Source organism: Pristiophorus japonicus, unplaced genomic scaffold (genome assembly GCF_044704955.1).
Source record: "Pristiophorus japonicus isolate sPriJap1 unplaced genomic scaffold, sPriJap1.hap1 HAP1_SCAFFOLD_332, whole genome shotgun sequence".
Classification (NCBI taxonomy): Eukaryota; Metazoa; Chordata; class Chondrichthyes; family Pristiophoridae; genus Pristiophorus; species Pristiophorus japonicus.
In genome coordinates, this window is record NW_027253128.1 from 363,675 (window position 1) to 507,853 (window position 144,179).

Below are 144,179 nucleotides of genomic sequence, written 5' to 3' on the forward strand. Positions count from 1 at the left end.
TTTTTACCTGCTGGACAGTCGAGGCACAAATTGTAGAATGGAAAACTTGCGTGGACCCCGGTTTTCTAGTGGTTGATTTTCCTGGTTGGGTCCGTCGGTCGCGGTGGTCCGGTTGATGGCTGTTACCAAGTCAGTTGGTATTGATGTACCTCTGATTGGTTTTTTGAAGTTCTTTTCTCCGATGTCGTGATGTCTCTTCCTGTGTTATCTCGCCGTGTGCTCTCGATCTTGATCTAGTTGTTCCAAAGTAATGGTCAGAAAAATAGGTTGCTCTTGGTACGATAGGCCCCCAGTTATACTCTGAGAGGCTGCTTAATCTTCGTGCCAAATCTAACGTTTCTTCTGTTTAAGTTTTGCTGCCCATTGATTTAAGTAGTCTTCTTTGTATAAGTTTTGGCGGACTAGCTAACTGAGACTTGATTAAATGTTTTAATCTGGAGTTGATAGACTTTGGGATGGCGATACTCCTTCTTTATGAACTGATGAACTCTTGTCCATTGTAATAGCACTGCTTTGGCTTCGGGAAGTCTGGGCTGAGCCAGATATTTCTATACATGTTGAAAAGGTGTTGGAATATGGATGTGATATTTGGGTCCTGTGGGTAAGGTGGATAATGTTTCTTCCGTGGTCGATTGTTTAAATGCTAATGTTTTCTGGGAGCCTGACTATGGTTAAAGAGCTCCCCCAGACAAACTGATGAGCTACAATATCCAAACTCTAAATCCACCCCTCTGTCACTGCAGCTTTTCCCCACAGGCCCAAACATGTCTTTTAAAATCCCAAACTTGATTAAGAATTGTAGATTTCTTCCATATGCTTTTTAGAATCCCAAACTTTATGTTTACTCGTCCCAAATCGAATTTCCTTTTCAGTGAGTCCAAACACTGGGGGGTTTCCACGAATTTTGGAATCTACATAGGCAGTCCCTCGGAATCGAGGAAGACTTGCTTCCACTCCGAAAATGAGTTCTTTGGTTGCTGAACAGTCCAATACTAGAGCCACAGATCCTATCACAGGTGGGACAGATAGTCGTTGAGGGAAGGGATGGATGGGACAGGTTTGCCGAACGCTCTTTCTGCTGTCTACACTTGATTTCTGCATGCACTCGACGATGAGACTCGAGGTGCTCAGCGCCCTCTCGGATGCACTTCCTCCACTTAGGGTGGTCTTGGGTCAGGGACTCCTGAGTGTCAGTGAGGATGTTGCACTTTATCAGGGAGGCTTTGATTGTGTCCTTGTAGAGTTTCTGCTGCCGACCTTTGGCTCGTTTGCCATGACGGAGCTCCGAGTAGAGCACTTGCTTTAGGGGTCTCTTGTCTGGCATGAGGACAATGTGGCCTGCCCAGCGGAGCTGGTCGAGTGTGGTCAGTGCTTCAAAGCTGGGGATGTTAGCCTGAATAAGGTCGTTGATGTTGGTGCGTCTGTCCTCCCAGGGGATTTGTTGGATCTTGCGGAGACATCGTTGGTGATATTTCTTCAGCAACTTGAGGTGTCTACTGTACATGGTCCATGTCTCTGAGCCTTACAGGAGGGCAGGTATTACTACAGCCCTGTAGACGATGAGCTTGGTGGCAGTTTTGAGGGCCTGGTCTTCAAACACTCTTTCCCTCAAGCGGCCGAAGGCTGCACTTGCGCATGGAGGCCGTGTTGAATCTCGTCGTCGATGCCTGCTCTTGTTGATAGGAGGCTCCCGAGATATGGGAAGTGGTCCATGGTGTCCAGGGCCGCGCCGTGGATCTTGATGATTCGGGGGTAGTGCTGTGCGGTGAGGACAGGCTGGTGGAGGACCTTTGTCTTACGGATGTTTAACGTAAGGCCCATGCTTTCATAGGCCTCAGTAAATACGTCGACGATGTCCTGGAGTTCAGCCTCTGTATGTGCGCGGACGCAGGCCTTGGTGAGGCCACACCTGGAATATTGTGTACAGTTTTGGTCTCCTAATCTGAGGAAGAACGTTCTTGCTATTGAGGGAGTGCAGCGAAAGTTCACCAGACTGATTCCTGGGAGGGCAGGACTGACATGTAAAGAAAGACTGGATCAACTCGACTTATATTCACTGGAATTTAGAAGAATGAGAGGGGATTACATGGAAACATAAAATTCTGACGGGATTGGACAGGTTCGATGCAGGAAGTATGTTCCCGATGTTGGGGAAGTCCAGAACCAGGGGTCACAGTCTAAGGAAAAGGGGTAAGCCATTTAGGACCGAGATGAGGAGAAACTGCTTCACTCAGAGAATTCTGAACCTGTGGAATTCTCTACCACAGAAAGTTGTTGAGGCCAGTTCGTTCGATATATTGAAAAGGGAGTTAAATGTGGCAATTACGGCTAAAGGTATCAAAGGTATGGAGAGAAAGCAGGACAGGAGTACTGAGGTGCATGATCAACCATGATCATATTGAATGGTGGTGCAGGCTCGAAGGGCCGAATGGCCTAATCCTGCACCTGTTTTCTATGTTTCTATGTTTTTATTTTTCTATGCAAAGCACTGAAAAAAATGGTTGAATTTTCGACTCTGCCTCAGTTAGCATTTCTATTATTGTGCAAAAGAAGGTGACGGGTTAATTAATGATGCAATCCCGTGAAAGCAACACAAAAGTTTAACAAAAAAACATACGGGGACTTGCAGGTGAGCACTGCTTCTGACACCCGGTGGGAATGGGCGGGGATTTTAAAGCCCCTTGTATTGTGAAACCTTCATATCGTCAAACATTTCCGATGTGCTGTATCGACCTCGTGGCGCAACGGTAGTGCGTCTGACCCCAGATCACATCGAGGTCACTGTTTTTCAGGGTAATTCGGGAATTAATATTTTCTTTGCTGTTTGGCAACAACCAGACCCTTGCTCCAAGGTCTGTCTCACTGTTTCCCCGGTGTCAGGCAGAGATACTCCTGCTGCCCTCATTTATTTCATGTGACAGGACACAAAAGTTCAAAATAAACCTGCAGTTGGCCACATATTGCCCTAAATAGTCAGGATGGCTGAGCGGTCCAAGGTTCTGTGTTTCGGTCGCAGTATCGTCTGGAGGTGTGGGTTCATATCACACTTCTGACACTTCCTGTTTTTAATCATTAAGTGAAACTCATTGTTTGACACCACGACCAACGCCTAAAAAGTGGGATTTTGCAGTCCACCTGCTCGCTTAACACTTCCGTCTGACCTGGTGCTGAAAGTGGAGATGCTTCCGCAGTGTAGCGGTTAACACGTTCGCCTCACACGTGAAAGCTCACCAGGTGGGATTATTTTCTGGAGCTTTCTCCTCATGCATGCTCAGGGGCGAGTTTGTTCTCATGTGAAATGTCATAAGATCATAAGCATGTAAGGATTAGGGGCCAGAGGAGGCCATTCGGCCCCTCAAGCCTCGTCCACCATTCAAGAAGATCCTGGCAGTTCCTCGACAGCAAGTTTAAACATCTGGGGCAGAGCTGTAATCAACGACAAAAAGTTGCATTTTGCAGAAGCCCAGCTAACTCAGTCAGTAGATCATGAGATTCTAAATCTCAGGCTCACAGGTGCGAGCCCACGTTTGGTGATAATTTTTCATCGAATTATATAATCAGAAGTTTACAGCAGGGAAGGAGGCCATTTCGGCCCATCGTGACCGTGCCGGCCAATAACAGGCTCTCCAGCCTAATCCCACTTTCCAGCTCTTGGTCCATAACCCTGCAGGTTACGGCACTTCAGGTGCACATCCAAGCACTTTTTAAATGTGGTGAGAGTTTCTGCCTCTCCCACCCTTTCAGGCAGTGAGTTCCAGACCCCCACAACCCTCTGCGTGAAGAAATTTCCCCTCAAATCCCCCCTACACTTTATACCAATGACTTAAACTTTATGCCCCATTGTTGTTGACCCCTCTGCTAAGGGAAATGGGCCCATTCTATCCACTATATCAAGGCCCTTCATAATTGTATACATTTCAATGATGCCTCCCCTCAGCCCACTTTGTTCCAAGAAAAACAACCCCAGCCTATCCAATCTGTCCTCATAGCTAAGATTCTCCACTCCCGATAACATCCTCGAAATCTCCTCTGTAAGTCTCCAGTGCAATCACAGTCTTCTTCCTGTAAAGTGGTGAGGAGAACTGCATGCAGTACTCCAGCTGTGGCCTAACCAGTGTTTTATATTCAAGCATAATCCACCTGCTCTCTTATTCTAGGCCTCGGCTAATAAAGGCCAGCATTCTGTATGTCTTCTTAATCAGCTAATCCACCTTGCCTGCTACCTTAAGGGATCTGTGGACATGCACTCCCAGGTTGCTTTTTTCCTCTACAATTCTCAATGTCCTACCATTTAATGTTTAATCTCTTTCTATTGTGTCTGCAAGCACTCAAGTAATGACTCCATGAGGCAAGGTATTGTACTTGAACTGTGGTGACCTTAGTCCATTTATTGCAGCTCCTGAGTGAGGGTACATTATGGTGAGCTCCGTTTTATACCTGGTTACCTGTCGTGTACCGGTGATCCCGAGGTCTCCACCAGTTGCATCCTCTGGTGGTACAGGCATAGTGTATACAGTGTGAAGGTACATCCAGTAGTCTTATGTAACTGTACATTGAGTGTACAGGAAGTATACTTATATTATACAGACACAACATCACTCTCCCCTAAGTCTTGTGCCACTGGCCTTTGCATTGTGTGCTCTGGCCCGAGACTTGAGTGCCCAAAGCCCTTGCACCTTGTCGATGCTTTGGCTTGGTTCTCTCCTTGTGGACCCCCAAGTCCTTATTGCCACGACATTGGGAAATGTTCAGCAGTGGATGGTTGGAGGTTGCAGTGGGGGTTGAGTGGGTTCTGGGTGTGATCCATGTGTGTCCATGGCTACATACATCCATTCCCCCCCCCATACATAGACCATGTGTATGGCTCAACACCTGCATGTGCAGACCTGTACAGACAGAAATAACAAAAAAACATCGGATTAGTTACATCACTGTTTGGGTTCTGCAGTAGTGGAACAAGTATATTTTACAGGTAAGGTACATACGTGGTATCACAGTCTTTCCCCTGGGTTGTGCAGGTGCAGGTGGGTGAGGACACTAGTTCCAGAGTAACCAGACTGCGTCCAGATTGTCTCATGACGGAGCTGTGTCCCCTGCCAGCTGGGTGGGCTCAGATCGCTCACCTGTCTGAGTCACAGAGCCTTTGCCGTTGCCTAGTTAGGGGCAGAGCCACAGGAGTGTGTGGCCTCCTTGTCCTCCTTTGAGGGCTGCGGTGTCTCCCTGCTGCTCTTCAGCGATAGTGGGAGCCTGGTCATCCCAGGTCCCGTTGGGAGGGCAGGAGGGTGATATCCGCTCGCTCCCAGTACTGGCCCTGGTGGCCAGAGTTAGAGCCGATCGGGGGCAGGGTACCGGTCGTGGTGCCTTTGCCGTCCGCTGATCACTGGCCCTGCAGCTGGTATGCTCCCTCTGTGTGTGGCCACACTCCCTGGGGTATCACATTGATCCCGGAGGGGCAGGCTACATGATCGCTGGACCTGGGTGCTGACGGGAGGTTGCCCTTGGTTTTGTCGGCAGACATGTAAATCGCACGTCATCACTTCGTTTACTCTCACAATACATTGGTTCTGACCTCAATTGCCCGACTTATCATGATTAGTTACATTTACAAACTTGAAATTGTCAGTTACATCTTTTACATTTGTATCACCATCATCGCTATATAAAGAGTGGAACTGTCCCTTTAATTGTGATGGGTTGCCGGTCTCCTTTAAGAGGGTCTTTCAATCTTTACCCCAATACGGTTCGCCGCTCGGCATCACGTGTTGCTCCCTTGTGGTCTGGCTGCCGCCATCTTGACTTCAGGCCCTTCACCTCGTGGTTCAGACGCCATCTTCTTTCTCTCCATGAGGTAGGCTGCGGTGATCCTTTTCTCCCCAGGTTCTGCCACGGATGGCAGGAAGTAACCTTCTGCGTGAGTTTTCTTCTCTGGAGTCCTGCCACTGGAGCCTGGAAGGTGAGGTCTGGTTGTTTGGGCTGGATCATCTCGCCGTTGGGTTGAGCGGTCTGTGTCGTCGCCTCACAGTCGAGTTGGGTGGTTGGTTTTTCAGGTGTTGTGCTGGATCCAACTTCGGGGCCATGAGGGATGTCGATCGCTGGAGGTTGGAGCTATTCCCAGCTCCAATTGATCTTTTTCATCCACCTTCTTCCTAATAGCTTTGGACCATCCCCAGCAATGATCCACAAAGGTAACCTGTGCATCTCGCCGCCATGGGACACCTGGACATCCACGCTGCCAACGACTGGGATGTATCGTTTGTGTAGGTGAGCAGTTTCACTTCGATCGGGATCATTTTAGGTCGTCGATTGGATTGTCCCAGAGTTTCTCAAAGGCTGCCTGATTCATCAGTGACTGGCTCGCCCCTGTGTTCACCTCCATCGTGACTGGAACATAGTTGACTTCAACTTCCATTTTCACCGGGGAACTCTCGGTGGTGCAGGTTAACACTCCGTACACCTCATCGTCACTGGACTCCGGATGATCAGCCAACTCTTGATCGACTCGGTGAGTATGATTTCTCTTGCATATTCGCTGGAGGTGGCCCTTCATGTTACAGCCTTTGCAAGTATAGTCTTTATAGCGGCACTGGTGGGCCCTGTGATTTCCTCCACAGCGCCAGCATGGGGTTGGCCGGTTGGCCCCATGTGGCGGACTCAGGATTGTGGGACTCGGGGTTCTGTTCTCTCTTCCCTGAGAGAGACTGCTAGCAGCAGCCCTGCCTCTAAAAGGCAACTTTCGGTTCACAGTACTTGCCGGTTTAGAGTCCTGGGGGTGAGACATCCACTTGGAATCGCAGGCCGAGATCATGAACTTCTGCAGGGTGACCGTGGTGTCCGCAGAGAGCAGCCTGTGGAGAAAGCCCTTTTGACCGATTCCAATAACAAAGATGTCCCTTAGTGGTTCGGTGAGGTGATCACTAAAATCACATGGTGCAGCCAATCGTCTCAGGTCTGCAGCATATTTTGCGATTTCTTGGCCTTCGGATCCACCGGTGGGGAGAGAACCGGTGTCTGGCTGTGAGGATGCTCTCTTTAAGTTTGAGCTGTTCCTGTACCAGCGTTACGAGCTCAAGATATGTTATTGGCTTCTCTGGGACTAGCAGGTCCCTGACAAGGCCATAGACGGTGGGCCCACAACTGCTGAGCAGGATAGCTCTGCAGTTATCAGCCAGCGAGGTCGCGTCGTCTCCCCCCATGTCATTTGCAATAAAGAAGTGTTCGAGCCTTTCCACAAAGGCCTTCCAATCTTCCCCATCGGCGAATTGTTCAAACGTGCCAAGGTTAGCCAGTGTCACATGGAAATTCGTATTCTCGTCACCAGTTATTGTGTCTGTAAGCTAGTAATGACTCCACGAGGTAAGGTATTGTACTTGAACTGTGGTGACCTTAGTCCACTTATTGCAGCTCCTGAGTGAGGGTACAGTATTGTGAGCTCCCTTTTATACCTGGTTACCTGTTGTGTGCAGGTGACCCCGAGGTCTCCACCAATTGCACCCTCTGGTGGTACAAGCATAGTGCATACAGTGTGAAGATACATCCAGTGGTCTTATGTAACTGTACATTGAGTGTACAGGGTGTGTACTTATTTTATACATGCACAACAAAAATCATCGGTTAATTAATGGTGTTTTCCCGTGAAAGCAGGATAAAATTTAACAATGATTTAATTTCTGCATTTAGAAAGACATGGGTTAATCACTGATAGTCAGCATGGATTTGTTCAGGGAAGGTTTTGTCTGACTCACTTGATTGAATTTTTTGAGGAGGTAACCACGTGGATCGATGAGGGCAGTGTGTATGATGTAGTGTATAAGGATTTTAGCCAAGCTTTCGCCATGTTCCCACATGGAAGACTGGTCACGAAAGTAAAAACCCATGGGACCAGGGCAAAGTGGCAAGTTGGATCCAAAATTGGCTCAGAGGCAGGAAGCAAAGGGTAATGTTTGATGGGAGTGTTTGGGACTGGAAGGATGGTTCCAGTGGGGTTCCACAGGGCTCAGTGCTAGGTTCCTGACTTTTAGTGGTAACATCAATGATCTAAACTTAAATATAGGAGGTATGATTAAAACGTTTTCAGGTGACACTAATTTAATCCAGAGAAGTGTGAGGCTGTGCATTTGGGGAGGGCAAACAAGGAAATAAACACACATTAAATGGTCGGACATTGAGAAGTGTGGAAGAACAAAGGGACCTTGGAGTGCATGTCCACAGATCCCTGAAGGTAGCAGGCCAGTTGGATAAGGTGGGTAAGAAGACATACGGAATGCTGGCCTTTATTGGCTGAGGCATGGGATAGAAGAGCAGGTTGGTTATGCTTGAAATGTATAAAACACTAGTTTGGCCACAGCTGGTTTATTGCATGTAGTTCTGGTCACTGTATGACAGGAATTATGTGATTGTACGAGAGGGTACAGAGGAGATTTACGAGAATGTTGCCAGGTGTGGAGAATCTTAGCTATGAGGACAGATTGGATCGGCTGGTTTTTTTTTCATTGGAACAGAGGAGGCTGAGGGGAGACAACATTGAGATGTATAAAATTATGAGGGGCGTAGATATAGTGGATAGCAGAGGGGTCAACAATCAGGGGGCATATATTGAAAGTAATTGGTAGAAGGTTTAAAGAGGATTTGAAGATAAAATTCTTCATGCAGAGGTTTGTGGGGGTGAGGAACTCGCTGCCTGAAAGAATGGCGGAGGTAGATACCACAAGTAAAAAGTATTTGGATGTGCACCTGAAGTGCCGTAACCTGCAGGGTTATGGACCCAGAGCTGCAAAGTGGGATGAAGCTGGATCGCCTCTTGTTGGCCGGGGTGGAAGTGATTGGCCAAAATGGCCTCCTTCTGTGCTGCAAACTTCTATCATTCTATGAAAAATGTAAATGTCCAATGTGGGTGTCGAAACCACGACCCTGAGATTAAAAGTCTTACGTTTCACTGACTGATCTCGCCAGGCTTCTGCCAAACATACCGTTCTCTCACTGATTGCAGACAGGCGCCTGTTGGCTCTGCCACAGATGTTTAAACTTGCTGTCGAGGAACTGCCAGGATCTTCTTGAATGGTGGACCAGGCTCGAGGGGCCGAATGGCCTATTCCGGCCCCTAATTCTTACATGCTTATCATCTTATGAACTTTTCACAGGAGAACAAACTCGCCCCTGAGCATGCATGAGGAGAAAGCTACAGAAAATATTCCCGTCTGGTGAGCTTTCGCGTGTGAGGCGAACGTGTTAACCGCGACACTGTGGAAACATCTCCACTTTCAGCACCAGGTCAGACGGAGATGTTAAGCGAGCAGGTGAACTGCTGAATCCCAGTTTTAAGGAGTTGGTCGTGGTGTCAAACAATGAGTTTCGCTTAATGATTAAAAATAATAAATGTCAGAAGTTGGATTCAAACCCACACCTCCAGAGAAAACTGCGATCTAATCACAGCAACTTAGACCGCTCGGCGGTGTGTGTGGCCACCTGCAAGTTGATTTTGAACTTGTGTGTCCTGTCACATGAATAAAATGAGGGCAGCAGGCACCGGGGAAATGCCTGACACCGGGGAAACAGTGAGACAGACCTTGGAACAAGGGTCTGGTTATTGCCAAACAGCAAAGAAAATATTAATTCTGAAAGAACAGTGACCCCGACGTGATTTGAACACGCAACCTTCTGATCTGGAGTCAGACGCGCTACCGTTGCGCCACGAGGCCTACACACTGTGTTTGAGATGTTCCTCTATATGAAGCTTTCACAACACAAGGGGCTTTAAAATCCCCGCCCATTCCCACCAGGTGTCAAAGCAGCGCTCACCTGCCAGTCACCGTATGTTTTTTTCTTAAACTTTTGTGTTGCGTTTATGGAAAAGCATCATTAATTAACCCGTCACCTTCTTTTGCACAATGAAAGAAATGCTAACTGAGGGACAGTCGATACTTCAATCAGTTGTCCTGTGCTTTGCGGAACGGGCAGGGAAGTGGACCTGAGTCCATGATCGCATCGGCCATGATCGTATTCAATGGCGGAGCAGGCTCGAGGGGCGTATGACCAACTCCTGCTCCTATTTCTTTTGTTCTTATGTTCTTCAGCATGTTGACCCATTTTACACACTGTATTGTCGATGTCACCAGGAATCTGGGCAACTTTTGTCAAATTTAACAGCACCGGTTATTCCTTCCGTGCAGAGAAATTAGAATCAGTAGTGAAGATAAAATCCCATGGTGATCCTTTTCAGATTCAACGCAGTAGGATTTCAAATAAAGTGAAAGAATTTTACAGTGAAACGATTTGGAAGTTTTACTTGTATTTGTATCTTTAATGAAACTTTGTGGCGTCTGACTCCCGTTCATGCCACTGCTGAAGAAGAAAGGAGGGTTTGACGTTGACCAGACTGCACTGCCCCTGATATTTGTGAGCTCATCCTTTATATTCAGTGGTTTCTTGCCCTTTGATGGGCTGCAGTGTCGCGGATATCACGTTGGCCTCACACACGAAAGGTCCCCGGTGGATCCGTTTTCTCTCACTGAAAGTTATCTATTTATTGGTTAAATAAAGAGCAATTCAGGAATAAGTGAGCCTTTCTACCAGGAGAATAGCTAATAAAAACAGCAAATGCTGGAAATCTCAGCAGGTCAGGCAGCATTTTCCAGGAGACTAAACTCTCCTCCGATTGTTCCCTTATAGCAAGTTTAAACATCATGTTTCTACCCAGAATCAAACCGGGTACTTTTCACATATAAAGCAAATGTGATAGCCACTGCACTACAGAAACCTCTGGCACAACAGCCCCAACAGAGGGGAGCTGACCAGTGAGTTCCTCTGTGCTGATCGGGAATGTGTTGGCTCACCAAAAACAACTTCTGTCCCACACTGAAAGTTTTCAATCCTTCTCCTCCGCTGCCCTTTACAGAAATTTCACGGATCACCCAGCCACCGTGTTCACTTCCACATCCTCACAGTGGGGCCACAGAGGCTCCTACCGTCTCCCCGCGATCAGCGAACTCACCCAGTTTGTAAAATTAAACCCCGAAGACGTGCCCGGCAAAGGGCAGGAGAAGCCAGATAGTCTGTAAGCTCGGTCTATCGCAGAAAGTATTGGTATTCATGGTGATTACAGCAATTATTAATCGTCTCACAAACCTCAATTATTTTTATGCGATGAATTGATCGAGAATTGAAACCAGTATAGTGCGCCGGATCTTAACCCCTCGACCACCAGGGAACGGTTATGATACATATAGATATATTTATATATATTTATACATGAACCTGAATATCAATGGCTAGCTACCTAGACCTCATGATGCAACTGTAGTGCGTCTAACTTTGAATGAGAGAAATTGTTCCACAATGATACACATTTCATCTTTTGTTCCCTTTTAAACACTAGAAACTGAGACAGGGGGAATAAATAGAGAAATAAAAGCACAGGGATAAAGACAAGAGGAAGAGAGAAGGGGAAAGATACTGTCCCCACCCAGAACTAATGCAGAAACCCCTCTGCTGCACTCGGGGTGGCCACCCGCAGCCTGGATACACGAACGGGAGAACACCAGCGGCAAGTCGGGGCCATAAAAGGAACGGCGAGCGGCCCTGGGAGCAGCTTGGAGATCCCGAGAGACGACTCCAGGGAGCAGCGCGAGCTGGTGCAGGAGGGAGGCGGCAGCGAAGTGTGACGTCATCAAGGTCCAGGTCGGTGATTGGAACGTGGGCAGATACAGCAGGAGCGGCGAGATCGGGGCAAAGGAACGGCGAGAGACTGTAGAGGGATGTGATCGGGGCCCAGGGGAGGCATGAGTTCGGGGCCAGGGACCCAGGGTTAGCACGGGCCAGCCCACACTGCGATATGTGTGTGCACTAGGTCCGCGCAGCAGAGCTGGTCGCCTGTCGTCTTGCTTAACCCTTGCCACTGGACCAAGACCTCGCTCTGTCAAGCCCGTGTGATGGCTGGGGTGCAACGGCCACCACATGTTAAAAAAATCCACGCACAGGCATCTTCCACCCTTCGGGATGTAGTTCGTATCCTTCATTGAAACACCTGTGAAATCATCCTTTTTCAGCGTGGAAGCAAGTCATCCTCGTTTCGAGGGACCGCCTATGATGATGATGATGATGGATACATTAAAGTCCCAACAGCTCATTGACTGCAGGAGTGGGACCGTGCGGCGCTTCAGAAGACATGTCGAAAAGGCCAAGTCACTAATTTCGTCTCATGTGCTCCTCCGATCAAGAACAGCAACACACACTAAAAATGCTTCAATAATGGTTACATCTTATCTCCACATTTGCTAAGCAGGTGGTTTGTTGATCGGGGGGTATGATTCTTGCTTCGTTGGTTGTTACTTGAAATTTGCAGAAAGATCCTGGCCTCAAATACCAGACCAGCCTTGAGATTGCATTGAAATGTTGCAAAGAAGGACTTGTATTTCTGCAGCGTCTGTCAGGAACTCATGATGCCCCAAAGCGCTTTACAGCCGTTGAGTTGCCTTTGAAATGTTGTCATGTGAAGAAAGATGTGCCCAAATCACCTCAACTCTTTGCAAACGAGTTCATAGAATCAAAGAAGTTTACAGCACGGAAGGAGGCTATTTCGGTCCATCGTGTCCGCGCCGGCCAACTCGAGGCTATCCAGCCTAATCCCACTTTCCAGCTCGAGGTCCATAACCCTGCAGGTTACGGCACTTCAGGTGCACATCCAAGCACTTTTTAAATGTGGTGAGGGTTTCTGCCTCTACCACCCTTTCAGGCAGTGAGTTCCAGACCCCCACAGTCCTCTGCATGAAGACATTTCCCCTCTAAACTTTCGGCCAATTACTTTAAATTTATGCCTCCTTGTTTCCCTCTGCTAAGGGAAATAGGTCCTTTCTATCCACTATATCTCGGAACCTCATCATTTTATACACCTCAATGAGGTCTCCCCTCAAGCTCTGTTCCATGGAAAACAAACCCAGCCTATCTAATCTGTCGTCATGGCTAAGATTCTCCACTCCCAGCAACATCCTCGTAAATCTCCTCTGCACCATCTTCAGTGCAATCATGTCCTTCCTGTAATATGGCGACCAGAACTGCACGCAGTACTCCAGCTGTGACCAAACCTGCCCCACCGACCCCATCTCTTGTATTCTATGTCTCGGCTAATAAAGGCAATCATTCCATATTCCTTCTCAGCCACCTCAGCTACCTGGCCTGCTACTTTCAATGATCTGTGGACATGCACTCGCTGGATTCTGGGGTGGACCCAGCAGATTGGAAAACTGCAAATGTAATGCCCCTATTTAAAAAAGGAGGCAGACAAAAAGCAGGAAACTATAGACCAGTTCGCCTGACATCTGTGGTTGGGAAAATGTTGGAATCCATTATTAAAGAAGCAGTAGCAGGATATAGAAACATCGAAACATAGAAAATAGGTGCAGGAGTAGGCCATTCGGCACTTCGAGCCTGCACCACCCTTCAATAAGATCATGGATGATCATTCAGCTCAGTACCCCTTTCCTGCTTTCTCTCCATACCCCTTGATCCCTTTAGCTATCAGGGCCACATCTAACTCCCTCTTGAATATATCTAACAAACTGGCATCAACAACTCTGTGGCAGAGAATTCCACAGGTTAACAACTCTCTGAGCGAAGAAGTTTCTCCTCATCTCAGTCATAAATGGTTTACCCCTTATCCCTTAGACTCCGACCTCTGGTTCTGGGCTTCCCCAACATCGGGACCTGTCCAGTCCCGTCAGAATTTTATATGTTTCCATGAGATCCCCTCTCAGTCTTCCAAACTCCAGTGATCTCTCGATCCCTTGATTCCCCGAGACTCGAAAAATCTATCTCACGCAGCCTTGAATATATTCAGAGACTCAGCATTCACAAGCATGTGGGGCAGAAAATTCCAAAGATTCATATCCCTCTGAGTGAAGAAATTCCTCCTCATCTCTGTCTTAAATGGCCGACCCCTTAACCTGAGACTGTGGCCCCTGGTTCTAGACACTCCAGCCCGGGGGAAACAACCTCTCAGCATCTACCTTGTCAATCCCCTTCAGAATATTGTGTGTTTCAATGAGATCACTTCTCATTCTTCTAAACTCTGGAGAGTATCGGCCCATTCTACACAATCTCTCAACTTAAGACAGTCCTCTCATCCCAGGAATCAATCTGGTGAACCTCTGTTGTACCACCTCCCAGGCAATTATTTCCTTCCTCAAATAAGGAGACCAAAACTGTGCGCAGTACTCCAGGTGTGGTCTCACCAGGGCCCTGTACAATTGTAGCAAGACTTCCTTACTCTTGTACTGTGGGCTATATATTAGGTACTATGGGCCGAGTGCCTTGTTTTTTGGCTGTTTCGATGGTTGTATAAAAAGTTATTAAAATTGACAGTTGCTCGGGAAATATATTTGTATTTCCTTCAGTGTACTCCTTACTCTTCAAGGGCTAGATTTTCCCCAAGCAGTTTTGTCGGCGCACTGACCTCAAGCGCATCGACTTTGCGCGCTGGAAATTGCTCGGGGAAAAACTCGCCCCATCCTGGCCGCTGTGTACAGTCCCCGGAGTCCTGGCGTGGCGTCGATGGTGAAGTGGGGGGCGGAGCCAAATGCCTGCGCCGCAACCACTGCTGACACCTTCGCACATAGGCAGTAGGGAGAGAAAACTTGGCACTCTGCCATTTTTAAACAGTGTCAAACCCGATAAAAAGCACAGCTCCAGCAGCTGCAACTTCTCCGGTTCACAAGCTCACACTTCTCCGGTGTGTAGAGGCAGTATTTCCCCTTCTCTCTTTCTCTTGTCTATATCCTTCGGCTTTGTTTTCTGGATTTATTCCCCCGGCCTCATTTTATGTGTTTAAAAGGGAAGAAAAGATGAAGTGTGTGACACTCTGGAACAATTTCTCTCACTCAAATATATCTATTTAGTGAAGTGAAATAAAGAGCAATTAAAGAATAAGGGAGAAGCCACTGTCACCCTTTTGACAGGACAATAAACTCGCACATGGCTGTTCATCCACAGAAAGTTTGAACATAATCTTCCTGCACGGGATCCTTCCGCGTGGAAAGCAAACGTGATAACGGCTCCACTGCGGAAACCGCTCTGACCAGAAGTACAGCAGAGGGCAGCTGACCAGTGTATGCCTTCTGTGCTGATCGGGAATGTGTTGGCTCACCTTAAACAACTTCTGTCCCTCACTGACAGCTGTCAATCCTACTCCTCCGCTGCCCTTTACACAAACATGTCACTGATCCCCACCCACCACCCCACATCCCCATCGTGTTATCTTCCATGTTAGCACAGTGGGGCCGCGGAGACATCTATTCTCTCCCCGCGGTGAGTGAATCAGTCAGTCTGTAAAATTAAAGCGGAACAAGTGTCCCGCAAAGGGCAGGGGAAGGGAGAGAGTCTGTAACCTGGGCTTAATTGTTTGTCAAAGGCTACCCGTCCTGTTGTGTATTTCCAGCAGTTTCCTACTTTCACAGGTGGAGATACCGGGGCTGGACCATGCTACTAAAATACAATGAGGTCGGGATAAAAGTTCCTCACATACTCAGGGCAAATTAAATGATTGAAGTTCTACAATGGATTAGTTAATGATGTTTAAATCAATGAATCTTTTTTCCAACATGAGATGCATGTAACTCTTTCTTCTCAGGTTTTAATTTTGATGGAAGTGTAATTTCCCTGGCCGGAAATCGACCCATGGCCGCGGTGGTGAGAGCGCCGAATCCTAATCACTGGACCACCAGGGAACGCTGCATTGCTGCATCGCTGCATCGTAATGCTTGGTGTCATTATTGTCCTTTTCAATCCACTTGTTTCACAACGAAACACATTGTAACCGTGATCTGAATTTTATGCCACGTCATTCTTTGAAATCACCTTTAAATGATTGGGTAAAACCACTCCTTGTACAACCGAAAAACAGCTTCGATTCCAGGTCAGGGCGGTAACTTCTGTAACAGCTTTTTTCAATTCAAAACCTTATAAAATTGAAGACATGCAGCTAATAAGAAAAACTAAGAATTAATTAAATCACAGTTAAATAACCGATAACCTTTTTCAGGATGAAATAAATATTAATATAGCTACTGAGGGACAGTAGTATCTTTAATCATTCATTTTCTCTTTACATGTGATGAATTTTTATCCCGATCTCATTTACACGCTGTATGAGAAATTGTAAGTGTTTATGACTCAGTTGTAAAACCATTGATTGTGTGTGTGTCTATTCTTGATTGGAGGAGCACTTGAGACCGAAGTTCCAGTTCAATATATGCATCAATAGAATCAATTTTCACCAGTTCCTTTAAACCCAATAACATAATTTATTTTGATTGGACTGGTTGGAAGAACATGATCCATGTAAAAAATTGTTGTCGTTTTACTTGTGCTGAATGCTCATAAAAGTATTGGAGTGGGAACTCACTGGATAACAGCAAAGCTTGCAATGTTTGCGGAATATATTCGTGCAGCCAAAATGCACAATGACAACCCGGAACTGTGCGGGACCGAATCCTCGGGGTAAAACATTAAAAGGCTTCGCCCGGAGATGGGTTTGGATTACCCACCTTTCAGTTACCAGCCGAATGCGCTAAACCATTGCGCCACAGATACACACTGCAAGACATGCAAAACCAGGGTGTCAGTCAGTTACAGCTTCAGATTGCTCCGACCGGGATGGAACTTATCCACTCTCAGTTGTACTTTTCCCAAGTAAAGTGTGGGACATTCACTGTGGATGTGTGGAAGCAGTCTGGTCCCGCACACTGCAGACACTTCCAACTCACCACCAACCAGCTCTGCCACAACCGGTGTGATCTACTTTCCAGCCTTCCAGTGCCTTGTCTGTGACGACGTATGTTTCAAAAGTTTTGGAATAGTTGGTTCCATGGTGTAATGGTGAGCCCTCTTGATTTTAAATCTAGCGATCTGAGTTTAAATCTCGGTGAAACCTAAATTCTTGTTGTCCCAGCTGCTGAAAATTTGGAACAAACAAGTGAAAGACACCTGGTGCTGGTGGGCAGTTTTGTTGCCTTTTTCATTGATGCTTGATCTACAAGTCTAGTTGTCAAATTGTGTGCTCAACCGTCAGTTATCTGCTGCAAATCAGCGGAGGACAAATCACTTTTTTGTCTCATGCTGCCTTTGCCTGCACAATGTGTGCTGAGATTATCTGTACAATATGCATTCCGCAGGATGAATAAAAGCAATGCTTTTTGAAATGCAGGCACTGCATGTTTTGCACTCGATAAAACGTCGCATTTTCTTTTCATTAATTTTACATTAATGCATTGCAATGCCAACGCACTTTTTACGTGGCAAGATCGATAATTAGCAGAGCGTAATGAAGACATCGCAAAGTGTCTGTTTAAAGAATGGACTCAGTCGAGAATATTTTGTGGATTTTATTTTTCTGAGGCTATTTTCCCTGTGCTGGGGTCGCCCTGCGCAGATATGTGAAAAAGCTGGTTTTGTTAAAACTCCAGAGACCGCATGGCAGTTCGCTGGGACAAAAGAGCTGTCAGTCATCCATTGACAAAAGAGCTGTCGGCCAGGAAGGGGGGCCACTGACAAAGCCACTCTAATTTGTAAAAGCACTTCTCACCTCCATCTCAGAAGGAGACACAGAACAATGAACCCACCAGCCTGGCCAGCCAAGGAGGAGCTGGGTCTTTTCCAACACAAAGGCTCAGAGAGATGCCCAGACTAAGGGCCATCAGCCCAATGCATGGGTGGGACGGCCCATCACTGACTAAGTACCCGTGCTTAGAAACAAAGGGGTTTTAAAGATTGGCGGGAACGATAGGGGTAGCAAGACTCCCAGAAAGACAGGGTCCTTTCCACTTTATTTTTAGCTTGGAGCTTGGTGTGAAGCTTGGAGCTTGCAGCTTGCAGCTTGTGTCTAGAGAGAGCCACCTCTCCCTCTCGCTCTCGCTCCACCGATCGATGTACCAGAGGAAGGGGCCGCAGTATTGCAGAAGAAGCCACCGGGACTGAAGACCAGGCAGTGACTTCCCACAGCTGAGCTGAGCAAGGAAACGGGCTGCGTGTGGTGGTGAACATGGTCGCGAGTGTCCCAAGCCAGTAACCAGATATCCCAGGCCAGCTGGGTAAGGGCTCATGGTATTCTCAGAAGTGAAGCTTTCCAGGGCTATTCTGGGGAGGGTAATTCATTGGTAGGGGTGGGGTTAGAATCCACCAGGGAATTACTGCGTGTTACTAGGTTCATTTCTGTACTGTATGTATGTTGTTTGTAACCGGGATTTTATTCTCCACAGAGACATTGATTTTGTTTCGTAGTGCATGTTTTAGACAGTGTATGTTAGACCAAATAAATATTCTACGATTTATCGCTGATGCATCCCTTTCCGTGACTGATTTAATTTCCACTCTGAATAATAATTCCCGGATCTAGAACTTTCGTAAGGTGGGGGCGATTCAAACCGTCCGTCTGGCAATTGAGCGAGGATCACAAACACTTACAATATTTACGAAAGGATATACTTGCTTTGGAGGCAGTTCAGAGAAGGTTCACTGGGTTGACTCCGGAGATGAGGGGGTTGACTTATGAGAAAAGGTTGAGTAGGTTGGGCCTCTACTCATTGGAATTCAGAAGAATGAGAGGTGATCTTATCGAAACGTATAAGGTAATGAGGGAGCTTGATAAGGTGGATGCAGAGAGGATGGTTCCACTGATAGGGGAGACTAGAATTAGGGGGCATAATCTCAGAATAAGGGGCTGCCAATTTAAATCTGTGATGAGGAGGAATTTCTTCTCTCAGAGGGTTGTAAATCTGTCGAACTCACTGCATCAGAGAGCTGAGAAAGCCACGACATTTAATAAATTTAAGACAGATAGCTTCTTAACTGATAAGGGAATAAGGCTTATGGGGAACGGGCAGGGATGTGGACTTGAGTCCATGATCGGATCAGCCATGATCATATTAAATGGTGGAGCAGGCTCGAGGGGCCATATGGCCTACTCCTGCTCCTAGTTCTTAAGTTATTATGTTCTGAATAGCGACACACAAAAAAATGCTTTGATCATGGTTACAACTTATCTTCACGTTTGTCAAACAGTTGGCTTGTTGGTCTCGGGCTGTGATTTCCCTTCGGAGTTGTTAATTGAAATTTACGAGGGGTCCCAGAGGAGCCCTGATATTGCTCGCATATTTTGAAATTGCATCGAACTTTTGCAAAGAAGTACTTGCATACCTGCAACGCCGTTCAGGAACTCATGACGCGCCAAAGCGCTTTACAGCCATTGAGTTATGTTTGAAGTGTTGTAGTTTGGGGAAAGATGTGCCCAGATCACCAAACATGTACCTCAAATCTTTGCAAAGAGTTTGGTGCAAATAATCAGGCGTCTCAGGGACTTGGACTTTCTTTGAATAAGTTCTGCTTGTACCTGCATTCAAGCTTGAAACAGCAACTTGGCTTCCATCTCACGGGACGTTTGGGGTTGATGTGCTTTGCTTTCAATCTTTGAAATTTCACCAAGCAAAGAAACGGTGAATCCAACTGTCCCTGTAAGCATTTAGTTCCCGTTTAATCACAGGAATATCCGCAGTCAGCAGCTGAAAAGGAATTCAAACCTAATACCGGCTTCGGGACAATCAGAATACTTTGTCACAGACAAGGCACCGGAAGGCTGGAAGGTAGATCACACCGGTTGTGGGAGAGCTGGTTGGTGGTGACATGGAAGTGTCTGCAGTGTGCGGGACCAGACTGCTTCCACACATCCACAATGAATGTCCCTCCATTTATTTGGGAAAAGTAGAACTGAGAGTGGACAAGTTCCATCCCGGTCGGAGCAATCTGAAGCTTTAACTGACTGACACCCTGGTTTTGGATGTCTTGCACCTTATACATTCATCAATCTCTGTGGCACAATGGGTTAGCGCGTTCGGCTATTAATCGAAAGGTTGGTGGTTCGAGCCCACCCAGGAACGAAGTGTTTAACTGTTTTTCCCCTATTATTCGGTGCCCCACAGTCCCAGGTTGTCATTGTGCGTTTTGGCTGCACGAATCTATTCCGCAAATGTTGCCAGCTGTGCTGTTATCCAATTAGTTCCCACTCCAATATTTTATGAGCATTCAGTTCAAGTAAAACGATAACAATTTTTTACATGGATCATGTTCCATCCAGCCCATTAGAAATAAATTATGTTATTGGGTTTAAAGAAACCGGTGGAAATTGATTCTATTGGTACATATATAGAACTGGAACTTCGGTCTCAAGTGCTCCTCCTATCAAGTATAGACACACACACAATCAATGGTTTTACAACTGAGTCATAAACACTTACAATTTTAAACCATTCTCATACAGCGTGTAAATGAGATAGGGATAAAACTTCATCACATGTAAAGAGAAAATGAATGATTGAGGATACCACTGTTCCTCAGTAATTATCTTATTATTTATTTCATTCTGAAGAAGGTTATCGGCTAATTAACGGTGATTAAAATAATTCTTACTTTTGCACGTTGGCTGCATGTCGTCAATTTTATAAGGTTTTGAATTTAAAAATGGGTTACAATGCTGGTTGAATACATGACCCCAAAGTCTTTTTGGGATCACAGGTTGAGACTCTCTGATGGTTTACGCTCTCTTGTAGAGCGCCTGAGTTGGGGCTCCGGTTGTTGGGCGCTGGCCTGTGTGTCTGCTGTTTGCAGTGCCTCAGGCCTATCCGGACTGCCCACAGTGACTGGGCTCTCCTCCCTTTGGTTCCGGTGTTCGGTCACCTGTGCTGGAGTGAACTCTGTATCGTGTTCTTCCTCTGCTTCTTCTATGGGGTTGCTGAACCTCCTTTTTGTTTGATCCACATGTTTGCGGCAGATTTGTCCATTGGTTAGTTTAACTACCAGAATCCTATTGCCCTCTTTGGCAATCACAGTGCCTGCGAGCCATTTAGGCCCTGCAGTGTAGTTGTGGACAGCAACAGGGTCGTTTACACCAATATATCGTGCCCCCGCATTCCTGTCATGGTATTTATATTGTGATTGGCGCCTACTCTCAACAATTTCTTTCATGGTGTGGTGTATAAGGGATAACGGCATTTGAGCATCCTTATCATTAGCAGCCCTGCGGGTGGAACCCCTGTGAGCGAGTGTGGTCGGGATCTATTGGCCAACAGGAGGCGTGATAAGTGGCTTTGTAGGGAACCCCCTTGGATTCTGAGCATCCCCTGTTTGATTATCTGCACTTTTCGTTCTGCCTGGCCGTTTGAGGCTGGCTTGAACGGTGCCTTTCTGACATGGTTAATTCCATTGCCTGCCATGAAGTCCTGGAATTCAGTGCTTGTGAAGCACAGGCCATTGTCGCTGACCAAGATGTCCGGGAGACCGTGGGCGGCGAACATTGCCCGTAGACTTTCTACCGTGGCAGAGGATGTGCTTGAATTTAAAATGTCACACTCGATTCATTTGGAGTGAGCGTCTACTACAACCAAAAACATTTTTCCGATGAAAGGACCTGTGTAGTCATCATGGATGCGTGACCAAGGCTTGGCGGGCCATGGCCAGGGGCTAAGCGGGGCTTCCCTGGCGCATTGCCCAGCTGGGCACACGTGTTGTACCTGCGAATACAAACTTCCAGATCTGAATCTATCCCTGGCCACCAAACGTGTGACCTGGCAATTGCCTTCATCATGACAATGCCCGGATGCTCATTGTGGAGTTCTCTGATGAACACCTCTCTGCCCATCTGGGGCATGACTGCGCGGTTTCCCCACAGTAGGCAATCGGCCTGAATCGAGAGTTCATCCCTGCCCCTGTGAAATGGTTTAAATTCCTCAGGGCATGCCCTGTACGTGGCTGCCCAGTCCCCATTCAGGACACATTTCTTGACTAGAGACAATAGCGGGTCTCTATTTGTCCAGACTTTAGTCTGACGGGCTGTCACGGGTGAGCCATCGCTTGCGAAAGCTTCAACAGCCATGACCATCTCAGCGGCATGCTCGGTAGCCCCCTCAGTGCTGGCTGGTGGGAGCCTGCTGAGTGCATCGGCGCAGTTTTCAGTGCCCGGTCTGTGCCGAATTGTGTAGTCATAGGTGGCTAACGTGAGTGCCCACCTCTGTATGTGGACCGATGCGTCTGCATTTATGGCCTTGTTGTCGGCCAAAAGGGACGTGAGGGGTTTGTGATCTGTCTCCAGCTCAAATTTCCTGCCAAACAGGTACTGGTGCATTTTCTTTACCGAATATACACATGCGAGCGCCACCTTTTCTATCATCCCGTAGCCCCTTTCTGCCTGGGACAGACTTCTGGAGGCATAAGCTACCGGCTGTAACTGACCCTTGGCATTGACATGCTGCAACACACACCCGAAACCATAGTACGACGCATCGCACGTTAACACAAGTTTCTTACATGGGTCATATCGCGTTAACAGATTGTTGGAACATAACAAACTGTGTGCTCTATTAAAAGCCCTTTCCTAGCTGTCCCCCCAGACCCATTCGCGACCTTTGCTTAGGAGCACATGTAGCGGCTCCAGCAGCGTGCTCAATTAGAGAAGAAAGTTACCAAATAGTTCGGGAGCCCCAGGAACAAACGCAGCTCCGTCGTGTTACGGGGTCTGGGTGCTCTCTGGATCGCTTCCGTCTTGGACGCAGTAGGGCTCATCCCATCTACTCCTACCCTCATCCCCAGGAATTCTACCTCTGGAGCTAGGAAGATGCACTTCGCCTTTTTCAGTCGCAGCCCTACCTGGTCCAGTCTGCGTAACACCTCCTCCAGGTTGTGGAGGTCTTCTTCAGTATCGTAACCCGTGATGAGGATGTCGTCCTGAAAAACCATCCTCCCTGGAATCGACTTGAGGAGGCTTTCCATATTTCATTGGAAGATCGCGGCGGCCGAGCGAATCCCGAACGGACATCTGTTGTACTCAAACAACCCCTTGTGTGTCGTGATGGTGGTCAGCTTCTTCAACTCTCTCGGCAGCTCCTGGGTCATGTAAGCTGAGGTCACGTCCAATTTTGAAAAAAGTTTGCCACCGGGTAGCATCGCAAAGAGGTCCTCCGCTCTCGGTAGCGGGTACTGGTCTTGGAGTGACACCCGATTGATGGTGGCCTTGTAATCAGCATATATCCTGACCGAAACATCCGCCTTGAACACGGTACAATCGGGCTCGCCCAGTCACTGAATTCGACTGGCAAAATGATACCTTCCCTCAGCAGGCGGTTCAATTCACCTTCTATCTTTTCCCACATCACGTACGGCACCGCTCTGGCCTTGTGGTGTCCTGGCCTGGCTTTCGGGTTTATGTGAATCACTACCTTGGCCCCATGAAAGTGCCAATGTCGGGTTGAAATAATGAGTCAAATTTGTGCAGGATCTGTGAGCATGAAACTCGCTCCACAGAGGAAATAGCATTAACATTGCCCCATTTCCAGTTCATGACAGCAAGTCAACTCCTCCCCAGTAGTGCGGGACCGTCCCCCGGGACAAACCAGAGTGGCAACCTGTTCTCCGAATCTTTGTGGGTCACGATTGTCGTGGCGCTGCCAAGCACCGGAATGATCTCCTTGGTGTATGTCCGTAGCTGTGCGTCAATCGGTGATAATTTTGGCCCTACTGGCCTTGGACGCCCACAACTTTTCAAACTATTTGTTACCCATCAGGGACTGGCTAGCCCCCGTGTCTAGCTCCATTGATACTGGGATGCCACTGAGGAGCACTTTCATCATTATCGGTGGCGTGCTGGTGTATGAACTGTATACGTGCTCCACATGAACTCACTGAACTTCAGCTTCCAGCGATTTCCCCCAGCGTTCATTTCTGCAATTTCTGTAGGTATTTTGCTCATCTCTGCAATCTCCGGCTGAGTTTGTGCCTCCATGCCTCCAACATGAGCTGTTGTTGGAAACAAAACATCCCTTGCTAGTCAATCGTCCCTGACAACACCTGTGACTGTCCTTGAGTGTGCCATTAACAGGTGTTGATGGCCCCATTACTGGCCACATTGTCCCTTGCAATGGTGTGAATCGCCGTTCTGTTTGCCATTATCTCTGTCGAACTCCCCCTCTGGGTTCGACTACATGTTGGGGCATACCCGATTGCCCTTGTCTACCTGGAGAACTGTGTGCTGCTTCAACAATGTTGATTCTCTGTCCCAACCATTCCTTAACACAGTATCTCTCGTCTATTCTGCTAGCGGCCATGCTCACGTTGTTTAAATCCCAATTTCTCGTCGCCATTGATACATCCTTACTATACAGTAGAAATGCACACGAGGCCCATGCTTGAGAGAAGGTCAGTCTGTGGCCTGTCCTTTATTCCTTAGCACTCAAGTGATGAATGTGGGTGGAGCTTCCCCTTTTATACCTGAAGGTCCAGGTTAGAAGTGTCTCCCACAAGTCCAGCGCCAAGGTTAGTGGGAAAATAGAAGATTGGGAAAATTTTAAACGACAGCAAAGAATGACTAAGAAAGCAATAAAGAAAGGAAAGATAGATTACAAAGGTAAACTTGTGCAAAGCATAAAAATGGATAGTTAAAGCTTTTACCAATATATAACACGGAAAAGAGTGACTAAAGTAAATGTTGGTCCCTTAGAAGATGAGAAGGGGGATTTAATAATGGGAATCTATATGGGTAGAGCTGCAGAATACCAAAGGGCAAAAAACGTTAGTGGGAGTTGTGTACAGACCTCCAAGCAGTCGTAGTGATGTTGGGGAGGACATCAAACATGAAATTAGAGGTGCGTGCAATAAAGGTGCAGCAGTTATAATGGGTGACTTTAATATGCACATAGATTGGGTTAACCAAACTGGAAGTAATACGGTGGAGGAGGATTTCCTGGAGTGCATAAGGGATGGTTTTTTAGACCAATATGTCGAGGAACCAACTAGGGGGGAGGCCATCTTAGACTGGGTGTTGTGTAATGAGAGAGGATTCATTCGCAATCTCGTTGTGCGAGGCCCCTTGGGGAAGAGTGACCATAAAATGGTGGAATTCTGCATTAGGATGAAGAATGAAACAGTTAATTCAGAGACCATTGTCAAGAACTTAATGAAGGGTAACTTTGAAGGTATGAGGCGTGAATTGGCTAGGATAGATTGGCGAATGATACTGAAGGGGTTGACTGTGGATTGGCAATGACAGACATTTAGAGACTGCATGGATGAACTACAACAATTGTACATTCCTGTCTGGCATAAAAATAAAAAAGGGAAGGTGGCTCAACCGTGGCTATCAAGGGAAATCAGGGATAGCATTAAAGCCAAGGAAGTGGCATACAAATTGGCCAGAAATAGCAGAGAACCCAGGGACTGGGAGAAATTTAGAACTCAGCAGAGGAGGACAAAGGGTTTGATTAGGGCAGGGAAAATGGAGTACGAGAAGAAGCTTGCAGGGAACATTAAGACGGATTGCAAAAGTTTCTATAGATATGTAAAGAGAAAAAGGTTAGTAAAGACAAACATAGGTCCCCTGCAGTCAGAATCAGGGGAAGTCATAACGGGGAACAAAGAAATGGCGGACCAATTGAACAAGTACTTTGGTTCGGTATTCACTGAGGAGGACACAAACAACCTTCCGGATATAAAAGGGTTCGGAGGGTCTAGTAAGGAGGAGGAACTGAGGGAAATCCTTATTAGTCGGGAAATTGTGTTGGGGAAATTGATGGGATTGAAGGTCGATAAATCCCGAGGGCCTGATGGACTGCATCCCAGAGTACTTAAGGAGGTGGCCTTGGAAATAGCGGATGCATTGACAGCCATTTTCCAACATTCCATTGACTCTGGATCAGTTCCTATGGAGTGGAGGGTAGCCAATGTAACACCACTTTTTAAAAAAGGAGGGAGAGAGAAAACAGGGAATTATAGACCGGTCAGCCTGACATCGGTACTGGGTAAAATGATGGAATCAATTATTAAGGATGTCATAGCAGTGCATTTGGAAAGAGGTAATATGATAGGTCCAAGTCAGCATGGATTTGTGAAAGGGAAATCATGCTTGACAAATCTTCTGGAATTTTTTGAGGATGTTTCCAGCAGAGTGGACAAGGGAGAGCCAGTTGATGTGGTATATTTGGACTTTCAGAAGGCTTTCGACAAGGTCCCACACAAGAGATTAATGTGCAAAGTTAAAGCACATGGGATTGGGGGTAGTGTGCTGACATGGATTGAGAACTGGTTGTCAGACAGGAAGCAAAGAGTAGGAGTAAATCGGGACATTTCAGAATGGCAGGCAGTTATTAGTGGGGTACCGCAAGGTTCTGTGCTGGGGCCCCAGCTGTTTACACTGTACATTAATGATTTAGATGAGGGGATTAAATGTAGTATCTCCAAATTTGCGGATGACACTAAGTTGGGTGGCAGTGTGAGCTGCGAGGAGGACCTCCAAAGGACAATGGTCCTTGGACGAGATAAAAAGCGTCTGGGGAAAAACGACCCGTATGAAAAATAAAGAGCGAACTAGATGGTCCCTAGCGGTTATGGGCCAGATTCGAAAGCGGAACGAAATTATAATGCGTCCCCAAGTTGATCGAGAACTGCCCAGTACAAAGGATCAATTGCAAGCAGTTTGTGCACAGCTGCGACAGAAAAAGCTTGAACTTGAAAAGCTGGAAGTGGAAGTTAAAGATCTTAAAGGTGAAATTAAAGAATGGAAAACATCATTAGGTCAAGAGACAGTAATAGGAAAAGGAAAATGTATTGATCAATTCCAAGGGTACCCATGTTTGGAAAAATTAAAAGCGCAAACCCGAAGACACGGCGGAGGAATAGATACGAATACTGAATCCTTCGACGATACAGGGTCGGAGGATGAAGAATTAGGGGTGCACTTTGCCCCGTTTAAAAAAAGACGAGTTGTAGTCAAATCAGAAGAGACTGCGGATGAGGGCGGAAGCAAAAAAACAAAGAAAAGGGTGTACGAAGAATACTTAGTTGATGATCCGGCAGACCCAGTGAAAATTGATAAATGGTCCAAGGAATTGCCCAATCCAAAGAAAGGGGGAGTAAAAACGTGGAACCAATTGGACCGCTTAAGAAATATATATCAACTTCATCCCTGGGACGGAGTGCAAATTTTGACCATAATGGTGCCAAAAACACAGGGAAGAAAATTGCACGACAAGGTAGAAGAAGCTTTGGGGCAGAATGATCAAGAATTAGACGCAGGATGGGAGGCGATTAAACACTGGCTGCAAGCCTTCAGTCCAGCTAAGACAGACTGGGGAAAAATTGCAGCCTGCCAACAGAAAGGAATGGAGGATGTCCTGGAGTATGACGAGCGGTTTAGATGCACGTGGCTAGAACATTTGGGTATGAATAATATGGATGAGGAAATGGATGAACACTTTTGGACCGCTGAAAGCAGCTTTCGTGGCAGGTCTAAATCCAGAACTGTCAAAAATGCTTAAGGTGGTGTTACCAGACTGGGAAGGTCGAGGAACTACCTTTGAAGCATTGGTGGATCGATGCAACCAAATAGATGGGGATATGGGAGCTAAAGTCCGAGCTGTACAGGCTATGAGATGAAAATCCCAGGATTCAGATAAATAGTTAGTAGGGAAATTACCCGGAAAATGTCATTATTGTGGGAAAGAAGGTCACTGGGCCAAGACCTGCAGGGCCAAACAGAAAGGTCGTGGCTGGGGAAGAGGACGCAGCCAGGGATACAATTCAGCCAACAAGCCAGGCTTGTCACAAGTTAACGACCTCATAGAAGCATTTAAGCGATTGACAATACAACAACAGAAGGAGTTACTTGGGATAGCAAAAAACGATTAGAGCCCACCCTGGCCCCCCTCCTCGCACTAATACAACAAAGGGGAGATGGGCTATATATAACTGTGAGGGTGGGTGATAAGGATGTGGATTGTCTTTTAGACACAGGGGCGGATTTTACATGCTTATCCCTAAAATATGGAGACTTTTTGCCGTTGGATGGTAGGGCACGTACAGCCTATGGAGTTGGGGGCCATAAAATGGAAATTAAAAGGACAACACCGGTACTTATCGGGCTGGGTCCACATGAACTAACCATGCCGGTCTGGATAGGCCCAGTAGATCAACCCCTTTTGGGAATGGACGTTCTAATCCAAGTAGATTCATCGTTGCATTTCGAGGATGGTCGGGTGAGATGGCCAATTAGAACTTTGAAGAAAGAAGAATTGAAGGAACACCGATATGGGCTAAAGATAAGAACGATTGTGGCCTACTCCAGATGGAGCCTGCGTCATTTACAAGGACCAAGCCTCCATGCACTAAACAGTATCCCATCAGTCCAACTGCCATCGTGGGAATCTTACCGGTTATTCAGCAATTGGAGAAACAAGGGGTGCTTATTAAAACGCGTAGCTCCTCCAATAGCCCCGTGTGGCCGGTACAGAAATCTAATGAGACTTGGCGTTTGACTGTCGATTATAGGAAAGCTAACCAGTGTATTGATCAAAAAGCTCCTTTGGTCGCAGATCCCTCCACCATTTTTAATGCCCTCAAACCGGAACATAAATGTTTCTCGGTTATAGATATGGCCAACGGATTTTAGTCGGCGCCTCTGGCACCGGAGGTTCAACAGTGGTTTGCTTTCACGGTCCAAGAATAACAGTATACTTGGACCCGGTTACCGCAGGGTTTTCACAACAGCCCTACGTTATTCCACATGGCTTTACAAAGCCATTTGCGAGAATTACCTCCCCTGTCACCCACAGTCATCCAATATGTAGACGATATCCTGCTAGCTTCAAACACGGAAGAACAGCATGAACAAGGTTTACGAGCTTTGCTGGATCACCTTCGGCTGAAAGGACATAAAGCCAGCATCAACAAAGCACAAATATCCCAAGAAGAGGTTGTATACCTGGGACAAAAGATTTCACAAGGAAAGAGAGAACTTACCCAGGATAGAACTGCAGCCATTCGGGCTGCTAAAAAACCCACCACTATTCAGCAACTAAGGTCTTTTTTGGGATTGTGTAACTTTAACAGAAATTGGATTGAGTCCTTCACACAGCTTGCTCAGCCATTGAATGATATTTTAAAGGGGAAACGTGCCTCTAAAGAAGCCATCACCCTCACAAAAGAACAGCAAGAGCCCTTCCTGAGTTTGAAAAAGGCTTTGTGTTCGGCAACGGCTCTGGGAATCCCCGACAGTGGTAAGCCATTTACCCTGTTTGTCCATGGGAAAGAAGGATATATGACAGCTATACTGACACAAAAACATGGGAATCAGCAAAGACCTATTGGCTATTATTCGGCAAAACTGGATGCCGTCGCCCTCGGATGGGGAAGTTGCCTAAGGGCCATGGAAGCTACATGTCGAGCGGTAATGACCACTGCGGGTCGAGTCCTCGACCAAAAGCTGATTGTCAAGTGTCCCCACACCGTCCACGATTTGCTGTCTATGAATAGAATGTCTCAGGTGACAGCAGCAAGATGGACCCGCTGGACAGCAGTTTTGGAAGCTCCTAATCTCCATATCGTCCGGGCCAGCCCGGTTAATCCCGCAACTATGCTCCCGATGTCAGAATCGAGGGAGCAAGAGGGGGGAGAATGTGAAGAGCATGACTGCGTGGAGATTTTAAAAGAAACAGAAGAAGCAGCCTTAGCAGCAGAGGAGCCTCTGCACAACCCAGACCTCATCCTGTTTACAGATGGTTCCTCCTTTGTTGAGAATGGTACCAGAAAAGCAGGATGGGCAGATACAATCTTATATGAGGTAGTGGCAAAAGGATGTTTACCCTCAGGAACGTCAGCACAACAGGCCGAGTTCCGGGCCCTGTCAGAGGCATGTCGAATAGCAGAAGGACAGACAGCTAATGTCAACACAGCTTCGCGTTATGCTTTTGGAGTCCCTCACGACTTTGGTATGTTCTGGCGGAAAAGAGGATTCATCACTGCTGCTGGTACACCTATCCGAAATGGAAAAGAAGTCCGAGATTTACTGGAGGCCATACAATTACCTCAGGAAGTGTCCATCCTGAGGTGTAAGGCCCATACCAAGGAAAATACCACAGAAGCACAGGGAAATGCCCTAGCTGATCAGGCAGCTAAAGATGCCGCCTCACAGGGCGTTCCTCCAGAAGAACCAACACAGATGTGCAGATTGAAAGCACTCAGGACTCTGACACGAGACCTTCAAACAATGCAAGGCGAGTGCTCCCGAGAGGAAAAATGGACATGGATTGAGGCAGGAATTAAGCTATGCGAAGATGGTGTCTGGAGACAAAGACTTACCGACAAGCCAGTCGCGCTACAAGCGCTTATGCCTTTTTTTAGCACAACAGATCAACTCGTGGGGGCACTTGGCCTCAAAACAGATGACGGCACGGTTCCAGAAAAGCTGGTGGGGTCGGGGATTTAAAAAACATGCCCAGCTGGTAACAGACCATTGTTTGGTCTGCCAGAAAAATAATTCTGGACCCATCACGGTATTGCCCCAACTGAGGCCCTCTGTCCCTGTCAGACCATTCCAGCATCTGCAGGTTGATTATATATCTCTTCCTTCATGCCAAGTATTCACAGATTCTCTAGATGGGTATAAGCTGTCCCAACTAAAAGAGCCACAGCCAATCACACTGCAAAGGTCTTGTGTAAGGATTACATTCCCCGATGGGGAGTGCCGAGTAGCATTGACTCAGATCAGGGAACACACTTCAAAGGTGCTGTCTGCCAAGAAGTCTGTAGGTTACTGAACATTACGTGGGATTTACACTGTCCTTATCATTCACAATCATCAGGACAAGTAGAACGAATGAATCGAACTCTGAAACAACGGCTTGCCAAATATCACCAAGAAGGAACACCATGGCCCCAGGCACTATCAATAGTGCTGTGTAGCATTAGGGCAACCCCGAACAGAACTACAGGTCTCAGCCCATTTGAAATTATAACAGGAAGACCCATGTTGCTGCCAGGAACTATCGATTTACGGAAAGCTGATGTTCACTTAATGAGTGACACTTTGTTATCATACTGTCAAAACTTAACCAATGCTATTAGTTCTGTTTCCCAACAGGTATCGGCAGCTTGGGGTAATCCACCCGAAGGAGGACACGACATAATCCCGGGAGTCTGGGTGTATGTGAAAAAGTTGCATAAAGAACCTTTGGGTGCCAAGTGGGAGGGACATTATCAAGTGTTATTGACCACCCAGGCAGCTGTTAAAGTCCAAGAAAGAAAGCCTGGATCCACGCTTCACACGTTCAATGAGCACCCGTAACTGAAGCTGAAATCTAACAAGGACAATTACTTTTTGCGAATATGTATAAATTTACTGTATTATTGATTGTTGGTATTCTCGGCCTACTTCTTACAAGCCGACCTTCTGCACCAAAGGGAAATAGTAGGGTAGCAAGGGAATTACATGTAAATACCTTTTTATATATGTCATACATTTATTCCAAACAAGCTAACATTTCTAGTTGTTGGGTGTTTGCGCATATCTCTATTCACTCAAAGGGATGGATTCCCTTGAGGCCAGTTTCCTTGAATATCTCGGAAATGGCTGAGTGGATAATTAATCAAAATAAAACAGGCAATGCGTTTCAGGATACGGAAAACTGGGCATGTAAATGGAAGTCAGCAGGTTACATTCTGACTACTTTGAAGGGGGATACCAACCGAGCTACAATAATTTCAAACGGCCCCCATTTTTTGTTATCACTAAAACAACGGGAATAGGAAGACCAGGGGAATCGGTCTGTCTGATTAGAAACATCAAAGGATGCCAAAATATGGGGTATTTTAACTGCTCCCGGAATTATAACATAATCAAGTCACGGAACCGTGCAAACTGGGCTGATGTGGGAATTTTAACATAATGGGGATTCTGAATAAAACAGATGAAAAAGCTTGGACAGGCCCCGGAGTGTTGCTGACAAAGAAACAGCTAACATTCATTGCATATAATGGCACCTATTGGGTGTGTGGCCACAAGGCCTACCCTTGGCTGCCCCAGAATTGGATGGGATCCTGCTATTTAGCCTACATTGTGCCTTATATGTATCATATAAAGTCACTGTCGGAACATTTACACCGTCCTAAGAGAGCTATCACAGAAACAGAGAGGTTCTTTGCATTCTGATCCCTGGGTATGGGACCGCCAAACTGGCAAGGGAATCCATTAACATGGCATCCGTTGTGGAATGAGTAACCAATGATACCTCAGAGGCCCTAGTTAAAATCAATGCAGAAATGGTAGCAATCCGCACAGTAGCCCTACAGAATAGACTGACACTTGATTACATCCTGGCTGAAAAGGGAGGTACTTGCACCCTACTCGGAACTGAGTGTTGCACATATATCCCAGATAGCTCCGAAGAAATTACCCACTTAGCGGAGCATATCCAAAAGGAGATAGAAAAACTTAAGCAACCCCCATCATTCACTTTGTGGAGTGGAGCCACTGAATGGCTAGGTTCAATAGGAACTTCTTTGGTGGAAGGTTTAATTCTATTCATTGTAATTGTTTTACTTTTATATTGTTTGTGTATGTTGATTAAATGTTGTTGCGACCAGGCGGCTGTAGCTGCTGTCCCGCAGGAGAGACACCTTGCAGGTCCCAGCAGACCGTCTGTACATGGCACAGGGGTATGTTATGCTTAAGGGAAGGTTGTTTACTGGTTGAACTAAGATATTGATTTGGATTAAATTGGAATAAGGTTAATTAGCCTACTAAAATCAGACTTCCATTGTGGCCACGATGGAACTCGGGTTGGTGTAAATTTGTGTGGAAGCTACTAGTCCGGACATGTGGCGAAACACATCAACAAATTTTAGAAGGAAACTCTATTAGCATGTATGAAATTATTTTGTAGAATGTTTAACCAGAGATACCTGATGTTTTATGATTCAGTTTGTGAAAGAATCAAAGTGGGGGATTGATAGATAATTCAAACAGGCTGCATTTAGACAAGTGGAGAAAACACAGACTCCAATGACTATGTGCAGTTCAGCATGTTGCATTAAGTCATTCATCAACTTGACATTTTAGGACCTTGGGTAGCGAGCCAATTAAAAGGTTAAAAGACTATTAATTGAGCCAATAAGGTCAAAGAAGGTGAGTTCTTTTCTGTAAATTGATCCAGGTATACGTACAGCCATTTTGACCATGTGGTCCCAGAAGAACAAAGACCTGGCTTAAAGCCAAGAACTTGTTACTGCTGTCTGCCAAAAATAAAGAAGTTAAAACTACAATCGGAGTTCGTATTTCATTGTAAATTAAGAGATCTAACACTCCTTCCCACAGATGTTTAGGGGATCTCAAGCTTCTGTAATTTAGGTCCATTTTGAATTCCCTTTCCTATGAGTCCAAACACTGGGGGGGGGGGTCTCCATGAATGCAGCCCCTTTTATCCCCCGCAGGCTTCGTCTGCCCCTTTAAACTCATTTTAAATGCCCAGAAAGGGATTCTTCTCCTCTGTAGGGGAAAGGTACCTGGAATCTTTGCTAGATATTGGTAAATTCTACAAGTGCGCCGGACTTAACCACTCGACCACCAGGGAACAGCTTCCATACATGTCGATATATTTAGATATATTTATAGATGAACCTGAATATCAACGTCGAGCTACCGAGACCTCATGGCGCAACGGTAGCACTTTGAGTGAGAGAAATTGTTCCACAGTGATACCCATTTCATCTTTTGTTCCCTTTTAAACACTAGAAACTGAGCGAGCGGGAATAAATAGAGAAATAAAAGCACAGGGATATAGGCAAGAGCTAGAGAGAACGGGAAAGATACTGTCCGCACCCAGAACTAATGCAGAAACACCTCTGCTGCGCTCGGGGTGGCCACCCGCAGCCTGGATACACTAACGTCCCAACAGCTCATTGACTGTCGGAGTGGGACCGTGCGGCGCTTCAGAAGACAGGTTGAAAAGTCAAAGTCACTGATTCCGTCTCAACTGCTCCTCCAACCAAGAATAGCAACATACACAAAATTTGCTTTTATAATAGTTACACCTTATCGCCGTGCTAATCAAATAGTTGGCTCGTTGGTCTAGGGGTATGATTTTCGCTTCGGGGTTGATATTGTAAATTCGCGAGAGATTGCGGGTTCAAATCCCGGACGAGCCCATTCTTTTGCAAAGAAGGACTTGCACATCTGCAGCGCCTTTCAGTAACTCATGACGCCCCAAAGCGCTTTACAGCCGTTGAGTTATGTTTGAAGTGTTGTAGTGTGGGGAAAGATGTGTCCAAATCACCCCACACGAACCTCAACTCTTTGCGAAGGAGTTCGGTGCAAATAATCAGGTGCCTCAGGGACTTGGACTTTCTTTGAATGAGTTCTGCTTGTACCTGTATTCAAGCTTGAAACAGCAACTGGGCTTCCATCTCACAGGAGCAGCGTGTAGCGGTTTGCGAGTAGGTGACGAGGTTTGGGGTTGATGTGCGTCGCTTTCAATCTTTGAAATTTCGCCAAGCAAAGAAACGGTGAATCCAACTGTCCCTTTAAGCATTTTGTTTGCATTTAATCACAGCAACATCCGCAGTCAGAAGCTGAAAAGGAATTAAAACCTACTACCGGCTTCGGGACAATCAGAATACTTCGTCACAGACAAGGCACCGGAAGGCTGGAAGGTAGATCACACCGGTTGTGGGAGAGCTGGTTGGCGGTGACATTGAAGTGTCTGCAGTGTGCGGGACCAGACTGCTTCCACGTATCCACAATGAATGTCCCACCCTTTATTTGTGAAAAGTACAACTGAGAGTAGACAAGTTCCATCCCGGTCGGAGCAATCCAAAGCTTTAACTGATTGACACCCTGATTTTGCTTGGCTTGCATCATGTTCTTCCATCAGTCTCTGTGATGTAAAGGGTTAGTGCATTCGGTTTTTATCCGAAAGTTGGTGGTTTGAGCCCACCCAGGGGTGAAGCCTTTAACTGCTTTTTCCCCGAGGATTCGTTGCCGCACAGATCCAGGTTGTCATTGTGCGTTTTGGCTGCACGAATATATTCTGCAAACATTGCCAGCTGTGCTGTTATCCAGTGAGTTCCCACTCCAGTACTTTACTGAGCATTCAGCTCAAGTAAAACAATTACATTTTTGGATCATGTTCTGCCATCCAGCCGACTAGAAATAAATTAAGTTATTATGTTTAAAGAAAAGGACAATAATGACACCAAGCATTACGATGCAGCGATGCAGCAATGCAGCGTTCCCTGGTGGTCCAGTGATTAGGATTCGGCGCTCTCACCACCGCGGCACTGGGTCAATTTCCGGCCAGGGAAATTGCACTTCCATCAAAATTTAAACCTTATAAGAAAGAGTTATGTGCATCGCATGTGGAAAAAAAGATTCATTGATTTAAACATCATTCATTAATCCATTGTAGAACTTCAATCATTGATTTTGCCCTGAGTACGTGAGGAACTTTTATCCCGACCTCATTGAATTTTAGGAGCATGGTCCAGGACAGGTATCTCCACCTGTGAAAGTAGGAAACTGCTGGAAATAGACAACAGGACGGGTAGCCTTTGACAAACAATTAAACCCAGGTTACAGACTCTCTTCCTTCCCCTGCCCTTTGCGGGACACTTGTTTCCCTTTAATTTTACAGACTGACTGAGTTCACTAACCGCGGGGAGAGAGTAGGTGTCTCCGCGAACCCACTGTGCTAACATGGAAGATAACACGATGGGGATGTGGGGTGGTGGATGGGGATCAGTGACATGTTTGTGTAAAGGGCAGTGGAGGAGAAGGATTCACAGCTGTCAGTGAGGGACAGAAGTTGTTTAAGGTGAGCCAACACATTCCCGATCAGCACAGAAGGCATTCACTGGTCAGCTGCCCTCTGCTGTACTTCTGGTCAGAGCGGTTTCCGCAGTGGAGCCCTTATCACGTTTGCTTTCTACGCGAAAGGATCCCGGGCAGGAAGATTATGTATAAACTTGCTGTGGATGAACAGCCATGGGCGAGGTTATTCTCCTGTCAAAAGGACGACAGTGGCTTCTCCCTTATTCTTTAATTGCTCCTTATTTCACTTCACGAAATTGGTCCAGAGTGTCGTCACTTCATCTTTTGTTCCGCTTTAAACACATAAAATAAGGCCGGGGAATAACTACAGAAACCAAAGCACAGGATGCAGACAAGAGGAAGAGAGAAGGGGAAATACTGTCCCAACCCAGAACTAATGCAGAAACCCCTCTGCTGCGCTCGGGGTGGCCACCCACAGCCTGGATACACTAACGTCCCAACAGCGCATTGACTGTCGGAGTGGGACCGTGCGGCGCTTCTGAAGACAGGTCGAAAAAGCAAAGTCTCTGACTGACACCGGGAAACAGTGAGATGGGTTTTGGAGCATAGATCTGGTTATTGTGAAACAGCAAAGAAAATATTAAGTCCAGAATTAAACTCTATAACGTGTGTCCTGCTCGTTTAATGGTTAGGCGCTCACAGAGGGAGCCCGAGTTCGGAATGTGACTGAAGGACAGTCGAAACTTCAATAACTGAACTTTAATAATTGCAGGATGAAATGTTATTCCCGATCTGAATTTACACACTCATATTTTCGGAGATTTAAAATGTTCATTGCTCATCAGACAGGTAACCTGGGGCTACTTCTGTTCAATTTATTTTACAGCAAATATATTCTAAAATAAAGCACGCGCCGGGGACATTTCATGTGTGAGGCAAACGTGATTACCGCTACACTATAGAAACCTTTGCCTAACCTTTGCCCTGGTTCATCATTTGCACCAAATTAACCCCAATGAGATAGGGATAAAAACATGCTCAGGGCATAAAAAATGGTTGAAGTTTTACAAAAGAATTTCATAGATTATAATAATTTCATAGAACATAATAATGTTTAAATCAATCATTCTTTTTGTAATACATGATTTGCATATAGATTTGTGAAATAGATGAATTCTTGTTTTTGTAAGGTTTTGAATTAAAAGTGCAACTTCCCAGGTGGGAATCAAACCGACGACAGAGCAGTGGGATCACCAAGCCCTTGCCACTAGACCACCAGCAAATTATAAATTGTTTTATTGCTGCATCGTTACAGTTGGTGACATTATTGTCATTTTCAATCCACTTGATTCACACCAAAACAAATTGTAACCGTGATCATAAATTCACGCAACTTTGAGATCATATTCAAATGATTTGCTGAATCCACCTTTGCACCATTGCAACACAGGTTCGATTCTTTGTCAGGGAGATAATATTTACAACACGATTATCAAACTAAAACCCGAATATAATTGATGACATGCAGCTAATGTGAAAAATAAGAATTCATTTAATCACCATCAATTGACTGATAACTTTCTTTTGCAGAATGAAAAAAATAATAATGTGGTTACTGAGGGACAGTGGTGGCTTCAATCATTTATTTTTTCTTTTCATGTGATGAACTTTTATCCCTATCTCATTTACACACTGTATTTTAGGAGAATGGTTTAAATTTTAAGTGCTTATGACTCCAGGAATCCGTTGCAACTTTTGTTGAAATTAACAGGACCGGCTACATCACAGAAAAAATATTCTCGAACATAATGTTTTTAGATCATGCCCCGGCCGATCATTCTTCGGTGCAAAGTGGATGAACTGACCCTTCCCCACATTGAACCCCAGTCATCACAGTTAAGGGGAGATTTAATAGAGGTTTTCAGAATTATGGGGAAACTGTTTCCACGAGCAGGAGTGTCGGTAACCAGAGGACACAGACATAAGATAATTGGTAAAAGGAAAAATCCGGGGCGGGGGATGCAGGGAGAGGAGGTATATTTTTACTCAGCGAGGTGTTACGATCTGGAATGCACTGTTTGAAACGTTTTGTCCTCAAGTAAGAAGGAAGTGTTCAGGAATAAAGTGAAATGTTGAATCTTCTGCACTGACTCTCTTTAACAAACATTTCACCGTTCCAAATGGCAGAAGTCACACGGAGATAAATATCCACGACAGAGTCTTTAAACTCCCGCTGGAGGTCCCGAGTTCAATTCCAGAACTGGGAAATGTTCGAGTTGCAACATGTTTTAAGTAAGTGCAGAGGCAGGGAAATGGGGGAGGGCAGGGTGGAAGGCAGGAGAGATCAAATGACAAAACGGAGATGGTGCATTTCTCTTCAACAAATATTCATTATTAGATGCAGGTAAAATATCATTCAAATTATCCAGCGTGTTCTGAATTGTTTCTCCTAATACCATCCGTGCAATAGCCAGAAATTAAATATCGTGTCACATGGTGCGATGGCATGTTCCAGATATTTATATGTATCCACAGAATCAATTTCCAACAGTATCTTCAAACCCAATGACGACATTTATTTCCAATGCGTTTGCTGCAGGAACATGATCAGTCTATTTTTTTAATCGCTTTACTTGAACTGAATGCTCCCAAATGTATTGGAGTGGGAACTCACTGGATAACAGCGCAGCTGGCAATGTTTGCGGAATATATTCGCGCAGCCAAAATGCACATTGACAACCTGGAACTGTGGGGCACTGAATCCTCAGAGGGAAAATTAACAGTTAAAGGCTTTGTCCCAGGGTGGGCTCTAACCACCAACCTTTCGGTTAATAGCAGAACACACCAACCCATTGTGCCACAGAGACTGACGCAGGCACATGTTACAAGACATCGTTAACCAGGGTGTCAATGAATTAAAGCTTCAGATTGCTCTGACCAGGTTGGAACTTGTCCACTCTCAGTTTTACTTTTCCAAAATAAAGAGTGCTTCATTGTGGATGCCTGGAAGCAGTCTGGTCGCACAGTTGCCCCAAGCTAAGTGAGTGGGCAAAAATTTGGCAGATGGGGTATAATGTTGGAAAGTGTGAGGTCATGCACTTTGGCTGAAAAATCAAAGAGCAAGTTATTATTTAAATGGAGAAAGGTTGCAAAATGTTGCAATGCAGCGGGACCTGGGGGTACTTGTGCATGAAACACAAAAGAATAGTATGCAAATACAGCAAGTGATCAGGAAGACCAATGGAATCTTGGCCATTATTACAAAGGGAATGGAGTATAAAAGCAGGGAAGTCTTGCTACAATTATACAGGGTATTGGTGAGGCCACACCTGGAATACTGCGTGCAGTTTTGGTTTCCATATTTATGAAAGGATATACTTGCTTTGGAGGCAGTTCGGAGAACGTTCACTAGGTTGATTCCGGAGAGGAGCGGGTTGATGGGACTGGACTGTTTAAATGCAGGAAGAATGTTCCCAATGTTTGGAAAGTCCAGAACCAGGGGACATAGTCTATGGATAAGGGGTAAGCCATTTAGGACAGAGATGAAGAGGAATTTCCTCATTCAGATAGTTGTGAACCTGTGGAATTCCCCACTGCAGATAGTTGTTGATGCCAGCTCATTCGATATATTCAAGTGGGAGTTAGATATGGCCCTCACGGCTAAAGGGATCAAAGGGTTTGGAGAGAAAGCAGGAAAGGGGTACTGAGGTGAATGATCAGCAATGATCATATTGAATAGTGGTGCAAGTTCGAAGGGCCGAATGGCCTACACCTGCATCTATTTTCTATGTTTCTATGTTTCTATGTTGACTTATGAGGAAAGGTTGAGTTGGTTGGGCCTTTACTCATTGGAGTTCAGAAGAATGAGAGGTAATCTTATTGAAACGTATAAGATTATGAGGGGACTTGACAAGGTGGATGCAGAGAGGATGTTTCCACTGATGGGGGAGACTAGAACTAGAGGGCATGATGTTAGAATAAGGGGCCGCCCATCTAAAACAGAGCTGAGGTAAAATTTCTTCTCTCAGAGGGTTGTAAATCTGTGGAATTCGCTGACTCAGAGAGCTGTGGAAGCTGGGGCGTTGAACAAATTTAAGACAGAAATAGTTTCTTAAACGAGAAGGGGATACGGGGTTATGGGGAGCGGGCGGGGAAGTGGATCTGAGTCCATGATCGGATCAGCCATGATCTTATTGAATGGCGGAGCAGGCTCGAGGGCCGTATGGCCTACTCCTGCTCCTCTTTCTTATGTTCTTATGTTGTATAATCTGGAAAAACTATTCCACTGTTTATACAAACATTAAGAGAGTAAGAGGAGATACTAAATGATGTTTGCACAGGAGGAGTTTTTGGGGAAGAGAATGATTGTCGACAGGAAGTACTTGAGGCAGACACCACTGCAACTTCTGAGGCAAAAGTGAGCAATATTTGACTCAGATGAAGACACAAGACTATGGAGGGAGGGAGCAGAGCAGAGGGAGCAGTGTTCGATTACTCCAACAAACCGCTGGCAGATATGTGCTGGACAGAATGGCCTCCTACTGTGTTACAAACACCGATTATTCAATTGTTGATGGCTGTGTATTTCTTGCATTGTCCCCGCTGAGGAAGTGCAGTCTGAAGTGTGAAGAGGAAATAGTGCATTCGGTCTGCACGTTTTTCGGTTTTGGAAACAGCTCTTTGCTTTCAGGAATGTTACGTTTGCAATTACCGAGCCTCACGGTGGATATTGACAGGGCAATATGAGCGGAAATATGAGCGGTTTGCGTCCAGACTGCGAGCTGTGCACTCCATAAGTAATCCCACTGAGGATCTGAAGATGTAACCTCTCTCACACACACAATCTTGCGCTACAAGCAGTGCGTGATGTTCGGCTGAAATTATCGGGCTCCTGTTGAGTTCTGAGAGCATTTGGTCACATGACCATTTTATGCACTACGAACCGACGCAGTAACACCTGGAATGGTGATGGAACAGAGAGAAACCAACAAAGGTTCAAGGAGAGCAAAGGGAAAGGGAAAGGGTGGGATTGAACACCTCAATGAAAAAATGAAAGGGCAGGAAGACGTGAAGTTCAGATCGAGTAAAGAACAGCATTTGACAAAGTGGAATATAAGTACCAAGAGCAAAACTCATCCCCAGCTGAGGATTTGAAAGACATGCCTGTGTCAACGAGAGTTTCAGTAGTTTTCTCCTTTATCATTTGCACTTTTCATCAGTTGGTCTGTGACCAACGGTCCATGCTGCCCTGATGTGAACTGGCCACCCTATATTAAGTATAGAAGCATAGAAACATGGAAAACAGATGCAGGAGTAGGCCATTCGGCCCTTTGAGCCTGCACCACCATTCAATAAGATCATGGCTGATCATTCACCTCAGTACCCCTTTCCTGCTTTCTCTCCATACCCCTTGATCCTTTTAGCCGTAAGTGCCACATCTCACTCCCTCTTGAACACATCCAATGAACTGGCATCAACAACACTCTGCGGTCGGGAATTCCACAGGTTAACAATTCTCTGAGTGAAGAGGTTTCTCCTCATCTCAGTCCTAAATGACTTACCCATTATCCTTAGACTATGTTCCCTGGTACTGGACTGCCCCAACATCGGGAACATTCTTCCTGCATCTAACCTGTCAGAATTTTATATGTTTCGATGAGATCCCCTCTCATCCTTCCAAACTCCAGTGAATACAGGCCCAGTCGATCCAGTCTCTTCTCATATGTCAGTCCTGCCATCCTGGAAATTAGTCTGGTGAACCTTCGCTGCACTCCCTCAATAGCAAGAACATCCTTCCTCAGATTAGGAGACCAAAACTTAACACAATACTCCAGGTGAGGCCTCACTAAGGCCCTACACAACTGCAGTAAGACCACCTTGCTCCTATACTCAAATCCCCTAGCTATAAAGGCCAACACAGCATTTGCCTTCTCCTCCACCTGCTGTACCTGCATGCCAACTTTCAATGACTGATGTACCATGACACCCAGGTCTCGTTGCACCTCCCCTTTTCCGAATCTTCCACCATTCAGATAATATTCTGCCTTCGAGTTTTTGCCACCCAAGTGGATAACCTCACATTTATCCACATTATACTGCATCTGCCATGCGTTTGCCCACTCATCTAACCTGTCCAAGACACCCTGCAGCCTCTAAGCATCCTCCTCACAGCTCACATCGCCACCCAGTTGAGAGTGATCTGCAAACTTGGAGATATTACAGTCAATTCCTTCAGCTAAATCGTTAATGTTTATTGTAAAGAGCTGGGGTCCCAGCACTGAGCCCTGCGGCACCCCACTAGTCACTGCCTACCATTCTGAAAAGGACCCCTTTATCCCGACTCTCTGCTTCCTGTCTTCCAACCAGTTCTCTATCCATATCAGTACATTACCCCCAATACCATGTGCTTTAATTTTGCACATCAATCTCTTGTGTGGGACCTTGCCAAAAGCCTTTTGAAAGTCCAAATACACCAAATCCACTGGTTCTCCCTTGTCCACTCTACGCGTTACATCTTCAAAAAACATCCTCACTATTTCTGGGACCACTTCCTTAAGTACTCTGGGATGCAGACTATCTGGCCCCGGGGATTTATCGGCCTTCAATCCCATCAATTTCCCTAACACAATTTCCCGCTTAATAAGGATTTCCTTCAGTTCTTCTTTCTCACTAGATCCTCGGTCCCCTAGTATTTCCGGAAGGTTATTTGTGTCTTCCTTCATGAAGACAGAACCAAAGTATTTGTTCAACTGGTCCGCCAATTCTTTTATCTCCATTATAAATTCACCTGAATCTGACTGCAAGGGACCTACATTTGTCTTCACTAATCCTTTTCTCTTCACGTATATATAGAAGCTTTTGCAGTCAGTTTTTATGTACCCAGCAAGCTTCCTTTTATACTCTATTTTCCCCCTCCGAATTAAACCCTTTGTCCTCTTCTGCTGAATTCTAAATTTCTCCCAGTCCTCAGGTTTGCTGCTTTTTCTGGCGAATTTATATGCCTCTTCCTTGGATTTAACACTATCTTTAATTTCCTTTGTTTGCCATGGTTGAGCCACCTTCCCCGTTTTATTTTTACTCCAGACAGGGACGTACAATTGTTGAAGTTCATCCATGTGATCTTTAAATGTTTGCCATTGCTGATTCACCATCAACCCTTTAAGTATCACTCACCTGTCTATTCTAGCCAATTCACATCTCATACCTTCGAAGTTTCCTTTCCTGAAGTTCAGGACCCTAGTCTCTGAATTAACTGTGACACTCTCCATCTTAATAATGAATTCTATCATATTATGGTCACCCTTTCCCAAGGGGCCTCGCACATCAAGATTGCTAATTAGTCCTCTCTCATTACACATCACCCAGTCTAGGATGGCGCTCACTCTAGTTGGTTCCTCAAGACATTGGTCGAGAAGACCATCCCTAATACACTCCAGGAAATCCTCCTCCATCTCATTGCTACCAGTTTGGCTAGCACAATCAATATGTAGATTAAAGTCGCCCATGATAACTGCAGTACCTTTATTGGATGGCCATACTGCCCCTCGAACCTGCTCCACCATTGAATAGGATCATGGCTGATCCGATCATGGACTCAGTTATACTTCCCTGCACACTCCCCATAACCCATTATTTCCTTATCGTTTAAGAAACTATCTATTTCTGGCTTAAATTTATTCAATGTCCCAGCTTCCACAGCTCTCTGAGGCAGCGAATTCCAAGATTTACAACCAACTGAGAGAAGAAATTTCTCATCATCTCAGTTTTAAATGGGGGGCCCCTTATTCTAAGATTATGCCCCCTAGTTCTAGTCTCCCACATCAGTGGAAACATCCTTTCTGCATTCACCTTGTCAAGCCCCAACATGATCTTATACGTTTCGATAAGATCACCTCTCATTTTTCTGAATTGCAATGAGTAGAGGCCCAATCTACTCAACCTTTCCTCATAAGTCAACCCCCTCATTGCCGTAATCAACCTAGTGAACATTAACTGAACTGCCTACAAAGCAGGTATATCCTTTGGCAAATATGGAAACCAAAACTGCACGCAGTATTCTAGGTGTGGCCTCACCAATACCCTGTATAACTGCAGCAAGATTTCCCTGCTTTTATACTCCATCCCCTTTGCAATAAAGGCCAAGATTCCATTGGCCTTCCTGATCACTTGCTGTACCTGCATACTAACCTTTTGTGTTTCATGCACAAGTACCCCCAGGTCCCGCTGCACTGCAGCACTTTGCAACCTTTCTCCATTTAAATAATAGCTTGCTCTTTGATTTTTTTCTGCCAAAGTGCATGACTTCACACTTTCCAACATTTTCCTCCATCTGCCAAATGTTTGACCACTCACTTAGCCTGTCTATGTCCTTGTGCAGATTTCTTGCTACCTCACACGTTGCTTTTCCTCCCATCTTTGTATCGCCAGCCAATGTGGCTATGTTACACTCGGCCCCTTCTTCCAAGTCGTTAATATAGATTGTAAATAGTTGGGGTCCCAGCACTGATCCCTGGGGCACCCCACGAGTTACTGAGATGAGAAAACATTTCTTCACTCAGAGGGTTGTGAATCTTTGCGATTATATTCCACAAATGGCAGTGGCAGCTCAGTCGTTATGCATATTCAATACAGAGATCAACAGATTTTTGGATCTTAAGGGAATCATGGGATATGGGGATAGTGTGGGAAAGTGGAGTTGAGGCAGAAGATCAGCCATGTTCTCACTGTACGACGGAGCAAGCTCGAAGGGATGAATGGCCGACTCCTGCTCTTATTTCTCGCGTTCTTATGCACTTATTCGGTATTTTGCCTCATAAGCAGTGAAGCTGTAACCCTGAGAATATACGGAACGCGTGCTCAATAACAGATCCAACTTGACGTGTGGTGGGTCAAGTTTACTTCACTTTTCTAGTCACAAGAACATAAGAAATAGGAGCAGGAGGCAGCCATTCAGCCCCTCGAACCTGCTCCACCAATCAATAAGATCATGGCTGATCTGATCATGGACTCAGCTCCACTTCCGTGTCCTTCCCTCCCTTAATACTCAAAACTCTGTCAATCTCCGCCTTAAATATATTCAATATCCCAGCTTCCACAGCTCGCTGGGGCAGAGAATTCCACAGATTTACAACCCGCTCAGAGAAAAAATTTCTCCTCATCTTAGTTTTAAATGGGCAGCCCCTTATTCTATCTTTCTCACCTAGTTTTAGTTTCCCCTATTAGTGGAAACATCCTCTCTGCATCCATCTTGTCGAGCCCCCTCATTATCTTATCTGTTTCAGTAAGGTCACCTCTCATTCTTCTGAATGGTAACATGTTGAGTCATTAATTTTCTTCTTTAGCAACACGTTATGTTTTAATTCAGTACAGGAGCTTCATATACAAGTCATACCAGCTCTCCCATTCACAGTGTTCGCCAAAAAAACTCCAATTTTAAAGAACCTACACAGAACCAAAGGGTAGTCCACAGGACAGCCATTTGTGTCTGTGTTACTGAGGCAGGGATAGAGAGAAAAATTGTGTTACTGGGGCAGGGATAGAGAGAACAATGCTGATTTCAAACCTGGGAGGGAAACCAGCGCACAAGCTGATCTCCAGTCCTTTGTGCTGAGATTATTATTTACAGGAAGGTGATCTGAAATCTTTGCAATCTATGAGTGATGGACAAAGGCCAAAGATGCACGTCCTAAATATGTGTATTGAAGAATGCATTGTGGGGTTGTAGACATCACAACAGACACATGGAGGGTTAGTTATCTTTGCTCCACATGGCCGATATTCATCTCGAGAAGAACAGAATATTTCCCCAGTACATTTTCCTGTTAAGGTTTGAGTGGTAAAACACGCCGTTAAATGACAACAACTCTGGGTTGTCACTATCAGGGAGGAAGATCGCTGATTGCTGCTGAAGCTTTGCCATGTGTATGATCAAAGGTTGGGGAATGTTGCCTGTTCCAGAATTAGAAGATCGCTGCTAGCTGCAGTTAAAGGGAGTTTATGGTTATATGGAGAAGGGAGTTCTGGTCATCCAATGAGATGAGTCTTTGTATTATCAGCGGTGCATGTTCATTATTGCATGAATTACAATGTCAATTCTCTCCCCACAGAGATATCTTCATTTCAGTGAAGCAATGTCCTGAAATTGCGGTCGGAGGCGAACCTCTGGAGTACACCTCAGACACACGATATATTCCCAAGCAGACCTCCAGGTTCCCAGGCCGCACAGAGTTCTGGTCTGGGGCCTGCAGCTGTCGCCTGTGTAAAGACCCACGGATCCCATCGATGCAGACAGTTTGGGAGCGGCCCTGAGATCACGTGGGAATGGTCCTCCTATCAAAATTGGGAATTCCATTACAGCCGTTTCCGAATCGAATCCCCCAAATAATTAAACTACAAATGTTACTGAGCATAAATGTTCTGATTTTCAAATTTAATTAAAAACCACTTTCTGAAAACAAATACAATAAAAGTTAATATTTTGAAAAATTATATGAAACATTTTAAGCCGTGCCAATATTTTATTAAACAAATATTAAATATTTGCACGTCATTTTGTTTTTAAATTCTGATCTATAATAACCAATGCATACCTTGACAGATCACAAGCTCCGGGTTTTCCTGCACACGGAAGTTGCGGGGCCCTTTAGAAGGATTAACACAGGGGACGCGGAGCTCACAACGCCGCATTTCTGCCCAAATAGCCAATATCACACCAGACGGCAAGTCGGTGTACACATGGTGACATTCGCACACACAGTTCACTAATCCACATGCTCCCGTTTTGCAACCAACAACACAGCAGGAAGGTTTAGAAGCTATTAGCTGAATCAAATGACCTGTTAGACTATGACACCAGGCAGCATTTTCCACGTCTTCAACCCCACACTTCAGATCAATGATTATCTTCTTCACCAAAACCAGAATGGTGTGTTTGATCCTTCAGAGTAAAGTTATTGCTAAGTCCTTACTCTACATTAAAAATGCAAACGAGGCCCATGCTTGAGAGAAGGTCAGTCTGTGACCTGTCCTTTATTCCATAGCACTCAAGTGATGAAGGTGGGTGGAGCTTCCCATTTTATACCTGAAGATCCAGGTTAGGAGTGCCTCCCACAAGTTCACCACCTAGTGGTCATTGTTCTCACAGTGTACAACTTGTCAGTTTATACATGGTTACAATACTGGTTGAATACATGACATCACCTCCCCCGCAGAAAGTCTTATTGGGATCACAGGTTGAGTCTCGCTGGTGGTTTACGCTCTCTTGTAGAGCGCCTGAGTTGGGGCTTCGGTTGTTGGGCACTGGCCTGAGTGTCTGCTGTTTGCAGTGCCTGAGCCCTGTCCCGACTGCCCACAGTGACTGAGCTCTCCTCCCTTTGGTTCTGGTGTTCGGTCACCTGTGGTGGAGTGAACTTTATATCGTGTTCTTCCTCTGCTTCTTCTACGGGGTTGCTGAACCTCATTTTTGTTTGATCCACGTGTTTGCGGCAGATTTGTCCATTAGTAAGTTTAACTACCAGAATCCTATTCTCCCCATTTTGCAATCACAGTGCCTGCGATCCATTTGGGCCCTGCAGGGTAGTTGAGGACAAAGACAGGGTCAATTACATCAATACAACGCGCCCTCGCATTCCTGTCATGGTCGTCGCATTGTGACTGGCGCCTGCTCTCGACAATTTCTTTCATGGTCGGGGGTATAAGGGATAACCTGGTTTTGAGCGTACATTTTTATTAGCAGCTCTGTGGCTGGAACCCCTGTGAGCGAGTGTGTTCGGGATCTGTAGGCCAACAGGAAGCGTGATAAGCGGCTTTATCGGGAACCCTCTTGGATTCCGAGTATCCCCTTTTTGATTATCAGCACTGCTCGTTCTGCCTGGCCGTTTGAGGCCGGTTTGAATGGTGCCATTCTGACATGGTTAATTCCATTGCCTGCCATGAAGTTCTGGAATTCAGTGCTTGTGAAGCACGAGCCATTGTTGTTGACCAAGACATCCAGTAGACCATGGGCGGCGAACATTGCCCATAGACTTTCTAGTGTGGCAGATGATGTGCTTGAATTTAAAATGTAACACTTGATCCATTTGGAGTAGGCGTCTACTGCAACCAAAAACATTTTTCCCATGAAAGGACCTGCGTAGTCCACATGGATGCGTGACCAAGACTTGACGGGCCAGCAGCAGGGGCTAAGGGAGGCTTCCCTGGGCGCATTGCCCAGCTGGGCACACGTGTTGCACCTGCGAACACAAAGTTCCAGATCTGCGTCTATCCCTGGCCACCAAACATGTGAACCTGGCAATTGCCTTCATCATGACAATGCCCGGGTGCCTATTGTGGAGTTCCCTGATCAACACCTCTCTGCCCATCTAGAGCATGACTACGCGGTTTCCCCACAGTAGGCAATCGGCCTGAATCGAGGGTTCATTCCTGCACCTGTGAAATAGTTTAAATTCCTCAGGGCATGCCCTGTACGTGGCTGCCCAGTCCCCATTCAGGACACATTTCTTGAATAAAGGTAATAGCGGATTTAATCTGACGGGCTGTCACAGGTGAGCCTTCGCATCCGAAAGCTTCAAAAGCCATGACCATCTCAGCAGCATGCTCGGTAGCCCCCTCAGTGGTGGCTAGTGGGAGCCTGCTGAGTGCATCGGCGCAGTTTTCAGTGCCCGGTCTGAGCCGAATTGTATAGTCACAGGCGGATAACGTGAGTGTCCACCTCTGTATGCGGGCCGATGCGATTACATTTATGGCCTTGTTGTCGGCCAAAAGGGACGTGAGGGGTTTGTGATCTGTCTCCAGCTCAAATTTCCTGCCAAACAGGTACTGGTGCATTTTCTTTACCACATATACACATGCAAGCACCTCCTTTTCTGCCATCCCGTAGCCCATTTCTGCCTGGGACAGAATTCTGGAGGCATAAGCTACCGGCTGTAACTGACCCTTGGCATTGACATGCTGCAACACACACCCGACACCATAGGACGATGCATCACACGTTAACACAAGTTTCTTACATGGGTCATATAGTGTTAACAGATTGTTGGAACATAACAAATTGTGTGCTCTATTAAAAGCCCTTTCCTGGCTGTCCCCCCAGACCCATTCGCAACCTTTGCTTAAGAGCACGTGTAGCGGCTCTAGCAGCGTGCACAATTTGGGAAGAAAGTTACCAAATATTTCGGGAGCCCCAGGAACAAACGCAGCTCCGTCGTGTTACGGGGTCTGGGTGCTCTCTGGATCGCTTCCGTCTTGGACGCAGTAAGGCTGATCCCGTCTACTCCTAGCCTCATCCCCAGGAATTCTACCTCTGGAGCTAGGAAGATGCACTTCGCCTTTCCCTGTCGCAGCCCTACCCGGTCCAGTCTGCGTAGCGCCTCCTCCAGGTTGTGGAGGTGATCTTCAGTATCGTAACCCGTGATGAGAATGTCGTCCTGAAAAACCACCGTCCCTGGAATCGACTTGAGGAGGCTTTCCATATTTCGTTGGAAGATCGCGGCGGTGGAGCGAATCCCGAACGGACATCTGTTGTACTCAAACAACCCCTTGTGTGTCGTGATGCTGGTCAGCTTCTTCGACTCACTCGCCAGCTCCTGGGTCATGTAAGCTGAGATCAGGTCCAATTTTGAAAAAGGTTTGCCACCGGAGCGCGTCGCAAAGACGTCCTCCTCTCTCGGTAGTGGGTACTGGTCTTGGAGTGACACCCGATTGATGATGTCCTTGTAATCACCACATAGCGTGTCCGACCCATCCGCCTTGAGCACCGGCACAATCGGGCTCACCCAGTCAATGAATTCGATGGGCGAGATGATGTCTTCCCTCAGCAGGCGGCCCTATTCACCTTCTATCTTTTCCCGCATCACGTATGGCACCGCTCGGGCCTTGTGGTGTACTGGCCTGGCGTCCGGGTTTATGTGAATCACTACCGTGGCCCCCATGGAAGTGCCAATGCTGGGTTGAAACAGTGAGTCAAATTTGTCCAGGATCTGTGAGCATGAAACGCGATCCACAAAGGAAATTGCAGAGACATCGTCCCATTTCAAGTTCGTGACAACAAGCCACCTCCTCCCCAGTAGTGCGGGACTGTCCCCCAGGACAATCCAGAGTGGCAACCTGTTCTCCGAACCTTTGTGGGTCATGACTACCTTGGCACTGCCTAGCACCTGAATGATCTCCTTTGTGTAAGTCCGTAGCTATGCGTCAATCGGCGATAATTTTGGCCTCCTGGCCTTGGATGCCCACAATTTTTCGAACTGTTTGATACTCATCAGCGACTGGCTGGCCCCCGTGTCTAGCTCCATTGATACTGGGATGCCAATGGAGGAGCAATTTTATCATTATCGGTGGCGTCCTGCTGTATGAATTGTATATGTGCTCCACATGAACTTGCTGAACTTCAGCTTCCACCGATTTCCCCAGCATTCATTTCTGCAGGTATTTTGCTCATCTCTGCAAACTCCGGCTGAGTGTGTGCCTCCACACCTCCAACATGAGCTGTTGTTGGAAACAAAAGGCCCCTTTCCAGTCGATCGTCTCTGACTGCCTCTGTGACTGTCCTTAAGTGCGCCATTAACAGGTGTTGATGGCTCCATTACTAGCCGCATTGTCCCTTGCAATGGCGTGAATCGCCATTCGGTGAGCCATTGTCTCTGTCAAACTCTCCCTCTGGGCTCGACTACATGTTGGGGCATGCCCAATTGCCCTTGTCTGCCTGGAGAACTGGGTGCTGCTTTGACAATGTTGATTCTCTGTCCCAACCATTCCATAACACTCTCGTTCTGCTCGTGGCCATGCTCACGTGGTTTAAATCCTAGTTTCTCGTCGCCATTGATACATCCTTACTATACAGTATAGTATCGAGAGAAGATCAGTCTGTGACCTGTCCTTTATTCCACAGCACTCAAGTGATGGAGGTGGGTGGAGCTTCCCCTTTTATACCTGAATGTCCAGGTTAGGAGTGTCTCCCATAAGTTCATCACCTAGTGGTCATTGTTCTCAGTGTACAACTTGTCAGTTTCTACATGGGTTACAATGCTGGTTGAATACATGACAGTTATCTTTCCGGTCCTTTCACCCAGTCAACACTCACATTCTCGGCCACATGCCTCCGATGAACACGTACGACTAAAGCTTTGCCTTAAAACTCCCATCTGCTGCTGTAAGACGGTGGGTTGGAGGTATCTAATGCCAAAAGGTAACAGAGATAAGTGGATGCATTCTGCAGCGTAATAATTGGACCTGAAACTTCAGTCCAAACCATCAGAAGTATAAGGATGAGTTTCTCTAAGTCAGGGTCGAATCTCACCGCCCGGCATTTCCCGAGGCTGTGCTGCCATATATGTTCCACGCACTGCCCACTTGCACCGTTAAAGCCGCACAGGGCAAACTCTGGTGGGAATAATCTTCAGGTGAGAGGTTCATGCCGCAGTAATGGGTCCTGTCCCACGATTAAACTAATATCTGCACTTTCAGTTTCACTTCTTTCACATCCTCTGCCTCATCTTCTGGAGCCCTGGACTGCACCAACTCTGGCAGTAATATCCATGGACTGTACCAACTCTGGCAGTAATATCCATGGACTGTACCAACTTTGACAGCAATATCCATGGACTGCACCAACTCTGGCAGCAATATCCATGGACTGTACCAACTCTGACAGTAAGATCCATGGACTGCACCAACTCTGACAGTAATATCCATGGACTGCACCAACTTTGGCAGCAATATCCATGGACTGTACCAACTTTGGCAGCAATATCCATGGACTGTACCAACTCTGGCAGCAATATCCATGGACTGTACCAACTCTGACAGTAATATCCATGGACTGTACTAACTCTGACAGTAATATCCACGGACTGTACCAACTCTGACAGTAATATCCATGGGCTGCACCAACTCTGGCAGTAATATTCATGGACTGTACCAACTCTGACAGTAATATCCATGGACTGCACCAACTCTGGCAGTAATATCCATGGACTGTACCAACTCTGGCAGTAATATCCACGGACTGCACCAACTCTGGCAGTAATATCCATGGACTGCACCAACTCTGGCAGCAATATCCACGGACTGCACCAACTCTGGCAGTAATATCCACGGACTGCACCAACTCTGGCAGTAATATCCACGGACTGCACCAACTCTGGCAGTAATATCCATGGACTGTACCAACTCTGGCAGTAATATCCATGGACTGCACCAACTCTGGCAGCAATATCCATGGACTGCACCAAAGCTGGCAGCAATATTATGGCAATGGCTGCTTTAAATTTCATCCTTTGCCCAAACACAGGAACCACACTTGGGGATAAGAGGAATCATCCGCCTTTGGATTGTTGGTCGACAGGGAAGGGACAGAAATGGAACAGATTTTCCCCCGGTCTCTCTCTCTCTCTCTCTCGCTCTCTCTCACTTTCTTTCTCTCTGTTGCGGACGCAGCGAGAACCAATGGAGGGGCCGATTACTGACAAAACCAGCAACTGAACAGAAACTTGAATAGAGGATTCTTAATCCCGACGGATTAATGCGCTGTGCCTAATTGGTCATGGTCTTTGAATGACGAACCCAATACAATAATCACTACATTAGTCGCCAGCACTTGGATGTTTCCTGGAAGAACAGGATGACTGAAAGTGGATGATTACGGTTGTAAACCCGTGACCAATGTTTGGGGAATTATGAGGTGATCCTCTAATCTGTTTGATTAACTTTCCACAACCCACTGCTGTTTAATGGCACGGACCCATTTAACAATCCGGGTATTGCCCCATTTAAAGGCTGGATATTCGCTCATTGAACACTCCGGTTATTCACCAATTTAACACAAACTTTGAAAGGCATGTGGTTTTAAATAACCGGCCGAGTATCATGTGTTACTGGACTATTGACAACAGCAGCAATGGTTCAGTTTTTGCACCAATAACAACATCAATGGTAGAATGCTTGTCTCCCAGGTTGGGTTAAATTGATGAGAACTTAAAATGACCATAATCGTGGTTTATCATTAGTTTGGTCGATATGCCACGATGGGTTTATATAAAGTATAACCCTTATCAAACACAGTAAAATATGAACAATTAGAAACTGCTGAGCATGTCTACTCCGGTTCAGTTCAAGCAAACACTCCCATAAGGGTCTGGTCCCTGCTTTCTTCCAGATGTGAATTCCCAGCGGTTTTCTTATTATCCGTACTGTACGTGGATCTGGGATTCTGCTGGACCGGGACTCGGGAATGTCCTGTAACTGGAGCCAGGATTGTGCTGTACCAGGATCAGTGAGTGTGCTTTCATGGTACACGGGAGTGTGATGTACCAGGACCAATGAGTGTGCTTTCATGGTTGACGGGAGTGTGATATACCAGGCTCAGTGAGTGAGCTTTCACGGTACATGGGAGTGTGATGTACCAGGACCAGTGAGTGTTCTTTCATGGTACACGGGAGTGTGATGTACCGAGACCAGTGAGTGTGCTTTCATGGTACACGGGAGTGTGATGTAACTGGACCAGTGAGTGTGCTTTCATGGTACACAGGAGTGTGATGTAACTGGACCAGTGAGTGTGCTTTCATGGTACACGGGAGTGTGATGTACCAGGATGAGTGAGTGTGCTTTCATGGTACACGGGAGTGTGATGTAACTGGACCATTGAGTGTGCTTTCATGGTACATGGGAGTGTGCTGTACCAGGACCAGTGAGTGTGCTTTCATGGTGCACAGGAGTGCACTGTACCAGGACCAGTGAGTGAGGTTTCATGGTACACGGGAGTGTGATGTACCAGGACCAGTGAGTGTGCTTTCATGGTACACGGGAGTGCGCTGTACCAGGACCAGTGAGTGTGCTTTCATGGTACACGGGAGTGTGATGTACCAGGACGAGTGAGTGAGGTTTCATGGTACACGGCAGAGAAACAGAGTATCCAATGGTCTCAATATAGAACAGACCATGAACACCACCCATAACAATATGAAATTCCCCGATATAACAAACTAGTGAGTGAGGTTTCATGGTACATGTGCTGATTTCTGGATTATTTTACCTCAATCTGGTTCAGCAAAATTACTGAAACGAATACCGTTTGTGCTTTAAACAAAGCAAGCTTTTATTTAAAAAATAAATCCCGATCGGGGACTTTATCAGACAGAAGGAATGCAAGTCTGTTCGAACGCACCCACTTCCTACGGACAAAGTGACGTTACATTGTAAAGGGACGATGGTTATACATTTTCGGCAAAAGATAATAAGATAGGGCTAGAGTGACATCCTAGTCCAGCCTATCTCTTTTGATCCCTCTTTCCCTTTGTCCAATCATAAGCCGACCTAAGTATGGTCTGATTTTAAACAAAGACCTTCTGTTAATGTTTCAGGTTAATAACATGATTTAATAAGACCTTGATGTTTTTCTGCAAGCTGTGGGTTTTGTTTCAATACATGTTAGTGTTGTAACATTTCGCAGTCTCGAGTCTGAGATGTCATGGACATTCAGCCATGAATTCTTTGTTAGCTTATACTGTCCCTATACAATTCCCACGTTCTCAACTTCAATGTCTCTATACATTTTTAAACATTCACATTCCCCCCTTTTATCATTCCATGATAACACTTCGGATCATTCTAGGAGTATCCGTTCACACTCTATTTCCTGAATCATATTGTTGTTAGTGTCGAGTAGTTCTTTAGTTCGTTGGATCATAACTCGGGAGCCCTTGACCACAAGAGGGTTTGCTAACCTTGCCATCATTACTTTACAACAAAGGTTAAGGCAACCAACAATTAGATAGGATCTCCAAGATCCATCTGATAGCCAATCAAACCAGCTAGATCCTTCTGCTGGTGTGGATAACTTCTTCACCTCCCTTCTTATGTGATCAGCGAGATTGGTTATGTTTTCTGAACTATCAGGAATGTAAGTGCAACATTCAGATCCTATCAGGGCACACGTTCCCCCTTTCTCAGCTGACAGGTAATTGAGGTCCATTCGGTTTTGTAATGCTACGGTCCTTATTGCTACCATTTCAGCTGTGATGCCCTCCAGAGCTTCAGACTCTCGTGATAATTTGGCTCTGAATCCATCTGACAGTCTCAGTTAGGGTTAGTGGAACGGGGCGCAAAGGAATTCCCCCTTTGGAATGTATAAGGAATGTATAGGGAATGTGAACACACCCAAAATCTTGAAAAGTTCCCATTTTGCGCATAAACATAAGACATGTACAAAAAGGTGTTTACATGGAGCTCTCGTCTCTGCCTCCCCTCCCATGCGCCAAAACTGTCATATATCAACACTATTATACAGACTGTGGCATACAGGCAGTTTCATCTTGTGGCTCAGGATTCAGATAAATAGTCCAATTATTTTGCTGATTAAAAGAGTTCTCCCGTCTCTCTTCTTAGGTCACCGTCGGTGTAGCTGGCTGTCTATCACTACGGGTAAAAGTTCAAACTGGTCCACGATCCAATTAGGATGCCAACGGCCTTGTTCAGCTATGGAGAAGAAGAAGTCTGGAACAGAAACAGGAATTAGGATAACCAGTAAAATAGGTTCGTTAGAGGGTGGTGAGTTAATAGTGGTGCAGGTGAACCCAGGCACCCCTCCCCTCAACCTTGGCTGCAGTGGGGGTAGTGAGTAACACCTGAAAAGGCCCCTCCCATTGTGGCTCTAATCCCTTCCAAATCCATACTTCCCTGGTGCCACGAGGGACAATTCGGGTAAAACTGGGAGATCGAGGTGAGCATCTTGAACCTGGTTGTGAGCTAGTCGCAGAGCCTGAGACAGAGAAAGAACATAGGTGGTCATCAGTCGAGCTGAGATACCATATCTAGGAACAATTTCCCTCATGAACACCTTAACAACAGTTTGAGCCTTATTGTCCAGGTTAGGGAAGGCTTCAATCCATCTGCTAAATACATCGACTATTACTAACACATATTTGTAACACTGAACTTTTTGCAACTCAATGTAGTCCAACTGAAATGTCTCAAAGGGACCTTCGGGTAGGGGCGTTTTATCCCAATCACAGGGGATTCCCTTCCCTGGATTATGTTGCTGGCAAACCAGGCAACGACTACTGATGTTCTGGGCGAGCGCCTGGAGTCAAGGGTGCCACCAAGTAGCCAAAAGTGTATCACTCGTGGTTCTTGCTCCACAATGAGTAGCAAAATGCATACAGTCAATAACCCCATAGAGCCAACTCGTCAGACATGCAAGTCTGTTCCGCGGGAGTGGTCCAGAGTTTAGAAACATTGTCATAAGTACATCCATAATATTTCCACAACAGTTTATCTTTGTCAGGAGCGTCCTCCTGTGCTTTTATAACATCTTGGATGGTTGGCATTGGTTTTTCCAAGGCTAACTTATCCTTCGCAGGATTTTTAGTCTGACTCATAATTTTGGGCACTACCATCTGTTGGTCACGAGAGGCCTGTTTAGCCTTTTTGTCAGCACAGTGGCTCCCTATATCAACCGGGGATTTTCCGGTGGTGTGGGCGGTACATTTTACAATGGCAAAGTGCTTGGGGAGCATGAGGGCTTGCAACAAATCAGACACTAGTTGCTTATGGGATATCTCATTCCCCTGTGAGGTTAGGAATCCCTTATTTTCCCATAATTGTCCGAAATCATGGGCCACCCCAAAGGAATACCTAGAGTCGGTATAGATATTGACTTTGAGATCTTTGGCCAAGATACAGGCTCGGGTGAGGGCGAATAGTTCAGCTTGTTGGGCAGAATAGGCGGTTTCAAAAGCGGCAGATTCCAAGACCTGATTCTTCTGGTTTACTATGGCATATCCTGAGATTCGTGTACCTTCTGGATTAATAGAAGAACTTCCGTCAACATACATAATACAGTCTGGATCTTCCATTGGTACATCAACTAAATCTTCCCTGACTGAGTTAGCTTCTTGAATTAAAGATAAATAGTCATGACTCGGTTCTTCCTCATCTTGGGGCGGCTCAGTAAGAAAACAGGCTGGATTAATGGCAGTACAGTGCCGAAAGGTCAGTTTAGGATTGCCTGTGATTTCAGTGGGTTCTGTCGGATAGAGGGCCAGTCCACATTGCCCTGCACTGGGATCTCAATCGGATCAATGGGAGTATAACCCACTTGGGAGGGGTCCTCTGCCCACAAATGAGGATCCACATAGTGAGGTATGCCAGAGCCAGTATGATGCTGCAGAGTCGTTAAGACCTTCTCGGGGTCCCCGTGGAATTGGACTGTTCGGTCATGTTTTACAATTTGCACATCCCGGCTGGTAAGGTCAGCCTCGTCTATAGCCTGGCGCACCATAACTTCCAAATCTTTAGCGTGGTGGGGCTCTTTTTTCAACCACGCTGCCCCTCGCTGCAGCAGGAACGCCATCTTGCCTCTGTCCTCGAGGTCGACTGCCTTGATCCTTCTCTCCCACGATTCTGCCACAACCGCTGGAAGGGTACCTATGGAATTGATCTTCTTCCCCAGGAGTCCTGCCACTGGAGCTGGGAAGGTATTTTTAGATCGTTCCAGTCGGATCATTGCCACGCAGTCGTGATGGATGGTCTGTGCCTCAGGTGCTGCACTGGTCTGTTCTCTGGTGCCTGGCCCAAGCAAAGGTGAGGTTTTGCTCTGCCTTTGAGCATGGGGGGCATCGATTGCTGGAGTGAAGAGGTCTTCCCATTTCCACTGGGATCATATGCTAGGGTCACGTGATAGGGTGCCTGCGGCAGGTCCAGAGATCACCACTGAGGGGTTCTAGTGGTATACTGCCGCTTAAGGGTTCCTTGTTTTACAATAATCCCATAATCTCCACACTCCAAATGCAACTGGAATTTGCAGAGGAGGTCTCTAGCCATCAAGTTACAGTCCCGATTGGTTGTGGTAACAAATCGATGTTCCACCGTTTCTTCCTGGTAACCCATTTTAACCGGTTCTGACACCGGGAATGTAGAGACTTGTCCCAGGAATCCTGACAGTCCCTGTGTTTCAGTGAAGGCGGGGAGTTTAAGCTTTGATTGTACAGAAGACATGAAGGCTCCCGTATCTATCAAGAAGGGTTGCCACTCATTCCGAATTTTTAACAATATCATCGGTTCATCATCCAGGGAGGGTCCCTGCGTAGTCAATACGAATCGGGGGTCGGTTGGCCAAAGATGTTGTTCTGCGAGAAGTTAGTGTAAGATCCCCGTCCTCTCCCCCCTTGCCCCCCTCCTCTTCCTCCTCTTCCTTTTTCGTGCTGATGGGAGGAACAATTTCTATTCCAATGTCTTTCTTGCCCACAAATAAAGCATCTATCTCGTCTTTCCCAGCCCCGACCTCTTCCCATACCAGGCCGGGGACAGTAGGGAGGTTTATTAGCAGGGCTCGGGCCGTTTGGTTGTTTAGTATAACCGTATCCTTGCTTATCCATCCAATCCTGTATGCAACACTGCGGTTCTATTGGTCCTTCCTCCCGAGATGGCTCTTCCTTTCTAGTCACGTATTCAGTCTTGACCCGGGTTGCGGGTGCACCTCCCCCCTCCCCTTTCTTTTCCTGCCAATAATATCTAACTGCCCTTTCCATCTGGGCTTTAATGTTATCTGCCCAATTCATATTATTTGTCCGGATAGCGTGAGCAATCGAATAGGGCAGGCACTGAAGTAGGATAGCGCAGAATTGAGGAGAATCCTCTCCTGCCCTGAAGGCATTATCTCCTGATTGACTTCCGTATATTTCAATAAATCTTTCCATGAATTCATCGGCAGTTTCTTCTCGTTTGGGTTTAGTTTCTAATACTGCGGCCATACTGATGGGCTTCTGAAGGGTCGTGGTGAGAGCATTAAATATAGCGTTTAGGTGATCCTGGACATCGTTAGGGTGAGCAACCAACAATGCATCATGAGTAGCATGTCCTAGGTGAGTTAGAAATCAGGCATGCTCAGTTGGGCTCAGGGTTTGCTTTACCAGGGCCCACAGGTCCCTTGATTCTGCATTATAAACTGAAATAGTTGTTCAAAGATCACATCGACATCTATAGTGGGGTGGTCTGCAGCTTGTTGTGCATCAGGGTTTGGCATTGGTCTGACAGGGAATTGGTGTCGGGACTTTGGGATCTTGGAAATCATTTCTAGGGCGGAGAATGTTTCGGAGCTGTCCGACTGCTTGACAGTTCTGCGTCTCGATCGGCGTGGGTGTTTGCTATGTCTTTCACAACTTGGACTGGTAGATTGACTAGAAGATTTACGGGACTGTCTGAGATATCGAGATATAGTTCTGCCCTTTCGAGTGTGAGATCTGGTCCTTTCGGCTATATTGTTTGTGAACTGGGGATCCGAATCGCTATCAGAGGATGAGGACTCAGTTTGGGTTTGTTGCTTTGGTGGTATGGGGTTATTTTTAACTCCTCTCGCCGGAGTGTAAGGTGGAGGGTGTTGGGAAGAGGACTGGAGCAAGGGGCCAGCGGGTGCGGGAGGCGCCGTTGGGCGCTGAGTCAGTGACCACTCATCAATTTCATCATCAGCCTCGGTTAACACAAAGCCAGCCATTTGACTACGTAGTCGGTCAATACCTTTCACAGAGGTCCCAGAGGATCTTTTAGTCAGTTTCTCGTGCGCACATTATTTTTTTAAGACGTCTACAGTTTTAACATGTGTTCCCTCTGTTAATGAGAATCCTAATTTAATAGCATTTATTTGCCAACTTGACAGAAGTGATGCATCTTTTAATTTTTGACAATCCCTGTGATTTTTCTGCTACCTCTACGCTTCTAGTGCCACCTAGAGGCCACTGGTCATCTCCTAATAATTTGTTCAAGGCTCCTGATAGTTTTCTAAAGTCTTCAGCTCTTTCAGGGAATTCCTCACATAACTTTTGTAGCGGACTATCCGCATCCGTTGTTTTATCCAACTGATTACCCATTTTCTTGCTGCTCCTCGTATTTAAACTGACTCTAATTACCGTGTCGTTCCGCGTTCGCGTAATCGTGCGATTTGAACAAACTTAAAATAAACACAGACTTTACTGAAACTAACACTGACTTTGAACAAATTCAAAATAAACAGACTTTACTAAAGCTAACACTGATTTCCGTGTCGTCCCGCGGTTCGCGTCGCCGCGCGATTTGAAACACTTAAAATATACAGACTTTACTAAAGCTAACACTGACTTCCACGTCGCCCCGCAATTCGCGTCACCGCGCGATTTGAAACACTTAAAATAAACAGACTTTACTAAAGCTGACATTGATTTCCGCGTTGCCCCGCGGTTGGCGTCGCCGCGCGCTTTGAAACACTTAGAATAAACAGACTTTACTCAGCTAACACTGATTTCCGCGTCGCCCCACGGTTCACGTTGCCACGCGATTTGAAACACTTGGAATAAACACGGACTCCCGCGTCGCCCCGCGGTTCGCATCACCACGCGTTTTGAAACACTTAAAATAAACAGACTTTACTCAGCTAACACTGATTTCCGCGTCGCCCCACGGTTCGCGTCACCACGCGATTTGAAACACTTACAATTAACACTGACTCCCGCGTCGCCCCGCGGTTCACGTCACCGCGCCATTAAACAAACTTAAAATAAACACAGACTTACTGAAACCAGCACTGACTTTGGCATCACCCCGCGGTTCGAGTTGCTGCGCATTCGTGTCGGCCCATGTTCACTCTGCCGCGCACTCACACCGCCGCACATCCCACGCCGCTGCACGTTCGTGCCGCCGCGCACTTATCTCGCCCTACCTTTCGAGTTGCTGCGTGATTTAAATTCAATCAGTGCCTAGACGGGCCAAGTGATATACGAGGTCGACGTCAAACCTGACTTGAACATCTATCCTCTATTTAATTCCCCATAAGCCTTACTTAATTGCCTGTGAGCCTAATTTTCTAAATTTGATTTCTTCTGAGCCTTATTTAATTTCCCTATCCTTTCGCGTCACTGCGCAGTTTAAATCCAATCAGCCAATGAAAGCCCTAATTTAATGGAGTTTTTCTGCCAACTGGACAGGAGTGATTTTATTTTAGACTGCAGTGGAATTATTCTCATAATTTAAAATCTCAGAACATTTTTTTTTTCAGCACCTATTTAGTACGTTATTTTTTTTCTTTTCCATAACTCGAGAGAAGTCTGGCACGTAGGCTGTGGACTGCTTTTCGTTATCTCAATTGTTCCAGCCTCAAGGTCGTGTTACTTAATATAATATATTTTTTTTTATCCTTTTGAATCATTCTCAGTTGTTTTGCTGTGCCTTCTCTGAATGTTTTCTTTCAACAAGTAAGTTAGCATGTTAAATCCTTTTTTTTTAACCACCGGGACCATGTATTTTTTTCTTTTTTTTTACTCAATAAACCTATCCTTTGTGCATTTCCTGGCTCCGTAACTTATCATCCGAATATACGTAATTCAATAAGGTTCACACTCTTAAACTTCCCACATACAGGACAACACTACGAAGGGTTAAAAAAAACTTAAATTCTGTTTGAAAAAGTAGGTGGAGCTAAAACAAATCACAACTCCCCGGCTTTTTTTTAACAGTAAAAATCACAGAAGCATTTCTCATTTAAACAGACGTTCACAAGAGTCCCTTTTCTTTCCTATTAATTTTTGGATCCATGATTGATCATCTATCCCTATATAGCTCTAACTATCACCTATCTTTCCAAGACGCCACTTGGTTTGCGTCACTGCGCAATTTCCCTATCTGTATCCCTATTCTAAGTTTGAAAGGTATTCACCAGATTGTCCTGGATCTCGTTCAGACACTACCTTAGAACCAGCGATTGGCTAAACTTTCCTCAGACTTTTGAAACTGGGAGAAACTGGAGCAGGATTGAAATCATACTCACTCCAGTGGCCACTTTCCCCTCGTCTCGTCCACGGCTAGTCTGGCTCTTAATTCACAAGTTTTCGGCAGTCGTCCGTTGAGATCCCACTTTTGACACCAAATGTTGTTTTCTGGATTATTTTACCTCAATCTGGTTCAGCACAATTACTGAAACGAATACCGTTTGTGCTTTAAACAAAGCAAGCTTTTATTTAAAAAGCAAATCCCGATCGGGGACTTTATCAGACAGAAGGAATGCAAGTCTGTTCGAACGCACCCACTCCCTACGGACAAAGTGACGTTATATTGTAAAGGGACGATGGTTATACATTTTCGGCAAAAGATAATAAGATAGGGCTAGAGTGACATGCTAGTCCAGCCTATCTCTTTGATCCCTCTTTCCCTTTGTCCACTCATAAGCCGACCGAAGTATGGTCTGATTTTAAACAAAGACCTTCTGTTAATGTTTCAGGTTAATAACATGATTTAATAAGACCTTGAGGTTTTTCAGCAAGCTGTGGGTTTTGTTTCAATACATGTTAGTGTTGTAACATTTCGCAGTCTCGAGTCTGAGATGTCATGGCTATTCCTCCATGAATTCTTTGTTAGCTTATACTGTCCCTATACAATTCCCACGTTCTCAACTTCAATGTCTCTATACATTTTTAAACATTCACACATGGGATTGTGCTGTATCGGGACACGGGCGTGTGATGTACTGGGACAGGGGAGTTTGATCTACCAGGATCAGTGAGTGAGTTGTACCAGTATCAGTGAGTGAGCTGTATCGGGATCAGTGAGTGAGCTGTATCGGGACCAGTGAGTGAGCTGTACCGGGATCAGTGAGTGAGCTGTACCGGGATCAGTGAGTGAGCTGTATCGGGATCAGTGAGTGAGCTGTATCAGGATCAGTGAGTGTGCTGTATCGGGATCAGTGAGCGAGCTGTACCGGGATCAGTGAGTGAGCTGTACGAGGATCAGTGAGTGAGCTGTACCAGGATCAGTGAGTGAGCTGTACCGGGATCAGTGAGTGAGTTGTACCGGGATCAGTGAGTGAGCTGTATCGGGATCAGTGAGTGCGCTGTATCGGGATCAGTGAGTGAGCTATATCGGGATCAGTGAGTGAGCTGTATCGGGATCAGTGAGTGAGCTGTACCAGGATCAGTGAGTGAGTTGTACCGGGATCAGTGAGTGAGCTGTATCGGGATCAGTGAGTGAGCTGTATCGGGAACAGTGAGTGAGCTGTATCGGGATCAGTGAGTGAGCTGTACCAGGATCAGTGAGTGAGCTGTACCGGGATCAGTGAGTGAGCTGTACCGGGATCAGTGAGTGAGCTGTACCAGGATCAGTGAGTGAGCTGTACCAGGATCAGTGAGTGAGCTGTATCAGGATCAGTGAGTGAGCTGTACCAGGATCAGTGAGTGAGCTGTATCGGGATCAGTGAGTGAGCTGTACCGGGATCAGTGAGTGAGCTGTACGAGGATCAGTGAGTGAGCTGTACCAGGATCAGTGAGTGTGCTGTATCGGGATCAGTGAGTGAGCTGGACTGGGATCAGTGAGCGAGCTGTACCGGGATCAGTGAGTGAGCTGTACCAGGATCAGTGAGTGAGCTGTACCAGGATCAGTGAGTGAGCTGTACCGGGATCAGTGAGTGAGCTGTCCCGTGATCAGTGAGTGAGCTGTATCGGGATCAATGAGTGAGCTGTACCAGGATCAGTGAGTGAGCTGTACTAGGATCAGTGAGTGAGCTGTACCGGCATCAGTAAGTGAGCTGTACCGGGATCAGTGAGTGAGCTGTACCGGGATCAGTGAGTGTGCTGTACTGGGATCAGTGAATGAGCTTTCCCGGGACTAATGAGTGAGCTGTACCAGGATCAGTGAGTGAGCTGTACTGGGATCAGTGAGTGAGCTGTACTGGGATCAGTGATTGTGCTGTACCAGGATCAGTGAGTGAGCTGTACCAGGATCAGTGAGTGAGCTGTACCGGGATCAGTGAGTGTGCTGTACCGGGACTAATGAGTGAGCTGTACCAGGATCAGTGAGTGAGCTGTACCGGGACTAATGAGTGAGCTGTACCAGGATCAGTGAGTGAGCTGTACTGGGATCAGTGAGTGAGCTGTACCAGGATCAGTGAGTGTGCTGTACCAGGATCAGTGAGTGAGCTGTACCAGGATCAATGAGTGAGCTGTACTGGGATCAGTGAGTGAACTGTACCAGGATCAGTGAGTGAGCTGTACCTGGATCAGTGAGTGAGTTGTACTGGGATCAGTGAGTGTGCTGTACCTGGACTAATGAGTGAGCTGTACCAGGATCAGTGAGTGAGCTGTACCGGGACTAATGAGTGAGCTGTACCAGGATCAGTGAGTGACCTGTACTGGGATCAGTGAGTGAGCTGTACCAGGATCAGTGAGTGTGCTGTAACAGGATCAGTGAGTGAGCTGTACCAGGATCAGTGAGTGAGCTGTACTGGGATCAGTGAGTGAACTGTACCAGGATCAGTGAGTGAGCTGTACCGGGATCAGTGAGTGAGTTGTACTGGGATCAGTGAGTGAACTGTACCGGGATCAGTGAGTGAGCAGTACCAGGATCAGTGAGTGAGCTGTACCGGGATCAGTGAGCGAGCTGTACTGGGATCAGTGAGAGAGCTGTACCAGGATCAGTGAGTGAGCTGTACCGGGAGATGGGAGAGTGCTGTACCGGGAGCAGGATTGCAGCAATGACATTACCTTCTAATCGGGCCGAGAAGCCTTAGGGACTATCTAACGCTGGACGAATGTATCACTGGGCAAAGTGTTTTTTTGTTCGATGTACAATCTGCTTTATTGCACAATAGGTAAAACATACAGAACACTGAGAGGGATAGAGTCCAGTGTAAGCAGTTCAACATCAGTTTGGAAACTGTCACTAAAATAAAGATCGAACAAAAACTTTTGATTACAAGTTGAAGTACAAACATTGATTCTGTTTCTGTATCTATCCCAGTGAGGATGCAGAGATTAATCTTCTGCACAGTCTTCTTCCACCTTGATTTTTTTCTGGTGTATGACCTGATTTTCAAAAAAGTCTTTCTTCAAAGATCAGCAGAGATCCGAGAAAGTTTACAACACTGAGAAACTGTATTCCCCCTGACTGAGGGGAAACGGTGAATTAATGGTCTAATGTGTAAAATAATGGAACAAGGCTCCCATTGCCAATATACCCCTGGATACCAAGCTCAGCCCCTGACTGTCTGAGGCATCAATCCGCTCTTGGGTAACGTGCTGCCCTGGGGGAACACATGTCTGCAAGGACCCTACTATGATATTAACTTACTGTTAAGATTCAAACAGCTTGAGATATGTTTCATAAAATATAAAATACATAAAGCCGACAGTGAAATTAACAGAATATGACATAACAATATATGATATGAAAAAATATGAAACCTTCTCATCGAATTAACTTGAGCATCATTGTGAAAGGATATGTAACTACATTCCTCAAATCCTCTCTGAATTTCTTCTGGGTCACTGCGTAAATAAAAGTGTTCGTGCAGCAACTCAGAGCTGGAGCATGAAGCTGATTTCCGATACAAACATGGGCAGAGAAACAGAGTATCCCAAGTATCCAATCGTCTCAATATAGAACAGACCATGAACACCACCCATAACAGTATGAAATTCCCCGATATAACAAACAGTACAATCATCGATTTCCTTCGGTTCTCCATCTCTGGGTCACTGGGGCTCTCACACTGCTCCGACCCCGGAGTCGACTGCGGGCTCTGCTGGACACTAAAATGTGTCTGACTGTTAAAGCATTGAACAGTCGAATCAAAATAAATAGAATAAAAGGTGTTAAAATGTAATGCATTAATTCAATGATAGTCCAGACCAGCGAACGAGATACACCAATTGTCACACTGCAAAACCATGGACTGTTGGACAGCCAATATTCACTTGTATACAGAAAATACCAAAAAATGTTCCTCAGACAGCTCAGCACTGTCACTGTTCCTAGAACCGCAGTCGCTGTTTGCTCCATGCAATATTTCAATTTCAGCTTCTGGCAACAAATGGCCACAAACCGATCGAAGGTGAAAGTGACCGTGAACCAGACAGAAAAATCTGTGGCTACATAAAGCAGGATAGCGTGGATATTACACATTCTAACGTGCAACAGAAAAAGAAATTGATCCCGATAAACAATAGGAATCTGCCTCAGTATCAGATCGATGATCACGACCAGTAGATCCACCGCTGCCATGGACACCAGGTAGTGAGTGACACATTTGGAGAGACCACACTTTCCCCGAGACAGGATCACAATCGTCACCACATTAACTGTGAGCAAGAGGAAAATAGGAACATTATTCACAAACAGCGGATACATACAGTAGTTTGCTGTGTTTTCAAAGACATGACAGAGTCGGATCTATAACAGGGATAATATCGTTCTTCACAATAACATGAGATGCACCAAGAATTTTGCTGCTTGGCATTTCATCAAGTGATGGAACCATTTCAAATTATCGGTGATGGAGATACGTGGAGATTTGTAATCAGAGGAATCGGTAAATTATCGCAAAATACGAGACACAATGGGACCAAATGAAACACGGTTCAAACCAGAACCTGATTTTAGAACAAACCCTAAAATAATGAATGGAGAAGTGTGAGCTTCACCTATATATGAGCCAGTGGGAGAATGAAATGGGAGGGTATTTGCAGGATTGAATTGCAGAGTGTACGAGTTAGTTGTTGGAGTGATACAGCTGAACTTACTGTCCCGAGGTGGGGATGGGATAGAAGAGGCCTGGCAGTAAGAGGAATGGGACAATTGATGGTGCCCTTAGGATGGGATTGTAAGCTAACAACACCCACTCTCTGTGCTCATAGATCGACAATGGTCATTGGTTCAAGGCATTGAACGCACCTGTACAATGTCACAACCCAAACCTGGCTATAAAATGTTTGTAATCTACGCAATAGTATCATAGGAGTTACTGGATGAATAAAAATACTACAGTTCATCAAATTTACCTTGTAGCTTCCGGGTTGTCGCACGATGTAATGATGATTGCGTCGTTGTCTAATCAGAGCAATCAATCGCTGCCAACAGTGTACAATCGAGCCAGGCATGAGTGGAAGAGAAGCCCCCTGGTGGCGAGCATTGGGAAGTACAGATCCAACGTCACGTGTTCCCTCGAAGCAGCTACTTTTACCACATGACATGTCTCCAATTACAACTGCAGCAACAAGGTATTTATATCTCGTCTTTAACACAGTGAAGCTTTCCAAGGTGCTCCGCAGGTGTATTATAATACAAAAAAATAATGTCCAGACACATAAGGGTAAAGTGCAGCAGACGACCAAAGCTTAGTCAAAAAGGTCGGTTTGAAGGAGCGTCTTAAAGGTGGAAATCGAGGTCGAGAGGCGGAGAGGGTTCGGCAGTGAATTCCAGAGCTTAGGGCCCAGGTAACAGAAGGCACGGCCACCAATGTTTGAGCGATTAAAATCAGGGATGCTCAAGAGTGCAGAATTAGAGGAGTGCGCATATCTTGGGGGGTTGTCGGGCTGGGGAAGTTTACAGAGAAAGGGAGGGGTTTAACAACAATATTTTGAAATAGAGGCGTTACTTAATGGGGAGACAATGTAGGTCAGCAAGTACAGGGGGATGGGTGAACTTGGTGCAAGTTCTGACAGGGCAGCCGAGTTTTGGATCAGCTCAAATTTACCTAGGGTAGAATGTGGCTGGGCAGGGGTGCATTGGAACATTCAATTCTACAGGTAACAAAGGAATGAGTGAGGGTTTCAGCAGCAGTTGAGCTGAGGGAGGAGTGGAGACGGGCGATGTTATGGAGGTGGAAAAAAGCAGTATTAGTTATGGAACGGCATATGTTCAGAAGCACATCTCAGGGTCACATATACCAGCAAGGTTGCAAACATTGTGATTGAGCCTCAGACAGAAGGTGGGGAGAGTGATAGTGTAAGTGGCTGGAGAACGCAGTTTGTGGCAGGGACCAAAGGAAACAGCTTCCCAATATTTTATGGGAGAAATTGTCTACTCATCCAGAACTGGATGTCGGACCACAGTCTGAAAATTTAGAGTCTTTGGAGGGGTCAAGGGAAGTGGTGGTGACTTCGAGCTGAGTGTCATCAGCGTACATGGGGAAACTGACGCTGTATTTTCGGATGATATCGCCAAGGGGTAGCATGCAGATGAGAAATAGGAGGGGGCCAAGGATAAATCCATGGAGGACACCAGATGTAACAATGCGGGAGTGGGAAGAGAAGCCTTTGCAGGAGATTCTCTGGCTAAGATTAGAAAGATAAGAATGAACAAGCTGAGTGCAGTCCCACCCAGCTGGATGACTTTGGAGTGGCGTTGAAGGAGAATGGAGTGGTCAGCAGTGTGCAAGAATGCAGATATGTCAAGAAGGATGAGGAGGGATAGCTTATCTTTGTCACAGTCATGTAGGATGACATTTCTGACCATGATGAGCTGTTTCGGTAATGTGGCATGGGCAGAAACCTGAGTGGACAGAATCGAACATGGAAGTGGGAAAGATGCACACGAATTTGAGAGGCGACAACACATTCAAGGACATTGGCGAGGAAAGGGCGGATGGACACGGGGCGGCAGTTTCCAAGGACAGAGTGGTCAAGCGATTTGCTTTTTTGAGGCGAGGGTTGATCACAGCAGGTTTGAAGGAGAGGGGGATAGAGCGCGAGGAGAGAGAACCATTAACTGTGTCCATTAACATGGGAGGCAGGAAGGAATGTTGGGTGGTAAGCAGTTTGGTGGTAATAGGGTCGAGGGAGCAGGAAGTGATACATGGACAATTTCAGCACAGATCAGTCATGAGGGGAGATTGGAGAGAAAGTGGAAACATATGCAAGTCCCGGGATAGGGCAGGGCGATCCTTAGAGGAAGTGTGTCACGGTGGCCTCGGGGAAGGAAGCAAAGTGGCAGAGGCAGCTGATTGGATGGTCTCAATCTTAGAGACAAAGAAGTGCATGAGCTCCTAATATTGTTGTGGGAGGTGAGGATGAAGGAGACTGGGGAGAGGGTTTAAGAAGATGGTTAGCACTAGACAATGGAAGCCGGGTTGATCTTTGCATTCCAGAATGATTCTGGAGTAGGGAGCAATTTTGTCAGACAGGAGCAGGACACAATAATACATTATTATTGGCAGTGAATGGCTAAACCAGTTGTCCGCCATATCCGTTTAAGTCTGTGTCTCTTGGACTTAAAGGAGTGAAGTTGGGTACTGCACCAGGGGGAACAGCCAGTGTGAGAGAGACTGATTGTTTTAATCGGGACTGGGCCAACAAATGTGGTGGTGAGGGTGTGGTTGAGCAGATCGGTAGCTGCAGAAATATCGTGGTGAATGGAGGGCCGAAGGCTGGACAGTTGGGATCTCGTAAGTGCAGTTGTAAGAGAGTCGGGAGAGAGAGTGTTCCAGGGCGGTCACAGAAGGACGTAGGTTTGGTGTGGGGCGAGGGGAAATACACATACACTCTATCCTGGAAAGGTAATTTTTGAAGCATATTTATCGAACTTGCCTCTGAATGAGTCAACTCTCACTGCTTCCACCATCTCCCTCGCGAGCCTGTCGCATATACATTTAAAATTACAACTAGTTTACATTATCTCATGTAGAAATATTGTTCCACATTTGTGCTCCTAATACAAAATGTTAAATTCTGAATTAATGTTTGTTTTGGATATTAGATGTGATTCCAATTTTGATGCTTTGCCCTTGGATTCCCGATGGATTAACATTCCAGGAGCCGAGTAACTGACATCCTATGCTCTTCTGAAGGAAACAACATCTCGGGCTCAGGGGAAAGGGTGGGGAGTGGGAATAGCTGAAGTGCCCTTGCAGAGATCTGGCACAGGCTAGACTGGCCGCATGTCCTTCTGTGCTGTAACCATTCTCTGATTCTACACTCGGCAATTGGAAATTCATGTTCACGTGTCATGTGCTGCACCAAGAATACAACGGCGGAGAATGTCCCCTTAATATCATTCATTTTACCCCACAATTTCTCAATTACCTTACAGGTTACAGTTGGAACAATGCTGCTCTTACTGTAAATAGTGGAATAATATGATTCAAACTATAATCGCCCAGATTTTGCGGTCAGTGGAAACGTGATGGTGCTCACCGCTGACCTCGAACAATGCTGCCCACAAAGATCCAGTGATTCCTGTGGCATCAACATCACCCTGCTGATAGTAACTTACATTTGAGGGCAAGTATAGGGGATCTCCAGACTCCAGCAACAGTGATATCATGAAGCTGGCTCAGCAGCCAAACACATTGAACAATTCACAGAAGGCAAATTGGGAAGTAAAATACACTGATTATCCTTCACGTTTTAATTATTTTACAGAGAGCGAAATATAGATTGGGACAGGAATAATGTAGCAACTGAAATGATATAAGGAAACATGTTTTTTCAGTTATAAATAACCATGGAATGTTTATCATTGTGGAAGATTTTGACATAACATCGGTATAAAATTAGATTTTTAGTGCCAGAACGATGGTTCAGCAGTAATTAGAACGTACTACACCATCAAAAACACAGTTACGTCTCTTGCAACATGGCTTGACTATTTCCGGGGCTTTTAAGAGAGATATAACAGCATAAAGTTTAATTTATGTCAGCAAGTTGAATTGATTGCCGGCTGTGGGGAGTTTAACAGCGAGTCCTAGGGAGGAACAAGGAATGACTGGCAACTCCTGGATTTCCACCTGTAACTGCGCATGTGCTTACTCCGGACATTGCTCTCAGATTCACAGTTGTAATGATGACAAATGCTGAGAGCAAATCCCAGGCCATTACTCCAAAACTGGGTTTCAGAAGCGAGAATCGTAAAATCGTAGAATAGTAGAGCACAGGAGGAGGCCAATCGGTGCATCGGATCTGTGCCAGCAAATATTTCCATTCTATTCAAACACTGTGACTCTTGCTCTTTTCCTCAAGTGGTGTGAGTGCACTCGGCTTTTAATTCATATAATGAATAAATCACAATCCAATAACGAATGGTGTCACGAACAAAACACTACGCTGCAATGATTATACATTCGATCAGTGATATGATGAACTGCATCAGGCAGGCACGGGATTCAATTGATAATGCGGATTCAGTCTCAGTAATCAAACCATTAAATGTGCTGCATAATAATAAACCGGGATCAAAATCAGAACTGTAATTTAACTATTCAGAAACAGTGACATAACTTAAAACGGGAAATGATGGAAAGTGCGGCAGCTGAATCAGATTGTATTATCAATGATTCTGTCAGTTAACTGTTCTGACTCATTTGTACAATTAAATAATCAACTGTATAATGCAGAAATTTCCTAATTTGTGTGAGATCATGGAACAGTTTCTCAGCCGAAACTCGGACTCAGAATTTACAACAAAGTATCCCCTTTAAAGTGAGAGAATAAGTAGTATGGCTGGTCCCCATCGCCTGACAGAAGAGTCAGATCTAAATATGACTGCTGAAATGGAACTAATAATGAAAAATGAAAGACACAGCATCCATTGAACTGCTAGCAATGAATGGGAGTTCACATCAGTGCAGCATTGACCAGAATCAAACACACACAGGAGCGATTCTCAAAACAACAGAGAGGCAGGAGAAAGGAAGGAAGAAAGAGTACTGAAGGAAGTGGTCCTAGAAATAGTGGATGCATTGGTGGTCATTTTCCAACAGTCTATCGACTCTGGATCAGTTCCTATGGACTGGAGGGGAGCTAATGTAACACCACTTTTTAAAAAAGGAGGGAGAGAAAACGGGTAATTATAGACCGGTTAGCCTGACATCAGTCGTGGGGAAAATGTTGGAATCAATCATTAAGGACGAAATAGCAACGCATCTGGAAAGCATTGATAGGATCGGTCCAAGTCAGCATGGATTAATGAAAGGGAAATCAGGCTTGTCGAATCTTCTGGAATTTTTTGAGGAAGTAACGAGCAGAGTGGACAAGGGAGAACCAGTGGATGTGGTGTATTTGGACATTCAAAAGGCTTTTCACAAGGTCCCACCCAAGAGATTGGTGTGCAAAATCAAAGATCATGGTATTGGGGGTAATGTACTGATGTGGATAGAGAACTGGTTGGCAGACAGGAAGCAGAGAATAGGGATAAACGGGTCATTTTCAGAATGGCAGGCAGTGACTAGTGGAGTGCCGCAGGGCTCAGTGCTGGGACCCCAGCTCATTACAATATACATCAACGATTTAGATGAAGGAATTGAGTGTAATATCTCCAAGTTTGCAGATGACACTAAACTGGGTGGCAGTGTGAGCTGTGAGGGGGATGTTAACAGGCTGCAGGGTGACTTGGACAGGTTAGGTGAGTGGGCAAATGCATGGCAGATGCAGTATAATGTGGATAAATGTGAGGTTATCCACTTTGGGGGTAAAAACACGAAGGCAGAATATTATCTGAATGGCAGCAGATGAGGAAAAGGGGAGGTGTAACGAGACCTGGGTGTCATGGTTCATCAGTCATTGAAAGTTGGCATACAGGTACAGCAGGCGGTGAAGAAGACAAATGGTATGTTGGCCCTCCTAGCTAGGGGATTTGAGTACAGCAGCAGGAAGGTCTTACTGCAGTTGTACAGGGTCTTGGTGAAGCCTCAACTGGAATATTGTCTTCAATTTTATCTTCTAACCTAAGGAAGGACGTTCTTGCAATTGAGGGAGTGCAGCGAAGGTTCTACAGACTGATTCCCGGGATGGCTGGACTGACATATGAGGATAGACAGGATCAACTGGGCCTTTATACACTGGAGTTTAGAAGGATGAGAGGGGATCTCATAGAAACAGGTAAGATTCTGACGGGACTGGGCAGGTTAGATGCGGGAAGAATGGTCGCGATGTTGGGGAAGTCCAGAACCAGGGGACACAATCTTAGGATAAGAGGTAGGACAATTAGCACTGAGATGAGGAGAAACTTGTTCACTCAGAGAGTTGTTAACCTGTAGAATTCTGTATCACAGAGAGTTGTTGAGGCCAGTTCATTGGATATATTCAAGAGGGAGTTAGATATGGCCCTTACGGCTAAAGGGATCAAGGGGTATGGAGAGAAAGCAGGAAAGGGGTACTGAGGGAATGATCAGCCATGCTCTCATTGAATGGTGGTGCAGGCTCGAAGGGCTGAATGGCCTACTCATGCACCTATTTTCTATGTTTCTATGTTTCTATCAATGAATGAATGAATGAATTGCCGGAGTGCAGGCACATTTCATGACCACAGGATGCCCCAAAGTGTTTTCAGACATCGATGTATTTTTGAAGTTTATTCGTTGCTATACTCAAGGAAAGTAATTGAATAAAAAGCTGGACACAGGGACTAAGAAGCCATTTACTGATAATCTCGGGTTGTTGAAATACCGGCTGAAAGGAGGAACATACCAGAGACACCCACTGCAGCCAGCAGAGGATCATAAATCTTTTGGACATCAAAAATTGCCCATAGAATTTGGAGCTTGATGAGAAAACCAAGATACATTTTCCCTTGCGATTAGAATCGATGAATCGATGGTTGGTATTAACGCTGGGAGCAATTCACCAATTGAGACAATGCGAAGATTCCCCTTATTTATAGGCGAGAGAATCCATCCAGTTATAACATCGCCCCTGCTGACTGGGTTTAGTTACAGTTACTGAACAAACAGATGATATCAACAACTTTCACAGCAAGGCTTTTAATAACATGAGCACAATTCCCAATCAGATAATGCCCAGAAGACCCAGAGACAAAAGTCTCACATTCCTAAAAGAATGACATAATTGCCTTTTCTTAAAAAACTTATAAGGAAATACTGGGAATGGTAGAATCATAGAAAGTTACAGCACTGAGAGCAGCCATTGGGCCCACCGTGTCTATGTGGGCTGAAAAGGAGCTCTCCAGCCTAATCTCACTTTCCAGCTCTTGGTCCGTAGCAGTGTCAGTTACAGCACTTCACGTGTATAACCAAACACTTTGTAAATACGATGCGGCTTTCTGCATTTACTACCATTCAGGCAGTGACCTCCAAACCCACACTAGTGTTTGGGTTCAGAAGTGTTCTTCACTAATCCTCTCTAATCCTTCAAATCTTTATTTAATTCTCTCCCGCTTGGTAATTTCCATCTCTGCTGAGGGAATTAGTTCCATCCTAACCCACTCTATCTCGGCCCCACATCATTTCATGCACCGCAATCAAATCTCCCCTCCACATTCTCTGTTCCACAGTAAACAACCGCAGGCTATCCAATCTTGTCTCATGGCTAAAATTGTCCGGTCCTGGCAAAATCCTTGTGAATCTCCGTTGTACCCTTTGCAGTTCAATTAACATTTCCTGTGATTTGGTGACCAGAACAGTGCTCAGTACTCTCGCTTTGGCCTAACTACAGTTTTAAACAGTTCAAGCATAATAGAAACATAGAAAATAGGTGCAGGTGCAGGCCCTTTGAGCCTTCACCACCATCCAATATGATCATGGCTGATCATGCAACTTCAGTTCCCCATTCCTGCTTTCTCTCCACACCACTTGATCCCTTTAGCCGTAAGGGCCGCATCTAACTCCCTTTTGAACACATCGAATGAACTGACCTCAACAACTTTCTGTGGTGGAGAATTCCATAGGTTCACACTTCTCTAAGTGAAGAAGTCTCTCCTCATCTCAGTCCTAACTGGCTTACCCCTTATCCTTAGACTGTGACTCCTGGTTCTGGACTTCCCCAACATTGGGAACATTCTTCCTGCATCTAACCTGTCCAATCCCATCAGAATTTTATATGTTTCTATGAGATCCCCTCTCATTCTTCTAAATTCCTGTGAATATAAGCCTAGTCGATCCAGTCTTTCTTCATATGTCAGTCCTGCCATCTCGGGAATCAGTCCGGTTAACCTTCGCTGCACTCTCTCAACAGCCCTTCCGCAGGTTAAGAGATCAAAGGTGTTTTAGGAGATCAAAGGTGTGTCCTCACAAAGGCCCTGTACAACTGCAGTAAGACCTCCCTGCTCCTATACTCAAATCCTCTCGCTCTGAAGGCCAACATGCCATTTAACTTCTTCACTGCCTGCTATACCTGCATGCCAACTTTCAATGACTGATGTACCATGACACCCAGGTCTCATTGCACCTCCCCTTTTCCTAATCTTTCACAATCCAGGTAATATTCTGCCTTCCTGTATTTGCCACCAAAGTGGGTAACCTCACATTTATCCACATTATACTGCATCTGCCATGCATTTGCCGACTCACCTAACCTGTCCAATTCACCCTGCAGCCTCTTAGTTTCCTCCTCACAGCTCACACTGCCACCCAGCTTAGTGTCATCTGCAAACTTGGAGATATTACATTCAATTCCTTCGTCTAAATTCTTAATGTACATTTTAAAGAGCTGGGGTCCCAGCACTAAACCTTGCGATACCCCACTAGTCACTGCCTGCCATTTTGAAAAGAACCTGTTTATTCCTGCTCTTTGCTTCCTGTCTGCCAATCAGTTCTCTATCAACGTCAATACATTACCCCAATACCATTTATTAAATTTTGCACATTAATCTCTTATGTGGGACCTTGTCAAAAGCTGTTTGAAAGTCCACATCCAAATCCACTGGTTCTCCCTTGTCTACTCTACTGGTTACATTCTCAAAAAATGCTCGAAGATTTGGCAAGCATGATTTCCCTTTCATAAATCCATGCTGACTTGGATGGATCCTGTCACTGCCTTCCCGATGCACTGCTATTACATCTTTAATAATTGATTCCAGCATTTTCCCCACTACCGATGTCAGGCTAACCAGTCTATAATTTCCTGTTTTCTCTCTCCCTCCTTTCTTAAAAAGTGGGGTTATATTAGCTACCCTCTAATCCATAGGAACTGATCCAGAGTCTATAGAATGTTGGAAAATGATCATCAATGCATCCACTATTTCTAGGGCCACTTTCTTAAGTACTCTGGGTGCAGACTATCAGGCCCTGGGGATTTATTGGCCTTCAATCGCATCTATTTCGCTAACACAATTTCCTGACTAATAAGGATTTCCTTCAGTTCCTCCTTCTCGCAAGACGCTCGGTCCTCTAGTATTTACGGAAGGCTATATGTGTCTTCCTTCGTGAAGACGGAACCAAAGTTTTTGTTCAATTGGTCTGCCATTTCCTTGTTCTCCATTATAAATTCACATGATTCCGATTGCAAGGGACATAGAAACATAGAATCACAGAAACATTGAAAATAGGTGCAGGAGTAGGCCATCCGGCCCTTCGAGCCTGCACCACCATTCAATAAGATCATGGCTGATCATTGCATCAGTACCCCGTTCCTGCTTTTTCTCAATACCCCTTGATCCCTTTAGCCGCTGGACCATATCTAACTCCGTCTTGACTTCATTAATCTTTTTCGCTTCACATATCTATAGAAGCTTTTGCAGTCAGTTTTTATGTTCCCATACTCTTATTTTCCCCTTCCTAATTAAATCCTTATCCTCCTCTGCAGAATTCTAAATTTCTCCCAGTCCTCAGGTTTGCTGCTTTTTCTGGCCAACTTAAATGCCCCTTCCGTGGATTTAACACTATTCCTAATTTCCCTTGTTAGTCATGGTTGAGCCACCTTCTCCATTTTATTTTTGCTCCAGACAGGGATGTACAATTGTTGAAGTTCATCCATGTGATCTTTAAATGTTTGCCATTGTCTATCCACTGTCAACTCTTTAAGTTTCATTCGCCAGTCTATTCTAGCCAATTCATGTCTCATACCATCGAAGTTACCTTTCCTTAAGTTCAGGACCTGAGTCTTTGAATTAACTGTGCCACTCTCCATCTTAATAAAGAATTCTACCATATTATGATCACTCTTCCCCAAGGGGCCTCGCACAACAATATTGCTAATTAGTCCTTTCTCATAACACATCACCCAGTTGAGGATGGCCAGCCCTCGAGTTGGTTCCTCGACATATTAATCTAGAAAACCATCTCTAAAACACTCCACGAAATGCTCCTCTACCGTATTTCTACCAGTTTCGTTTGCCCAATCTATATGCAGATTAAAGTCGCCCATGATTGCATGCATCCCTAATTTCTTGTTTGATGCTGTCCCCAACCTCACTACTGCTGTTTGCTGGTCTGTACACAACTCCCACTCGCGTTTTCTGCCCTTTGGTATTCCGCAGCTCTACCCATACAGATTCCACATCATCCAAGCTAATGTCCTTCCATACTACTGCATTAATTTTCTCTTTAACCAGCAACGCTACCCCACCTCCCTTTCCTTTCTGTCTATCCTTCCTGAATGTTGAATACCTCTGGATGTTGAGTTCCCAACCTTGATCAACCTGGAGTCATGTCTCCATAATCTCAATTATATCATATTCATTAATAGCTGCCTGCGCAGTTAATTCGTCCACCTTATTATGAATACTCCTCGCATTGAGGCACAGAGCTTTCAGGTTGTCGTTTTAACACACTTTGTCTCTTTAGACTTTTACTGCAATGTAGCCCTTTTTGATTTTTGTCTTGGGTTTCTCTGTCCTTCACTTTTACTTTTCTTCTTTCTATTTTTGCTTCTGCCCCATTTTACTTCCCTCTGTCTCCCTCCATAGCTTCCCATCCCCCTGCCATATTAGTTTAAACTCTTCCCAACAGCACTAGCAAAAACTGCCCCGAGGACATTGGTTCCAATCCTGCCCAGGTGCAGACTGTCTGGTTTGTACTGGTCCTACCTCCCCCAGAACCAGCTCCAATGTCCCAGGAATTTGGATCCCTCTCTTCTGCACCACTCCTCAAGCCATGTATTCATCTGAGCTATCCTGCAATTCCTACTCTGACTAGCACGTGGCACTGGTAGCAATCATGAGATTACTACCTTTGATGTCCTACTTTTTAATTTAACTCCTAGATCCCAAAACTGAGCTTGTAGGACCTCATCGCATTTTTATCTATATCGTGGGTATCTATATGCACCACTACAGCTGGCTGTTCACCGTGCCCCTCCAGAATGCGCTTCAGCCACTCCGAGACATACTTGACCTTTGCACCAGGGAGGCAACATACCTTCCTGGAGTCTCGTTTGTGCCCGCAGAAACGCCTAACTATTCCCCTTACAACAGAATCCCCTATCACTTTTGCTCTCCCACTCTTTTTCCTGCCCTCCTGTGCAGCAGAGCTAACCCTGGTGCCATGGACGGCTGCTGCTGCCTTCCCCTGATGAGTGATCTCCCCCAACAGTACCCAAGGTGGTGTATCTGTTTTGGAGAGAGATGGCTACAGGGGACACCTGCAGTACCTTCCTTCCATTGCTCTTTTTTTTGGTCACCCATTCCTTATCTGCCTGAGTAACCTTCACCTGTGGTATGACCAACTCACTAAACATACTATTCACGACTTCCTCAGCATCGCGGATGCTCCAGTGTGAATCCATGTGCAGCTCCAGTGCCACAATGTGGTCTGCCATAGCTGCAGCTGGATACATTTCCTGCACATGCAGTCGTCAGGGATGCTGGAAGCGTCGCTGTCTTCCCACATAGCTCGGGTCGAGCATGACACAGGTCTGGGCTCTCCTGACATGACTTACCCCTTAAATTAGTTAATTTTTCAACAATGACAAGGTTTCTTACTGCTAAGAACAAGAAGAAAGAAAAATGAAAGGAAAACTACGCACTACTCAACCAGCCAATCACTAACCCTCTTGATTGTGACGTTACCCTTCGATTACTTTAAACTTCTTTCTTACTTTTGATCCTGCACCAGCTGTAGCTCGCTGCTCGCTGCTACTCCTCCAGCTGCACCTCCGACTGCCGCCGATCCCCGGACTCCTGCTGGGCTTTTATATGGCCCTACTGGCTCCACCTTCCTGCCGCTCGAACGTGTGGATGACTGGAGACCAGCTCTGCTGCACGGATCTGGTGTACACACATATCGCAGTGTGGGCTGGTCCGTGCTGCCCCTGGACCCCTGGCCCTGAACTCACGCCACCCCTGGGCCCCGATCACATCCCTCCACAGTCTCTCGCTGCTCCTGCTGTACCTGCCCACGCTCCAATCACCGACCTGGACATTGATGACGTCACTCTTCATTGCCGTCGCCCTCCTGCACCAGCTCGCACTGTACCTTGCCGTGGTACACCACCACGCTGCTCCCAGGCCGCCGCTCACCGCTCGTTTTATGGCCCCGACCTGCCGCTGGTGTTCTCACGCAGGTCGGGGCCTCCACACTGCTCCCAGCAAATCCAGTTATACGCCGTGTCACCGCACAATTCTCAGCTGTGATTGTAAGCTGACTATATTTAAAGCTATCGCAGAGGCTACAAGCAGTGTTCCCTGGTAGTCTAGTGGTTAGGATTTAGTGCTCTCACTGCTGTGGTCTGGGTTTGATTCTCGGTCACAGAAAGCATTTTTACAAAGCAAGTTGACAAAAATAATTGAAGCCTGTGAGATACTGAATAATTGTTTCAATCATCATTAATCCATCCACATGTGTTGCACACTGAAGGAAATACAAATAAGTTTGCCGAGTGACTGTTAAAGTTGAAAAAAATTTTATACAACCGTAGAATCAGCAGAAAAACAGGATATTCAGCCCATAGTACCTAATATATAGCCCATAGTACAAGAGTAAGGAAGTCTTGCTACAATTGTACAGGGCTCTGGTGAGACTACACCTGGAGTACTGCACACAGTTTTGGTCTCCTTATCTGAGGAAGGATATACTTGCCTTGGAGGTGGTACAACGGAGGTTCACCAGATTGATTCCTGGGATGAGAGGACTGTCCTATGATGAGAGATTGTGTAGAATATGCCGATGCTCTCTGGAGTTCAGAAGAATGAGAGGTGATCTCGTTGAAATGGACAATATTCTGAAGGGGATTGACAGGGTAGATGTTGAGAAGCCTGGCTAGCTCAGTCGGTAGAGCATGAGACTCTTAATCTCAGGGTCGTGGGTTTTAGCCCCATGTTCGTCGATTACAGTTCCTTAAAATTTATGTTGCTTTCACGGGAACACATCATTAATGAACCCATTTTCTTCTTTTGCACAATGAAAGAAATGCGAACTGAGGGAGAGTTGATAATTTAATCATTTGTTCTGTGCTCTGCATAAGAACACAAGAACCAGGAGCAGGAGTCGGACATTTGGCCCTTCGAGCCTGCCTTCTTTTGCACTGAAACAACTTATAACCGTGTTTTTAAATTAGCAGTGCCAGATATTTCGAAGGCAACTTTCAATACTTCACAAAACCATTGCTTTCGCGACAGCCACCCGGGATCGAAGCTGTTTCTGAATTAACTTTGATATTACCGTTTGTCGTTGAAGTGGAGTAATTTTATGAAATTCGATGGATGTCCCAATGCACTTCAGAGTGGTGTCAAAACAAATGAGTTTGTAATTAAATACAATTAATGTCAGGAGTGGGTTTCAAACCCATGCCTCAAGAGGAAACTACAACCTGAACGCAGCGCCTTAGACCGCTTGGCCATCCTGACTGGTGAATGAAACAGTTACAAATTATTACTCTGGAAAGTTTCAGACCGGGCGCTTGTTCAGTGTTGTTGGAAGGCCCAGTGACGAGGATATCCTCTCCTCCGGGGTTTTCCTCAGCATGTGCTCAGTGTACGGGGAGCTTTGGCCCGGGTCCGAGGTAGCTTGCATCATGCGACAATGTGACCCGGACTGCTTTTGTTCAATTTTATCGCACACAAGTTTTTGTTTCAAAAATAATATTTCTGCCTGGGATCAAACTAAGGTCATTTCGCGTGTGAGACAAACGTGATAACCACTACACTACAGAAACTACTGTTTAGCTCAGTGCCCAGAGAGAAGTGTTCAGCAACAAGCTGAAATGCTCAATCCCTCTCTCTGCAAAAAGTTCCTTTTACAAACATTTCTCTGACCGGAACTGCACAAATCAAAAATGTTCTCCTTTCCATGTGATTAAGCTCCTCAATTTCCTCCTCTGTAATTTTCTGGACAAGGACAAGGACTGAAAGTGCTTTGCGATCAGAAAATTGCCGGAACCGCTGTGGATAATGACAGGACTTTTGATGGTTGACGGCATCTATGTGAATTGCTCTGCATCGATAATTGGCAGAGCGTAAAGAGGGGAAAATGACATTATGGATGAGAAAAGGCCGAGCCAAATTGTAATGTTGGAGATGGTTTTGTTGTTTTTGGAAAAGTTTCCAATTTTTTGCTATGGTTGGTTCCATGGTGTAATGGTGAGCACTCTGGATTCTGAATCCAGTGATTCAAGTTCAAATCTCGGTGGATCTGAATTCATGTTGTCCCAGCTGCTGAAAATTTGGGATCAACAAGTGAAAGACACCTGGTGCTGGTGGCCAGTTTTGTTGCCTTTGTCAATGAGGCTTGATCAACAAGTTTCGTTGTCAAATCATGTGCTCAACCGACAATTACCTGTTACAAACGAGTTTGTTGTCGAATGCTGCCTTTATCTGCAGAGCAGAAAGAGGGGAAACTGACACATCCTGTGAAGATGCCCCACTTTCGAACATTCATTTGATGAATATTGTCGAAACTCACACTGATGATGCCGATGATTGCCCCCACAATGCCAACAGGGTGAAATCTGGATCGAAGCAGTTGGCGGTCTCTGAGCAGCGGCAGGTTTCGTGTAAGCAGCTCTGCCCGAAAACGGCGCCATCTTGCTTACAGTACTTGCCGTGGAACTCTGACTCATCGATAATATCTGCCTCAAATTATCATCCGTCGTCATGCAAGCCTGGGCAGTCGCGATGGCCTTTTTCAAACCCAGCATCTCTACAGCCAACAGCTTCCTGAGGATCGCATCATGGCTGATGTCCAGCACGAAGACATCACGCAGCATGTCTTCCAGCATGTTCCTGAACTTACACGGCTCAGCAAGACGGCGCAGGTCAGCAATAAATCCCGACACATCCTCACCCTCAGCACGAACATGTGTGTAGAAACGGTAGCGTGATATGATGATCCCCTCTGTGGCTTCAGATGGTTACCCACCAACGTACACAATTCTTCATACACTTTTTCCACCGAAAGTATAGGCGAGAGAAGATTATTTATGAGGCCGTAAATTTTCAGACCACAAACGGTGAGGAGAATTGCCCTGTGCTTAACTGTGTAGGTCTCTGCCTCCATGCTGTTGGCCACAAAATACTGATCCAGGCGGTTGACAAAATCTGCCCAATCCTCACCCTTTTCAAATCTCTCCAGGATTTCCAATGTGCCAGTTGTTCATGCGAAGGGTCTTAAATTACCTCGTCGCCAATTGTAATGACTCAAGTGTCTTGTTGCTGTAAACTCACTCAGGTGCAACCTGATCCATCTTTATTCCAGCCCGAGAGTGTCTGTGTGACAAAGACACCCAGCTTAGAAGCAGATGACCAAGCACGCATGCCACATGTGTAAACCCCGATGACCTCCGACTGCGGCGCCCTCTGGTGTCTGGTGACCTCCAAGCATTTATATGTATCAACCCCTCGAGCCTATTCCTCCAGTCAATGAGATTGTGGCTGATCTGTGTCCTCACGCCTTGGCTCCATATCCCGTAATACCCTTGGCTAGAAAACCTTCATCTACCTCTGATTTAAAATTATTCATTGAGATAGCATCTGCTGCATTTTGTGGGAGAGAGCTCCTCACTTCTACCACCCTTTGAGTGAAGAAGTGTTTCCCAACGTTTCTCCCGAATGGCCAGATTGGGATTTTAAGGTTGTGTTCCCTTGTCTTAGAGTCCTCCGCCAGCGGAAAGTGTGTCTCTCCATCTACCCTTCAATTCCTTTCCAAGTCCAATACACCCAATGAAATCGCTCCATAACCTGCTGTATTCCAAGGACCAGAAGCCTAGTTTATTTAATCTATCCTCACAGTTTAACACGGAGCCCTGGTAACATTCTCCACGGCCAATATATCATTTCTAAGGTGCGGTGCCCAGAACTGTGCACAATACTGCAGATATGATGTAATCAGTGCTTTTTATAGTTTAGTAATACATTCTCTTCTTTATATTCCAGCACTGTAGATCTGAAGACGAAAATTATTTTAACACTTGTGAATATATTTTGCACATGACGACTATATTTTAGTGTATGTACATGGGCCCCTAAATCTACCCACGGCTCCAAGCTTTATACCACTCAAAAAATACTCGATCTATTTCTCTCAGGTTCAAAATGGATGACGTCACGCTTGTGTTTTTTATAATCCATCTGCCACAGCCTTGTTCGCTCAATTAATCTATCAATTTATCTTTGTAATGTTATGCCTATATCAACACTACTTACTATATCTACACGACTTACTTTGTACCATCGGCAAACTTGGATATTTGGCTCTCTGTAATGTTGTCCATGTCATTAATAAATAGAGTGAATAGTTGATCCTCCAGCACAGATCCTTGTGGGACACCACTAGTTCGACATTCCAATTCGAATATATTCACATTATCCCTACTCCCTGTCTTCGACCATCTAAACAATCTTCTAACCACTCCAATAATTTGCCTTCGATTTCACTCATTTTAGATAACAGTCTCTTTTGTGGAACCTTGTGCATTTCGCAGCCACCGACTCCTTCCCTTTCCCTGCCACATGTCTGAGGCTGAACCAAACTGTTTGCAACCTTGGTGCAATATTGGACCCTGAGGTGAGCTTCTGACCACATATCCGTGGCATCACTAAGACTGCCTATTTCCAGCTCCATAACATCACCTGACCCTGCTCCTGCTTCAGGTCATCTGCTGCTGAAATCCTCATCCATGCATTTGTTACCTCGAGACTTGCCGTGGCTGGCTTCCACGGTGTACCTTATGTAAAGGTGAGGTCATCCAAGACTCTGCTGCCCATGTCCTAACACAGAATAAGTCTCATTCACCCATCACCACTTTGCTCACTGACCTACATTGTTTCCTGCTTAAGCAATGCCTTGATTTGAAAATTATATTCCTTAATTTTCCAAACCCTTCCATGGTGGTGCTCCTCCCTATCTCTGTAATTTCGTCCAGCCCCACAACTCCCCAAGATATCTGCGCTCCTCATATTGGCCCCTTGTGCATCCCCGATTTTAACGGCAAATGTAACGGCCCTATTAAATAAAGGAGGAAGACAGAAATCAGTAAACTATAGATCAGTTATGCTGGAGTCCAATATTAAGCCAGTCATATCAGGCCATTTAGAGAATCATAATACAATCAAGCAGAGTCAGCATGGTTTTATAAAAGTGAAATCGTGTTTAACAAATTTGCTATAGAGTTCTTGAGGATGCAACAAGCAGGGTGGTTAACGGGGAACAAGTAGATGTAATGTATTTGGATTTCCAGGGAAATGCGATAAGCTGCCACATAGAAGGTTACTGCACAAGATAAGTGATCGGGGGTTGGGGGTCATATATTAGCATGGATAGACTATTGGCTAACTAACAAATAACAGAGAGGTGGCAAACTGTAACTCGTGGGGTGCCACAGAGATCAGTGTTTGTCCTCTATTATTTACCATCTATATAAATGACTTTGATGAACGGACCGGGTGTACTGTAGCCAAATTTGCTGAGGATACAAAGATAGGTGGGAAAAAAAGTTGTGAGGAGGATGCATATAATATGCAAAACTATATAGATAGGTTAAGATCTGGGGGTTAATAGGCATGGAAAAAACATAGCATTCAGGAAGGCAAATGGAATGTTAGTCTTTATTGCAAGGGGGATGGAGTATAAAAGTAGGGAAGTCCTGCTACAACTGTACAGGGCATTGGTGAGACCACACCTGGAGTACTGCGTGCAGGTTGGTCTCCTTATTTAAGGAGGGATATATTGCATTGGAGGCATTTCAGTGGAGGTGCATGAGGTTGATTGCTGAGATGAAGGGGTTGCCTTATGAAGAAATATTGAGCTGGTTGGGCATATACTCATTGGCATTTGGATGAATGAGATGTGATCTTACTGAAAATTATAACATTTTGAGGGGGCTTAACAAGGATGATGCAGTTTGGACGTTTCCACTCGAGGGGGAATCTCGAACCCGGAGGCATAGTTCCAGAATAAGGGGTTGCCCATTTAAAACGGTAATGAGGATGAATTTATTATCTCAGATGGTCATGAATCTTTGGAACTCTCGTACCCAGAGAGCTCTGGCGGGGAGGCCATTGAATATATTTAAGGTGGAGATAGATGAATATTTGAATGATAACCGAGTCAAGGGATATGGAAAGTGGGCAGGGAAGTGGAGTTGAGGCCAAGATCAGATCAGCCATGATACTATTTAATGGCGGAGTAGGCACGAGGGGCAAAATTGCTCCAATTTCTTGTGTTCTCATGTGTAAAGCCCGGCGTCCCATATGCTTTGCTAACTGCTTTATTAGCCTATCCAACACCTTCAAAGATTTGTGCACAAACTCTCCCAGATCTGTCTGTTCTTGCACCCCTTTAAAATTGTACCATTGAGTTTGTACGGTCTTTCTTCATTCTTGCTACAACACGTATCACCTTACAATTCTCTGCACTGAATTCCATCGGCCCTTTATCCGCCCATGCCACCAGCCGGTCTATGTCTTCTTGAAGTCTATTGCTACCTTCCTCACTTTTCGCCACGCTTCCAAGTTTCGTGCTTTCGGCAAATTGTAAACTTGCGCCCTGCTCCCCCAAGTCCAATTCATTAATGTCTATCAAAGCCAGCAGTGGTCCGAGGACTGAACCTTGAACGTCACTATACACCCTCCGCCAGTCTGAAACACAGCCATTCACCACAACTCTCTGCTTGTTGTCCCTTTGCCAATAATGTATCCATGCTGCCCTTTTATCCCACGTCATTCAATGTTGTTAACATGCCTCACATGTGGTACGTCATCAAACGGCAGCTCATGGTTATCATATTGCTCAGTTAATCACAAATTAAGGATATTCTTGTTTTATTTATCAGCGGAATGTGGGTGTCGTTGTAAGTTGGACATTTATTGCCCATCACGGATTGCCCTTTAGGAGGTGATGGTGAGCCACATTCTTGAACCTCTGCCGTCCGTGTGGTGAAGGTCCTTCCACAGTGCTGTTCGGGAGGGAGTTCCACGATTTTGACCCAGCGACAATGAAGGAATGCCGACATATTTCTAAGTCAGAATGGTGTGTTACTTGGGTGGGAAACTTGAGGCGCTGATATTACTGTGCACCTGCTGCCCTTGACCTTCTAGTTGTTAGAGGTGGCAGATTTGGTGGCTGTCGCAGAAACAAATAGATGAATTACTAGTGCAAACAGAACTTAATAGATTTGATCGAACAGACATTACAGAGACATGGTTGCAAAGTGACCACGGTTGGGAACTAAATATTCCATAATATTTAACTTTTAGAAGAGATAGGCGAAATGAAAAAGGAGGAGGGATATCTGATAATGAAGACATTAGCGAAAGGATCTTAGCTCTTAAAACCAAGAAGTAGAATCAGTTTGGGTGGTGCAAAGAAACAGCAAGAGGCAGAAGCCTTTGCTGGGAGTTGTTTATAGGACCTCGAACAGAAGTGGTAATGTAGGGCACAGTATAACTCCACAAAATCAGAGTTGCATGTAACGAGGGTAATACAGAAATCCTGGGGGAGATTAACCGATATATAGGCTGAGCAAACCAAACTTGCAATAATAGTGTGAAGGACGAATTCATGGAATGTGTACAAGATGGTTTTCGAAATCACATGTTATGGCACCAACTGGAGAACAGGCCATTGTGGATCGAGTATTTTGCAATAAGAAAGAGGTAATTAATAACCTTGCAATAAAGCGGCCCTTGGGGAAGAGTGACCATAATATGATAGAATTTTACATTAAGTTTGAAAGTGATTTATTTAAATCTGAAACTAGGGTCTTGAATCTAAACAAAGAAACTATGTATACATGAGGGGAGAGATGGCTAAGTTTGAATGGAAAACTACTTTAAAATGTCTGACGATAGACAAGCAATGGCCAATATTTAAGGAATTATTACATAATTTACAATAACCATACATTCATTTAAGGCACACAAGCCCCACAAGAAAAGTGTTCCAACCGTGGCTAACAAGAGAAGTTTAAATTAGTATTAAATCGAAGGAAGAGGCTTATAATTTTTCCAAATAGAGCAGTAAGCCGGAGGATTGAGAGGATTTCAGAATTTAGCAAAGGAGGACCAAGAAATTGAAAAGGAAAGGGAAAATAGAAAATGAGAGACTAAAAGCTTCGACAGGTATGTAAAAAGAAAACGATTAGCCAAAGTCAATGTGGGCCCCCTACAGGCTGAGACAGGAGAAATTATAATGGGGAATAAGGGAATGGAGGAGAAATTAAAAAAATACTTTGTGTATGTCTTCATGGAAGAAGACACAAAAAACCTCCAGGAAATAATGGATTACCAAGGATCTAGCGAGAATTAGGATCTGAAAGAAATTAGTATTAGTAAAAAAAAGAAGAACTGGAGAAATTAATGGGACTGAAATCAAATAAATCCCCTGGACCTGACGGCCTACATCCTAGGGTGTCGAAAGTGGTGGCTATAGCGATAGTGGATGCATTGGTTGGCATCTTCCAAAATTCCATAGATTCTATAACGGTTCCCGCAGACTGGAAGGTAGCGAATATAACCCTGCTATTTAATAAATGAGGGAGTGAGAAAATGGGGAACTACAGACCAGTTAGCCTGATATCAGTAGTATGGAAAATGCGATAATCTGTCATTAGCCCCCAGCTATTCATAATCTCTATCAATGATTTGGATGAGGGGACCAGGTGTGATATGTCCAAGTTTGCTGATGACACAAAGCTAGTTGGGGATGTAAATTGTGAGGAGGATGCAAAGAGACTTGAAGAGAATGTAGAGGGCAAGAACCACGGCAAATGGAATAACATGTGGAGAAATGTGAAGTTATCCACTTTGGTAGGAAAAATAGAAAAGCACAATATTTTTTAAATGGTGAGAGATGGGGAAATGTTGGTGATCAGACGGATCTGGGTGTCCCTGTGCACCAATCACTGAACGTTAATATGCAGGGACAGCAAGCAATTAGGAAAGCAAATGGAATGTCGGCCTTTATTATAAAAGGATTTGCGGTAAAGACGTCTTACTGTAATTATGTAGGGCCTTGTTGAGACCAAACCTGTACTCCTGTGTTTATTTTTGATCTTACCTAAGCAAGGATACACAGGGCACAGAGGGCATGCAACGAAGGTTCACCAGACTGAGTCCTGGGATGGAGGCGGAAGGGGAGATTAGGTCCTATGAGGAGAGATTGAGTAGAATAGGCCTATATTTTCTAAAATTTAGAAGAATGAGGTGGTCTCATTGAAACGTACAAAACTCTGACAGGGCTTGACAAGGTAGATGCAGGGAGGATGTTTCCCCTGGTTGGGGAGTTTAGAGGGGTTGCAGTCTTGGAATAAGGTGTTGGCCACTTAGGATTGAGATGAGGATACATGTCTTCATTCAGAGGGTGGGCAATATTGTGAATTCCCTACCCCAGAAGCTGCGCCTGCTCAGTTGTTGAGTATATTGAAGACAGAGATCGATAGATTTGTGCATATTAAGGGATCAATGGATATGGGGATAGCATAGGAAGGTGTTGAGGTCGAAGATCAGCCATGATGTTACTGAATGACGCAGTAGGCTCGAGGGGCCGAATGGCCTACTCCAGCTCCTATTTCTTATGTTCGTATGTTTGTTACAGACTTTAAGCACAGAGTTCCTGTGAGGAATGGGGAAGTGAACAAATGTTGCGCAGGTTGGGCCTATACTCACTGGAGTTTAGACGAATGAGAGGTGATCTTATTGAAATCGAAGATTCTATGGGGGCTTGACAGGTTAGATGCAGAGAGGATGTTTCCCCTAGTGGAGTAATCGAGAACTAGGAGACATAGTTTCAGAATAAAGGGTCACACATTTAAAAAAGAGGTGAGAAAGATTTTCTTCTCGAAGAGGGTCGTGAGTCTCTCGACCACATAGAGCTTTTGAGGCTGGGTCATTGAATATATTTAAGGTGGAGATAGAGAGATTTTTGAATGGCAGGGGAGTCGAGGGTTATGGGAGCAGGCATAAAATTGGAGTTGAGGCCAAGATCAGATAAGCCACGATCTTATTGAATGGCAGAGCAGGCTCGAGGGGCCGATTGGCCGACTCCTGCTCCTATTTCTTATGTTCTTATATGGAGACCAGCAGAAATCCCCACTGGGAGCACATGTCCATCTAATCTCCTTTTTATGTTGATTAGTTTTGATTGGTTTTCTGGAAAATAATTTTCAACCATTTTGAAATTCAATCCACATCTACACGACTGGGTCAATGATTACATCATCAGCACCAGTGATGTCGTCAGCTGGGACAGTGGGCTTTTGAAATAAAGTTATTGGCTGCTTGAAAACACAACAGTTAAACCGTGTGTTTGACCATGAAGACGCTAGTGAAGAGTTGAAGAACAAAATCAACTCAATCCTTCAACGAAATAGTTCCAAATCCATCAAACTAGAAATCCTGTGCGGAAAAGTCAAGTTATTGTTGAGAAATCTGCTGCGAGAATTTCATTGGACAGCAGGGAAATCAGGCGAAAAAACGAGTAAATCGACACCAGAGAACAAGTCAACGACAAAACTTAATTAACTCTTATGAAGACCACGGATTAAAAGCTGAGAGCTCTGTGCTCGAGCAGACCCTGAGTTTATCAATAGGAGATATTGTCTGAAAAAGGCAATCTGTTCACAACTGAATTACTTCTTCTTTTCTTCTTTTCTAATCAGTAGGAAACCTTTGGCATTCTTGCCAAATTAAGTCAATCTACAGGTTAAGTCATGGCAGGAAAGCCCAGACCCATGTCATGCTCCCCCTGTGCTGTGTAGGGAATCAGGGACACTTCCAGTGTGCGGAAAGTGTGTCCAGCTGCAGTTCCTGTCAGACCGCATTGCGGCACTGCAGCTGCGCATAGATTCACTCTGGAGCATTCGCGATGCTGAGGATATCGTGAATAGCACATTTAGTGAGTTGGTCACACCGCAGGTAAAGGTAGGGAATGGGTGACCAACAGGTAGAGCAGTGGAAGGAAGGTAGTGCAGGGGTACCCTGTGGTCAACTCCCTCCAAAACAGATATACCGCTTTGGATACTGTTGGGGGAGGTGGCTCATCAGGGGAAGGCACAGGAGGCCAGGAAAAAGAATGGGAGAGCTAAAGTGGTAGGGGAATCAATTGCAAGGGGAATAGATAGGTGCTGCTGCGGCCGCAAACGAGACTCCTGGATGGTATGTTGCCTCCCTGGTGCAAGGGTCAAGGATGTCTCGGAGTGGTTGCAGGGCATTCTCGAGGTGGGGTGTGAACAGCCAGCTGTCATAGTGCATATAGATACCAACGATATAGGTAAAAAACGGGATGAGCTGAATTTAGGGAGCTAGGAGTTAAATCGGACCTCAAAGGTAATAATCTCAGGATTTCTACCAGTGCCACATGCTGGTCAGAGTAGGAATAGCAGGTTAGTTCAGAGAAATACATGGCTTGAGGAATAGTGCAAAGGGTAGGGATTCAAATTCCTGAGACATTGGAACCAATTCTGGGAGAGGTGGGACCAGTACAAATCAGACAGTCTGCACCTGGTCAGGACCGGAACTGATGTCCGAGGGGAAGTGTTTGCTAGTGCTGTTGGGGAGGGTTTTAACTAATATGGCAGGGGGATGGGAATCTATGCAAGGAGACAGAGGGAAGTAAAAGGGGGGCAGAAGCAAAAGGGAGGAAGGAGAAAAGTAAAAGTGGAGGGCAGAGAAATCAAAGGCAAAAATCAAAAAGGGCCACATTACAACATAATTCTAAAAGGACAAAGTGTGCTAAAAAAAAACAAATCTGAAGGCTCTGATTCTCAATGCGAGGAGCATTCGTAATAAGTGGATGACTTAACTGCGCAGATAACTGTTAACGGATATGATGTAATTTGGATTACGGAGACATGGCTCCACGGTGACCAAGGCTGGGAACTCAACATCCAGGGGTATTCAGAAGGATAGACAGAAAGGAAAAGGAAGTGGGGTAGCGTTGCTGGTTAAAGAGGAGATTACCGCAATAGTAAGGAAGGATATTAGCTTGGATGATGTGGAATGTGTATGGCTAGAGCTGTGAAACATCAAAGGGCAGAAACCATTAGTGGGAGTTGTGTACAGACCACTAAACAGCAGTAGTGAGGTTGGGGATGGTATCAAACTGGAAATTAGGGATGTGTGCAATAAAGGTACAGCAGTTATCATGGGTGACTTTAATCTACATATAGATTGGGCTAACCAAACTGGCAGCAATATGGTGGAGTAGGATTTCCTGGAATGTATAAGGTTTTCTCGACCAATATGTCGAGGAACCAACTAGAGAGCAGGCCATCCTCGACTGGGTTTTGTGTAATAATAATTAGGAACAGGACTAGCCATCTAGCCCCTTGAGCCTGCCCCGCCACCCAAAAAGATCACGGCTGATCTGGCCGTGGACTCAGCTCCACTTACCCGCCCGCTCCCCATAAGCCTTAATTCCCTTATTGGTTAAAAATCTATCTGTCTGAGATTTTAATATATTCAATGAGCTAGCCTCACCTACTTCCTTGAGCAGAGAATTCCACAGATTCACAACCCTCTGGGAGAAGAAATTCCTTCTCAACTCGGTTTTAAATTGGCTCCCCCGGATTTTGAGGCTGTGCCCCCGAGTTCTAGTCTCCCTGACCAATGGAAACAACCACTCTGCCTCTATCCTGTCTATCCCCTTCATTATTTTAAATGTTTCTATAAGATCACCCCTCATCCTTCTGAACTCCAACGAGTAAAGTCCCAGTCTACTCAATCTATCATCATAAGGCAACCCCCTCCTCTCCGGAATCAGCCGAGTGAATCGTCTCTGTACCCCATCCAAAGCTAGTATATCCTTCCTTAAGTAAGGTGACCAAAACTGCACGCAGTACTCCAGGTGCGGCCTCACCAATACCCTTTACAGTTGCAGCAGGACCTCCCTGCTTTTTACTCCATCCCTCTCGCAATGAAGGCCAACATTCCATTTGCCTCCCTGATTACCCGCTGCACCTGCAAACTAACTTTTTGTGATTCATGCACAAGGACCCCCAGGTCCCTCTGCATTGTAGCATGTTGTAATTTCTCCCCATTCAAATAATATTCGCTTTTAATGGTTTTTTTTCCAAGGTGGATGACCTCAAATTTTCTGACATTGTATTCCATCTGCCAAACCTTAGCCCGTTTGCTTAAGCTATCTAAAGCTCTTTGCAGCCTCTCTGTATCCTCTACACAACCTGCTTTCCCACTAATCTTTGTGTCATCTGCAAATTTTGTTGCACTACACTCTGTCCCCTCTTCCAGGTCATCTATGTATATTGTAAACAGTTGTGGTCCCAGCACCGATCCCTGTGGCACACCACTAACCACCGATTTCCAACCCAAAAAGGAACCATTTATCCCGACTCTCTGCTTTCTGTTAGCCAGCCAATTCTCGATCCATGCTAATACAATTCCTCTGACTCCGCGTACCTTTATCTTCTGGAGTAACCTTTTGTGTGGCACCTTATCGAATGCCTTTTGGAAATCTAAAGACACCACATCCATCGGTACACCTCTATCCACCATGCTCGTTATATCCTCAAAGAATTCCAGCAAATTAGTTACACATGATTTCTCCTTCATGAATCCATGTTGCGTCTGCTTGATTGCACTATTCCTATCTAGATGTCCCGCTATTTCTTCCTTAATGATAGCTTCAAGCATTTTCCCCACGACAGATGTTAAACTAACCGGCCTATAGTTACTTGCCTTTTGTCCGCCCCCTCTTTTTATCAGAGGCGTTACATTAGCTGCTGTCCAATCCGATGGCAGCTCCCCAGAGTCCAGAGAATTTTGGTAGGTTATAACGAATGCATCTGCTATAACTTCCGCCATCTCTTTTAATACCCTGGGATGCATTTCACCAGGACCAGGGGACTTATTTACCTTGAGTCCCATTAGCCTGTCCAGCACTACCCCCGTCGTGGTAGTGATTGTCTCAAGGTCCTCCCTTCCCACATTCCCGTGACCAGCAATTTTTGGCATGGTTTTTGTGTCTTCCACTTTGAAGACCGAAGCAAATTAATTGTTTCAGTTCTCAGCCATTTCCACATTTCCCATTATTAAATCCCTCATCTCATCTTCGAAGGGACCAACATTTACTTTAGTCACTCTCTTCCGTTTTATATATCTGTAAAAGTTTTTACTATCTGTTTTTATGTTTTGCGCAAGTTTACTTTCGTAATCTATCTTTCCTTTCTTTATTGCTTTCTTCATCATTCTTTGCTGGCGTTTAAAATTTTCCCAATCATCTCGTTTCCTACTAACCTTGGCCACCTTATACGCTTTGGTTTTTAATTTGATACTCTCCTTTATTTCCTTGGTTATCCACGGCTGGTTATCACTTCTCTTACTGCCCTTCTTTTTCACTGGAATATATTTTTGTTGAGCACTATGAAAGAGCTCCTTTAAAAGTCCTCCACTGTTCCTCAATTGTGCCACCATTTAGTCCTTGTTTCCAGTCTACTTTAGCCAACTCTGCCCTCATCCCACTGTAGTCCCCTTTGTTTAAGCACAGTACGCTCGTTTGAGACACTACTTCCTCACCCTCAATCTGTATTACAAATTCAACCATACTGTGATCACTCATTCTGAGAGGATCTTTTACAAGGAGATTGTTTATTATTCCTGTCTCATTACACAGGACCAGATCTAAGATATCTTGCTCCCTTGTAGATTCTGTAACATACTGTTCTAAGAAACAATCCCGTATGCATTCTATGAATTCCTCCACCAGGCTACCCTGTGCGATTTGATTTGACCAATCAATATGTAGGTTAAAATCCCCCATGTTTACTGCCGTTCCTTTTTCACATGCCTCAATTATTCCCTTGATTATTGTCCTTCCAACCGTGAAGGTATTATTTGGGGGCCTATAAACTACGCTCACGAATGACTTATTTTCCCCTTACTATCTCTAATCTCCACCCACAATGATTCAACATTTTATTCATTAGAGCCAATATCGTCTCTCACAACTGCCCTGATTTCATGCTTTATTAACAGAGCTATCCTACCTCCTTTCCCTTCTTGTCTATCTTCCCAAATTGTCAGATACCCCTGTATGTTTAATTCCCAGTCTTGGCCACCCTGCAACCACGTTTCTGTAATGGCCACCAAATCATACCCATTTGTAATGATTTGTGCCGTCAACTCATTTACTTTGTTTCGAATGATGCGTGCGTTTAGGTGGAGTGTTTTAATACTAGTTTTTAAACCATGATTTTTAGTTTTGACCCCTCCTGCAGCCCCTTTATATTCATACATATTGTCCCTTCCTATCACCTTGTGGTTTACACTTACCCCAGTGCTACTCTGCTCTGTTGCCTCCTGCCTTTTGCATTCTTTCTTGGGATTCTGTTCATCTGAGCTCTCACCCACTCTAACTAGCTCAGAGCCCTCTCCTGGGTTCCTATCCCCCTGCTAAGCTAGTTTAAAGCCCTCCCAACCATATGATCAAAACCCACCCATGGAACAGTGGTCCCATCTCTGTTGAGGTGTAACCTGTCCGACTTGTGCAGGTCCCACCTTCCCCAGAAGCGGTCCCAATTGTTCTGGAAACTAAAGCCCTCCCTCCTCCACCAACGGGAGAGTAGAGAGCACCAGTTTCAACTGTCACAGGACAGGAGAGTGGAGAGCATCAGTTCCAACTGGCACAGGACGGGAGAGTGGAGAGCACCAGTTCCAACTGTCGCATGAGAGAGAGTGGAGAACACCAGCTCCAATTGTCGCAGGAGAGAGAGTGGAGAGCACCAGCTCCAACTGTCACAGGACGGGAGAGTGGAGAGCAGCAGTTCCCACTCTCACAGGACAGAGAGTGGAGAGCACCAGTTCAAACAGTCACAGGACAGGAGAGTGGAGAGCACCAATTCAAACTGTCAAAGGACGGGAGAGTGGAGAGCACCAGTTCCAACTGTTGCAGGAGAGAGAGTGGAGAGCACCAGTTCCCACTGTCGCAAGAGAGAGAGTGGAGAGCACCAGTTTCAACTGTCGCAGGAGAGAGAGTGGAGAGCACCAGTTCCCACTGTCGCAGGATGGGAGAGTGGAGAGCACCAGTCCCAACTGTCGCAGGATAGAGAGTGGAGAGCATCAGTTCCAACTGTCGCAGGAGAGAAAGTGGAGAATGAGAGAGGATTAATTAGCAATCTTGTTGTGCAAGACCCCTTGGGGAAGAGTGACCATAATATGGAAGAATTCTTCATTAAGATGGAGATTGACACAGTTAATTCAGAGACTAGTGTCCTGAACTTAAAGAAAGGTAACTTCGATGTGAATTGGCTAGGATAGACTGGTGAATGCTACTTAAAGGGTTAACGGTAGATAGACAATGGCAGACATTTAAAGATTACATGGATGTACTACAACAATTGTACATCCCTGTCTGGCATAACAATAAAACGGGGAAGGTGGCTCAATCAAGGCTAACAAGGGAAATTAGGGATAGTGTTATAAATGTGAGGTTGTCCACTTTGGTGGTAAAAACAGAGAGACAGACAATTATCTGAATGGTGACAGATTAGGAAAAGGGGAGGTGCAACGAGACCTGGGTGTCATGGTACATCAGTGATCGAAGTTTGGCAAGCAGGTACAGCAGGCGGTTAAGAAAGCAAATGGCATGTTGGCCTTCATAGCGAGGGGATTTGAGTACAGGGGCAGGGTAGTGTTGCTACAGTTGTACACGGCCTTGGTGAGGCCACACCTGGAGTATTGTGTACAGTTTTGTTCTCCGAACCTGAGGAAGGACATTCTTGCTATTGAGGGAGTGCAGCGAAGGTTCACCAGGCTGATTCCCGGGATGGTGGGACTGACCTATCAAGAAAGACTGGATCAACTGGGCTTGTATTCACTGGAGTTCAGAAGAATGAGAGGGGACCTCATAGAAACGTTTAAAATTCTGACGGGGTTAGACAGGTTAGATGCAGGAAGAATGTTCCCAATGTTGGGGAAGTCCAGAACCAGGGGACACAGTCTAAGGATAAGGGGTAAGCCATTTAGGACCGAGATGAGGAGAAATTTCTTCACCCAGAGAGTGGTGAATCTGTGGAATTCTCTACCACAGAAAGTTGTTGAGGCCAATTCACTAAATATATTCAAAAATGAATTAGATGAAGTCCTTACTACTAGGGGAATCAAGGGGTATGGTGAGAAAGCAGGAATGGGGTACTGAAGTTGCATGTTCAGCCATGAACTCATTGAATGGCGGTGCAGGCTAGAAGGGCCGAATGGCATACTCCTGCACCTATTTTCTATGTTTCTATGTTTCTATGTTTCTAAATCCAAGGAAGAGGCATATAAATTGGCCGGAAAAAGCATCAAACCTGAGGACTGGGAGAAATTTACAATTCAGCAGAGGCGGACAAAGGGATTAATTAGGACAGGGAAAATAGAGCATGCAAGAAAGCTTGCAGGGAACATAGAAACTGACTGCAAAACCTTTTATAGGTATGTGAAGGCAAAAATATTAGTGAAGAGTAATGTAGATCCTTTCTGTCAGAATCAGGTGAATTCATAATGGGGACCATGGAAATGGCAGTTCAATTGAACAAATACTTTGGTTCTGTCTTCACTAAGGAAAACACAAATAACCTCCCGAAAATACTAGGGGATCAAGTGTCTAGCGAGAAGAAGGAACTGAGGGAAATCCCTTTTTGTCAGGAAATGGTGTTCGGGAAATTGATGGCATTAAAGGCCGATAGTTGCCCAAGGCCTGAAAGTCTACATACCAGAGTAGTTAAGGAAGTGGCCCGAGAAATAGTAGATGCATTGTGGTCATTTTCTCACATTCCATGGAATCTGGATCAGTTCCTATGGATTTGAGGGTAGCTAATTTAAACACATTTTTTAAATAAGGAGCGAGAGAGAAAACAGAGAATTATAGACCGATTAACCTGACATTGGTCGTGGGAAAAATGCTGGAATAAATTATTAAAGATGTCATTGCAGCGCATTTGGAAAGCAGTGACAGGATTGGTCCAAGTCAGCATGGATTCATGACAAATCTACTAGAATTTTTTGAGGATGTAACTAGTAGACTGGATAAGGAAGAACCAGTGAATGTAGTGCATTTGGACTTTCAAAAGCCTCCAACTCTATTCCAAACAGTAGCAGTGATGTTGGGGAGGGCATCAAACAGGAAATTAGTGGTGCATGCAATAAAGATGCAGCAGTTATAATGGGTGACTTTAATATGTACTTGGATTGGGCTAACCAAACTGGAAGCAATACGGTGGAGGAGGATTTCCTGGAGTGCATAAGGGATAGTTTTCTAGACCAATATGTCGAGGAACCAACTAGGGGGGAGGCCATCTTAGACTGGGTGTTGTGTAATGAGAGAGGATTAATTAGCAATCTCGTTGTGCGAGGCCCCTTGGGGAAGAGTGACCATAATATGGTGGCATTCTGCATTAGCATGGAGAATGAAACAGTTAATTCAGAGACCATGGTCCAGAACTTAAAGAAGGGTAACTTTGAAGGTATGAGGTGTGAATTGGCTAGAATAGATTGGCGAATGATACTTAGGGGGTTGACTGTGGATGGGCAATGGCAGACATTTAGAGACCGCATGGATGAACGACAACAATTGTACATTCCTGTCTGGTGTAAAAATAAAAAAGGGAAGGTGGCTCAACCGTGGCTATCAAGGGAAATCAGGAATAGTATTAAAGACAAGGAAGTAGCATACACATTGGCCAGAAATAGCAGCGAACCCGGGGACTGGGAGAAATTTAGAACTCAGCAGAGGAGGACAAAGGGTTTGATTGGGGCAGGGAAAATGGAGTACGAGAAGAAGCTTGCAGGGAACATTAAGACGGATTGCAAAAGTTTCTACAGATATGTAAAGAGAAAAAGGTTAGTAAAGACAAACGGAGGTCCCCTGCAGTCAGAATCAGGGGAAGTCATAATGGGGAACAAAGAAATGGCAGACCAATTGAACAAGTACGTTGGTTCGGTATTCACTAAGGAGGACACAAACAACCTTCCGGATATAAAAGGGGTCAGAGGGTCTAGTAAGAAGGAGGAACTGAGGGAAATCCTCTTTACTTGGGAAATTGTGTTGGGGAAATTGTTGGGATTGAAGGCCGATAAATCCCCAGGGCCTGATGGACCCAGAGTACTTAAGGAGGTGGCCTTGGAAATAGCGGATGCATTGACAGTCATTTTCCAACATTCCATTGACTCTGGATCAGTTCCTATCGAATGGAGGGTAGCCAATGTCATCCCACTTTTTAAAAAAGGAGGAGAGAGAAAACAGGGAATTATAGACCGGTCAGCCTGACCTCAGTAGTGGGTAAAATGATGGAATCAATTATTAAGGATGTCATAGCAGCGCATTTGGAAAGAGGTGACATGATAGGTCCAAGTCAGCATGGATTTGTGAAAGGGAAATCATGCTTGACAAATCTTCTGGAATTTTTTGAGGATGTTTCCAGTAGAGTGGGCAAGGCGGAACCAGATGATGTGGTATATTTGGACTTTCAGAAGGCTTTCAACAAGGTCCCACACAAGAGATTAATGTGCAAAGTTAAAGCACATGGGATTGGGGGTAGCGTGCTGACATGGATTGAGAACTGGTTGTCAGACAGGAAGCAAAGTGTAGGAGTAAATGGGTACTTTTCAGAATGGCAGGCAGTGACTAGTGGGGTACCGCAAGGTTCTGTGCTGGGGCCCCAGCTATTTACACTGTACATTGCTGATTTAGATGAGGTGATTAAATGTAGTATCTCTAAATTTGCGGATTACACTAAGTTGGGTGACAGTGTGAGCTGCGAGGAGAATGCTATGAGGCTGCAGAGTGACTTGGATAGGTTAGTTGAGCGGGCAAATGCATGGCAGATGAAGTATAATGTGGATAAATGTGAGGTTATCCACTTTGGTGGTAAAAACATAGAGACAGACTATTATCTGAATGGTGACAGATTAGGAAAAGGTGAGGTGCAACGAGGCCTGTGTGTCATGGTACATCAGTCATTGAAGGTTGGCATGCAGGTACAGCAGGCGGCTAAGAAATCAAATGGCATGTTGGCCTTCATAGCGAGGGGATTTGAGTACAGGGGCAGGGAGGTGTTGCTGCAGTTGTACAGGGCCTTGGTGAGGACACACCTGGAATATTGTGTACAGTTTTGGTCTCCTACCTTGAGGAAGGACATTCTTGCTATTGAGGGAGTGCAGCGATGGTTCACCAGACTGATTACCGGGATGGCGGAACTGACCTATCAAGAAAGACTGGGTCAACTTGGCTTGTATTCACTGGTGTGCAGAAGAATGAGAGGGGACCTCATAGAAACGTTTAAAATTCTGATGGGTTCAGACAGGTTAGATGCAGGAAGAATGTTCCCAATGTTGGGGAAGTCCAGAACCAGGGGTCACAGTCTAAGGATAAGGGGTAAGCCATTTAGGACCGAGATGAGGAGGAATTTCTTCACACAGAGAGTGGTGAATCTGTGGAATTCTCTACCACAGAAAGTTGTTGAGGCCAATTCACTAAATATATTCAAAAATGAATTAGATGAAGTCCTTACTACTCGGGGAATCAAGGGGTATGGTGAGAAAGCAGGAATGGGGTACTGAAGTTGCATGTTCAGCCATGAACTCATTGAATGGCGGTGCAGGCTAGAAGGTTCGAATGGCATACTCCTGCACCTATTTTCTATGTTTCTATGTTTCTATGTTTCTAAATCCAAGGGAGAGGCATATAAATTGGCCGGAAAAAGCATCAAACCTGAGGACTGGGAGAAATTTACAATTCAGCAGAGGCGGACAAAGGGATTAATTAGGACAGGGAAAATAGAGCATGCAAGAAAGCTTGCAGGGAACATAGAAACTGACTGCAAAACCTTTTATAGGTATGTGAAGGCAAAAATATTAGTGAAGAGTAATGTAGATCCTTTCTGTCAGAATCAGGTGAATTCATAATGGGGACCATGGAAATGGCAGTTCAATTGAACAAATACTTTGGTTCTGTCTTCACTAAGGAAAACACAAATAACCTCCCGAAAATACTAGGGGATCAAGTGTCTAGCGAGAAGAAGGAACTGAGGGAATTCCCTTTTTGTCAGGAAATGGTGTTCGGGAAATTGATGGCATTAAAGGCCGATAGTTGCCCAAGGCCTGAAAGTCTACATCCCAGAGTAGTTAAGGAAGTGGCCCGAGAAATAGTAGATGCATTGTGGTCATTTTCTCACATTCCATGGAATCTGGATCAGTTCCTATGGATTTGAGGGTAGCTAATTTAAACAAATTTTTTAAATAAGGAGCGAGAGAGAAAACAGAGAATTATAGACCGGTTTACCTGACATTGGTCGTGGGAAAAATGCTGGAATAAATTATTAAAGATGTCATAGCAGCGCATTTGGAAAGCAGTGACAGAATTGGTCCAAGTCAGCATGGATTCATGACAAATCTACTAGAATTTTTTGAGGATGTAACTAGTAGACTGGATAAGGAAGAATCAGTGAATGTGGTGCATTTGGACTTTCAAAAGCCTCCAACTCTATTCCAAACAGTAGCAGTGATGTTGGGGAGGGCATCAAACAGGAAATTAGTGGTGCATGCAATAAAGATGCAGCAGTTATAATGGGTGACTTTAATATGTACTTGGATTGGGCTAACCAAACTGGAAGCAATACGGTGGAGGAGGATTTCCTGGAGTGCATAAGGGATGGTTTTCTAGACCAATATGTCGAGGAACCAACTAGGGGGGAGGCCATCTTAGACTGGGTGTTGTGTAATGAGAGAGGATTAATTAGCAATCTCGTTGTGCGAGGCCCCTTGGGGAAGAGTGACCATAATATGGTGGCATTCTGCATTAGCATGGAGAATGAAACAGTTAATTCAGAGACCATGGTCCAGAACTTAAAGAAGGGTAACTTTGAAGGTATGAGGTGTGAATTGGCTAGAATAGATTGGCGAATGATACTTAGGGGGTTGACTGTGGATGGGCAATGGCAGACATTTAGAGACCGCATGGATGAACGACAACAATTGTACATTCCTGTCTGGTGTAAAAATAAAAAAGGGAAGGTGGCTCAACCGTGGCTATCAAGGGATTTCAGGAACAGTATTAAAGCCAAGGAAGTAGCATACACATTGGCCAGAAATAGCAGCGAACCCGGGGACTGGGAGAAATTTAGAACTCAGCAGAGGAGGACAAAGGGTTTGATTGGGGCAGGGAAAATGGAGTACGAGAAGAAGCTTGCAGGGAACATTAAGACGGATTGCAAAAGTTTCTACAGATATGTAAAGAGAAAAAGGTTAGTAAAGACAAACGGAGGTCCCCTGCAGTCAGAATCAGGGGAAGTCATAATGGGGAACAAAGAAATGGCAGACCAATTGAGCAAGTACTTTGGTTCGGTATTCACTAAGGAGGACACAAACAACCTTCCGGATATAAAAGGGGTCAGAGGGTCTAGTAAAAAGGAGGAACTGAGGGAAATCCTCTTTACTTGGGAAATTGTGTTGGGGAAATTGTTGGGATTGAAGGCCGATAAATCCCCAGGGCCTGATGGACCCAGAGTACTTAAGGAGGTGGCCTTGGAAATAGCGGATGCATTGACAGTCATTTTCCAACATTCCATTGAATCTGGATCAGTTCCTATCGAATGGAGGGTAGCCAATGTCATCCCACTTTTTAAAAAAGGAGGAGAGAGAAAACAGGGAATTATAGACCGGTCAGCCTGACCTCAGTAGTGGGTAAAATGATGGAATCAATTATTAAGGATGTCATAGCAGCGCATTTGGAAAGAGGTGACATGATAGGTCCAAGTCAGCATGGATTTGTGAAAGGGAAATCATGCTTGACAAATCTTCTGGAATTTTTTGAGGATGTTTCCAGTAGAGTGGGCAAGACGGCACCAGTTGATGTGGTATATTTGGACTTTCAGAAGGCTTTCAACAAGGTCCCACACAAGAGATTAATGTGCAAAGTTAAAGCACATGGGATTGGGGGTAGTGTGCTGACATGGATTGAGAACTGGTTGTCAGACAGGAAGCAAAGTGTAGGAGTAAATGGGTACTTTTCAGAATGGCAGGCAGTGACTAGTGGGGTACCGCAAGGTTCTGTGCTGGGGCCCCAGCTATTTACACTGTACATTAATGATTTAGATGAGGGGATTAAATGTAGTATCTCTAAATTTGCGGATTACACTAAGTTGGGTGGCAGTGTGAGCTGCGAGGAGAATGCTATGAGGCTGCAGAGTGACTTGGATAGGTTAGTTGAGTGGGCAAATGCATGGCAGATGAAGTATAATGTGGATAAATGTGAGGTTATCCACTTTGGTGGTAAAAACAGAGAGACAGACTATTATCTGAATGGTGACAGATTAGGAAAAGGTGAGGTGCAACGAGGCCTGTGTGTCATGGTACATCAGTCATTGAAGGTTGGCATGCAGGTACAGCAGGCGGCTAAGAAAGCAAATGGCATGTTGGCCTTCATAGCGAGGGGATTTGAGTACAGGGGCAGGGAGGTGTTGCTGCAGTTGTACAGGGCCTTGGTGAGGCCACACCTGGAATATTGTGTACAGTTTTGGTCTCCTAACTTGAGGAAGGACATTCTTGCTATTGAGGGAGTGCAGCGAAGGTTCACCAGACTGATTACCGGGATGGCGGAACTGACCTATCAAGAAAGACTGGGTCAACTTGGCTTGTATTCACTGGTGTGCAGAAGAATGAGAGGGGACCTCATAGAAACGTTTAAAATTCTGATGGGTTCAGACAGGTTAGATGCAGGAAGAATGTTCCCAATGTTGGGGAAGTCCAGAACCAGGGGTCACAGTCTAAGGATAAGGGGTAAGCCATTTTGGACCGAGATGAGCAGAAACTTCTTCACCCAGAGAGTGGTGAACCTGTGGAATTCTCTACCACAGAAAGTTGTTGAGGCCAATTCACTAAATATATTCAAGAAGGAGTTCGATGAAGTCCTTACTACTAGGGGGATCAAGGGGTATGGCGAGAAAGCAGGAATGGGGTACTGAAGTTGCATGTTCAGCCATGAACTCATTGAATGGCGGTGCAGGATAGAAGGGCCGAATGGCCTACTCCTGCACCTATTTTCTATGTTTCTATGTTTCTATGTTTTGGCACAATCCCACACAAGAAATTAGAGTTCAAAATTAAGGCATATGGGATTGGGGGTAATGTATTGACGTGAATAGAGTACTGGTTGGCAGACAGGAAGCAAAGAGTGGGAATAAACGGGTCCTTTTCATAATGCCAGGCAGTGACTAGTGGAGTACTGCAAGGTTCAGTGCTGGGACCCCAACTGTTTACAGTGTGTATTAATGATTTAGACAAAGGAATTAAATGTAATATCTCCAAGTTTACAGATGACACTAAGCTGGGTGGCAGTGTGAGTTGTGAGGAGAATGCAAAGAGGCTGCAGGGTGAATTGGACAGGTTAGCTGAGTGGGCAAATGCATAGCAGCTGCAGTATAATGTGATAAGTTTGAGGTTATCCACTTTGGTGGCAAAAACAGGAAGGCAGATTATTATGTGAATGATGACAGATTAATAAAATAGGATGTGCAACGAGACCTGGGTGTTATGGTACATCAGTAATTGAAAGTAGGCATGCAGGTACAGCAGGCAGTTAAGAAAGCAAATGGCATGTTGGCCTTCATAGCAAGAGGATTTGAGTACAGGGTCAGGGAGGTCTTTCTGCAGTTGTACAGGGCCTTGGTGAGACCACACCTTGAGTATTGTGTGCAGTTTTGGTCTCCTAGTCTGAGGATGGACATTCTTGCTCCTGAGGGAGTGCAGCGAAGGTTCACCAGACTGATTTCCACGATGGCAGGACTGACATACGAAGAAGGACTGGATCGATTAGGCTTATATTCACTGGAATTTAGAAGTATGAGAGGGGATCTCATAGAAGCATATACAATTCAGACGGGATTGGATAGGATAGATGCAGGAAGAATGTTCCCGATGTTGGGGAAGTCCAGAACCAGGAGTCACAGTCTAAGGATAAGGGGTAAGACATATAGGCCCAAGATGAGGAGAAACTTCTTCACTCAGAGAATTGTGAATCTGTGGAATTCTCTACCACAGAAAGTTGTTGATGCCAGTTCATTGAATATATTCAAAACGGAGTTAGATGTGGCACTTACCGCTAAAGGGATCAAGGGGTATGGAGAGTAAGCAGGAGTGGGTTACTGAGGTGAATGATCAGCCATGATCTTATTGAATGGTGGTGCAGGCTCGAAGGGCTGAATGGCCTACTCCTGCATCTATTTTCTCTATTTCTATGTATGTTTCGCCGTTGTAGTTTTTTTTAAGGTGATGTTCTTTGAGATATTGAATTGAAAAGACAGAATTACAGTGACGATGAATTGGTAATTAAAGAACAAACTTCTACTTTTGCTGAAATAAACAACAATGGATTGTCAGGAAAAGAAAGAAGGGGAGCATAAAATTACTGACAGGAAGTGTAATGAAACTCGAGGGATGGAGCATAGAGTGAACTGCTCGACACGGTGAATTACCAGCAGGAAAATGTCTTTAAAACGGGGATTTGGTGAGCGTGGGGATTAGGTGCAGAGAGGGAAGGAGATGACAAGTAATTTAAACCGGGACGGGGGGGGCAAGAGCAAAATACAGGAGGGAGGAGTGAAGCACTCGATGTAAAAAGAACTTTAACATCACTAACGGTTAATGTCAGTAGAATGATGGGAGAGCCGAGACCCATTGCCTGCACATTGTGTTCAATGTGGGAACTCGAGGACACTTTGTGTCTCCTGGATTACCACGGGCACAAGAAGTGCCTCTGCTGTTGGAGCTCGAGCTCAGGGTCTCTGAGCTTGTGGAGCGCCAGGTGTCACCGCTGGGAATATGGGAGCCTGAGATTTCCCGGGAGCACATGTTCCAGGAGGTGACCAGCGTGCAGCACAGAGAGTTCAGGAGGACAGTAGGTGGGTGGCCATCCGACATGGGAGGAATACGAGGCAGGCAGTGCATCATAGGCATTCCCTCGAACGAGGATGACTTCTTCCACGAATTCACAGGTGTTTCGATGAAGGACCTGACGTTCCAGTCCTGAACTCCAATCGAGGAGGTGGAAGATACCTTTGTGTGGATTTTTTTAACGTGGGGTCGCTGTTGCACACCAGCCACCACACGGGCTTGACAGAGCGAGTTCTTGGTCCAGTGGCAAGGATTAACCAAGACGACAGGAGACCAGCTCTGCTGCATGGACCTAGTGCGCACATATATCGCAGTGTGGGCTGGCCCGTGCTGCCCCTGGGCCCTCGCCTCTTCTGGGCCCAGTACCCTCATCTGTCGCACCTCCGCCACAAACACTCGCGGCTCCTCCGCCCCGACATTCCCACTCCTCTGTCCCTGGGCCCTGCCGATGTTCCTGCCCACGCACCAAGACGGTGACCAGGGACCTGATGATGCCACCCAGTCGACCATCTCAAAATCCTTTTGGTACGCCGCTCCAGCTCTTTTATAGCCCGAACTGTGGAGCAGTTCTCTCGCAGGTCGGGGGTCGGGGGTCGGGGTGGGCACGATGGCCCAGTCCCGTCGCTCCCGCTCTTTGATAGCCCGACCTGTGGAGCAGTTTTCTGACAGGTTGGTGGGTCGGGGGTCGGGGGGGGCCACGATGGCCCAGTCCCTCTGCTCCAGCTCTTTTATAGCCCGACCTGTGGAGCAGTTCTCTCGCAGGTCGGGGGTCGGGGGTCGGGGTGGGGGCTGGCCGCAATGTCCCAATCCCGTCACTCCCGCTCTTTTATAGCCCGACCTGTGGAGCAGTTCTCTCGCAGGTCGGGGGTCGGGGGTCGGGGGATCTGCGATGTCCCAGTCCCGTCACTCCCGCTCTTTTATAGTCCGATCTGTGGAGCTGTTCTCTCGCAGGTGGGGGGGTCGGGGGTCGGGGTGGGGGGGGGGGGCCGCAATGTCCCAATCCCGTCGCTCCCGCTCTTTTATAGCCCGACCTGTGGAGCTGTTCTCTCGCAGGTCGGGGGGGCCACGAGGGGTGATGACAGCTGATCGGAGGGACAGGGGGAACGTACATGAGGAGAGACAACCGTTAACAATATTAGCTAACATGGGAGCCTGAAAAGGAAGTTGGGTGGTCAACGGTTTTGTGGGACTAAGGTAAAGGGAGAGGAAATGGGTCTCATGGACAGGATGTGCTCAGAGAGGTCATGGGGGGAGATGGGAGATAAAGTGGAGAAGGTGTGAGCTTTAGAATAAGTTTGTCCCGGTGGGCGAGGGGAAGGAAGGGAAGAGGCAGAGGCGGCCGAACGAATGGTCACAATCTGAGAGACAAAGAAGTCCATGAGCTCCTCACACTTAGTGTCGGAGGGTGGAGACATGGGAGAGGGGTTTAAAAAGATGGTTAACTGTAGAGAATACGAGCCAGATTTTATATTGACATTCCAGAATGATTGTGGAATAGTTAGCAATGTTTGCAGGCGGGAGCAGGACCCAATAATGCTTTAAGTGATCCAGCCAGATCTGGTGGTGAATGACTAAACCAGTTATCCTCCAGATCCAAATACTGTTGGTGAGCTGCGGGTGCAAATAACCACATGGGAATATGATGCATGTGGGCATAGACTGCTTCAGTATCTGAGGAGTTGCTCACGGACAGAATTCTTATCGAAGCGCCCATGGTGTTTCTTTCCTTCAATATTCAATACCTGACTTTGCAATCCCAGGTACACGTGAAGCGATACCCTTACCCAACAAACTTATATCGAGCTCAGGATAGAAAATGACTTTGAGTCACGTTCGTTACCCGGTAAGGGAGGAGAACAGGATGGGAATGGAGCTAGAGAGGCAGAGGGCATTAAAGATGAAGACTGACCGGGAGAAATCTGCCAGTCAAGGAACTCGGGATTGTGTGAAAGGGGTCTGGACAATGAGAGTGAAGTACGAGAGGGAGTGACTGAAACAATGTGACCGAGATTGTGCTAAAGGCCATAGTTGGGCGATAGAAGGAACAACAGGGCTGGATTGAGATCTGCAGGACACGAGATTCAAGTAAAAATGGCACTTTGATCCGCAATATATCCTTTTATTTTACGCTGTGTGCTTCTGATTGCATTTGCCATGTGATATATGAAACTTAACTTTCATTGTTCATCTCATTGTTCCAAAAGATTACTCAGTTGGACAATGTGTAATGTTGTGTCACCTTAATGAGTGTGATAGGTAAATGTCGCATGGACCAAAACCTGTTTGTTCAAGAGTCTGTCAGTAATGTCATTGGGGATGTGATCTAATTGTCCCACGAGGGGTTTGTCTAAACTATAATAACCTGCAACTTTATCTTCATGTCCTGACTATTGGATTCTGAACAGCTCTTTACAGCACCGAATAAAATCGGCTTCAAAAAGAAATGTATATTTCTCGATTTAAGGCGGAGATCGAATTGGTGTATTACCCTATTCTGGCAGCAATTGGAGTACCTGGTGGGTCATTATCCGCACCTCTGGTGTCAGTAACAGCACATTCGCTCTTTGTGCTGTGAGGCTGGTAGAAGTAGAATGTTGTTCTTCAACTTTAATTACAATGAGAGCCTTCCATTCTTGTCTTGATGGTAAATGCACGGAGTAACTCATCCTCGCTCTGTGCTGAACTGTCGAGTCCAGACACCAAATGTGTCCTTGGTGCTCCCTGGCCAGGCCAGGGTAAAACACGCAGGGTGCCACTGCTGGGTGTAATCCACTGAGTCCTGGTGGAAAGCTCGCCTGTTGTGGAGATCGGGTTAGGAAGGGCAGAGTGGGATTGTCGTGTTTCCCAAAGTCAGAAAACCAGCAGTCCCGGAGAGTGGATTGTGGCTGTGTGTCCCAGCATGTGTCTCAGGGAGAGAGGATTGAGTCTGTGTATCCCTGCATGTGTCTCAGGGAGAGAGGATTGAGTCTGTGTGTCCAGCGTGTGTCTCAGGGAGAGACGATTGAGTCTGTGTATCCAGCGTGTGTCAGGGAGAGAGGATTGAGTCTGTGTATCCAGCATGTGTCTCAGGGAGGGATGATTGAGTCTGTGTATCCAGCATGTGTCTCAGGGAGAGAGGATTGAGTCTGTGTGTCCCAGCAGGAGCCAGTGCCTCTCGGAGCACAGGGGACACACAGAAGGCGCATCAGATGAGCAAAACATGCAGCAGAAACTGTCCTCCTGACTTAAAGATAAATTCGTAGGTTCCTCTCAAATGTTCAATTCAGATCATTATTATGATTTTGGAAAATGGCTTTTGTCGACATGTTTTGTGTTTGATGTTTAAAGTATGTTGAGGACCAGTGGGAAAAAGATGACGGCTTGCTTCAGTCCATGTGTGTTATTGTGGAGACGGGGCTCAGTCTGTGCAATACGGTTCGGGAGGGGTTTATCTGGAGAACACGAGTGAGAACTAGCGGTGATCTATTCTTACACAGCGCGGATTGTGAGATTTATCTTACTCCCAGGTGCCCACTGCCCCGTGTTTTGCTCGAGCCTTGTGCTGAGATATGAAGCCTGTATCTGGTTATAACTGGAGCATGCTGCTGCATTACATTCCTTGACATATTGTGTCATAATGCATTCACATTGCTCCACTGGAAAGCTAATCTTATTAATAACTTATAGATGGCGGGCAACAACTCAACACCAGGCTCGTGTTCCCAATGTATTTGCTGCAATCAAAATCTCTGGCATTGTGTGGGTCAAGTCATTCGCTTTTTTAAGTACATTAGCATTTAAGTCAAATTTCGTGTCACTTAACCTGTACTTCCTGATTTAACTGGTCTTGTAGCCTTTCGCTTTTATATTTGGCGATGTCCTGCCCCGCAGACCTCGCAGCGTCAGAATCGACAAATAAATGTAATTTCGAGGATCCCAAGTGAAGACTCAGCTGTTGGATGAGGGGGTCACGGAGCCAACGCTACCAGAAATGAAACCCCGGCATGAGCCCCTTCGTATGAGTAGACAAGGGGCGAAATAACGAAATAAAGACACTCACAGCCCGTGTACATCGGTTAAACTGATCGGTGGTTTCTCAGCCTGGTTAGTGATTTCACTGTTTCTTTATCTCTCCTTCTCGCAGTGAACCTGATGGCGATTGTGATCCTGTCCCGGGGAAAGTGCGGTCTCTCCAAATGCATCACTCGCTACCTGGTGGCCATGGCGACGGCGGATCTGACGGTGATTGTCTTTAATGTGATATTACTTCGGATGTCTGTGCTGTATTGGTGGAACACTTTCCTGTACTACACTGCTGTGTGCAGATTCATTCACTTCCTGGCTCCGACTGCCACAGACAGTTCTGTTTGGTTCACGGTCGCTTTTACCTTTGATCGGTTTGTAGCCATTTGTTGTCAGAAGCTGAAAACCAAATATTGCACCGCGCGAACTGCGGCTGTGGTTATAGTGACTTTGAGCGCACTGTTCTGTTTAAAGAATGTCCCTTGGCCCTTCGTGTATGCTCCTTATTTTACAGCTAATCACATATCGCGGGGTTGCCGTGTATCAGTACAGTTTTATGCTGCACCCACATGGAGAGCTTCTCTTGGTTTGAACAGCTGTTAACCCCAGTGCTTCCCTTCTGTGTGATTTTATTGTTGAATACTCTCACCGTCAGACACATTTTAGTGGCCAGTCGGGCCCGAAGGAACCTCCGGGAAGGCAGCGATGGTGGGAATGACCAGGACCCTGAGATGAGGAACCGCAGAAAGTCCATCGTTTTAGTATTGGCAATATCCGGCAGTTTCATCCTGCTCTGGCTGACAACGGTTGCATATTTCTTATTTTATCGTATTCTAGGCATCTTTAATTACATAACGTTTTCTAACCCTTTGGCAACCTTTGAACACGCGGGAACTATGCTTCAGCTCCTGAGTTCCTGCACGAACACGGCCATTTACACCGTGACCCAGAGTAAGTTCAGGGAGAAGATGATCAATGCACTCAAATATCCCTTTACACTAATTGGTAAATTAGTAAAATAAAGCAAAAGGTTGCTGTGAAACCGGACCTGACTCCCCGATTATCACAACTCATCTCCAGATGAGAATTACCATCTATATATACAAAAGGGCCTCGGCAACGGGGCCAACAATATATCTTTTACATTACTGTCTTGTCTTAAATTATAGCAACAGTTAATTTAAAAATAGTCGAGCATAACAATACCAGCAACCGATTAGCATTATTAATACATATTCCTGTATTCCTAGCATGTTTACAAACCGGCCTTGGAGAAACCGGGCCTCAATGCAATGAACCCGCAGCAAGGGCTGCCAATTAGTGACGGGATATTTGTTTGCACCACAAAATGATTCTTTCCAGTGAGAAAGCAGATTGCTTGTTTCCGTGAACATTTCACCTTTCATCCTCGCTCTCCCTCTATACCAATTCGCTGAATCACTGGGATGTTTTTCCATATTCAAATCAGCTCGATTCAACATTCTATCTGAGCGCCAGGTTTAAGGTTCAATTAAAGTTCAATTAAAAAAGGCATTTTAGATTTTGTTTCACAATTTGGAGATGAAATAGTTCCTCCATACTGCTGAGAAACTTGCTCAATTTCAAATTATTTAAAATGTTACTGTTAAAGCTCAGTTATGCTGAAATAAAATACAAAAGTTGCTTTTGTGTGTTCCTTGTTAAACTGTCCGCCGAGGGAGGAAGATTTACTTGCATCACAATTGCTAGAAATTGAGCAGATAATCAATTTGAGGTATTGGTTGGGGGAAGAATATTGGCTGGAACACCTGGGAGAACTTCCCAGCTCTTGTTGAATAATGTCATATTTCACGGACAGCTGAGCAGAGGTATAAGGCCTCGGTTTTTCTCATCTCCATGCTGCCCCTTGGCGATATCCTCCGAAAACACAATGACAGGTTCCACATGTACGCTGACGGCACCCAGCTCTCCCTCACCACCATCTGTTTCGTCTCCCCCACTGACCCAGATTGGTCACACTACTTGTCCCACATCCAGTACAAAATGAGCAGAAATTTCCTGCAACAAAATATTGGGAAGACTGAAGCCATTGTCTTCGGTCTTCATCACCAACTCTGTTCCCTCGCCACCGACTCCATCCCTCTCCCTGGCAACTGTCGAAGGCTGAACCAGGACGCTCACAACCTTGGTGTTGTATTTGGCCCCAGATGGGTTTCTGACCACATATCTACTGCTTCACCAGACCGCCGACTTCCATCTCCATAATATCGCTCGACTCCACCCTGTCTCAGCTGGTCTGCTGCCTAAACTCTCATCCATGCCTTTGTTACCTCCAGACTTGACAATTCGAACACTCTCCTGTCCAGCCTCCCATCAACCACCCTCCATCAACTTGAACTGCTCCAAAACTCTGCTGCCCGTAGTGTAACTCACACCAAGTCCCGGTCACTCATCACCTCTGTGCTCGCCGACCTACATTGGCTCCCGTTCCGAAAACCAAAAAGCACCTCAGAGAACATAGGCCGCAGTACAGCAATTAAATGTCAGCCGAGATGATGTGAAAATTCCCACGTATGGATATTTGAAACCGCAGCCTTTTGACTCTGTTGTGCAATTTCTACCACTGAGCCAGAGCTGGCACTTGGTAAGGTGATGGTGGGACTTCAACTTAGTGTTGCGCAGGCCAATTTAGAGCACAGTTCAGCAGCAGGCTGTACTCGAGCCGAATATAAAGATGGTGTATTACCTTCCCTAATGGTAAACCAGTTGGGCTTTTACAGCAATCCAACAGCTTCATGTCACACTAAAGGAGAAGGCACTCTGCTATTTCCCATCTGCATGCTGCCCCTCAGCGACATCATCTGAAAACACAACCTCAGCTTCGACACGTATACGTCAATTGTAAAATGATCCTTCTTGTTTTCCAATCCCCCGTCTGTCCCAACTCTCTAACCACCTCATACTATATAGCTTCGAGCTCTCTGTGCTTTTCCAATTCAGGTCTCCTGCACATCACCGGTTACAGTTGCTCCATCATTAGCGGTCGTGCCTTCAGCTGCCGAGGTCTGAAAGCTCTGGAATTCCCTCTGGAAACCTCTCCGCCTCTCTACCCCTCCCACTTCATTTAAGGCACTCCTTCAAATCTACCTCTTTTATCAAGCTTTCCGACTTTATCCTTACGTTGCTCGGTGACAAATTTGTTTGATAATTGCTCTCGCAAAGCGCCTTAGGACGTTTTACTACATTAAAGGCGCTATATAAATGCAAGTTGTTGAGGTAGTAGAGACATTGTACCGGATAAAATAGATAAAAAGGAGGGGATAAAACATTTGTCAGTCTTCAACGTGGAACAATCATCGGCTGGGCTGCATCCCAGGGTTTGCTCAGTGAAGTAAGGGTGGAGGTTCCACAGGCTCTTGTCACCATCTTCTAATGGTCCTGGAACAAAGGAACTAAATTTCAGGTGTCAAAACTATTCACCGTATTTATTAACAACTTCAAGGATGGCACAGCAAGTAATATCTCCAAATGTGTCGTTGGCAAAAGGTTAGGCAACTTTGTTGGCAGTGTTGATGGAAGCATAAAATTGCTCTGGGCCATCGATAGATGAAGTGAATGCGCTAAACTGTGGCAAATGGATCTGAATGTAGGCAAATAGGAGGCCACCCACTTTGGGCCTAAATAAGATAGAAAAGGGCACTTTCTAAATGGTGAAAAGCTGAGAATAGTGGCAGTACAAAAAGACCTGCGAGTCCATAGATATAGATCATTAGAGAGTCATGGACAGTACAGAAAATAATCAACAAGGCTAATGGGATGCTGGCCTTTATATCTAGAGGCCTAGAGTACAAGGGAACAGAAGTTATACTGCAGCTACACTAAACCCTGGTTAGACCATAGCTGGAGCACTGCCAGCCATTCTGGGCACCACACCTTAGGAACGATATCTTGGCTTTGGAGGGAGTGCAGCGTAGGTTTAGCACAATGATACCCTCACCCCAAGTTTTACATTCCGAGGATAGATTACACAAATGAGGTTGTACAGACCGGAATGTACAGGATATTAAGGGGAACGTATAGGGGTAGATTGAGATAAAATATTTCCGCTGGTTGGGGATTCTAGGGCTGGGGGCATGGAGTAAAAATGAGAGCCAGATATTTCGAGAGTGACATTAGGAAACACTTCTACACACAATGTGCTCGCTGTTTAGAACTCTTCCGCAAACGGCAAATGATGTTCGATCAATTGTTAAATTTAAACCTGCGATTGATAGAGTTTTGTTAAGAAAACATATTAGGGGATCTGGGCCAGAATGCGGGTTCATGGAGTAAGGTCACAGGTCAGCAATGGGCTCATTGAATGGTGGATCAGGCTGTCGGAGCTGAATGGCCTTCTCCTGTTGTCGCGTTCTCGAGGTGAGATGAGAGTGACCGTCTTTGTCATCACGGCAGCATTTGACCGAGTGGAGTATAAAACTTGAGGTCGGCCACAGCTAGAGTACTGCGTGCAGTTCTGGTCACTGCATTAGAGGTGGTACTGAGGAATTTACGGGGTTGCTACCTGGACTGTAGCATTGCAGCGATGAGAAAAGCTTGGATAGGCTAGCTTTGTTTTCGTTGGAACGGAGGAGACGTTATTGAGGTGCATCAATTTATGAGGGGCCTCAGTCGAGTGGATAGGAGGGATCTATTTCCCGTAACAGAGGCGTCAACAATAAATGGCATAGATTTTAAGTAATTGGTAGGAGGTTTAGAGGGGAATTAAGTGGAATTTTCTTCACCCAGAGGGTGGTGGGGGTCTGGAACACTCTGCCTGAAAGGGTGGAAGAGGCAGAAACCCTCACCACATTTTCAAAGAGCTTGGATGTGCACTTGAAGTGCCGTAACCTACAAGACTACGGATCAAGAGCTGGAAAGTGGATTTAGGCTGGATGGCTCTTTGTCGGCCGGTGCGGACATGATGGGCCGGAATGGCCTCCTTGTGAGCTGTAAATTTCTATGAATCTATGACTGATCAAGGAGCCCCAGTAAAACTGAAGTCAATGGGGATCAGGGGTAAAACGATCCCCTGGCTGGAGTCATACCTTGCACAAAGGAAGATGGTTGTGGTTGTTCGAGTCCAATAATCGCAACCACAGGACATCGCTGCAGGAGTTCGTCGGGCAGTGTCCTCGGCCCAACCATCTTCAGTTGCTTCATCAATGACCTTCCCTCCATCATAAGGTCAGAAATGGGGATGTTAAGAAAATAAGAATTAGAAGCAGGAGTAGACCATTTGGCCCCTCGAGCCTGCTCCGCCATTCAATTAGATCATGGCTGATCTGATCTTGGTCTCAACTCCACTTCCCCACCCGCTCCACATAACCCTTGCCTCCCTTAGCTGTAACTGCACAGTGTTCAGTTCCATTTACAGCTCCTCAGATAATGAAGCCGTTGGTGCCCGGAAACAGCAAACCTGACCGAAATTCCGGCTCGAGCTGATAAGTGACAAATAACATTCGTGCCACAGAAGTGCCAGGCAACGTTCATCTCCAACAAGGGAGAGACTTACCACCACACCTTGATATTAACAGCATTACCATCGCCGAATCCTACACCATAAACATCACATTGACCAGAAAATTAACTGGACCAGCCACATAAATACTGTGGTTACAAGAGCGGGTCAGAGGCTGTGTATTCTGCAACGAGTATCTCACCTCCTGACTTCCCAAAGCCTTTGCACCATCTACAAGTCAGGAATGTGATGGAATATTCTCCACTTCCCTGGATCAGTGCAGCTTCAACAACACTTCAGAAGCTCAACACCAGCCAGGACAAAGCAGCCCGCTTGCTTAGCACCACGTCGACCACCTTCAACATTCACTCCCTCCACCACCGGTGTACCGTGACTGCAGTGTGTACCATCGACAAGATGCCCTGCAGCAAACCGCTCAGGCAACAGATTTCTGGACACTAAGGGAATCGCAGCCTGTGGGGATAATGTGGGAAAGTGAAGTTGTGGTACAAGTTCAGCCATGGTATTATTGGATGGTGGAGCAGGCTCCTCGAGTCACATGGCCTACTCTCATTTCTTATATTCTCATGTCCACAACTAAAATAACGGCACTGAATCCGCGGCCCCTATGTTTGCATATACGATGCACACATGCCCGTCGGGGCCCCAGAATTTCTGAGTTTAGGCAGGTGAAATCCTCTCGACAGATCGCAAGCATCTGGAAGTAGAAGGTCTCCGTGGGCGGAGAGTTGGGCTATTTGGCCAGCCAATGGACTTCAAATTCTTATGACTGATAAAAGCAGGCATCAGGGCTGCTTTATCAGCTTAAGGCTTTTAAAGTAGAGAAAAATACAATAAAAACAATAATTTAATCATTTATATCCTGTAAAATAAGGCAAGTTTATTTTTAGACCCTTTAAAATTTGTAAATTTATTTTTCAAAAAATTAAATTTTATTTTAAATAATTATTTAAATTCCATTTTTATTAATTTGAAATATGTGATGTTTTTTTAAGTTATTTTAAGTCCTGCTGTGTTTTTCGTGGTATTCCCATAAATACCTATGCTGGCTCCGTATATAATGTCCTCACATTGGTATGAATGGGGATCTTCATCATCGGCAGTCCTTCGAAATCGAGGAAGATTTGCTTCCATTCTAAAAGTGAGTTCAGAGGTGACTGAACAGTCAAATACGGGAACTATTGTGGCCCGCCGATCTGCGATTGGACAGCTCCGCAGGGCGGGCTATAAAAGAGCTGGAGCGGCGAGCCCTGGGACATCGCGGCCCCCGGATCTGTGAGAGAACAGCTCCGCAGGTCGGGTTATAAAAGAGCTGGGGCATTCCACTTCAACCTCCAGCGTGGGCTGCTCCAAGTGTGCGACAATTTTGGGATAGGCGACTGGGTGACATCATCAAAACCCTGGTGGCCATTTTGGTGCGGGCGCAGGAACATCAGCAGGACCCAGGTACAGAGGAGTGGGAAGGTTGGGGTGGAGGAGCGGCGAGTGTTTGTGGCGGAGGTGCAACAGATGAGGTTACGGAGCCCAGAAGAGGCAAGGGGCCCAGGGGCAGCACGAGCCAGCCCACACTGTGATATGTGTGCACACTAGGTAGTGCAGCAGAGCAGATCTCCAGTCGTGCTGGTTAAACCTTGCCACTGGACCAAGACCTCGCTCTGTTAAGCCCGTGTGGTGGCTGGTGTGCAAAGGTCACCACACGTTAAGTTCCACGCACAGGCATCTTCCTCCCCCTCAATTGGAGTTCAGGACTGAAACATCGGGTCCTTGATCGAAACACCTCTGAACTCATGGAAGCAAGTTATCCTCGTTTGAGGGACGGTCTATGATGATGGGTAAGAGAAGGGATAACCAGCTGTGGATAACCAAGGAAATAAAGAAGAGTATCAAATTCAAAACCAATGTGTATAAGGTGGCCAAGGTTAGTGGGAAACTAACAGATTGGGAAAATGTTAAACGACAGCAAAGAATGACTAAGAAAGCAATAAAGAAAGGAAAGATAGATTACGAAAGTAAGCTTGTGCAAAACATTAAAACAGAGAGTAAAAGCCTTTACCGATATACAAAATGGAAAAGAGTGACTAAAGTAAATGTTGGTCCCTTAGAAGATGAGAAGTTGGATTTAATAATGGGAAATGTGGAAATGGCTGAGACCTTAAACAATTATTTTGCTTCCGTCTTCACAGTGGAAGACACAAAAACCATGCCAAAAATTGCTGGTCACGGGAATGTGGGAAGCGGGGACCTTGAGATAAAAACTATCGCTAGGGGATTGTGCTGGACAGGCTAATGGGAATCAAGGTAGACAAGTCCCCTGGTCCTGATGAAATGTATCCTAGGATATTCAAAGAGATGGCGGAAGTTATAGCAGATGCATTCAATAGAATCTACCAAAATTCTCTGGAATCTGGGGAGGTACCAGCGGATTGGAAAGCAGCTAATATAACGCTTCTGTTTAAAAAAGGGGGCAGACAAAAGGCAGGTAACTATAAGCTGGTTAGTTTAACATCTGTAGTGGGGAAAATGCTTGAAACTATCATTAAGGAAGAAATAGCGGGACATCTAGAAAGGAATAGTGCAATCAAGCAGAAGCAACATGGATTCATGAAGGGGAAATCATGAATCCATTTACTGGAATTCTTTGAGGATATAACGAGCATGGTGGATACAGGTGTACCGATGGATGTGGTGTATTTAGATTTCCAAAAGGCATTCGATCAGGTGCCATACAAAAGGTTACTGCAGAAGATAAAGGTATGCGGAGTCAGAGGAAATGTATTAGCATGGCTAGAGAATTGGCTGGCTAACAGAAAGCAGAGAGTCGGGATAAATGGGTCCTTTTTGGGTTGCAAATCGGTGGTTAGTGGTGTGCCACAGGGATTGGTGCTGGGACCACAACTGTTTACAATATACACAGATGACCTGGAAGAGGGGACAGAGTGTAGTGCAACAAAATTTGCAGATGACACAAAGATTAGTGGGAAAGCGGGTTGTGTAGAGGGCACAGAGAGGCTGCAAAGAGATTTAGATAGGTTAAGCGAATGGGCTGAGGTTTGGCAGATGGAATATAATGTCGGAAAATGTGAGGTCATCCACCTTGGAAAAAAAAACATTAAAAGCGAATATTATTTGAATGGGGAGAAATTACAACGTGCTGCGGTGCAGAGGGACCTGGGGGTCCTTGTGCATGAATCCCAAAAAGTTAGTTTGCAGGTGCAACAGGTAATCAGGAAGGTGAATGGAATTTTGTCCTTCATTACGAGAGGGATGGAATACAGAAGCAGGGAGGTCCTGCTGCAACTGTATAGGGTATTGGTGAGGCCGCACCTGGAGTACTGCATGCAGTTTTGGTCACCTTTCTTAAGGAAGGATATACTAGCTTTGGAGTGGGTACAGAGACGATTCACTCGGCTGATTCCTGAGATGAGGGGGTTACCTTATGATGATAGATTGAGTAGACTGGGTCTTTACTCGTTGGAGTTCAGAAGGATGAGGGGTGATCTTACAGAAACATTGAAAATAATTAAAGGGATAGACAAGATAGAGGCAGAGAGGTTGTTTCCACTGGTAGGGGAGGCTAGAACTAGGGGGCACAGTCTCAAAATATGGGGGAGCCAATTTAAAACCGAGTTGAGAAGGAATTTCTTCTCCCAGAGGGTTGTGAATCTAGAATTCTCTGCCCAAGGAAGCAGTTGAGGCTAGCTCATTGAATGTATTCAAATCACTGCTAGATAGATTTTTCACCAATAAGGGAATTAAGGGTTACGGGGAGCGGGCGGGTGAGTGGAGCTGAGTCCACGGCCAGATCAGCCATGATCTTGTTGAATGGTGGAGCAGGCTCGAGGGGCTAGATGGCCTACTCCTGTTCCTAATTCTTATGTTCTTATGTTCTTATAAATGGAGTGGTCATGGACTCACAAACAGAAACCACAAGCACCTCAACTGCCAACGAAACACCACCTACGCAACCAAGATGGAAATGATCGTCCAAGGGTTAACCAGATCGAGCCAAGCCCAGACACGGTGAATGCATGAAGGCGATTTGCACGAAAGGCTTGGGCGAGAGTGATGTCATGTATCCTACATGGGTACTGCTTGTGCTATTACAAGGTGTGCCACCAGGGGGCCCTCAGTGGAAGACTTGTAGGTTACTTGTACAGGTGTGCCAGACCTAGTATAAAAGGCAGGCCATCAGGTGTGATCCTCACTCTGCAGTTATCAACAAAGGACTACGGTCACTACAGTTCAAGTACAATACATTGTCTCATGGAGTCATTATTCGAGCATCTGAAGACATAACACCAAGGTTTTTAAAGAAAAGAAAAATACTCACCAATCCACCAGCCAATCACTTACCTGCTTGACCATGACGTCAAATTCCTGGGGCATTGGAATCGGTTCTGCCGGAGGTGGGACCAGTACAAACCGGACGGTCTGCACCTGGGCAGGACTGGAACCAATGTCCTCGGGGGAGTGTTTGCTAGTGCTGTTGGAGAGGGATTAAACTAATATGGCAGTGGGATGGGAACCTATGCAGGGAGACAGAGGGAAGTAGAATGGGGGCAGAAGCAAATGATAGAAAGGATAAAATTAAATTTGGAGGGCAGAGAAACCCAAGGCAAAAAGCAAAAAGAGCCACATTACAGCAAAATCCTAAAGAGGAAAAAGGTGTTAAAAAAACAAGCCTGAAGGCTCTGTGCCTCAATGCGAGGAGTATTCGGAATAAGGTGGATGAATTAACTTCGCAGATAGCAGTTAACGGATATGATGTAATTGGCGTCACATAAACCTGGCTCCAGGGTGACCAAGGCTGGGAACTCAACATCCAGGGATATTCAATATTTAGGAAGGATAGACAGAAAAGAAAAGGAGGTGGGGTGGCATTGTTGGTTAAAGAGGAAATTAGCTTGGATGATGTGGAATCTGAATGGGTGGAGCTACAGAAAACCATAGGGCAGAAAACGCTAGTGGGATTTGTGTACAGACCACCAAACAGTAGTATTGAGGATGGGGACAGCATCAAAAAAGAAATTAGTGATGCGTGCAATAAAGGTACAGCAGTTATAATGGGCGACTTTAATCTACATATAGATTGGTCTAACCAAACTGGTAGCAATACAGTGGAGGAGGATTTCCTGGAGTGTATTAGGGATGGTTTTCTAGACCAATATGTCGAGGAACCAACTCGAGTGCTGGCCATCCGAGACTGGGTGATGTGTAATGAGAAAGGATTAATTAACAATCTTGTTGTGTGCGACCCCTTGGGGAAGAGTGACCATAATATGGTAGAATTCTTTATTAAGATGGAGAGTGACACGGTTAATTCAGAGACGAGGGCGCTGAACTTGGGGAAAGGTAACTTCGATGGTATGAGACGTGAATTGGCTAGAACAGACTGGCGAGTGATACTTAAAGGGTTTATGCTGGATAGGCAATGGCAAACACTTAAAGATCACATGGATGAACTTCAACAATTGTACTTCCCTGTCTGGAATAAATATAAAATCGGGGAGGTGGCTCAACCATGGCGAACAAGGGAAATTAAAGATAATGTTAAATCTAAGGAAGAGTCTTATAAATTGGCCACAAAAAGCTGCAAACCTGAGGACTGAGAGAATTTTAGAATTCAGCAGAGGAGGACAAAGGGTTTAATTAGGAGGGGGAAAATAGAGTATGAGAGGAAGCTTGCTGGGAATATAAAAACTGACTGCAAACGCTTCGATAGATATGTGAAGAGAAAAAGATGAGTGAAAACAAATGTAGATCTCTTGCAGTCAGATTCAGGTGAATTAATAATGTGTAACAAAGAAATGGCGGACCAGTTAAACAAATACTTTGGTTCTGTTTTCACGAAGGAAGAAACAAATAACCTTCCAGAAATAGAAGGGGACAGAGGGTCAAGTGAGAAGGAGGAACTGAAGGAGATCCTTATAAAGCGGGAAATTGTGTGAGGGAAATTGATGGGATTGAAGGCCGATAAATCCCCGGGGTCTGATAGTCTGCATCCCAGAGTACTTAAGGAAGCGCCTTAGAAATAGTGCATGCATTGGTGATCATTTTCCAACAGTCTATCGACTCTGGATCAGTTCTTCTGGACTGGAGGGTAGCTAATGTAACACCACTGTTTAAAAAAGGAAGGAGAGAGAAAACGGATAATTATAGACTGGTTAGCTTGACATAAGTCGTGGGGAAAATGTTGGAATCAATTATTAAAGAAGAAATAGCAGCACATTTGGAAAGCAGTGACAGGATCGGTCCAAGTCAGCATGGATTTATGAAATGGAAATCATGCTTTACAAATCTTCTGAATTGTTTTGAGAGTGTAACTGTTAGAGTGGACAAGGGAGAACCAATGGATGTGGTGTATTTGGAATTTGAAAAGGCTTTTGCCAAGGTCCCACACAAGAAATTGGCGTGCAAAATCAAAGCACATGGTATTGGGGGTAATGTACTGATGTGGACAGAGAACTGGTTGGCAGACAGGAAGCAGAGTGTCGGGATAAATGGGTCCTTTTCAGAATGGCAGGCAGTGACTACTGGAGTGCCGCAGGGCTCAGTGCTGGGACCCCAGCTCTTCTCAATATACATCAATGATTTAGATGAAGGAATTGAGTGTAATATCTCCAGGTTTGCAGATGACACTGAACTGGGTGGTGGTGTGAGCTGTGAGGAGGATGCTAAAAGGCTGCAGGATGACTTGGACAGGTTAGGTGAGTGGGTTAATGCATGGCAGATGCAGTACAATGTGAATAAATGTGAGGTTATCCACTTTGGGGACAAAAACACGAAGGCACAATATTATCTGAATGGTGGCAGATTAGATAAGGAGAGGTGCAGCAAGACCTGGGTGTCATGGTTCATCAGTCATTGAAAGTTGGAATGCAGATAAAGCAGGTGGTGTAGAAGGCAAATGGTATGTTGGCCTTCATAGCTAGGGGTTTTGAGTATAAGAGCAGGGAGGTCTTACTACAGTTGTACAGGGCCTTGGTGAGGCCTCACCTGGAATATTGTGTTCAGTTTTGGCCTCCTAATCTGAGGAAGAACGTTCTTGCTATTGAGGGAGTGCAGCGAAGGTTCACCAGACTGATCCCTGGGATGGCGGGACTGACATTTGAGGAGAGACTGGATCAACTGGGCCTTTATACACTGGAGTTTAGAAAGATGAGAGGGGAACTCATATGAAATTACAAGATTCTGATGGGACTTGGCAGGTTAGCTGCGGGAAGAATGTTCCCGATGAAGGGGAAGTGCAGAACCAGGGGACACAGTATTAAGAGAAGGGTGAGGACATTTAGGACTGAGTTGTGTAAGGTTCAAAAATTCACGGTCGCATTTTATTGAAATACCTAAGTAGAAGAAAACGACCATGGGATCGTCCTATACATTTGAAATGAACATTTTTTGGCGATGTAAAATTCTCAGACCAGGCAGTCTGGGAAACGTGTGGGCGAATACAGACATTGTGGAGTCTGGCTCACAAGCGAGACAGAGGCACTGGCCAATGGGGGAAATGTTCATTCTGGCAGGCCAATCAGGGTTCGAGTCGGGCCTGAAGCGGGAAATCCTCAACCAATGGGGACTACCCGGCCCAGTTTGAAAATATGACTCACCCCTAATGAATGTGGACTATCAGCTACCTAATGGCCCATCAAAGGGGAGGCCCAAACTGATTGACTCCCCGGACTGTTACAATGGACGAGCAGACATTGAGGCACCAATGTGCACTGAAACAATACCACTGTCCTCACACCTACCTGTACCTGTGACATCTCCTGATTAAATATCCGAAGCTATCTCCCCGCCCAAACTTACATAATGGACATAGAAACATAGAAACATAGAAAATAGGTGCAGGAGTAGGCCACTCGGCCCTTCGAGCCTGCACCGCCATTCAATGAGTTCATGGCTGAACATTCAACTTCAGTACCCCATTCCTGCTTTCTCGCCATACCCCTTGATCCCCCTAGTATTAAGGACTTCATCTAACTCCCTTTTGAATATATTTAGTGAATTGGCCTCAACAAATTTCTGTGGTAGAGAATTCCACAGGTTCACCACTCTCTGGGTGAAGAAGTTTCTCCTCATCTCGGTCCCAAATGGCTTACCCCTTATCCTTAGACTGTGACCCCTGGTTCTGGACTTCCCCAACATTGGGAACATTCTTCCTGCATCTAACCTGTCTAAACCCGTCAGAAGTTTAAACGTTTCTATGAGGTCCCCTCTCATTCTTCTGAACTCCAGTGAATACAAGTCCAGTTGCTCCAGTCTTTCTTGATAGGTCAGTCCCACCATCCCGGGAGTACAGGGAGTACCTTCAGTCCCAGATAACTGAGGGAAAAGGTTACGTCAGAGGACTGCAGGAGGAACTTGCCCAGGCTCAGAACCAGGGAAGGTTGGGAGAGGGTAAGAGTCTCCAACTACAGGTTGTGCTTCAGGCGTTCCACAACAGGGCAGAGGAGGATCATCGTTCCTTTCAGGAACAAATCGATCGGCTCACCCTGGCTCTGGCTGAAGCCAAAGCAGCCCTTGTTCTAGACGGAGCAAAAGCTCTGGAAGTGCCCGAGACTCGAATCCCCACCTGGCCCGACACCAAAGCTCTGGCCCTAGCTGAGGCAAAAGCCCTTGGCTGGGCTGAAAGCAAGGCACCCAGTAAAGGGGTGGTGTGCCTTATCAACCCAGCCGAGGTATGGAAGGGGGAGCATCGTGAAACAGGCTGTGGGGAGGAGGATAGGGAGGAAGGATCCTACAGGCCCTCTCCCACAGCCCCATTGGGGATCCCGGAGGAGCGCAGGGTGAAATGCTGGAATCTAAACCTCTGTGACCAGCCCCAATGTGCCCCATCAGGCAGAGTAGATTCGGACCACCCGCAGTGGGTCAGGCTGAGGGTCCCCTACAGAACCAGTACGTGCTTCCCCACAGTGCGACCCAGCTGTGGCAGATGGTGGCCCATGTGAATAAACTTACCCGAAGAGGAGACCCCTCTGTCCACTTTATGGAAGTAGAGCAGGTAGGAGACATAAATGACTGCGATGAGGCCGAATGGAGCAAGCTGCTCCTGTTCTCACTGGACCCAGCCCTGTGTCAGGCTCTCTCTGCTGAGAGCAAGAGGGGTCAGCGAACAATGGCCGCTCTCCAGGGGGATACACTGGAGACCATGGGGTTGAACGACGGCTGTCCGTTCGACCGGGTACAGGCCACTGTCCAGAGACCCGGGGAGACCCCCCAGGCATTCGCTGATCGATTGTGGCCAGTGTATGAGGAAGCCAGTGGGAGGGAATTTGGACCGAACCCAGCTGGATGCACACCGACGTGGTCGCTGGCTGCGTGCACTGGTGGCAAACAGCCTCCCGGAGTTACACGCCCAGGCCAACCTGTGGTTCGATTTCAGAGACCCCCAAGCCACAGAGGAGACGGTGCTGAGGCAGCTGACCCTCTCTTTTCACAATGGCAGAATCTGGGGGGAGAAACCCACCAAGGGGAAGGTGTGTGAGACACGCCCCGTCTCTGATAAGAGAAAGTGGAGGCAAGAAGGGAATTGGCAAGCAGGCAGAGAAGTGGTTTGCTACGGGTGCGGGAAGACAGAGCACATGAGGAGGGAATGCTGGGCTCCGAGGCAGGAAAAGAGAGGTCCACAGGCCCCAACCTCAGCCTCAGTCCCCAAGCCAGCTGTGCCCAGCCCTGCCACCCCACTCGAGGATCTCCTCGCGGTTCTGCAGGCACTCCTTACCAGACTGGGAAGGTCACAGCCCTGACCGGGGGAGAAATCCCTCAGGCCCAGACCAACACCCCCCAATGACTCGACCCCGAGGAACCCGTGTACCTCTGCCCGGTCACCTATGATGCGTGGAACAGGCCACGTGTCATGATGGGGGTTGAGGGGGTCCGGGGGGAGTATCTGCTGGACAAAGAGGCCTCGTGCACCCTGGTTCGTGTAGATGACCCGACCACCTCACCCCTATCCAGTGGGATCCCCTACTGCCTAACCAGCATCACTGGAGAAGGACGCGAGGGCTTCTTCTCCAAACCACTGCAGATACACATAGGCCCCCTCCACACCATGTGGAAGTGTGTCCTTCTGCCGTGGGAGGGAGTGGGTAAAGGCATCCTAGGGGCAGATTTCCTCAGCGGCCAGAAAATTCTGGTCGACCTGAGAACCACTGTCTGTGGGGCACAGCTGACACCGGGGTGGGGGAAGGTACAACAGTCATGCAGGGGGAGCAGGGGAAGGGTTCCCTCTGCCACTGTAAAGCCGAAGGAGGGATATGACCTCAGCGCTCTGGTAGACGGCACCCCGATGATCTATCAGGCTTTTGTGCGGGTCAACCTGGCGACATTTGCCAGGCATAAGCACGACTGTGGACGGGCAAATGGGGTCGAGGTCAGAGTAGATGGTGACCCCATGTCTAAGCCCCAGAAGCAGTAAAATTTTTCGCAGGGAGGCTGAGGCAGACCTCGAGGTCGCATTGGGGTCTCGAGTCAGACAGGGAGTGTTGAGACCAATAGCCACACATGTGAACTCTCCACTTTGGCCGGTTAGGAAACCGGACAATACTTCGAGGGCCACGGTGGACTACCGAGTCCTCAATAAAAATACCCCTGCCTGTGCGCCCACAGGGGCAGCCGTAGTCGACCTTGTCGCAGCCATCCCCGCGTCCGCAGCTGTCTTTATGGTGCTGGACATCTGGAATGGGTTCTGGTCCATCCCGCTGCGGTGGGAGGACCAGTACAAATTCACCTTTACATTCAAAGGACAGCAGTATACCTGGAACTGTCTTCCCCAGGGCTTCCACAACAGTCCGAGCATTTTTCATCAGTGTATGGCCAACTGCCTGAAAGAGTTGAGCAGACCCAGACAGCTAGTCCAGGATGTGGATGACCTGCTGCTATTCTCCGATTCGGAGGAAGAGCACGGTCCCCTGCTGGCAGAGCTGTTGGGACTGCTGCACGAGGAGGGTTTTAAAGTAAACCCGAAGAAGGCACAGATCGGCCAGACAGAGGTAAAATTCCTGGGGCTGACTGTGCGGCCGGGGGAGAGAGCCATTGATGAGGCTAAGAGGAGGGCAGTTCAGGAGTTACTGCCTCCGACTACAGTTACAGGGGTGAGGCCGTTCCTGGGTCTGACCGGTTACTGCAGGGACTTCATTGAGGATTACGCAGCCATTGCAGCCCCCCTAATCCGGCTCCTGCACAAAGGCGTGGAGTGGGAGTGGGATGAGGATGTGATGCAACTTTTACCCGCCTCAAGGGAGACCTGCAGAAAGCCCCGGCCCTGGGAGCGGTAGATGAGGGCGAGGAATTTTTCCTGGAGGTAGCAGCCAGCGGGGATAGCTTAAGTGCTGTGCTGATGCAACAGCAGCACGGCTAGCTGAGGCCGGTGGTCTACTCCTCCAGTGTCCTCACTGAGGGGGAGAGGGGTTACTCAAACTGTGAAAGGCATCTGCTGGCCACCCACTGGGCTGTGAAGCAGTGGCAGGTGTTTATAGGAGTGTCCCCAATCACCCTCCTCACTCATCACACCCCCACTCAGATGCAGCTGGTTGGGAGAATTAAGGATGGGACAGTGAGCAGCGCACGCATTGCTCGCTGGACCCTCCAGCTCTCACAGATGGATTTGAGAGTAAAAGAGATGCGTGAGCCCCGACTGGCAGCCAACATGCTGTGCCCCGGGAAAGCCCACCGTTGCTCTGTTGAGGGGGTCTGGGACGTGGACATAGGGCTCCGGGGGGGATCCATCCCCACGGCCGGGAGATCTATGTTGACGGGTCCAGCACGGTGGTGGCGGGGGGAAGGCTCACAGGGTGCGGGATTTATGATCCCCAGGCAGGCATTGCCAGGGCCATAAAGCTCCCAACCACCATGAGCGCCCAGCATGCTGAACTGTGGGCAGTCATGTATGTAGTCACCCACCCCGACGAATTCCCACGGCCCGATACCATCTGTTCAGATCGTATGTTCACCTGCAGTGCCTGCACGGAGTACCTAGCCATCTGGTCCCGTCGCGGGTATACATCTGCAGACGGTAAGCCCCTGGCCATAAAACCCCTACTGCAGCACATCATGTAGGCAGTAGGGACCGGGGCAGACAATTGTATTCACAAAGTGAAGGCCCGTTACAAACATGAGCCCAGGGCTGCAGGGAACCAAAAGGCAGATCAACTGGCCAAAGAGGGAGCCCGAACGGGAACCAAGTGGAACCCGCTCGAGGCGGGCCCCATAGAAGCTATCCGGGGCGGACAGGGGACAAAAGGGAGCGCAGGGGTGGCTTTGGCCCTGGACCTCCAGCAGGTACAGGCACGAGATCCCGTCCTCAAGTCCGTCATGGACAAGCTGACTGCAGGAGAAAAGGTCGAAGGACCGTACGGAGGCACAGGCATCCATATTAGGGAGAAGATGTTGTTTAAAGGAGAGCAGTGGATAGTGCCCCAGCAGCACCAGAGGGAATTCCTTCAGCTGGCCCACACAGGCCCTGGAGCTGGACACCCCGGACCGGAGGTCAGCTGGCAACGGATGGAACAGGTCGGGTGGTGGCCCCAGCTCTGGAAAGACACTCGTGAATTTTGAGCGTACTGTCTTGTCTGTGCAACCAATAATCCAGATCCCCAGAAAAGAAAGGTGTCTCTAGGACACGCAAGGAGGGTAGAGGGATCTTGGCAATCGATACAAATCGATTGCATAGGGCCCCTACCTGTGGTTAAGGGAGGGTACCAGTACTGCCTGGTTTTGGTGGACACTTTCACAAAGTAGGTTGAAGCCTTCCCATGCCGAACAGCCACAGCAGCGGGGACCGCCAGGATATTGGTTCGGGAGGTGTTCTCCAGGTGGGGACTTCCACAGTACGTGGAGTCCGACCGGGGGAGCCACTTCACGGAACAGGTCATGCAGGCAACCCTCAAGGTGCTGGGGATTGAGGGTAAGTGGCACGTCACCTACAACCCCCAGTCCTCGGGCCTAGTGGAGCGAATGAATAGGACCTTGAAAGAAAAACTCAGGAAGGAGACTGGGGATTCCCCTCAGAGGTGGGTGGAGAGGTTGTCCCTGGTTTTGATGTGGATCCGGGCCAGCCAGTCGAAAAGCACGTGTTTTCCCCATATGGGCTCATGACTGGAAGAGCCATGCGAACCCCCACCCATGTACTTGCCCCGGTCCTGACAGAAGCTCAGGTAATCGAGGTGAATAGGGACCACTTTACCAAGAGTCTGTTGGAGCACCTCAAGCAGATTCACTGGCAGGCGGCCACTAACATGGGGAAGCCGCATCAGACCAACCGATTGCTGCTGGAACAGAGCAAACACCACGAGCGGCAGGTGGGGAACCCGGTCATGGACCGCAACTTTGCCAAGGTGGGGGTCTTTGAGCCACTATACATGGGGCCTTACAGCATTGTCGACAAGGCAAGCCCCATGGTATACGTGGTCAAGATGCCCCGCCGGGTTAAATGGTTTCACATTAACCAATGTAAACTGTTTAACCCCAACAAGGCAAAACCTCGTGGGAAAGGGCAGCCCGGAGGGATAATCCCAACGGGAAGCCCAGCTCCCCAGCCCACCACTGCAGCCCCATCGATCCCACCACAAGGTCTGCTGCAATCAGTTTGACCAACTCAGACAGAGTGGCACCTCTGTCAAGATAGTGACCAATCATGTTCATTCCAGACAGATAGAGACACATCGAACTGCCATTCACACCCCATGAATGGACTATAAGAAAAGCTGAAAACACACACAAGGAAGTTGGAGAGGTTGGAGGTTTTGGAAGGTGGGGGAGGTTTTGGAGAGGGGGGAGGTTTTGGAAGTTGGAGAGCTTGGAGCTTGGAGCTGGCAGCTATCAGCTTGTATCCAGAGAGAGCTCTCTCTCCCTCTCGCTCTCGCTCCACCAGAGGAAGAAGCAGCAGCTCCGCAGACAAAGCCACGGAGACTGAAAACCAGCAGGCGGTGGCAGTGACTTCCCACAGCTGAGATGAGCAAGGAAACCAACCAGTTGGAGTCAGCTTTTGGGAGTTGAGTCAGTTTTTCACAGGGCCCTCGCTCTGGGGAAGGTGTGCTTAACTCCAGCAGCTTTTTGCTTCGGAGCCAACCGAAAGGCGAAGAGAAGAAACCGACGCAACATCGAGGAGGAAAACCGAACCGATCGACAATGTAAAACCCACCCCAGAGGAACCCCGAGCTGAAATAAGTGTCCCCAGAACCCCGGAGTTGATAGGATTGTGAGTATTGCCCAAACCCCCTCACAGACTCAATTTAGGATAGGAATTGGTAAGAAGGCTGGAAGTGGGAGGTGTGATTGTGTGTGAGTGGGATGTTTTAACCTCTTGTTTTCCCCTTCCCTGTTGCGAGATTTTTCAAGTTGTTGAGTGAGATTGTGCCATTACTGCTATTTATGACCTTTTCCTATGCCCTCTATCTTGGTGTTTACTATTCTAAATAAACAACATTAGCCATTTTGTACTCTTACCCACTGTGTCTGGTGCCTCGTTATTCACCCATTCTCATAAAATACATGTACAGAGCCCCAGGGGAGTGTGGATTCGAACCCACATCCCAAGCTCCCCTTATAGACCTGTAATAAAGGACTACGGTTACACCTTACTTCGAGCTCACAGCATCTGGTTGGACTCTTTATTAAACATAACAACTGACGACGAGATACAGATGACGAACCCCACCGCAATGATGCAGAGCACAGTAGGCATCCTTGAGAAATTTGAGAAACCTTCGTGGAGCGACTCGACCAATACGTCGTGGCCAATGAGCTGGAAGGAGATGCGAACGCTGCCAAAGGGCAATCTTCCTCACCGTTTGCGGGGCACCAATGTATGACCTCATAAAAAATCTGATCGCTCCAGCGAAAACCACAGAGAAGTCATGCGGTGATTTGTGCACACTTGTCTGGGAGCATCTAGACCTGAAGGAAAGTGTACTGATGGTGCGGTACAGGTTCTACATGTACAAGAGGTCCGAAGGACAGGAAGTAGAGAGCTACATCACCGAGCTAAGGCGCCTTGCAGGGCATTGCGAATTTGAAGGATACTTGGAGCACATGCTCAGGGACTTCTTTTACTTGGCATTGGCCATGAAGTAATACTTCGCAAACTTCTGACTGGAGAGACCCTAACCTTGAGTAAAGCCATAGCGATAGCCCAGGCGGTCATCGCCACCAGTGACAATACCAAACAAATTTCTCAGCAAACGAGTGCGGCTGCAAGTACTGTGAAAGTAATGTTGTTTTCGAATCTTAATGTACAGGTTGGCCTCACATGCCTGCAGCTGCACGTCCGCAGATGTCTCAGAGTCCACCATCAAGGGTGGGGAATGCAAGGCCATTAACACCTTTGATGGCACTGTGGGGGTGATCATCTTTTCCATTCATGCCGCTTCAAAGGATACGTTTGCAAGGGCTGTGGAACAATGGGACACCTCCAACGAATGTGCAGGCGAGATGCAAACTCTGCTAATCCTGCAAACCACCATGTTGCAGAGGAGGGCAGATCCATGGTGGATCACGACAAACCAGAGCCTCAGACCGAGGAGGCAGAGGTATATGGGGTGCACACATTTACCACAAAGTGTCCCCCGATAATGCTGAAGGTTGAATTAAATTGACTCCCGGTGTCAATGGAACTGGACATGGGCACGAGCCAGTCCATAATGAGCAAAAAGACTTTCGATAAATTGTGGTGAAGCAAGGCCTCAAGGCCAGTCCTGACTCCCATTCGTACTAAACTGAGAACATACATTAAGGAACTGATTCCCGTAATCGGCAGTGCTACCGTAAAGGTCTACTACGATGGAGCGGTGCACAACCTATCATTCTGGGTGGTACCGGACGATGGTCCCACGCTACTCAGTAGGAGCTGAATGGGAAAGATATGCTGGAACTGGGACGACATCCGAGCGCTCTCGTCCGTCAATGACACTTCATGTGCCAGGTCCGAAACAAGTTCCCCTTGCTGTTCGAACCGAGCATCAAGAAGTTCCAGGGAGCAAAAGTGCAGATCCACCTGATTCCGTGGGTGCGACCGATCCATCACAAGGCGAGAGCGGTCCCTGACACGATGATAGAGAGGGTGGAGATCGAGCTGGACCGGCCGCAATGAGAGGGCATCATTTCGGCAATAGAATTCAACGAGTGGGCCAGTCCGATTGTTCCAGTCCTCAAGGAAGATGGCACCATCAAAGTCTGTGGTGATCACAAAGTAACTATCAATCATTTCTCCCTGCTGGATCAATATCCACTACCAAACGCAGATGATCTATTTGCAATGCTGGCGATAGGAAAAATGTTCACGAAGCTGGATTTGACCTCGGCCTTCATGATGCAGGAGCTGACGGAATCATCAAAGGGCCTCACCTGTATCAACATGCAAAAAGGTGTTTTCATTTACAATAGATGCTCATTTGGGATTCGATCAGCCGTGGCGATAGTCCAGAGGAACATGGAAAGCTTACTGAAGTCCTTCCCGTGCACGGTGATCTTCCAGGACGACATCGTGGTTTCAGTTCGGGACTCTGTCGTGCACCTGCAGAACCTGGAGGAGGTTCTTAGTTGGCTTCGTCATGTGGGGCTCAGGTTTAAACACTCGAAATGCGTTTTCCTTGCGCCTGAAGTGGAGTTCCTGGGGAGAAGAATCGCGGTGGATGGCATCAGGCCACCGATTCGAATGCGGAGGCACTCGACAATGCACCGAGACCATAGAACGTGAGGGAGCTGCGGTCGTTTCTAGGATTCCTGAATTACTTTGGTAACTTCTTACTGGGTCTTAGCACATTGTTAGAACCACTGCACTCTTTACTGTGTAAAGGAGATGAATGGGTATGGGGTAAAAGCCAAGACAATGCATTTGTAAAGGCGAGGAAACCTTTATGCTTAAACAAATTGCTTGTGATCTATGATCCATGTAAGCGTTTGGTGCTAGCATGTGATGCATCGTCGGGTGTGTATTGCAACAAGCTAATGAATCTGGGAAAATGCAACCGGTTGCTTATGCATCCAGAAATCTGTCTAAGGCTGAGAGGGCCTACAGCATGATTGAAAAAGAAGTGTCAGCATGTCTTTATCGGGTGAAGAAAATGCATCAATATCTGTTTGGGCTCAAATTTGAATTGGAAACTGACCACAAGCCACTGATATCCCTTTTTTCTGAAAGTAAGGGGATAAATACGAATGCATCGGCCCACATCCAGAAATGGGCGCTCACGTTGTCCGCATACATCTACTCCATCCGCCACAGGCCAGGCACAGAAAATTGTGCTGGTGCTCTCAGTAGGCTGCCATTGCCCACCATGGGTATAGAAATGGCACCGCCCACAGATTTGGTCATGGTAATCGAAGCACTCGAGAGTAAGCAATCACCTGTTACCGCCCGACAGATTAGAATCTGGACGTGCCAGGACCCCTTACTGTCATTAGTAAAAAATTGTGTGCTTCACGGGAGCTAGTCCAGTGTCCCATTCGGAAGAAATAAAGCCGTACCAGCGCTGCAAAGATGAAATGTCCATACAGGCAGAATACCATCTGTGGGGTAATCGGATAGTGGTACCAAAACAGGGCAGGGCACTTTCATTAGTGATCTCCACAGTATTCACACAGACATTGTAATGATGAAAGCGATTGTCAGATCCCATGGATGGTGGCCCGGTATCGATGCGGACTTAGAGTTCTGCATGCACAGATGTACATATGTTCAAAGTTAAGCAATGCACCCGGGGAGGCGCCACTAAGTTTATGGTCTTGGCCCTCGAAACTGTGGTCTCGGGTCCATGTCGACTATGCAGGCACGTTCTTGGGTAAAATGTTCCCAGTGGTTGTAGATACGTACTCCAAATGTTTGAATGTGAGATAATGTCAGCTAGCACGTCCGCTGCCACCACTGAAATCTGGCGGGTCATGTTTGCCACGTACGGGCTACCCGATGTCCTTGTGAGTGTCAACGGGCTGTGTTTCACCAGTGCTGAGTTCAAAGAGTTCATGACCCGCAATGGTATCAAACATGTCACATCTGTCCCGTTCAAACCAACATCCAATGGTCAGGCAGAGAGAGCAATGCAAACAATCAAGCAGAGCTTGAAAAGGGTAACTGAAGGCTCCCTACAGACTCGCCTATCCCGAGTCCTGCTTAGCTACTGCACGAGACCCCACTCGCTCACTGGGATCCCATCTGCTGAATTGCTCATTGAAAGGCACGAAATACAAGGCTCTCATTAGTTCACCCTGATCTACATGAACAGGTAGAGAGCTGGCGGCTTCAACAAAGTGCACACCATGAGAGTGCAAATGTGTCACGTGAGATTGAAATCAATGATGCCGTATTTGTATTAAATTATGGACAAGGTCCCAAGTGGTTTCCCGGCACTGTTGTGGCCAAAGAGTGGAGCAGGTTATTTCGGGTCAAACTTTCAAATGGACTCATTCACTTAGAAACACTTGGACCAAATCAAACTCAGATTTACGGACTATCCTGAGCAACCCATATTAGACCCTACCTCTTTGACCCCCACCAATATACACACCAGTGGCAACCGACACCACGGTTGACCACGAAGTCGAACCCATCGTCCACAGCAGCCCAGCAGGACTCATCACAACAGGCAGCTGCACAGCAGCCCAGCGAGGGCCCAACACATGATTCAACAACACCAGGCTTCACACCGAGATGATCAACCAGGGCAAGAAGGGCCCAGATCGACTCAATAATTGAGGTCTGTGAGACGATTAATAATTGCTGTAATCACCATGAATACCAATACTTTCTGCGATGGACCGAGCTTACAGACTATCTGGCTTCTCCTGCCCTTTGCCGGGCACGTGTTCCGGGTTTAATTTTGTAAACTGGGCGAGTTCACTGATCGCGGGGAGACGGTAGGAGCCTCTGTGGCCCCGCTGTGAAGATGTGGAAGTGAACACGATGGCTGGGTGATCCGTGAAAATTCTGTAAAGAGCAGTGAAGGAGAAGGATTGAGAACTTTCAGTGTGGGACAGAAGTTGTTTAAGGTGAGCCAACACATTCCCGATCAGCACAGAGGGACCTCACTGGTCAGCTCCCCGCTGTTGTGCCAGCTATGCCAAAGTTTTCTGTAGTGTAGTGGTTATCACGTTTCCTTTACACACGAAAGAATCCCGGGCAGAAACATTATGTTTAAACTTGCTATATAGGAACAATCAGAAGCGAGTTTCGTCTCCTGGCAAATGCTGTCTGACCTGCTGAGATTTCCAGCACTTTCAGTTTTTATTTGCTATTTATTCTCCTGGCAAAAGGGCTCCCTTATTCCTTCATTGCTCTTTATTTCACTTCAATAATTTTGAGTGAGAGAAAACGGATCCACCGGGGACCTTTCGTGTGTGAAGCCAATGTGATTACCGCTACACTGCAGCCCATCAAAGGGCGAGAAACCACTGAATATAAAGGATGAGCTCACAAGTATCAGGGTCAGTGCAGTCTGGTCAACGTCAAACCCTCTTTTCTTATTCAGCAGAGGCAGCAACGGGAGTCAGACGCCACAAAGTTTAATTCAAGACATAATACAAGTAACACTTCCAAATCTTTTCACTGTAAAATTCTTTAATTTATTTGAAATCCTACTGCATTGAATCTGAAAATGAGCACCATGGGATTTTACCTTCTCTACTGATTCTATTTTCTGTGCACGGTAGGATTAACTGGTGCTGTTAAATTTGATAAAAGTGCCCCAGATTCCTGGTATCATCGGCAATGAAGATTTTGAACCAGACTCCAAAAATACAGTGTGTAAAATGGGTTAACATGCATAAGAACATAAGAATAGAAGAAATAGGAGCAGGAGTAGGCCATCTGCCCCTCGAGCCTGCTCCGCCATTTAATACGATCATGGCCGATGCGATCATGGACTCAGGTCCACTTCCCTGCCCGCTCCCCAAAGCACAGGACAAATGATTGAAGTATCCGACTGTCCCTCAGTTAGCATTTCTTTCATTGTGCAAAAGAAGGTGACGGGTTAATTAATGATGCTTTCCCGTGAAAGCAACACTTAGTTTAAGAAAAAAACATACGGTGACTGGCAGGTCAGTGCTACTTCTGACACCTGGTGGGAATGGGCGGGGATTTTAAAGCCCCTTGTATTGTGAAAGCTTCATATAGACGAACATCTCAAACTCAATATGTAGACCTTGTGGATTAACGGTAGTGTGTTTGATTGTAGCTCCGTAGGTTGCATGTTCAAATCACATCAGGTCACTGTTCTTTTAGATATTGTTCTTCCAGAATTAATATATTCTTTGCTTTTTCGCAACAACCAGACCCTTGCTCCAAGGTCTGTCTCACTGAATAGTCAGGATGACCGAGCGGTCTCAGGTGCTGTGTTCAGATTACCATCTGCTCTGAAAACCTGTCTTCTCAAACCACTTCTGACACATTTTATTTTTAATCATTCAGCAAAAGTCATTTGACACCACGACCAGCTCCTAAAAACAGGGATTCAGCAGTTCACCTGCTCGCTGAACATTTCCATCTGACCTGGTGCTGAAAGTGCAGATGTTTCCGCAGTGTAACGGTTAACACGTTTGCCTCACACGCGAAAGCTCACCGGGCGGCAATATTTTCTGTAGCTTTCTCCTCATGCATGCTCAGGGGCAAGTTTGTTCTCCTGTGAAAAGTCATGAGATGATAAACATGTAAGGATTTGGAGCCGGAGTAGACCATTCGGCTCCTCGAGCCTTGTCCACCATTCAAGAAGATCCTGGCAGTTCCTCGACAGCAAGTTTAAACATCTGGGGCGGAGCCAACAGGCGCCTGGCTGCAATCAACGACAAAAAGGTGCATTTGGCAGAAGCCCCGCTCGATCAATCGGTCGAGCACGAGAATCTTAATCTCGAATTTGTGGGTTCGAGGCCCACGTTAACTGTTAAAACATGTCCGATTTTACACACTGTGCTTTTTGTGGTCTGCTTCAAAATGTTCATTGCTGCTAACATGAACATGAGACTGGGGAAATAGTGCGACTGACTCTAGAGCAAGGGTCTGGTTTTTGTGAAACAGCAAAGTAAATATCAATTCGCGAAGAATGACATCGAAAAGAAATGTGACCCCGACACCCAGAAAGAAGTGTTAAGGCAGAAGATTAAATGCTGCATTCATCTGTGCAAAAAATCCCTTTCACAAACAATTCTTTAATCGAAACTGCACAAAACAAAAATGTTCCTTTCAATGTCATTAAACTCCCGAATTTCCGCGCCCCCCGAATCTCCTGAATCAGATTCCTCTAGTTTTGCCAATTCAATCCATGCCCCTTTGCAATGTTCTGCTTCCACCCACACTACGAAAAGTGCCACTAACTTATAGAATCATGGAATGGTTACAGCACGGAAGGCCATTCGGCCCGTCGAGCCCGTACCGACTCTCAGCGAGTCCCACTCCCCCGCCCTTTCCCAGTAGCCCTGCAATTGTTTTTCCTTCAGACACTTATCCAGCTCCCGTTTGAAAGATAAGATTGAGTCTGCCTCCACCGCCCTTTCAAGCCGTGCATTCCAGATCCTAACCACTCGCTGCTCAATGGTCATCTCCTGTTCCTATGTGTAAAGTCTGGGAAACACTAGATCAATTCCTGCCACACTCACAGCCTTCCAAAATATAGCACCATCATTCTATTCTCGTAAAACCAGCTCCTGAAGTATCGGCCAGCTGTGTTGGTTATGTTCCGAAGACAACATCTACAACCTTGTGTCTGCAGTGTAGCGGTTATCATGTTCCCCAAACACACCGAAGGTCCGCGGATGGAATCATTTTGAAAACATTAAAATGAGCCGAATGGCCGACTCCTGTACCTAATTATTATGTTCTTATGATCTTATGTCCTTTCACTGCAGATCAATCTCTCCCCTGAACATGCATGAGGAGAAAGTTCCAACAATATATTCCCACCTGGTGAGCTTTCCCGTTTGAGGCGAACGTGTTAAACGCTACACTGCGGACACATCTCCACTTGCAGCACCAGGTCAGACGGAAATGTTAAGTGAGCAGCTGAACTGCTGAATCCCACTTTTAAGGACTTTGTGATGGTGTCAGAACAAATTCTGGGTGAGCCTCCATTTGCCGGCGATGTTTGAACTTGCGGTTAGAACTTTTGCAAAGAATGACTGCATTTTTACGTGGCCTTTCAACAACTCAGGATGTCCCCAAGTGATTTAAAGTGAATGAAGTACCGATGGAGCCTTGTAATGTGGGGAAAGATGGGCCCCAATCACCCCACACGCATCTCAACTCTTTCAGAAGCAAGAGAGTGTGTAACCTGGGTCTATAACATAAAGTAATGGGCTCATTAACGATTAAAGCCCATTATTAATCCTCTCACTCACGTCAGTTATGTTTATGCAATGAATTGATGGAAACTTCAAGAACTGAACTTTACTGAGTTAAGGAACTGAAATCATTGATGGAGTTTTATCCCCTATCTGATTTTACACACACTGTATTTTAGGAGAGTGAGTTAAAATGCCCATCGCTCATGATACAAGGAACCTGGGACGACTTTTTAAAATTTATTCCACGGAAAAATATTCTCCAAAATAATGTTTCTGTCCGTGCTCAAACCGAGGATATTTCACATGTGTGGTGAACGTGATAACCGTTACACGACGGAAACCTCTGCTTACACCTCGAAAAAAAGCATCCTGCAGCGCTGCCCCACTTCCCAGCAGCAGATCAAAGCGACAAACAAACCCATCGATTATTCCCACTTCCCCACCTCCACAGATACTGCCCGACCTGCTGAGTGTTTCCAGCATTTTCTGTTTTACTGAATAAACAAACACGGGTATTTTTTCAAAATCAAACTGGAGGTGGCCACACACAGATTGAACAGAGCCAGAGAGAGAGACAGGATCGGAAAACACCGGGAAATGGGGCGAAACCAACAGGCGCCTGGCTGCAATCACCAACAGGGACGTGTGATTTACATAATCCTGGCTAGCTAAGTAGATACCGCATGATGCTTTTAATCTCAGGGTTGTGAGCTCGAGCCCAACATTGACTCAAATCATTTCCGGTAAATTATATGTTGCTTTCTTGGGCAAACATCATTAATTAATTTTGCACAGTGAAAGTAATGCTAACTGAGGGAAAGTCGATAATTGAATAATTGGTTCTGTGCTTTGCATGTTAACTGTTGAACCATATCCCATTTTACACACTGTACTTCAGGCATCTGATTCAGAATGTTCATTGTAACATGGACGTGCCCCTGGGGAAACAGTGAGACAGGTTTTAGAGCAAGGGTCTGGTTATTGTGAAACAGCAAACACAATATCAATTCCGGAAGAACCACAGCTAAATTAACTGATTTGAACGCGCAGCCTCCTGATCGGGAGTTCGACCTGTAACTGTTGCACCATGATCTCCAGATTCTACAACAGTCCCAGCGGACCGGAAGGTAGAAAATGTAACATCGCTATTCAAGAAAGGAGGGAGAGAGAAAACCGGGAACTACAGGACAGTTAGTCTGACATCAGTCATCGGGAAAATGCTGTAATCCATTGTTAAGGAAGTGGTGTCAGGGCACTTCAAAAATTATAACATGATTCGACAGAGTCAACATGGTTTTATGTAAATGTCATGGGCAGTTACAGAAAATAATCAAATAAGACTAATGTTAAGCTGGCCTTCATATCTAGCGAACTCGATCACCAGCAAGTGAGCAGGAAGGCCAATGGAATCTTGGCCTTCATTGCAAAGGGGATTGAGTCTAAAAGCAGAGAAATCTTGCTACAGTTATATAGGGTATTGGTGAGGCAACACCTGGAATACTGCGTGCAGTTTTGTTTTCCATATTTACGAAAGGATATACTTGCTCTGGAGGCAGTTCAGAGAAGGTTCACTCGGTTGATTCTGGAGATGAGCTGGTTGACTTATGAGGAAAGGTTGTTCAGATTGGCCTTCGACTCATTGGAGTTCAGAAGAATGGGTGGTGATCATATCAAAATGTATAAGATTATGAGGGGGCTTGACAAGGTGGATACAGAAAGGATGTTTCCACTGGTGGGGGAGACTAGAACTAGGGGGCATCATTTTAGAATAAGGGGCCGCGAACTCCTCCGAGGGGATTTGCAGGATTTTGCAGAAACATCATTGGTGGTATTTCTCCAGCGACTTGAGGTGTCCACTGTGTAAGGTCCACGTCTCTGAGCCATACAGGAGGATGGGTATCACTGCAGCCCTGTAGAGCATGAGCTTAGTGGCAGATTTGAGGGCCTGATCTTCGAACACTCTCTTCCTCAGGCGGCCGAAGGCTGCACTGGCGCACTGGAGGCAGTGTTGAACCTCGTCGTCGATGCCTGCCCTCGCTGATAATAGGCTCCGAGGTATGCAATTATTCATCCTCTCACAGACCTCAATTATTTTCATGCGATAAACTGATTGAGAATAGAAAGAGGGTTAGTGCTCGGGATCTTAACCACCAAGGAAAAATTATGATAATGGTATATATTATATATATATATATATATGTATCTATATTAATAGAATCATAGAGTCAGAAAGTTTCAGCACAGAGTGAGGAAATTTCGGCCCATCATGTCCGCACCGGCCGACCAAGAGCTATCCAGCCTAATCCCACTTTCCAGCTCTCGGTCCACAGCTCTGTAGGTTGCGGCATTTTAAATGTACATCCACGTATCTTTTAAATGTGGTGAGGGTCCCTCTCTCTACCATCCTTTTAGGCATTGAGTTCCAGACCCCCACCACCCTCTGGGTGATGACATGTCCCCTCATATCTCCTCTAAACTTCCCCCAATTACATTAATTCTGCGCCCATTGGTTGTTGACCCCTCTTCCTATCCATTCTATCCAGGCCCCTCAATTTTATACACCTCACTCAGGTCACCACTCAGATGCCTCTGTTGCAAAGAAAACAGATTCAGCATCTCCAAACTATCCTCATAGCCAAAATTCTCCAGTCCAGGCAACATTCTAGTTAATCTCCTCTGCACCCTTTCCAGTGAAATCACATCTTTCCTGTAATGTGGTGACCAGAACTGCACGCATTACTCCAGCTGTGGTGTAGCCAGTGTTTTGTACAGTTCAAGCATAACCTCCTTGCTCTTGTATTCCATGCCTTGACTAATATAGGCAAGTATTCCATATGCCTTCTTAACTATATTAACTACCTGGACTGCTACCTTCAGGGATCTGAGGGCCTGCACTCCAAGGTCCCTTTATTCCTCTACACTTTTCAGTGTCGTACCATTTAATGTGTATTCACTTGCCTTGTTAAACCTCCCCAAATGTATTACCTCACACTTATCCGGATTGAATTCCATTTACCACAGTACATTGATCATCATCATCATAGGCGGTCCCTCGATCGAGGACGATTGGCTTCCATGAGTTCACAGGTGTTTCGATGAAGGACCCGATGTTCCAATCCTGAACTCGAATTGAGGGGGTGGAAGATGCCTTTGTGTGGATTTTTTTAACGTGGGGTGACCGTTGCACACCAGCCACCACACGGGCTTGACAGAGCGAGGCCTTGATCCAGTGGCGAGTTTTAACCAAGGCGACAGGAGACCAGCTCTGCTGCACGGACCTAGCGCGGACACATATCGCAGTGTGGGCTGGGCCCGTGCTGTCCCTGGGCTCTCGCCTCTTCTGGGCCCGGTCCCCTCATCTGTCGCCGCTCCTCCACCGCATTCACCGCATCTCGCCACAAACACTCACCGTTCAGCCGCCCCGACCTTCCCACTCCTCTGTACCTGGGCCCTGCCGATATTCCTGTCCACGCTCCAAAATAACGACCTGGGTTTTGATGACGTCACCCAGATGCCCATCTCAAAAACGTCGGTATTTATTTAAATACCTTAAAACTGTTAACATATATGGAATAAAGCTTGAAGCACCTCCTGGAATTCCTGAATAGATGGGATTATGGTTTGTTGATCCAAATTCCAGAATCCATGGAGAGATGTTACCCGTGGTATAAGGTGGTGTGGCTGGATTCCGATGGACTGCGTGGATAGCTTACCAACTTCGCTTGTTGTTTTAGTATCATCGCGCTGGTCCCTCGGAGAACAGTGTGAAGTGGTGGGAGGATCAATGTGGCCAGGATTCGTGTCCTGGTCAATATTTATCCTTCAATCAACATCACAGAGACAGATGATCTGGTCATCATCACACTGCTGCCTATAGGAGCCTGCCATGTGCAAAATGGCGGCTGTGTCTCCCACACTACAAGAGTGACCGCACTTCAAAAAGTACTTCATTGGCTGCAAAGCACCTTGAGACGTCCATTGATATCTTCCTGTAGTCTGCCACTTTCTTCTTCATTATCAACCACTCAGCCTGTTTTAGTGTCATCTGCAAACTTCTTACTCATACCCTCAACATTTAAGTCCAAATCATTGATGTATACCACAAAAACCAAGGGACCCAGCACTGAGCCCTGCGGAACCCCACTGGATCACAAAATCACCCATCAACCATTACGCTTTGATTCCTGCCTCTGAACAAATTTTGGACCCAACTTGTCACTTTGCCCTTGAATCCCATGTGCTTTTACATACGTAACCAGTCTGCCAAATGCGACCTTATCAAAAGCTTTGCTAAAGTGCATATACATTACATCATACCACTGCCCTCATCAACCCTCATGGTTACCTCCTCGAAAAATGCAATCAACTTAGTCAGACACAACCTTCCCTTGACAAATCCATGTTGACTATCCTTGATTAATCCATGACTTTCCAAATGAAGCTTTATCCTGTCCCTCAGGAATTTTACAAATAATTGTAAAAGGTTTGGCTGGCCAGCCTGTATTTACTCAATCCCTTTCTTCCTTTTTCAACAAAGGTACAACGTTAGCAGTGCTCCAATCCTCTGGCCCCACACCTGGAACCAGTGAGGATTGGACAATGGTGGTCAGAGCCTCTGCTATTTCCTCTTTTGCTGCTCTTATCAGCCTGGGATACATTTCATCCGGGCCTGGGGAATTATCCACTTTCAAAGCTGCCACGCCACCAATACTTCCCCTCTCACTCTGCTTATTTCATCTAATATTTCACACTTCTCCACCCTCATTGCAAAGTCCACATCGCCCCTCTCTTTTGTGAAAACAGATGCAAAGTATTCATCAAGAATCCTACCCAAGACTTCCACCTCCGCGTACAGATTCCCTTTTTGGACTCTAATAGGCTCCACTCTTTCTCTATTTCTCATCGTGCTCTTAATGTATTTATAAAACATCTTTGGGTTTTCCCAGATTTAATTGCCAACATTCTCTCATGCTCTCTCTTTGCTTTCCTGATATATTTTTTAATTGCACCTCTGCACCTCTAGAGTTTCTGCAGTATTGAGTTATCGGTATCTGTCATAAGCTTCCCTTTTTTTCGTTAACTTTCCCTGTATGTCCCCTGACATCCCAGGAGCTCTAGATTTGTCAGTCCCATCTTTGTTTTAAGGGAACATACTTGTTCTGTCCCCTCAGGATCTCCTCCTTGAATGCCTTCCACTGCTCTGACACTGATTTACCAGCAAGTAGCCGTTCTCAGTCCACTTTGGTGAAATTCCTTCTCAGCTCAGCAAAATTGGCTTTACCCCAATTGAGAACTTTTATTCCTGGTCCCCTTTGTCCTTTTCCATAACTACCCTAAACCTTACTGAATATGATCACTCGCACCAAAATGCTCTCCCACTGATACCCCTTCTACCTGCTCCTCTTCGATCACAAGACCCAGTCCAGAACCGCCCCTCCCTTGAGGGGCTTGTGACATACTTGATAAAGAAGTTCTCCTGAATGCATTTGAGGAATTCTCCACCATCTGTACCATTCACACTATCATTTTCCCAGTTAATATTCGGGTCGTTGAAATCCTCCACCATTACAGCTCGATAGGTTTTGCACTTCTCAACAATCTGCCCATATATTTGTTCTTCTATCTCCCTCTAACTGCCCGGGGGTCTATCGTGCACTCCCAGTAGTGTGATCGCCCCTTTTCTGTTCTTTAATTCAACCACACATGGCCTCGTTTGATGACCCCTCTAACACATCATTTCTTTTCACAGCTGCAGGAACCGTCAAAAATCTCTCACAACTCAACTGAAAGCAGCTGGAATGTGCAGCTTTGAGAGGGGCTTTCTGCACCATCAGGGCTGGAAACTGTAGAGTTTGCATGTGTACCGAACTGTACAGAATATTCAGCAAATATAGCAGGACTGGGAGACATTGTGCTTTGTTAATACTGAACCAGAAATGCACATTATTCAATGCTTCTCATATTTAATTGAGCACGTTTTCAGCTGATTTGAAACGGGAACCTTTCGCGTATTAAGCGAATGCGATGACCACTACACTACGGAACGCACGCTTTCAAAGCAGACTGCAACCTGAATGTAGCATCTTAGACCGCTCGGCCATCCTGATTGCTCAATATTATGTGTGGGCACCTGCAGTTTTATTTTGAACTTTTGTGTCCTGTCACATGAAGTAAATGAGGGCAGCAGGCGTATCTCTGCCTGACACCGGGTAAACAGTGAGACAGATCTTGGAGCAAGGGTCTGGTTATTGTGAAACAGCAAAGAAAATATTAATTCTGGAATTATGCAAAAGAACAGCATGATTTTTGCTTAGTCGCGATTAAATAAAATTTGCGAGAAGTCCAGGGTTCAAATCCTGGGCGAACATATTGTTTTGCCACAAATTTTGAAAGTGCGTAGAAATTTTGCAAAGAAGGACTTACATTTCTGCAGAGACTTTCAGGAACTCATGACGCCCCAAAGCACTTTACAGCCGTTGAGTTATGTTTGAAGGGGCCAAGTTTCGGCCTGAGTTGCTCCTGATTTTTTGGAGCAACTTGTCTAGAATGGAGTATCTTAGTAATTTAAATTCTCGGCATTTAGTTTGCTCCAGTTCTAGTCAGTTAGAACATTTTCACTTTGGAACAGAAATTTTTTCAAAAGGGGGCGTGTCCGGCCATTACGCCCATTTTCAAAGTTTAGGCGTGAAAACTTACTCCAAACTAACTTAGAATGGAGTAAGTGAAGATTTTTGTCCGTTCGAAAAAACCTTGTCTTCACTTTCGAAAATAAGGCGTAGGTTACAAATTAGCCGCAAGGAATGAGGGAGGGGGCCGGCGGGGGGGCGGCTCAGGTTTAAAGGGAAGTTTACAAACATTAAACACTTCAGTTTTACAAATAAAGAGCTATCATCAATAATAAATGATAAATACATCAATAAATCAACCAATAAATCAATCAAAAAAAATTCATAAAAAATTAAAAAAAAATTTTAAATCTATAAATAAAACATTTTCGAATTCCTGACTGGAGGAGGGTGAGTGGGGAGAGGTGGAGGGGGGAGGAGGATGGGGGATAAGGGGGGTGGGGAGGAGGGGGGAGAAGAGGGTGGGGAGGAGGAGGGCGGGTGGTGGGGAGGAGGAGGAGGGGTGGGGGGAAGGAGGAGGAGGATGGGTGGGGGGGAGGAGGAGGTTTGGTGGGGGGAGGAGGAGGAGGGGGTTGGGGGAGGAGGAGGGGGGAGTAGGAGGGGGTGTAGTGGGGAGAGGAGGGGCAGGGGTATTGTGGAGTGGAGGGGTCGGGGAGGGGAGGGGTAGGTGGGAGAGGAGGGGTAGGGAGTAGAGGAGGGGGAGTAGGGGGGAGAGAAGGGGGTGGGAGGAGGAGGGGGAGGGGCAGGAGGAGTGGGGGGTGGAGGGGCAGTAGGGGGAGAGGAGGAGGAGAAGGGTGGGGAAAGGAGGGGGGAGGCGGGAGTTGTGGGGGAGACGGGTGGAGAGGAGTGGGTTGGAGAGGACGAGAAGGGAGAAAGGATGGAGGGAGGGGGGGAGGGAGGGAAGGAGGCTGAGTGGCTGGGCCAAAGAACTCGGGCTGGATTTACAGGTAGGTGGCGTCGGGTCTCGGGGGGAGGGGTCGCGGAGGTCCGGAGGTGGGGGGAAGAGTCACAGAGGTCCGGGGGTGGGAGTCGTGGGGGGGAAGAGAGAGAGTCGCAGGGGGTGGGGGGTGACTGGCGTGGAAGTCAGGTCGCTGGGGGGGGGAGGGCGGCTGGGGGGAAGCAGAGGTCGGGTCGGGTCCGGTCGGGTGGGAGGAGCCTTATGCACGCAGCCCCAGTGAGGCCATTCCTCCAGGGCTAGGGGCTGCGTGCTCAGGCCCTTCCCACAGTTTTGGGCGCCTGGAGCTACTGCACATGCGCGCCCACTGTAGCGCGCATGTGCAGAGGTCCCGGCACTGTTTTCAGCGCAGGGACATGGCTCCGCCCCCTACAGCTCGTGCTGCGCTGCGCCCAGCTCCAGAGGACCTGCAGGGAGCCGGAGAATAGGTAAGTTTTTTTTCGGTGCGCTTTGTGGCGCGAAAACCGAAACTTGGGCCCATTGTGTTGTCGTGTGAGAAAGATGTGCCCA

The 144,179-nt window shown here is 46.2% G+C and overlaps 1 non-coding gene and 1 pseudogene across 1 annotated transcript; one reads left to right on the forward strand and one right to left on the reverse strand.

The window, feature by feature from the left end:
* Positions 1–9,623: 9,623 nt before the first annotated feature.
* Positions 9,624–9,695, reverse strand: trnaw-cca (transfer RNA tryptophan (anticodon CCA)). Its single transcript has one exon. It is a non-coding gene; the product is annotated as a tRNA-Trp (tRNA).
* A 16,710-nt stretch (positions 9,696–26,405) lies between these two features.
* On the forward strand, positions 26,406–111,432 carry LOC139249767 (probable G-protein coupled receptor 139; annotated as a pseudogene).
* The last annotated feature ends 32,747 nt before the right edge of the window (positions 111,433–144,179 follow it).